Raw genomic sequence first — 123,446 nt, 5'->3', positions numbered from 1 at the left:
AATATTAGCTGTTAATTTAATGTTTCTACGCACTAGTGCCCAATAGATGAAGGAAGATTCCAACCTGAGATTTTTTGCCTTGGGATTTGAATAATAAATTTTTATAACATTTCTTCAGTTGTCCCAAATCCAGGCTTCATGTCTGTTTTTGTCAATGTAACGTGGTATTTCCAGGAATTTGGAGAACCCAACAGTGTATTTTGCGTGTGTGCAGTCTTGGAGTTGTTTAAAACAAAGAAAAGCTAGATTCCACTTCACAGTTGTCCTTTGAGAGAAGAAACAGCAGTGCGATCAGTTGAAAGGATGGACTCGGCTGCAGCTCTGGCCTCTGGTTCTAGCTTTTGCATTTCATAGGTCCGCTGCTGCTTCATGCTATAAAGATCGTACAGATGGCGTCGGGGAGGGAGGACTAGGAGAATTAAAAGAATGTGAAGTGGCTTCACTAAGGCCTCAAGTTGTTTTCCATTCTGGCTTCCCTGCAGTCAATCCTGCCCCATGGCCCAAATCCTATTTAAAACTAGTCAAGGCCAATATGGAATGTGTAGTCTCAAGATTATTTGTGGTTAGACCTCAGTTTGAGAGTAAAACCTTCATTGAATAATTGGGGAACTCTTAACCAGTAATGAGATGTTGAAAAGTCTTACGTGGCCTCTTGGTGCAAATCTGAGAATTTTGGAGACTTTGCAGTAGTGACAGCATCATTAAAACAGTTTAATATCCTTTACGTTAGAGGAAAAGGGCACTTCATTTGGATGCACGGACGCGATAGTCCTTGCATGAGAACCTGCAGTGTGTTAGGAACTTTCTAACTGGTGCTATCTTCTCAGAGACAGTCTTAACACATTCCTGGAGGGGAAGAGCAAGAAACCGTAATTTGTTGCTTTGTTTTGTTGTATGTAGGAAATTCTAGTGGCGGAATGGAAACATCTACAGTTCTGAGGTGGTGGCTGAAACCAGGCACTTGGAAGATGGCTAGACTTGGATCTTATGCTAAATGTGAAAGTATGTCCATAAAATTCTCTTTAGTGTGACGTGGCCGTCACAATCTTCTTGGTTAATTCTAGTTCTCCTAAAGATTAAAGGCCTAAAAATAAGGTATTGCTGGATCTGTGTAGGTTGTTGTGTTTTGTTTTTTTAAAGAAACTTCACAAACAGACCTTTAAGGAAAATGATACTCTTGGATGACGAAATCGTCTTGGAGAGAGCTCATCACGGTAGATCTGCTTTAACTTGAAAACTAACCACAAAAGTGTTGCAGTATCCATCCAGATCCGACACTGCCCACCTGGATTCTTCAAAGTCTTAATTTATATATGACTGTCAACCCCCAAGTAGTTCCTGGAATAGCAAGACTTTTGACCTGCGAACTTTCTGGAAGACATCTGCACCTGCCCTGTATTATCCTAATTACTCAATTTGTTTATTTTGATAGAGGGCACGCATGGGTGGTGGAGGGGCCGAGAGCAGGAGAGAGAATCCTAAGACGTGGGGCTCAATCTCACGATCCTGAGATATGACCTGAGCTGAAATCAAGAGTCCGGTGTTTAACTGACCGAGCCACCCAGGTGCCCCTTACTCAGTTGATAAGAATGTCTATCATGCCGGACAAGCAAACATGTGTCTTGGCTATAGAAACCAAGTTGAAAGTAGGTGGATTTAGGCACAGCTCTTTTCAACCCCGAGTGATGCCAGAGACTCAGTTGATAAGGAGTACTTTTTTCCATATTTGAGCCCATTCCATGAAATTTCTGAAAGCACAAACTTAACCGGTCAAATGTGCATAAAAGACTTAAGTATTAATTTCCAAATCCAGACCTCAAAACCTATCAGTACAAGATTTACGTTTGAGTCAGGACTTGCAGAACGAATGGGGTGCGGGTGGAGGTTAACAGCATGTGCAAAGGCTTCAAGTTACGAGAACTTAAAAGACAATTTCCGTGCTCCCACAAGCAAGGGACTCTGTCTAGGGAAGAAATAGGTTAACATTCTGTTTTCTAAATAACAGGCTTGTGGTTTTCCCTTTCAATGCTTTTGATCACCTGAGGAGCTTAAAAATGTCTGTTCCCAGCAACCAGTCTCAAGGATTGTAAGTTCTTAGGTTGGAGTCCAGGAATATGCATTTTTGGCAAAGCTCCCATGGGCTTTAATGATTGGGTCTCCTTACTGCTGAAGTCTTACAGGGGGATGGGGAACACATAATTGGGAAGACTACATTTTGAGTCAAAAAAGGCTAGTTCTAAAACCACAGTCTGTAAAACAAGGTTGGGGATCTGCTCAGCAGATGATTCCCAAAGCAAGGAGATTAGGGAGAAAGTTACCTGCCGTAACAGGCCCTCCACATTAATGACTGGTTTGGTGTGGAAACAGGTACTATTTTGGAACTTTCACTGTGTCGAGAGGAAATAAGTAACTCACAATTTTGTGTATTTTAGGAAAATGCCATTTGCACTTGTAAATCATGCCATGCACAAAAATCGAATCCAGAAGAATGAAGGAGTTAACGGGTGAACAATGTTCGTAAGATAGAGGTGATAACTTGGTGACTTTGCAGTTTGTAAGGAAACATCTCAAAATGGACCCAACATGTATAACTAAGAAAGTTCTATGTAAGCTCAGACTCAGTGTATGTATGGACTTTAAATTCAACTGCATAAAAATTTAGGTGGAAGTGGAAAGTAACTGAGACAACATACAACTGACAAAGAATCAGTATGAATAATACAAACAACAAGAAAATAGGAAAGTGGGCAAAGATTTTGAACATTTTCATGGAAGAGGAAATAGAGGAGCAGTAATTATATGAAGAGAGGTTTAACAAGGGAAATGTGAACCAGGACCACAATTAGATACCACCGTCTTACCCCCCACTTAATACAATTTGGAAGTCTGGTAATGCCAAATATTGGAGATGATGTGGTTTGAGACCTCTTACACATTGCCGATGGGAGTTACATCCCTCTGGAAAATAAATTGGCATTATCTCAAAGGTGACTTTCACATCGCTATAATCCAGCAACTTGCCCCTGAGTGTATGTCCTGGAACACTTGGCATGTGTGCACCAAAAACTGCTGCACTTTTTGAACAAGCAAAATAGACGATCCAAATGCCCATTGGACAGAGAATGGTTAGAGTTATTTTATCCAATGGCAGTCTTCATTAGTGAAAATAACTGCAGCCCAGCGGGTAACATGACTGAATTTTAATAACAATATTCTGTGAAAAACAATACGACATAAAGTTCAAAAATGAACAAACCTTTTGCTTAGGCATACACCTACGTGATAGGATTTCTCTTTCCTCTACCAAAAATATGAATGATACAAAATTTAGGATGGAGGTTGCCTGTGGATAAGGGGGGGCACAGGCTAGGGCAGAAGGACATAGGTAAATGTAAGTAATTTGTAACATCACTGGCTTGGGGACAGGGTGGTGGGTTCACAAATACTCATTAGAAAGCGATCCATTCAAGAACAGGGATAAAACAAGGGATACGATTAATCCAGCTCTGGGCACCAGAGGTCACAAAGGAGAAGAACGGGAAACGGTACAGTAGGCCAGTACGTTCAGTAGTCAAAGGCTTGCCTGATGGTGGTAAGATTAAGCAAAGAAAATCTGAAAAATAGCCACCAAGTCTGGTGAAAGAGCATACAAAATGGTCAATCGCTGTCCTATTCATTACACCCTAAAATCGTCCTACCTACTCTGGAGGAGCAGGAAGCAAGAACTGGAGATTTGGTCAGAGGAAGGACTGAGTTGGCAAGGCTGTACCAGGAAACACTGGAACAAATGAAAAGTACGGTCTCCAAAATGAAGGAGCAGGAAAGTCTTTTAGAACTTTTAGTAACACATAGCGTGTCCTTGTAGGGCCTGAAGAAGTTTTTGTCCTAAACCACTTCAGCCAATTCAGCGAATTCAGACTGTCCTAAGGTTCTGCGCTTCCCCATCTTTAGAGGAAATGCCCCGCACTCAGTCCTGAGTCCCTGGGGCATCTGTCACGCCCCATGGATAGCCAAGTCTTAAGATTTTCAACTTTTTTGTCTCATGTCCCTCTGCGATTCTTCGAGTCTTACTGGTTTCTGTAGGAAAAGTCTAATGACGATGAGAGTTCAGGGTACAGAATCTATTTCTAACCCTTAAATAGCACTAGATAAAATATAAATATGGTTGCTGGTTATTTTTTTTTCTTTACCAGGATTTGCAAGGGAGCTGTCCAGAAAGTCATTAAAAAGTTTTTTTTAATGTTTATTTTTGAGAGAGAGATTGTGAGCAGTATGGGGCAGAGAGAGAGAGGGAGACACAGAATCTGAAGCAGGCTCTGGGCTCTGAGCTGTCAGCACAGAGCCTGACGCAGGGCTTGAACTCGTGAACCACGAGATCATGACCTGAGCCGAAGTCAGACGCTTAAGTGACTGAGCCGCCCAGGCGCCCCCAGGAAGTCATTTTTACGGGCCTTAGTCCATTCTTGGAGGACTTTCTAAGGGGTCAAATTTGAAGAACCAAAACAATTGGAAATGGGAGAATTTGGAGAAAGCTTTGGAGTGCTCAGTGAAGGAGAGAAGGGGTGCTCCAACGGGGCCACCTCACAGACTATCCTGGGATCGAATCCATGTGGCACGGAGTGACACTAGGCTCCCTGGGCACTCTAAAGTCAAAAGATGGGAGTCTAGCTTGCCATGCTGAGGGCAGAGTGGGGGAGACGTAACCGCGTTAGAAATGGCCTGCTCTCCCAAGGTTTGTGGAGGGCAAAGAATGTGGACCTGTTTCTAGCCAGCCAGGGTCAAGACCAGAAACTTGGCCTAAAAGGGCTGCCTGGGTGGAATCCGCATGGTGGAGTCTGAGTGGTGGTCAAGCAGCAGCTGGCAGAGAGCACGCTCAGGAGATAATTGGTGACCGGCCCCGAAAGGGTCCGTGGGTGACTCTGAAAGTTGGCTTTAGCGTCTGTCCTGGGCAGAGGAGGGCAATGTCTCCTTGTCTTCCAGTCACGTGAGACCCTCCCTGCCCCTACAGAGTGTAGCCCTGGCTGAGCCATGCAGCCAGCGGATGAAGAGGAGTGGGCCGGGCGAGGCAGTAGGGAATGACGCCGACCACAGACCCCACCAGCCCCTGGACCACAGAGAGGAGAGGCTTTAGCGGGAAGCCACTTAGGTCTTCCGCCTCACTTACAATGTCAGCTCCCGGTGGAGAGTGACAAAGGCCGGTGCAAAGGATGAACTGAAGAGATTCGCGCTCTGGAGAACTCTGAGTGAAAGAGCCGTTGGAAAGACACCCCAAAGCAAATGCATTTGATATGAAGAAGACGAAAGACAGAACGGAAACCCAAATGAAAAAAAAAAAAAATGGAAACTGAAAAAAATGAAGTGACACTAGGTAATCGAATAATCTGGCAGGTAATCCGGTTTAGAACTAGAACCCAGTTCTATAAACTAAGAAAACCTATTCCTGCTCCCCGCTATTTTTTTTTTCTTTCAAGGGACTTTATTATTTATTTCTTTTTTTAATGTTTCTTTTTGAGAGACAGAGAGAGAGCATGAGCGGGGGAGGGGGCAGAGAGAGAAGGGGCAAAGAATCCAGAGCAGGCTCCAGGCTCCAAGCTATCAGCACAGAGCCCGATGTGGGGCTTGAACTCAGGAACTACGAGATTATGACTTGAGCGGAAGTTGGAGCTTAACTGACAGAGCCACACAGGCGCCCCTCTTTGAAAGGACTTTAAAGCAAAAACACTATGAGGAATTATACATATCTCAGGGAATAAACTCTTCTGCCTAATGATACAAAACAGCTTTATCCCGAGAATAAAGTCTTGTCATTATTCTCTTAAGAGACAAAAATTCGGGTCACCTGGGTGGCTCCGTTGGTTAAGTGTCGGACTTCGGCTCAGGTCATGATCTCACCACTGGTGAGTTCGAGCCCCACGTGGGAGCCTAGAGCCTGCTTCAGATTCTGTCTCCCTCTCCACCCCTCCCCTGCTTGCTCTCTCTCTCTCTCAAATATAAATAAAAACATTAAAAAATGTTCAAAAACCAAACATTCATATTTTACGATATTAATATTCTGGGTATCTTATTTTAAATAATTTGATTGTATCATTTAGTGAATACCTGAGAGTGTCTCCTCTCCAAAAGAAGTATGTTCAATGTTGTGGAATTTTAGGTGATTTGCAGTTAAAGGCATTCTTTGGTTGCATATTCTAAATGACGATAGCATTAAATACTCTTTTTTATTTTAAACAATTTTAGACCTAGGGACACCTCTGTGGCTCAGTCGGTTAAACATCCCAATCTTGACTTCGGCTCGGGTCATTATGTCACAGTGAGTTCAGGCTCTATGAGCTGATAGTGTGGAGCCTGCTTGGGATTCTCTCTCTCTCCTCTCTCAACCCCTCCTCTGCTGGTGTGCTCTCTCTCAAAATAAACATTTTTTAAAAATTTTAGGTCCATAGAAAAGTTGCAAAAATCGTACAGAGAATTTTATCCAGATTTTCCAAATCACAACCTATTACTGTTTATATTTTTTTTCTGAATCATTTGAGAGTAAATTGTAGATATGAGGTCTCTTTACCTCTATATACTTCACTTTTTTTTTGAGAGAGAGAGAGAGAGAGAAAACGAGTGGGGGAGGGGCAGAGAGAGAGAGAATCCCAAGTAGGCTCTTCACCCTCAGCACAGAGCCCAATGGAGGGCTTGAACGCACAAACCGCGAGATCACGACCTGAGTTGAAACCAAGAGTCGGACGCTTAACTGCCTGAGCCACCCGGCCACCGCTGCAGTGTTTATTTCTTAAAAACGAGATAGTTTCATATAAAACCATACACAGTAAAACCTTGGTTTGTGAGCATACTGTGTTTCAGAAACATGCTTGGAATCCCAAGCATTTGTATCTCAAAGCGAATTTCAAGAACCATTGGCTCAGTTGTGACCACGTGACGTTCGGTGTCACGTGCTTTCTACTCGTATGGCAAGACATCACTCGTTTATCAAGTTACAAATTAATAGAAATGTTTGCTTGTCTTGCAGAACGCTCGCAAAACGAGCTACTCGCAATCCAAGGTTTTACTATAATTATAAAACCCAGAAAATTTACACTGATGTGATGCTAACATCTGATCTACAGACCTTACTCAAACCTGCAGTTGTCCTACTAATGTTCTTTGTGGCTGAAGAAAGAAAACTCTCCCTGGGTCTACTAAGGTCCAGTCCAAGATCTTCAGTTGTATATAATTGCTAGGTCTCTTTCGTCTCTGCTGATCTGGAACAATTTCTCAGTTTTGTCTTTCACGACCAAATAATTTGTAGGATGGCCTTCTTTTTTGTCGTTGTGTTGGTTTATCCCGATGTTTTTCCATGAGTTTCAGGCTATGCACTTTGTTTCAGGAATCTTACTGAGGGGCTGTCGGGTCCTTAGGGCGTTGTAACAGGAGGCACGTGATCTCTCTTTGTCCCATTACCGATGCGACTAAAGAAAAAGAGCTTCAGGGCGCCTGGGTGGCGCAGTCGGTTAAGCGCCCGACTTCAGCCAGGTCACGATCTCACGGTCCGTGAGTTCGAGCCCCACATCAGGCTCTGGGCTGATGGCTCAGAGCCTGGAGCCTGTTTCCCATTCTGTGTCTCCCTCTCTCTCTGCCCCTCCCCTGTTCATGCTCTGTCTCTCTCTGTCCTAAAAATAAATGTTGAAAAAAAAAAATAAGAGAAAGAGCTTCTCAGGTTAAGAAAATGGAGAACACTATTTATTCGACAGTTTCACTGGTTTAAAATTATACAAGTAGGGGCGCCCGGGTGGCTCAGTCGGTTGAGCGTTCGACTTCGGCTCAGGTCACGATCTCGCGGTCCGGGAGTTCGAGCCCCGCGTCGGGCTCTGGGCTGATGGCTCGGAGCCTGGAGCCTGCTTCCGATTCTGTGTCTCCCTCTCTCTCTGCCCCTCCCCCGTTCATGCTCTGTCTCTCTCTGTCCCAAAAATAAATAAAAACGTTAAAAAAAATTTTTTTTTAAATAAAATTATACAAGTAAAAGAAACTGCGAACTCGCTAAACCCTTGTTAACAGGAGACCACTTCTGCCAGCAGCAATTATTCCTGATGGCAGGAATTCCTGATGGCAATACCTGTCCTTAACTGTCCTCGGCTAGAACCTGCATGTACCAGAGGATCCCAGGAGGAAGTGTGTACTGCCTATCAGGGGAGGAGGCATTCTGGAAGCCCTCCAGCCAAGTCCTCTACCTAATACAGCCTGCAAGCGAAGCTTCTAGAGGGCAGCAACTATGTCCTGTTGATCATTGTGTTCTCGGCACTCGGCACAGAAGCTGGCACAGAATAGATACTTAGCAAAAGATACAGAATAGATACTTAACCCCCCTTCTGACCTCTGTGCTAAGAAAAAAGGTTTCCCTTTTTTAAATTGGTAAATAGCTAACATAGTGACTTACTCCCAATAGGTGCTAAAAAACTGTTGGGTTGGAGAAAATGACTCTCGTGTGGTAATCTTCTCCTAAGACCTTATTTCCAGAATAAAGTTTGTTTTGGACTTCATAGATGCCTGGTTTTTAATACCAAAAAAAAAAAAAAATAGTGTCATAGGGATATTGGTAACAGAAGTATCCCTTTGAGTTATCGGTTAATTTGGAAAAGACTTTAAAGAAATGCACTTGGCTTCTAGCCCAAGGTCAGCTTTATTACAATAACCATCCTCTGCATTGGTGGGGCTCTTATTCACAGGGAGGCACAGAACTGTGGCCTTTTCTGCTCCCTAACCTCCACGGATCTGTTTTTTTGCTCTTTTTAACCTACAACCAGCATGTTGTCTCTGCCTTCACATACCTGAAATTCTGATGGTCGTTTGTGTTCCCCGGATTCTGTTGTGACTTGAGTCCTCTTTGAGAATGTAGAGCTCATCTGTCTGACGTTTAGGTATGACCTGGTCAGGCTGGGACGAGAGCCACATTTACCTGGTGACGTGCAGTGGCGCGAACGAAACTTCTAGGGCCCAAGCGTATGTGAGACAGAGACAGAAGGAGATACTAGACCCAGTGCAAATTTGCCAGCTCTGATTCGGAAAAAGCAGTTTCGGATGGGGGGGCGGGGGGGGGGGGGAGCCATGTTCCATGCTGACAGTGAGCCTCAAGAAATAAAAACTCTAGAATGATGGTTCCTAAACACTGCCCATTAGAATCGCCCCAACAGCACTCAAGAGCTACTGCATATCAGTATCTGGGGTAGGATACAGGTATTCTTTTAAGCTCTCATTTGTCTAATTATAAGGGACCAAAACAGCCTTTGCAAAGCATTTGTCTGGTGTTCGGCATCCATCACGGGCCACTGGGGGAGTCAGGCCTCAGCCCCGCCTTCCACGGCTTGTTTGTGAGTTTTGCGCCAGTGACAACTTTCTTGCTTCTGAGCTCAGTTTCCTCATCTGTTAAAAGGATTCAAACGCTGGGCCTTGGGATCAGACATCCCCCCCAGAAAAGGAAAGGGGTTTGCAAGAAGCTGAGATTCCACAGGTAGGGCTGGGGGTCTCAGGCAAGTAACGGCTTTCGCTATTGCTGCTTTGAGCCTCTGTTGTCCTTCAGGTGGACAAGCTGGAGATCTAAATAAAAGGAGAGGGAAGAAGTCATTGCTTATTCATGTTCTCTCTCTAGAACTTCAGAGTGCAATATTTTCCACATCAAAGACTCCCTGCCTGGAAGGAAGAAAAAACAATCCGCTGTGGGTTTAGCCACCGAAGTCCAGAGGAACTATTATTAGGTTTTCATGATAAAAATGGAACAGAGAACAAGTACCGAATTTAACTTCGCATTTAACACACCTGCCTCACGAGAAAGTGACGCGGCACGTTTGACACAGGCGCACCTTTACAGAGCTAGCAATCCGCGAATGCAATTCCTTCTAAACCATCACAACAGACTTTAAACCTCAAGATTCCCTCCGTGCCTGTGTTTGCTGCTCCTTTCGCATCAGTATTCTGGTAACCCTTGACGTTTGTGTGATGCTTTGACATTTTAAACCATTTTTAGAGTTGGGAATTGGAAAACCAACTTTATGAGGTTAACAGGGCTGGTATCAGTTTCTGCGTCTTGACATTGAAGAAGCCGCTTAGAGGAATTAACTGACCTTCCCCACATCAGACATCCCGGCTGGCCGAGCGGAGCCGGAGCCCAGATTTGAAGGGGGAGAGTAGGCCGGGTGAAGGGAAAAGCATGAACAGACAGTCGGGGAGCGGCATGTGGAAGGCAGGTCTGGAGAAACCAAGGTCTGTGCGTGGAGGCAGAGGGCAAGCGATGGGCACGGAGACGCAGGAACAGACGCCAGAAGACGTGTAGGGCATTGGGTATTCCGGGGGGCATCACAAATACCCTCAAGCTCCAGGGAAGGCAGGGCCCCGTGTTCCGCAGCATCAAGGGATAGACACAGCTGTTTACTGCGGGCACCTCTTGCTGTGGTTCCTTCCTTTAGGGCCGGGAGGCGTGAGTGGCTTCCATGTGCCAACTGAGAAGACTGAGGACACCTGTGTCCCCAGACTTCTAGGCACTGTCATAGAGAACTCCTGAAATTAGACTGCCCTTCAAGACATAAAGGAATTCTTTTTTTTCCCAATGTTTATTAATTTTTTCAGAGAGGGAGAGAGGGAGAGCATACACACAAGTGGGGGAGGGGCAGAGAAAGAGGCAGACACAGAATCCCAAGCAGCTCCCAAGCTGTCAGCACAGAGCCCAACGCGGGGTTCGAACTCCTGAACCCTGAGATCGTGACCTGAGCTGAAGTCAGACGCCTAACCTACTGAGCCACCCAGGTGCCCCAAGACACAAAGGAATTATTAATGCACCCCAAAGGTGCATTAGGCAGTGGTGGAGGAGGTATTTGGGGACCTCCCTAGCACCTCACAAATCATGAGTGATTTTCTACTGCCCTTGTTGTTGTGAGAGGTCTTCGAGAAGACATGACCTCCAGTTAACCCGGGAGCTGGACCCTGGCCATCAGGGGCTCCTCACTCCCTCCCCTGTGGCTGGAATGCGGGCTCCTCTTGCCTTTATCCACTCCCAGAGGATGCTCCAAGGACATAGCCTTGAGATAGTGCTGTGATATTGAGAACACCTGCAGGTATACGTGACTGAACCTAAAGCTTCTATATAAACTTGGAAACTTAGGTGGCAGGTGTGGGAATCTACTCTTCATGCTGCTACCCAAGACACTCCTTTTTTTTTTTTTTTTTTAATTTTTTTTTTCAACGTTTATTTATTTTTGGGACAGAGAGAGACAGAGCATGAACGGGGGAGGGGCAGAGAGAGAGGGAGACACAGCATCGGAAACAGGCTCCAGGCTCCGAGCCATCAGCCCAGAGCCCGACGCGGGGCTCGAACTCCCGGACCGCGAGATCGTGACCTGAGCTGAAGTCGGACGCTTAACCGACTGCGCCCCCCAGGCGCCCGACCCAAGACACTCCTTAAATGTAAGTTCCCTTTGCTTATTAATGCTGCCAGCCACCAACCTGCAGTGGCCTGCCTCTGTCTTCTCTCTGTGTCCTTTGTTTGTTCTTTCCTCGGTGCGTGGGGCCAGTCTCAGATTACACCGGGGGGAAGCTCTCTGCTATTTAATTGTGGGGTCCCCACAGGACATACATTTTGCTGGGTTGGGGAAGGCCTATCCAGTTTGGTTTCTCCTCGTTGATTTATCTAAAAGGAACATCCACAGATTAATCCCTCGTCTTAATCTAAGGCTCCCGTAACTTTTACCTACAGAAATCGAGACTTAGTTAACAGCTCCTTAAGTGAGCCATCAGTATGCAGTTTCTCTTTTCTTTGTTAGAGTCTGGCTTCTAATTTCCTTCACATCTCCTGGGGATCCTCCGAAGGGAATTAACTTCCTTTATCTCCTATTGCTTAAGATTGACTATAGAACTCCACAAAGCAAGAGACCCCCCCACCCCCACCCCACAAAATACACTTTTAGGCCAAAGAGGAAGATAATTGGCTGCAGGACCTCAAATCCTACATGTCTTAACTCTTGTCCGCCAACAACCTGCCCAAAGGAAGCAGCCACTTCTCCGTTAAGCAGACAGCTCCAGATCTGGTTGCCAGCCTCTCAACACCACACATTATAGAGACTGTGGAATGCAAACCTAAGAACAGGAAAAAGACTCTCAAAAGTACCTGAAAACGTCCAACAGCTGCCTTCCCCACAATGTGCTACCCGAGTACATTTCAGAGAATGATGGCCCGTCAATGGACGGAAGGGACCTCAGAGATCTTCAAGTTCAACCCCTTCGTTCTACAAATGAGGAAACTGAGAACCAGAGAATGGAGGTGATTTGCTCAGGGCCATGCCGCTGATGGACAGAGTGGGAGAAAGTATCCAAAGGTGGGATGAGAATTTTCTGAGGACTGGAATATAGTTTCAGGTATATTCCCTCTCCCTCTAGGCCTATGTTGTCTTTGTGAAGACAACTGCCTTCCAGCTCACACATGAACCCTAGATGTCTTGAGCTGCCTTCATTTCTTGGTCATATTCCTTTACTTCTAAGGAGAGAGTCACAACCTCTCTGTTGTGTTTAATATGTTTAATAGTAATATCACAACTGTTTAATACGGCAGCCACTCGCCACGAGTGACTTCTAGAACTTGAAATGTAGCTGGTCCAAACTGAGACGTGCTAGATTTTTGGAGAATGCAAAAAGAATGTAAAACATTTCATTCATAATGTTTTAATGTTGATTACATGTAGAAATGATAATATTTGGGGCATATCGAGATAGACAACATACACTTTTAACATTAATTTCACTTACAAAAACTCAAAAAAAAATTTATTTTAAGTAGGCTCCACACCCAACGTGGGGCTCGAACTCACAACCCTGAGATCAAGAGTCACGTGCCTTACCCACTGAGCCAGCCAGGCACCCATAATTTTACATTTTAATGTGACTCCTAGAAAAGTTTGAGTTACATGTGTAGCTTGCATTCTGTTTCTATTGATGCTGTTCTAAAAGGTAAAAATCACAAATCTCAGATAAATGGAAAGCGAACATGTATCAAGAAGTTTTGAAGACTCAATGAATGAAGGAACCAGTAAGATATTATGACCAGTACAAGGAACATGTGAGAAGCTAAGATATTTAGAGGCAAATTAACAACAATATATTCAAATACATTTGCTTGGTTAGATATGAAACTGATTAATCCAACAGGCTATAAATCTTAGGGGTTTTCTGTTCCTGTCAACAGAAATGATCTGCATCTTTAGTGGACAAACATATACAAATTGGGGCGCCTGGGTGGCTCAGTCGGTTAAGCGTCCGACTTCGGCTCAGGTCATGATCTCACAGTCTGTGAGTTCGAGCCCCGCGTCGGGCTCTGTGCTGACAGCTCAGAGCCTGGAGCCTGTTTCAGATTCTGTGTCTCCCTCTCTCTCTGACCCTCCCCCGTTCATGCTCTGTCTCTCTGTCTCAAAAATAAATAAACGTTAAAAAAAAATTAAAAAAACATATACAAATTAACAAGCAACGTCACTCTAAGGCTGGGACTTTTGGGTCAATAGGAGACAATGAGATGTACTAGGTACATTCCACTGGACCAGTGTTTCCAATAGAATATAATGCAAGCCACACTGGAATGTTAGATTTTCTAATAGCCACATTTTAAAAAAGAAATAAAAAGAAGCAGGTGAAATTAAATTTTTTATCCTTTTTAAAAAAACTTTTACACATTTTTTAAAATTTACATCCAAGTTAGTTAGCATATAGTGCAACAATTATTTCAGGAGGAGATTCCTTAGTGCCCCTTCCCCCCTCCCCAACCCCCTGCAGTAACCCTATTTGTTCTCCATATTTCAAAGTCTCTTATGCTTTGTCCCCCTCCCTGTTTTTATATTATTTTTGCTTCCCTTCCCTTGTGTTCATCTGTTCTGTGTCTTAAAGTCCTCATATGAGTGAAGTCATAGGATTTTTGTCTTTCTCAGACTAATTTCACTTAGCATAATACCCTCCAGTTCCATCCATGTAGTTGCAAATGGCAAGATTTCATTCTTTTTGATTGCCGAGTAATACTCCATTGTGTGTGTGTGTGTGTGTGTGTGTGTGTGTGTGTGTGTATCACATTGTCTTTATCCATTCATCCATCGATGGACATTTGGGCTCTTTCCATACTTTGGCTATTGTCGATAGTGCTGCTATAAACATGGGGGTGCATGTGGCCCTTCGAAACAGCACACCTGTATCCTGTGGATAGACACCTAGTAGTGCAATTGCTGGGTCGTAAGGTAGTTTGATGTTTAGTTTTTCGAGGAAACTCCATACCGTTTTCCAGAGTGGCTGCCCCAGCTTGCATTGCCACCCACAATGCAAAAGAGATCCTCTTAGCCCACGTCCTCGCCAACATCTGTTGTTGCCTGAGTTCATGTTAGCCGTTCTGAGAAACAGGTGAAATTAATTTTAATAATGTATCTTATCTCGCCCAATATATCCAAAATATTATCGCTTCAACATGTCATCAACATAACATTCTTACTCAGATATGTTACAATTTTTTTTTCCATTCTAAGTCTCTGAAATCCAGTATAGAGTTTTCACTACATCTCAATTCAGACCAGCCACATTGTAGGAGCTCGATAGCCACACAGGGTTATTGCACAGGACGGCACAGTTCTAGATCATCCTCCGATGGTCTTTTACCCGCTATGATACGGAAAGGATGTGCCGTCCGCCTTTTCTGCCTCGTTTCCAGGCGTTGGATGTTTTTTCTGACAGTCCCCAGAGCCTCCTGTGAATTAGGTGGGCTCTGGGGATGTTAGGAATGGAAGAGTTCGTGTCGTGGATCTGAATGTGGGCTGTGGGGCCAGAGCATCGGACCCGAGTCCTCACTGGGTGTTTGGTCGAATAAGCTGATGCACTTTGCAGCTCACACAGTGTCTGGAGCATAGGAAATGCTCCGCAGGTGCCCTTTGCCTCTCCCCTCGCCCCACCCCTCTTCACACCGCTGCAGAGAGGCAGGCTCCCCCCCCCCCCCCCCCCCCCCGCTGCCCCAGGAGGCAGGGAGGCGCTCCGATGAGTCATCTGTACACGCAGAATGGCAGTGACTCACCCCCCAGGCGGGGCTAGACGCCCAGAAGCCTCATCAGAATCTTCCCACGCGTGGGGTCCTTCCTCACGCACAACGCACAACTCCCTGCAGCCTCCAGTGTGGTTCCAACACCAGCTTCCTCCTCCTCTTTCTTCCCGGAAAGGCCGAGAACGGGAAGAGCTGCTTCTGAACTCCCGGGGACAGACCCCGGCAGCAGCCAGAAGGCACAGCCGCGCCGACCATTCCACGGGCGACCTGGAGGTGACACAGGGCCCTGGCCCAGCCCCGCAGAGCTCACGCTTGGCCCCGTCGTAGAGCCGTGCGTTGGGTAAAGGAGGAAGTGAGGCCGCAGCCTCCAGTAAAAACACACACGAGGAGGTTTTATCGTCCAGGCAGGCCTGACCTTGAGGCATTTCTGTCACCCCAGATGTTCACAGCCGGTGCCCATTGGGCTCGGCGGGCGCCCCTGCTGGACCAGTTGAGGCGTATGCTCCTGGTTGGGATCGCACCCCGGGATGAAGGCGGCCCCCGTTGGAGCCTCTCCAGGCGCCTCCAGCGGCCATGAACTCTCCCTCCTCTTCTAGGCTTTCCCACCTGCTACTTTCTCGCCAGGCATGCCTCCCTCCCTTTCCGACTCTCTTCTTGTCCCTGGTGGAGAACCAGATTAAGTGACAGACCAGCCGCGCACGTCTCTGTAGCCCGCCTGGCTCACCGCCCTTGGAAGCGGGAGCCCCCAAGACGACGTCACTCCGCCAGGGGGACTCCAGGCGGTGACTGAGCCCCCAAATGCGAGCCACCCGCTGGCGAGTGACTTGGGGGCCCTGGACTGAAGAGCTCAGCTGGATCAATCGGGTGGCTGTTTCTTTCTGGCAGTGGAACTGATTCTGTAAATTGAGGCCAGGCAGTGATAAAACAAAGACAAAGCAAAACGGAAAACGGTACTAGAATGTATCTGGAGTCTAGGCTTGAAGTCTGTGGGTCCTTTACAAGCTGATGAACGGGTGGAAGAAGCTGATGTGCAAAGAAAAAGGAGGAGACACAGAGAGGAGCAAAGAGAGAGGAGGGGAAGGAGGAGAAGGAGGGCTGGGGGGCCACTGAGCCTCTAGTCTTTCCAGCGTCCTGTTCGAGTTCAATAACCCGGGGCTCCCTAACTCACTTCCTGAGCTTGGGTTCCGTGAGATTCCAGCTGTCACGGCACTTGTCTCCCTCTCTCAGCTCCAGGCTCCTCCAAGGAGGGGGCTTGTCCTCGTTTCTTTGTACCCTCAGCACCCAGCATCCGTCTCGCTAAAGGTCTGTTGCCTCATACGTGATGGTTGACTGACCGAGTTTTCAAGCTCCAGTAAAAACGCCTTCCCTTTGCATGTATTTTCTAGCTTGTGAAACATGCTCATCCCCAGGCTTCTAGCTTATAGATGACCCGAACACCCTCGCCGTCTGCTTGTTGGAACGGTACGAACGTGGCACTGGCTGCCGGTGAGGGCTTTTGGGGGCTGCCCTCGCTTGACAGAAGTGAGCAGTGGAGAAGGTCAGTGACTTGCCTGACATTGAACGGTTGGTGACCTTGCTGGGGCTGTGAGTCAGGTCCCCTGACCCTGAGCTGGCATATTCCTGGACCCAGAGCCTGTATCCTTGCATTTACCTCCGCCTTTATGAATTAGGTTGCGTGATCCCCAAAATACCAAGGCAATCCTCAAAGAAGACTTTTGGTCCCACCTCTGAGAGCCCTCGCCTCACTCTAGGGACTGATCAGCGAATCTAGGGCAAGGTTTTAAAGGACATCGGCTCTCTGGAATTAGGGCAGCACTGTCCTCTCAAAGCTTTGCACCAGCCCTTGGCTCTCTGCTGCTCTCCCCGGGCCTGTATCCCCTCACAAAACCATGGGGCCGGGCCTCAGAACTCCACGGTGTCCTCATTCCCTAGAATTTCCCCTCAGCTCACGAAAGCATTCCCAGTGACTCCCCCCAACTCACAATTTCTTAGCACCGCCGCAGACGCTGCATGCAACATGCAGTCCCTAGAAGCAAACTTCGTTCCTTCCCTGCTTCTATTAGCCACTTGCCCGCACAAAGCATTAACGTGTGGGATGTCTCCTCCTCAAAATGTTATCCTAGGCTCCTAATAAGAGAACAATTCTCTGCAGCACTATAAGTGGAATCCCCAAATTCTAAGTGTTCACAAAGAATGGATTTTTTCTATGTTTAAGATACTGTTTTTTAATAATTTTTTTAACGTTTATTTATTATTGAGAGAGAGATGCAGGGGAGGGGGCATAGAGAGAGGGGGCAGAGAGAGGGGGAGACACAGAGAAGCAGGCTCCAGGCTCTAAGCTGTCAGCACAGAGCCTGACGTGGGGCTCGAACTCACGGACCGTGAGATCATGACCTGAGCCGAAGTCGGTCGCCTAACCACCTGAGCCACCCAGGCGCCCCCACATATAAGATACTTAAAACTACTGGGACTATATATATATATATATATATATATAACCAATATTATTCTGAGTACCTCCCAATAATGAATATGATAAAAATAATTTTTAGCATTTTGGTAACACTTAGAAAGCTATTGAGTTTGTCCAACAACATGGCTTATTCTCTTATTCTTCACTCAGTCCTGTGACGGGCCGGCAAGTGTCATTTTCGACAAATGCAAAATGTTTTTGGAAGCCCTGGATGAGGGGAGAAAAGATCCCCGAATTATGAGAAGAACTTTGTCACGCTCCACAAAAGCAACTACATTTACCTTTTGTGGTTGGCGTGAAATTCACGTAACATGGAATCAACCATGTTTAAATGAACAGCCCAGTGTTTGAAGCGAACAGCCCAGTGGCGTTGAGTACATTTACAGTGATGTGCAAATACCACCTCTATGGAGTTCTGAAGCGTTTTCATCACCCCCAAAACAAATCGCAAGCCCATCAAGCCGTTGTCTCCGTTTCCCTTGGTAACCACCAACCTGCTTTTCGTCCCTGGGGATTTGCCTACTCCGGAAATCACGTGTATGTGGAATCCTAGAACACGTGGCCGTTTCTGTCTGGCTTCTTCCACGTCGCATGATGGCTTCAAGGTCCATCCACATGTAGCATGTGTCAGTGCTTCGCTCCTTTTAGGCTGAACGACATTCCATTGTGTGGATGCGCAGAGCCTACGAAACTCAAGGGGGAGGGGACCCAGAACCCACCCACCTATGGGAGGAGTGTCCAAGAATGTGTGGCCATCCTTAAAACACCACGATAAGTAAACTCCAATCCTTTTTTCCTCTTGTGCTTTTTTTTTTGGTGGGAGAGGCTGCCCACAGATCATTGAACTTAATCTCTGGGTGACTAAGTGGGTCTGCCCTGCCCAGCTAGTCATGGCTTCTGTGCATCGAGGGCCTCCTATCAGCCAGGCACCTGCGTGATTTCCCCTAATGACCTCACCTTGAAGTGCAGATTCTGTTATGCCCATTTCACGGGAAAGACCCAGAGAGACCGAGGAACTTGTCCAGTGACCAGGTACCACCAAGCCCCTGACCTCCACCTTGCCATGCCGCTTCTAGAGCTGCATTCTCTTCTTGGCTCTTGTCTCAGTCCAGTTGGGTTGCTACAATAAAATACTATATGCTGGGTAGATTAGAAACAACCGAAGTTCATTTCTCACGGTTCTGGAAGCTGGAAGTCTTAGATCGGGGTGCCGGCACGATCGGGTGAGGGCCTTCTTCTGGGTGGCAGATTTCTCCTTGTGTCTTTATTTGGTGGAAGGGACAAGGGAGCTCTGTAGGGTCTTTCACACTAATCCCACTTACGAGGGCTCCACCTTTATGCCCTAAGCGCCTCCTAATACCATCACGTTGGGCAATAGGATTCAACATACGAGTCTGGGCGGTGGGGGAGACACAAACATTCAGGCTATAGAGCCTCCTTCTCTTCCGGATTGCATCGTCTTGGGTAGTGCTCTACCTGGATTACAAACCTCACCGTGTCCCTTTTTTGTATCCTCAAGTAACAGTCCAAAGCTCTCAGCCCGACCTCATTTCCTGCCCCTTCCCACCCTGAGCGGTGCAATCCAACAATACTTAACTGTTTCTGGCCGACAGAGCATCCAGGGTTCCTTTGCACCTCTGTGCCTTTGCACATGCTGTTCCCTTTGATTGGAAGGCCCTCCTTGTTTTTCTACTTGGCAAACGCCTATCTGTCCTTAAAGCCTCAGCTCCTCTGTGAAAGCTTTCTGAGGCTCTCGTGTGGCCTTCAGAATTCATTTCCGTGGGTCCCAGAGTGGCCGTGGAACCTCTGTTACAGCCTGTGCTGGAAGGCAGAGACCGTGTCTTCCCATCTGTGCATCCCCAATACCCAGCACCACACCTCCCCTTGGCTTCCAAAGCCTGCTCCCCAAATGAAGCTGTACCCTGTCCCCCCCGGGCCAGCCCTAGGCAGTTATCCAGATAACGAGGGAGGTCATGGGACCCAGGGCCGGATGAAGCAATTCTGAAAGGCAGAGAGTCTGAAAGGCAGTTGTGCAAGGCCTTGGCAGGGCCGGGAGAGGCTAGAGTGTTCAAGTTCTCTTTTGCTGAGATGCCAGTTGTCCATAATTTTCTCCTTTTTTCTGGTAAAAAGGAAACCGCCCCCCCCTCCCCCAGAACTCTGTTCATCATTCTCTGGGCCACTCCTTCCCCTCTGCCTCTATCTCTCCTGTGCATATGCCACCTTCTCATTTTTCTGTTCCTGAGCAGAGGAGCGGGAGCCACTTCTGGAAGGTGAGAGAAGGACAACAAGAGCAGTTCTAGAGAGAGAAAGAAAATCTGACACATTTTTTTTTTTCAACATTTATTTATTTTTGGGACAGAGAGAGACAGAGCATGAACGGGGGAGGGGCAGAGAGAGAGGGAGACACAGAATCGGAAACAGGCTCCAGGCTCGGAGCCATCAGCCCAGAGCCCGACGCGGGGCTCGAACTCACGGACCTCGAGATCGTGACCTGGCTGAAGTCGGACGCTTAACCGACTGCGCCACCCAGGCGCCCCCACATTTTTTTTTAATCCCAGAGGGATTTTTTTTTTTTGTGCTCTTGAATTCTGCCCCCTACACACAAGCACACTGAAGCCATGCCCCGCTTTTTACTCCCTCCTGGTGTTTTTACCCTTCCTTGGGAAATTTCCCTGGGATGGGGCCATGGTCGAACGTTAGAGTTTCCTGTGCGTTAGCTGTTGAGTGGATGTCAGAGAGAGTGGGCGTGTCCACAAGAGAACAAGTGAGCAGTGGCTGGGAAAAGAGGATGTGAAGAATGGGAAGACAAAATTTGTTCCAGAAAAGCCTTCAGTGGCGGTCTCCTTACCAGGGTCCCTGCTCTCTGGTGTGGGGATACCGAGGCCCCCCAGTGCTGCAGCTGTGTCTGTCTAGTTGGGGGTGTCTAGTTTCCTTCATGCCTGCAGGAAATCCCGCTCCTCAAGCCTGTCTCAGATCAGGTAAAAACATTGGAACTTATGGAAAAAAAAAATTGCACTGCCATGACATTCATTAATTCCTCGATCCTTCTATTTAGTCGACAAATATCGGTCGAACACTTTTCATACTCCAGGTGGTATGCTGGACCCTAAGTTTACATCGATGAACCTGCCCCATGTCGCTTCTAGGGGAAATAGATATCACCATACATCACACTGCTTCCTGCCTGATTTCTGCCCTCCTGTCCCGAGTCTTAGTGCTGGAGAGCTTAGAAATACCTAGATCAGTGCATGTGCTTTATAGGTGAGGGAAGAAAGTTCCAGAGAGCTTATGTGATTTGCTCAAAGTCACTCAGATGATCTTCAGTGGAAGCTGGGATTAGTACCAAGTCCTTTGAGGGCTTGCTCTGTGCTCTGGGGGTGACCTCAGGGGTGGAGAAAATCCGATATTTTTGCTAGCCTTTGAGATAACATGAATAGTGTAGCAAATATACTTCCATGATGTTGACTGTCACCCTTTAGACCCTCTGTGTGGTTTAGCAGCTTGGCTCGACTGGTTCCTGCACACAGTAGGTGCACAGGAATGGTGTGAGCCCTTGAGAAGCTGGCAAGATTGATGACAGTGACACTTAGCACTATATTGTCCCAGGGTCCGGGGCCTTCTAGGATTGGAACACTCACCTGAATGGGTGCTCTCACAGAGCTCCAGGATTGAGCCAGGATGCCCTGGGTTGGGCCTAAGAGATAGGTGACTTCAGAGTCTTCTACACTGATGGTGGTCTGGAGTCAGTGCAGAGGAAAGAAAGCCAAGTCTGGTGTAAAGGACTTGGTTACAGGTTGAATTGTGTCCCCCACAAAAGATGTTGAGGCCCTAAGCCCCAGGACCTGCAAACGTGACCTTGCTTGGTAATAGGGACTTTTTTTCCCCCACTGCTTCTTCCCCCCCTCCCCATCTTTATTGAGATCTAATTGATACATAACATCGTGTAAAGTTAAGGTGAACAATGTGTTGATGTGGTATGCTTATATAAGGCAAAATGAAGCAATAGAATCTTTTGGACCCTTAGGGGGACACTAACTTGAAAACAGGATCATCGAACACCTGGCCAGGTCAAGGTGAGACCACTGAGGTGGGCCCTAATCCAACATGGCTGTGTTCTTATGAGAAGGGGAAATTTGGACATGGAGACAGACCCACACGCTGGGAGAATGCCATGTGAAGATGAAGTACGGACTGAGACGATTCAGGTTCAAGTCAAGAAACACCAACGATTGCCAACAAACCACCATCGTCAGGACGAAGGCCTGGAAGAGCGCCTCTCTCAGAGGGAACCAACCCCATCTCAGATCTCCAACCTCCCGAGCGGAGACAATAAAGCTGTGTTGTTGAGCCACCCAGGTTGTGGTGCTTTGTTTGCGAAGCCCAGCTCCATCCGGAAGTGAGCTTGACCGAGCGATCCTAGTGGGACATGGGACTGTTGAGCAATGCTCAGAGAGGTGGAAAAGCTATCCGGGGTCTCCGGGGACTCACGCAAAAGTAAGAAACAGCACTGGGTAAGCCCATGATTCTGGCGAGAATCTCCTGCTGCTTCCAGACCTGAGGGAGAGGCATGGACCCTTGGGAAACCTGGCGTCCCTCACCATCTCCGCCCACAGGGGCCTTGAGCGTCTCTGAAAATCAGAAAGTGGCCTCCACTTTATTGGGGGCAGAATCAATTTAAATTGCTGTCAGCTTGTCTTGCAGCTGTCAGCGCAGGCCAGAACATCACATATTTTCCATCAATAATTCAACTGCCTCAGGAATAGAGGCTCCAGGGGCTCCCCGGGGAGCTGACTAGGTCCATTCATTATTAAGCTGGCACTTACAGCCTTGTTCCTGAGTGCTGGAGAATCCTGCTCCAGGCTGGATGCCTTCCCCTTCACTCCCTTCCCCTCCCCACCTCTGCCTTTCATTTTCATTTTCTTTGTCTGCTCTTTCTCTGAGGCTGCTTCCTGTCCTCTGGTGTGGATACCTTCCCGAGTTTGCGGTCTCCCACGTCTCTAACTTGCTGTCCAGCGTGGGCAGAGATGCAAAAGTCTAAGGTGAAAGATGGGTTTAAGAATCTTCTAGTTCTCTGCCATGCTTAAAAAGCTTTTGCGTGTAGGAACACATAGAGGTTTTCGTTCGTTTGTTGCTTTTTTTTTTTTTTTTTCCAGGATGCTTGTGAATTGTGCAAACAGGGCATCTTGGCTAGACAGCTGGGAGAAGGATCACAGCGTTCCTTCTGATGGCTGCTTTGCACCCACTAGTTGTCTGGAAGCTACTGGTCTTGTGCGTGGTAGGAGAGGGGGGAGCAGGTGGGTGGCTGGGCATTGCGTCGCGGCCACTAGAGAGACAGCACACAGGGACAGCACGTGTGACAAGGCCAGTGAGCAGCAGCGGTGGTGGGACAGTTTTTGGTGGCGTCTCAGGCAGTGGACAGGAATGAGTGGGATTCGGAGCACAAGAGAAGTAGCCTTGAACACCCCATGGTCGTTGCCACTAACTATTTTGAGAGCACATATGGGCTCCTCGGAGTGACGGGGGGAACTGAAGAGTAAGGATGACAGCAGGGTCTATGTGGTTGCAATCAAGGGGCTGGAGGCTCAGAGCGATTGTATTTTGACATTGATGTTAATCTCATTTGGAACTCATAGCCTATAGAAGCTTGCAACATAGGACTTATATACTAAAGACAGGGCAATTTAAAAAAACAATTGTTGGGGCGCCTGGGTGGCTTGGTCGGTTGGGCGTCCGACTTCGGCTCAGGTCACGATCTCGCAGTCCGTGAGTTCGAGCCCCGCGTCGGGCTCTGGGCTGACGGCTCAGATCCTGGAGCCTGTTTCGGATTCTGTGTCTCCCTCTCTCTCTGCCCCTCCCCTGTTCATGCTCTGTCTCTCTCTGTCTCAGAAATCAATAAACGTTAAAAAAAAAACAAAAAACAATTGTTGGTCACTGTAAAATATTTATTATTCAGCGTTCTGGTGATCTGTAGCTAGGGAACAAAATGCCCCAATACTTGAATGGCTTAAAACCACCATTTATTTTGCTCATGATTTTGCAGGTGAGGAATGTGTGGAGGGCTTGGCTGAATGGTTTATCTCTGTTCTAGACGGAGGACCCACTACCCAAAAGACTTTGTACTCCAATGTCCGGCACATTTAACATTCCTTGGTCTCTTTCTTCCCAGGTAGTGTCGTATCCTCCAGGGCCTGTCATGCAGCCTGACATTCTCACAGCATGGTGGTCCCAGGAAGGCTGCATTTCTTTTTCTTTAAAAAAAAATTTTTTTTTTAATGCTTATTTATTTTTGAGAGAGACGGAGGGAGAGAGAGTGTGGGGGAGGGGCAGAGAGACAGGGAGACGCAGAATCCGAAGCAGGCTCCAGGCTCTGAGGTGTCACCACAGAGCCCGACGCGGGGCTCGAACCCACGAACCATGAGATCATGACCTGAGCTGAAGTCGGACGCCCAACCGAGTGAGCCACCCGGGTGCCCCAGGAAGGCTGCATTTCTTACATGATGGCTAGCATCCGAGGAGGTGGAAAAAAAAAAAAAACCAAGAACCAGAGTTGGGTCATTTCTACCATGTAATATTGATCGAAGGCTATTTTATGCCGCAGTAACAGGGCCCTCCAGATCCCAGTTGCTCGATACTGCTAAAGTTTATTTCTTACTCATGCAAAAAGTCCACGGCGGACACAGTCATTCTCCAGGACTGCTGTTCTCCATAGGATGGTTCATCTTTCCAGGGCACTTTGGTCTTTAAAAAAAAAAAAAAAATTTTTTTTAAGTTTATTTATTCATTTCGAGAGAAACAGAGAGAGCAAGCAGGGGGAGGGCAGAGAGGGGGAGAGAGAGAATCCCAAGCAAGTTCTGCACAGTCAGCACAGGGCCCGATGCAGAGCTTGAGCTCACAAAGCACAAGATCATGACCTGAGCCAAAACCAAGAGTCGATGTTTAACCAACTTAGCTACCCAGGCACCCCCAGGGCGCTTTGGTCTTAAGGCACCCCTGTATCAGCATGTGCTTCCAAGATCACTGTAGGAAGACAAATTCGCATGCTTCCATGCAAAAGTGAGATGTGTCCTTTTCACTCACATTTCATTGGCCAAAGCAAGTTGAGTGGCCAAAACTTATTTCAAGGGGGCAACGAAGCACAATCCTCCCCGCCAGAAAGACAGGAGAACCTGGCATATGGGTAAGCAGCAGTGACGTCACTTCGTTCCTCCAGAGGGAGATGTGAGGATTGAATGAAATCCCATCATAACTGGGAACCACACAACCACACTGAGAAGGGACTATTCGGAGGCTAGTTAGTACCACTCAACACTAAGTGACTAACTGTGGGGAAATAGGTTCTACTTTCATAAATGGGTTAGGGCAGAAAGCCGCCACCACGGGGCAAAAATGCCCAAATTTAGCTAGCCAAATATTGTAATGAGATCATGAGTAACTTGTTATATCACCTGCAGGAAATTACTTTCCATCTGACGCCAATGTACTATTGTACTTTGATCACAAACTCCACTTGCCCCCCAGACCCTTTGCTTCTTACAAGTTGATGATGACTGTCTGATTGTCTTCTCCACGTTCACCACGTGTGTAAGATCTTGAAAGCTCAACAAATACAGAGATGAAACCCCTGTTTGGGGCTTTTGTCTCCTCCCAGACATTAGCCTCTCTTGTATTCAATTCTGTGTCCTCTCTCTTCCCGGACAAGAGAGATCTCCAGACTGGTAGTCTGTGACAATTAATCCCTGCCCTCCAGCCTTAGGGAGACAACTTTACTGGTGAGTCATGAGTTACTACAGGTTTTGGAGTTTCCATGTTGTCTTAATTCAGTCCGGTTGCTATAATAAAATGCCATAGATTAGGTGGCTTATAAGCAACAGAAATGTATTTTTCACCATTCTGGAGGCTGTAAGTCCAAGATCAAGGCATCAACAGATTCAGCGTCTGTTGAGCATTTGTTTCCTCAGAGACCCTTGTCTTCTCACTGTAACCTCTCAGGGCAGAAGGAGCAAGCAAGGTCTCTGGGGTCTCTTTCATAAGAGCACTAATCTCACTTATGAGGGCTCCACCCTCATGAACCACTTACTTCCTGTGGCTCCACCTCCTAATACCATCACCGTGGGGGTTAGGATTTCAGCGTATAAATTTTGCAGGGACACAAACATTTCGAGACCTCACCACATGCTTATTCGTAAGGAGTTGAGACTCTTAAGTCTTCAATTTAAAAACACAGAAATTCTATGTGTGTGAAATGAATAGACACAATGACTTCAAACAACGCACAAAGTCCATTCCAATGTTTGTTTTGCTTCCCTATGTTTTCACCCCATCCGACTTCAACCCCCAAGACAAAACAGTAACCCAGACAGAGCACTGTGTTCTTTACTCTGAAAGGCCATAAGATGCTCCTAAGAAGCCCCTTCCTTGTGTTTAGGTGGAGAGCCAGTGCAGAGGCTCTACCTTTAATTTTCCCTAGGACGGAGGCACATTCTAACCACCTCAAGCTCTTAGGGCGCAAGAGGGGTTGTTTTGGTTTAAATTATACATTTCCCACGCTTGTTCCCTTTGGAGAGATTTAACGTTTATTTATTTTTTGGGGGACAGAGAGAGACAGAGCATGAACGGGGGAGGGGCAGAGAGAGAGGGAGACACGGAATCGGAAACAGGCTCCAGGCTCCGAGCCGTCAGCCCAGAGCCCGACGCGGGGCTGGAACTCACGGACCGCGAGATCGTGACCTGGCTGAAGTCGGACGCTTAACCGACTGCGCCACCCAGGCGCCCCTGGAGAGATTTAAAACCCCTGACTGGGGGCGACTGGGTGGCTCAGTCCGTTAAGCGGCCGACTTCAGCTCAGGTTACGATCTCGCAGTCCGTGAGTTCGAGCCCCGCATCGGGCTCTGTGCTGACAGCTCGGAGCCTGGAACCTGTTTCAGATTCTGTGTCTCCCTCTCTCTCTGCCCCTCCCCCGTTCATGCTCTGTCTCTCTCTGTCTCAAAAATCAATAAACGTTAAAAAAAAAAAAAAAAAAACCCTGACTAGTTTCCAGGCCTGCGTGACCTAATGGGGAGACAGCTGTGTACAATCTTAAAACGTCTTCGGTGTTCTCAGGGAAGGCTACTTCATAATTAGCCAACCACTTGTTTTCCCTTAATCTGGGTAATTACCTTTTTTTGTAACTGAGGCAGGAGGGCTGGGAGCCCAACAAACCCAACGCGGGTGAAAGCAGCGTTCGGAAGAGAAGGGAAAATTAGCCAATCAGAGGGAGGCAGGGAGGTGGGCGGACCCAGCGCTGCCTGAGCCTTGGGGCTCCAGGGGAGGGACCAAGTGGGGGCAGGCTGGGAGCAGAGATGTTTGGAGTAGTGGGCTTTTCGGGGAAAGTGAGATTTAAAAACGACTTTAACGCTTTTAGTAGAAAAGTCTCCAGGAGATGTATGCTTCCCTGCTGTAGTACAGGGAAAATGCAGCCAATTATGCCGTCACTGATTGCCGACTCGTCCTAAGGATACCTACCGCAGCCTGCGAGGACGCTCTCACTCGTGAGCCCCCTGGACTGGAAGCTCCACGAGCCCAGGTCTGAGTCGGCGTTTGCTTGGTGTGGTAAGCCCAGAGCCTATCGTGGTGCCCGGCACATGGCAAACTGTGAGTCTTGGCTGATTGAGGAATACACAAGTTTATTACAAACGAGAGTATTGGACCCTGCCCAAGGCTGTTACTCCGGAAACACGTCCTTATTGCCCAGTCCCTGAGTGTGGATGGTATAGGAGGCTGAGCATGACAGTTTAGACCACTGGTTCGGAGCAGCCTCGAGCACTGCACGGGGGTCCAAACCTGGCTTTGCTACTTACTAGCGTGCAAGCGTCTAACCTCTCAGTGTCTTCACCTATAAAATGGGGGTGATCATAATGCCTATTTTACAGGGCTGTGGCAAGGATTAAATGAATTCCCGCACACGAAGCCCTTAGAGCAGTGCCTTGTAAGTACCAAGGAGTATAAAAATAAGAATTGTGCGCTCCAGCCAGAAAACTGTTTGGGATAAATCTCTGATACGAGTTTGCGTTGCTTTTGCCCTCTCGAAAGAATTTAGCCTAAGCTTTAAACTTCAGCCATGTTTCTGGTTAATTGAGGTTTCGTTGGAGACTGTTGGTACCTAGGAGATACAGTTTGATGCCATCCATTGAAAAATGGTGTGCTTCACTGTGCTTTTATTATATTTATGAAGCTTATTGGGGGTCCTTAATTATGACCTTTCCATTGGGAGTCCTTTTCTGGCTCCAAGAAGTGTGCTCACAGAATCCCACCAAGTTCTAAATCCTCAGTTACGGTCCTTTCTCTTTTTCCCTTACGGTGGTTTTACACGACATCACATGGCGAAGCTAGAGCTATGTCTGTCACAGTCTCCTTCCCTCTGTGGTTCCAGCTTCGACTTGGCCAAAGAGAAATTTGTAGGAGACCTGGAAGGCAGAAGGGAAACAGTGACCAACGTTCTCTGAACACTGTGGTGTTTTAAATGCCGAGAGAGACCGAGCAGAGGTGCCGGAAGACTCGAGCTCGTCCTCGCCCTTCCTGACTCTGTGATTCGCTCATTTTCCTGACCATTAGCTCCGCTGACCAATAGCGACTCACTCCCAGACGCAGGCGACAGCCTCCACGGTCTTCTCTAGTAGCCTTCTGTGCGTCGTCCTTCCCCCGCTGAAGTGCGTGTCTTCTCAGGTTCCCTGCAAGCTCCAACTTGTCCCTCAGCTGTGTAAGGTCTCGCTCATTTAACAAACCCCTTGTTCTGTAGCACATATAGAAATTCTGCTTGATTCTGCTTCCCTCATCGAACTCTGTCAAGCTCCCTAGCTGGAGAGGCCATGTGGAAAAGCCCTGAGGCTGAGACCCTGACCCCACTGCCCCTCCGAGCCCGGCCCCCCAGTCACTGTCACCAGAGAAGATGAGAGAGGACGAGGGCAGGGGCGTCTTGGACATTCCTGTCTCAGCTGACATCCGACTGTAGAGACAAGTGAGCCCAAGTAAGTCCAGAAGGAAAACTGACCAGCTAAACCCAGGCAATCCACAGAAGCAGGAGGAACAAGCAAATGGTTGTTTTTTTTTTTTTTTTTTTTTAATTTTTTTTTTAACGTTTATTTATTTTTGAGACAGAGAGAGACAGAGCATGAATGGGGGAGGGTCAGAGAGAGAGGGAGACACAGAATCGGAAACAGGCTCCAGGCTCTGAGCCATCAGCCCAGAGCCCGACGCGGGGCTCGAACTCACGGACCGCGAGATCGTGACCTGGCTGAAGTCGGACGCTCAACCGACTGAGCCACCCAGGCGCCCCGCAAATGGTTGTTTTTATTTTTTTCCAACTTTTATTTATTTTTGGGACAGAGAGAGACAGAGCATGAACGGGGGAGGGGCAGAGAGAGAGGGAGACACAGAATCGGAAACAGGCTCCAGGCTCTGAGCCATCAGCCCAGAGCCCGACGCGGGGCTCGAACTCATGGACCGTGAGATCGTGACCTGAGCTGAAGTCGGACGCTTAACCGACTGAGCCACCCAGGCGCCCCGCAAATGGTTGTTTTTAAACCCTTTCTGTTGTGATGTAATTACAGGCTTACAGAAAAGATCTAAAAATAGTACCCCCCCCCCAAATCTCCTATCCCTTTCACCCAGATGTTAACATTTCCTCCCACCCCACACCACCCGGCCGTTCTCAGTTGTTTGAGAGGAAGTCCCAATATCTCTTCACCCCTACACGATTCAGTCGTATCTCCTAAGAACAAGAACCCTATCTTCCTTAAACTTAGTATAATTATAATATCAAAAAGTCAACATTTTAATAAATGCCATCATGTGATCTCCACACCTTGTTCACGTTTTGCCAGTTGCCCCCCAGGCATCCTTTTTAGCCAAAGAAAATCCTGGTTCGCACACTGCATCCAGTTGTCCTTTCTCTGTAATCTCTTTTAACCTGGACCCATCCTGTTCCTCTCCCTTCTTTGTCTTTCATGACCTTGACACTTGCAAAGAATACTTACTGGCCATTTAGTTTGTAGAATGTCTGTCAGTTTGGGTTTCTGTGGTGTTTCCCCATGATTACATTCAGGTTATACGTTTTTTGGCCGAAATATGGTAGAAGGGATCAGGTGATGTTAAACTTGAATGGGGTTATGATGGTGTCTGAAAATTTTGTCCATATAAAGTTACTATCATTTTCTTTGTAATTAATAAGTATCTCACAGAGTGATATGTTGAGATCATGTGACTATCCTGTTTCTCATGACACTTTGATCCCCTCGCTTTAGTATCCATTGATGATTCAATTGATGAACCATGATGGCTGACTTTTGATTTCATCCTTCCTTCTGCATTTATTAGTATTCTACTGAAAGAGATTTCCTTCTTCCTCATTTATTTATAAAAATCAGTTTTATTTTTATTATTTTTTTTCAACGTTTATTTATTTTTGGGACAGAGAGAGACAGAGCATGAACGGGGGAGGGGCAGAGAGAGAGGGAGACACAGAATCGGAAACAGGCTCCAGGCTCCGAGCCATCAGCCCAGAGCCGGACGCGGGGCTCGAACTCCCGGACCGCGAGATCGTGACCTGGCTGAAGTCGGACGCTCAACCGACTGCGCCACCCAGGCACCCCGTCCTCTTTCCTTTTAGAGGGAAAGTATTTAGAAACCAAAATCGGGGTTCCTGGGATGCCTATTGCTCCCAGAGTGTCCTTGCTTTTTGGCTTTCTTACTGGCCAGATCTAGGAAGTATATGTCTGTATACACATGCACACACACACACACACATATACACCCACACTTTATTTTCTATCTCTCCCTTTGTATTAAAAACCATTGGTTCAAACCCTAAGTTTATACTGATTTCTCGAATTCCGATCCAACACCACAGAGCTTCACTTTAACTCTCTCCTTCTCCATATTTATGACTTCCTTTTCCAAAAGTGAAAAACCTGGTTCCTATGAACCATGATATATTGTTCTATTTTCTTAATCTTAGGATATACATAAAGTAGTGTCAAAATTGTTAACCCATACCTCTGCAGGAAAAGGAAAAAAAAAAAGCAAAGTTCAATGTTTACAGATAATTTTCGTGTCTAGCTTCAGAATAGACGGCTCAAATACTTGGTTCAAACGTTACTCAAGGTAGCTATGGTTGGTGTTTTCACCACTAAGTTTGGGGTGGTTTGTTTTGCAAGGGATTGTAGAATGACTTTGGAAATCAGCATTTATCACAGGTCCAATGGGAAGAAGAAATCAGGCAGGACCTAAGTGACATCAAGCTCTGCGGAAGCTCTGCGGAAAGACGTTTCATCTGACCCTTGTAGAAATAGGCCTTAAATTATTATCTTCGGCACGTCTTGGGTGAGTCTGGGAAGAGAAGTACTGGCCTTGGGCCTAATTATGAATGAGGTGAAATTCGTCTTAGACATCCTGTCTCTCTCCTCTCTCCATCATTCCCATCTGATGGGAGTCTCGCCCTCCGGATACTCACTGCTCTCTGGCTGCCCTGAACATCCTGCTGTGGTTTCCCAACTTTGCTTTAGGTCTTCCTTTCAACCCTCCAATTAGTCTTTCTACTCTCAGCTGTGAATGACCTGTGAGCCCCTGAGAGGATGGCTGTCTAGTTAAACACATTCACAAGAGAGAGTGAGAATGTTAGCCAGATAGTTACTACCCTCTCTTAGGGTACATGTGTGCTGCGTTTATTAAACTCAGGCCCTGGGGAAGCATAGAAGGGAGATGTCTTTGGACCAGACCTTTCCTATCCCGACCCCTGACTCCTGCCTACTTAAATCTGTGGACTAGAATTGTCCTGCTGGCAGGAGCTGGAGGAAGGGTACCCAAATGTACGCCGGCTTGGAATCCATTACAGGTAATTTCCCACTTGAATGGTTTAATGCATAAATAAATACATTGCATTTATATACCTATGTTACTGGACTAGTGGGTTTATGAGCAATTATATTCCGTAGCCCTCGATTCAATGGAACGTCTTTACCATCTACCACGTGAGCAATACATGAAGCAATGTGTTAGTTGGAAGAACTGGTCCATGGAAACTATTTTTTTTTTCAACGTTTATTTATTTTTGGGACAGAGAGAGACAGAGCATGAATGGGGGAGGGGCAGAGAGAGAGGGAGACACAGAATCGGAAACAGGCTCCAGGCTCTGAGCCTGACGCGGGCCTCGAACTCCCGGACCGCGAGATCGTGACCTGAGCTGAAGTCGGATGCTTAACCGACTGCGCCACCCAGGCGCCCCTCCATGGAAACTATTAAGACCCCCCCCCACATCACCGCTGCCACCATCCAGCCATGTCAGCTGGATATGCCATTTCACATATGCCATTTCATAGGGTGGGATAATATTGGTGACCGTTCAAATTAAGGAGCTTGAAGACAACTCCTTCTTGAGCTACTGGCTCGCTCAAGGGCACGGAGCATTTCATATACTGACCCGCACAACGTCTGTCCAGAAGGTGGTAGGGTGGGCTTCGGGAGCAGCTAGAAGGATTGGTCACAGACTATGTAACCGTTTCTCAGAGGTTTCAGAAATTATTTAGGGTAGGACAACCTTTCAATAAGAACAGAGAGTTTCCATGACAATCAAGGTGAAGATTCAGAGTCCCTTAACTGAAATTTTCAAAGAGATACAACATTAGTCTGTACCCCAGGCTGGCAAGGCAGGGCATGATTCCCGATATAATGCCACGTCGGGTGAGAAATTGTGCCTGCCCATCCGAATCGGTCTCTGCAGCTAATTTCCCAAGTGTCTCAAGGGCAGAGCACGCTCAGTGAGCATATAAATTTGAGTGTTACAGAGAAATTTCCAGGGAGCTACAGTACAAGTTAATAAGCTGAGACTGAATTTGGAGGGATGATTAAAGTACCTTGGCTTGTCCGTCTTCTGTGGCAGAGCCGCTTCACTTGGGGTTCAGGGCTGGGCTTCAGGGCATCCCTGCACTCCCCAAACTTCATGGGGTTTTGTGTAACGTCCTCCTTGTGCATTTTATTTTATTTTATTTTATTTTATTTTTAATTTTTTTTCCAACATTTATTTGTTTTTGGGACAGAGAGACACAGAGCATGAACGGGGGAGGGGCAGAGAGAGAGGGAGACACAGAATCAGAAACAAGCTCCAGGCTCTGAGCCATCAGCCCAGAGCCTGACGCGGGGCTCGAACTCCCGGACTGCGAGATCGTGACCTGGCTGAAGTCGGACGGTTAACCGCTTAACCGACTGCACCACCCAGGCGCCCCTTCCTCGTGCATTTTAATGAGGACAGAGGCAGCAGCTTTCCTTGGATTCTCAAGGGGGCCCTTGACCTCTCAAAGGTTAAGGATCTTGATAGAGTTAAGCAATTCTGAGACCGGGTCTCCTGAGACAAGTACTGTAGGCAGCCTCCACCTGCGGGGTGACGCCTTATGGGTATGTTCAGATATTTATAGCCCCCTGCCCCCACCCTAAATTGTGACAGGAAGTAGAGCCCCAGGATGGCTCAAACGTGCCATGACTACCTCTGCTTCCCTAGCAGGAGTCCCTTTCCTCCTCAAAAGAGAATATTCAAATACACGGAAAGATTGGCGAAGGAGCTGACTGCTCTATCTTGTTTTTAAGAGGGAATCAGTCCTCCCTGAAGTCGTGTTCGACGTTTGTCACGCTGGGCCGAGGCAGGCTTGGGAAGCAATGCAGTGAGACGTATTCTGGAGAACGGTGAAAAACAAGAGGGTGAATTATGCGGTATTTGTGACTGGATACGCCTGTGAGCTCAGTCTCCTCCTCTGCAAAATGGGGACACTAGTAATGAGTTCTGACTGCATAGAGTTGTTGGTGAGGATTTCATGAGTTTATGCTCCGTCCAGCCCCAGAACGGTGCTCAACAGGCAGTAGGCAACATAGGTGGCTGTGTTATTGTCTTCACCATCAGTTTGACCGACATAGTCAGATTCATCAGAGTCCGTTGATGGTCAGCACAGACCCAAACTTGGAATCCATTTAGGATTCAGCAGCTATGTAGAGACGAGTTCATCAGTTAAATAGTAGGTAGGTTCGATTCATTTGATTTCCGGAGCCATTTATGGCGGGGAGTGGATGGGCTTGTTTATCAGGAAAAGCCAGCCTCAGGCCTGGGGCGGTGGGTGCCGCATTTCTGCCTGGCACAGGGCAAAGTTCCAGTTCATGCGATGGAGGAAAACAGCCTGATCTTAACGACCACCTCCCGAGGGCCATCCATACCGTAAGGACTCTACAGATTTTATCACACTGATTCTTCACGATAATTCTTTGAGGTCAGCTGGATATGCCATTTCACACATGGGAAAATGGAGCCCCAGGCTGAGTAATTTCCTCAAGCTCGCACAGCTGACTGGCATACACACTGACCGACTCCAAACACTCAGCTTCCTTCTGATTTCACAATTATCAACCCAAATGAGAATCATTTTATGACGCCCCCCGATTTTCCTATGTGAGCAATGCGGCTTCTTTCAGGAGACCTGGGGAAGGAAGACGGGATGGGAACCATCGGTTTCTTCGTCACTTCTCAAATTCAGTGTGCTCTCAACTAGCCTCCCTTTCCCACACTCTGTATTCTGTGCGCCCCTCCCCCAATTCTTCCTCTTCTGCAGCCCTTGTCCCACTTAGCGTCATCCACTGTCTTGCCTGTCTTCCCAGGCGGGAAACCGGGGGGTGTCCTGGCTCCTTCACCATCAGCCTTCATTCTCATGCAGTTACCAAGTCCTCACATTTCAGTCCTTAAAAGGCCTCTCCAGGGCCGCCTGGGTGGCGCAGTCGGTTAAGCGTCCGACTTGAGCCAGGTCACGATCTCGCGGTCCGGGAGTTCGAGCCCCGCGTCGGGCTCTGGGCTGATGGCTCAGAGCCTGGAGCCTGCTTCCGATTCTGTGTCTCCCTCTCTCTCTGCCCCTCCCCTGTTCATGCTCTGTCTCTCTCTGTCCCAAAAATAAATAAACGTTGAAAAAAAAAAAAAAAAAAGGCCTCTCCATGCTCACCACCTTTGCCCTAGTTTGGGTCTCATTGTTTTATGGCCTGGGTGATCTCAACACTTCCCCAGTGGACTCCCAGCTTTCAGTCTCTCCCGCTGCCTATAGGATAAAGTTCCTCCAGTTGCCTATAGGATAAAGTCTGAACGTCTGAACTCCTTATTGTGGCTTACAAGGCCATGGTCTGGAGTTTCCAGGATATTCACCCCAAAATGAGCCACAGATTCCCCCTCCTCTGGGAACTGTTCCCTCTTCCATGCAGAGTTGGGCTGCCAGTCACCATATTTGCAAAAATGTGACCTTACCTCTTAGCCATAGTAGATTGGACCAGGGGTAGTCCCATGACTGGAGCCGTACCAGTCAGAGTTCTCTCCCCAAGAAATTGGATTTGGAACCACAGAATTACTTTCTCTGTGCCTGAGTCTGTCTCATGTAAACTCTAGAGCTATGAGCCGGACAGGTGTTCTGTGACATGAACTGGATTGTGCAGAATTCTTGTCTGGAGGGAGAGAGAAGGAAAGAGATGCCCGTCTACAGAGAGAAGCAGAGAAAAAGATGGAGAGTGAACACTGCCTGGACTCACCCTGACCTTCTACCTCCAAGTTTGAGTTCTTCCTGGCATCCTGGTGTGCCCCTGCCTTTGGGTCATGAGAGATTTTCTGTTGCTTTTCTTTTTTTTAACGTTTTTATTTTTGAGACAGGGAGAGACAGCATGAACAGGGGAGGGTCAGAGAGAGGGAGACACAGAATCTGAAATAGGCTCCAGGCTCCGAGCTGTCAGCACAGAGCCCGATGCGGGGCTCGAACTCACGGACCGCGAGATTATGACCTGAGCTGAAGTCGGCTGCTCAACCGACTGAGCCACCCAGACGCCCCTCCTGTTTCTTTATAGTAAACTTTTCTCCTTAGCTTAAGCCAGCTTCAGTGGGTATTTACATGCTAATAAAGACCCAACTAATCTGACCCCGCCTTTCTTCCCCACATCTCCCATGAGCTCTTCCACCTTCCCTGTCCTTTCTGTGCTTTCTTCTTTTGCATCAGCCATGAAAGCATTCAATTCCTTACCGTTTGCTCCGCTTTCGTTACGCCGCCTTAGGTCATGCTCTTCCTTCTGCTTGGAATCCCCTTCCCTATCTTATTTGGTCTCAGATACTCTTACTTACCCTTTAAGGCTCTGTTCCTATGCTACTTCCCTTATGAAGCTTTGCGTTAGTCCTTCCTGGGGTCTCAAGGCTTTGTTCATACCCTGTTCTGGAGCTTGCCCTCTTGACTTCCTGTTTGTATGTCTGCCTCCCCATTAGACTGTAAGCTCCCTGCGGGCAGGATGCAGTCTTCCTCATTTTCTCAATCCTACTGTCTGTAGCTCAACTTGTAGAATTTCTTACATATGTTGGCCAAAGGAGGGTCTGTGGCTCAAAGTTCTTGGCATAGACATGGTACATGGGTGAGGGGGTAGAGATGCCTTCAGAAGGAGCCCCAAGATGGGACTATTGCAGAAAGGGAAAGATAGGGAGCCTCAAGGAATCAAACCTGTACTCCCTCATTCTGGACTTCCCTCAAAGCACCCCATAGGCTCTGGCTTGACCTTGCTTCCTTTCTGGTCAGTAACTTAACATGGCCCCAGAATATTAGGGCCCCATGGCTGACCTTGGGCACCCCAAAACTTGGCAATGAATGAACATTTGACATTGTTGTTTCTGTTTCCTCCTTTCAGATCCTCTCTCAAGCACCTGATAGGCCCACATTTCCTTCTGCCTATCCTTTCCCTTCCTCTTCTCTCCTCCCCCCTCCACTGCTATCTCCCACCTCTACCCCTGGACATACCACTCTATCAGAATTCTTTTAGGACCCGTATCTTTGACATTTCACTTCATGAACTAATGAGAATTTATTATTTACTGTGCCAGGCAGTGAGCTACATGCTCCCAGAGAGTTTGAGCCGGAAGGGGGACATTGTGTACCCGGCTCTGGTGTCCGATTCCCTGGGCTTGGATTCTGCTAGGAATAGGATTACTAATGGTTTCTAGGGGGCCCTGGGTGGTTGAGTTGGTGGGGCGTCTGGCTTTGGCTCAGGTTATGATTTTGTGGTCCATGAGTTCGAGCCCCACACCGGGCTCTATGCTGACAGCTCAGAACCTGGAGCGTGCTTGGGATTCCGTGCCTCCCTCTCTATCTGCCCCTCCTCCGCTCACGCTTTCTCTATCCCTCTCTCAAAAATAAATAAAAACATTAAAAATTGTTTTAATAAATAAATAGTGGTTTCTACCTCAGGGTACTGTTATAAAATTTAATGTGCGTGAGGCACTCAGAAGAGCACCAAGCATACAGTAAGTGCTCAATAAGTTCTTATTCGTGGGTAAAGATAACATTCCTCCAACTTGAAGACACATGGGCACCCTAAGGAAGCTAAATGATATGGTGACCCTTCAAACCGATATTGTTAAATATCTGTTCAAACTTTATTTAGGCAGTGGTTTGCAAACTTTTGCACACACCAGAATCATCCGGAGGGCTTTAAAGACAGCTGGGCCTCACCCCCAAAGTGCCTGATTCAGTAGGTCTTGTACTGCCTATGGGTTTACACTTCTTTTTTATTTTATGTTTAAGTTTCTAGTTATTTTATTGTTGTAAGAACACTTAACATGAGATGAGATCTACCCTCTCAACAAAGTTTTAAGTGTAGAATACAGTATTATTTTAGCATCATAGTATAACGTATTATACATTTTTAAATTTTTTATGTTTATTTATTTATTTTGAGAGAGAGAGCACAAGCAGGGGAGGGGCAGAGAGAGAGAGAGGGAGAGAGAGAATCCCAGGCAGGCTCCCTGCAAGAGTCAGATGCTTGACCAACCGACCGAGCCACCCAAACGCCCCATATTATATGTTAATTATAGGCACAGTGTTGTAGAGCAGATCTCTAGAGCTTATGCATCTTGCATGTGGAGACTTTATGCCCATTGATTAGCAACTCCCCATTTCCCCCTCTTCCCTGCTCCTGGTAAATAACCACAATTCTACTCTCATTCTATGAGTTTGACCATTTCAGATACCTCATTTAAGTGGAATGATGCAATATTTGTCTTTCTATGACTACTGACTTCAGTTAGCATAAGGTCCTCAAGGTTCATCCACGTTGTCACAAATTGCAGGATTGCCTCCTTTTTTTTTTTTTTTAAGGCCAGATAATCTCATTGCATGTATAGACCACATATTCTTTATCCATTCATCCATCAGGGGATGGTCATTTTAGGAAATGACCATCAATTTAGGTCATTTCCACATTTCCACACCTTGGCTGTTGTGGATAGCGCTGCCATCAACACTGGAGTCCTAATTAATATCTTTTGAGATCCTGATTTCAATTCTTTTGGACAAATACTAAAAAGTGGGTTTGCTGGGTCATAGGGTAGTTCTCTTTTTAATTTTTTGAGGAACCTCCAAACTGTTTTCCAGAGTGGCTGCACCAGTTTTGCATTCCCACCAACCGTGTACAAGGGTTCCAGTGTCTTCACGTCTTCAGCCAACACTTGATGCCTTTTATTTTTTTCTAATAGGCGTCTTAACAGGTGTCAGCTCATACCTCATTGTGGGCTTATTTGCCTGTTCCTCATTGTTTAAGAAACTATCATTTCTCCGTTGTATGTTCTTGGCGTTCTTGTTAAAGATTAGTTGACTGTATATGTGTGGATATGTGTGATATATGTGTGATTTCTGGCTTCTCTATTCTGTTCCATTGGTCTCTATGTCTGTTTTTATGCCAGTCCATACTTTTTGGTTATTGTAACATTGTAACATATTTTGAAGTCAGGGAGTGTGATACTTTCAGCTTTGTTCTTTGTGTGTAAGATTGTTTGGGCAATTCTTGGTCTTTTGTGGTTCCATATGAATTTTAGTATTTGTTTATTTTTGTAAAAAATGCCATTGGGATTTTGATAGGGATTGCATTGAATCTGTAGATTGCTTAGGATAGTATGGACGTTTTAACAATATTAAGTCTTCTAGTCCATGAACAGAGGATGTCTTTCTTGTATCTTCTTTAATGTCTTTCATCAGTGTTTTATAGTTTTCAAAATAGAAATCTTTTACCTCCTTTGTTAAGTTTATTCCTAAGTATTTTTTCCTTTTTACTTCTATTGTAAATGGAATTATTTTATTAATTTCCTTTTTCAGATAGTTCATTTTTAGTGTATAGAAATGCAACTGATTTTTGAATCTTGATTTTGTGTCCTGCAACTTTACTGAATTCACTTATTCTAACGTGTGTGTGTGTGTGTGTGTGTGTGTGTGTGTGTGGTCTTTAGGGTTTTCTATATGTAATATCATGTCATCTGCTAACAGACATTTTCATTTCCTATTTCCTATTTGGATATCTTTTATTTCTTTTTCTTGCCTAATTGCTCTGGCTAAAACTTCTAGTACTATACTGAATAGAAGTAGCAAAGAGCCAGCCTCATTGCTTTGTTTCCTGGTCTTAGAGAAAAAGCTTTCAGTTTTTCACCATTGAGTATGATATTAGCTCTGATGAATACAGATGCAAAAATCCTCAGTAAAATACCAGCAAAGTGAATTTAACAGCACGTTAAAAAGATCATGCACCATACTGAAGTTGGATTTATTTCTGGGCTGCGACAATGGTTCAATATATGAAAATCAATTAATATGATACTTCACATTAACGAATGAAGGCTAAAAATCACATCATGATCTCAACAGATGCAGAAACAGTATTTGAATTATGTCCTTTTATGATAAAAACTCCCAAGAAACTGAGCATAGAAGGAAATTGCCTGAAAATAACACAAGTTATATAGGATTTGCATTTGTAACAAGTTACCAGATGATGCTGATTTGCTGGTCTGGGGACTAAACTTTAAGAACCACTTTTTTAGGGCTAAAACCAACAACACAGGTAACAACAGTTGGTGAGGATACGGAAAGAGGAGCCCTCTTACACTGCTGGTGGGAATGCAAACTGGTGTAGCCACTCTGGAAAACAATATGGAGGTTCTTCAAAACGTTAAAAATAGAGCTACCTATGACCTAGCAATTGCACTGCTAGGTATTTATCCAAAGGATACAAAAATACTGATTCAAGGGTCACGTGCACCCGGATGTTTCTAGCAGCACTATCAACAATAGTCAAATTATGGAAAGAGCCCGAATGTCCATCAACTGGTGAATGGATAAAGAAGATGTGGTGTACATGTGTGTGCGCACACACACACACACACACACACACAATGGAATATTACTCAGCCATCAAAGACAATGAAATCTTGCCATTTGCAATGATGTGGATGAAACTAGAGTATATTATGCTAGGTGAAATAAGTCATTCAGAGAAGGACAAATACCATATGATTTCACTCATATGTAGAATTTAAGAAACAAAACAGACATACATAGGGGAAGGGGAGGAAAACTAAAATAAGATACAAACAGAGAGGGAGGCAAACCATAAAAGACTCTTAATTGGAGAGAACAAAGTAAACTGCTGGAGGGGAGGTGGGGGGATGGGCTCAACTGGTGACAGGCATTAAGAAGGGAACTTGTGATGAGCGCTGAGTGTTACATGTAAGTGATGAATCACTAAATTCTAGTCCTGAAACCAATACTACATACTATGTTAACTAACTTGAATTTAAATAAAATCGTGGAAGAAGAAGAAAAAAAGAACCATTTATTTACAGCCAGGGTTCACAACCTTGGTTGTACATCAGAAGCACTCAGAGAACTTTTTTTTTTTATTTGAAGTTTATTTATTTATTTTGAGAGTGAGAGCACAAGCAGGGGCGGGCAGAGAGAGGGGAGATCCCAAGCGGTCTCTGCGCTGACAGCACAGAGCCCAACGTGGGGCCCGAACCCACGAGCTGAGCTGTGAGATCATGACCTGAGCCGAAGGCAGATGCTTAACTGCCTGAGCCACCCAGATGCCTCGAGAACCACTCAGAGGACTTTTTTTTTTTTTTTTTCCAACGTTTATTTATTTTTGGGACAGAGAGAGACAGAGCATGAACGGGGGAGGCGCAGAGAGAGAGGGAGACACAGAACCGGAAACAGGCTCCAGGCTCCGAGCCATCAGCCCAGAGCCCGACGCGGGGCTCGAACTCCCGGACCGCGAGATCGTGACCTGGCTGAAGTCGGACGCTTAACCGACTGCGCCACCCAGGCGCCCCTCAGAGGACTTTTAAAAACAACCGATTTCTGAGCTGTATCCTCTGGAAATAAGTGAAGAGCAATCGAGTGAGGCCAAAGGCTATTTCTTTGGAGCTTGCCCTAGCAGGAGAATCAAACATTACCATCCTCTGCATTTGGTAGAGACTCAAAGGCAGGCTCTCTGGGCTCAGACCCAGTTTGCAGCGACACGGCTAAACGCACCAAGAAGGTTCAGATTGTGGGTAAATGCGGGACCCGTTATGGTGCCTCCCTCCGGAAAATGAGATAAGCCAGCATGCCAAGTGCACTTGCTCCTTCTGTGGCAAAACCAAAATGAAAAGACAAGCTGTGGGGATCTGGCATTGTGGTTTCTGCATGAAAACCGTAACAGGTGGTGCCTGGACCTATATCGCCATTTCTGCTGTCACAGTCAGGTCGGCCATCAGAAGACTGAAGGCGTTGAAAGACCAGTAGAAGCTTCACCATGTGAAACATTGCGAGCCTATGATAAACCGGTTAATTTAAATAACAAAATTTAAAAGAGAGAGAGAGAGAGAGAGAGAGAGAGAGAGAGAGGGAGAGAGAGAGACTCGAAGTCAGGCAGAAGAGTGGAGAAAAAAAAGAAGGCTTTTAGGTATGCCGTATTCGGGGTTGTTGAAATGGGAAAGCTGGAAGGGGGCTGACCAGAAGTGGGGCATGCAATGTGATTGGTTAGGGGTGCATAGTTGACTTTCCCTGGTTGGTTTTCCCTGGAAGCAGGGGCCAAAATTAGGAAAGCTGACAGATATTAAGTACGGAGTGTTTGGGGCCAGTTGCTACAAAGGCTGTGTTGGTTTCCTGGGCTGGTTGCTGCAGATAGCGGGTCAGAATTCTATTGTCATATAAAGTCTGGCTGTTGTCCATTTGTATATTCAGTCTCTCAACCTAAACCAGTTGAATCAGAATTGCTGAGAGCAGGCTTAATTAAACACACACACACACACACACACACACACACACACACTTTTTAAACTCTCCAAATGATTCCCATGAGAGTCAAGGTTAAGAAGCATGATTTCAAGAGAGAGCCTAAGTGCTCTGCAGGGTAGGGGTGGAGAGTGAGGAAGGACGGTGGTATTGCTTTTCCTTTCCTCCTTTCTCCCCAGGAACAAATCCCCTGGGCGAAGTGATTTGTGTGCTAACAACAGGTTAGTGCTTGTCTTTGAACCTGGAGGCACTCTAGATGATGGATCCCCACCCCCAGGGCAGGAACTTACTGAAAATATGACAGCTAACAGTATTTGCCCTTTGTTTTACCATCTCTCATAGATTGGCTTCCACTGAAATTAGAATAAAAAACAAACTCACCGGGACCTACATTGCCCCTGCCAGTTCTCTGGGCCCATCTCCTGCCCCTGTTCCCTCGGTCTCCACACTCTCCCTTTACCACCCCCAGGTCAGCCTGTTCCTGCCACAGGGTGTGGTCCTCTCCATGACCCTTCTCTCCTCTCAGAGAAGCCTCCCCCAAGGCCTCTTGCTGGGGTACTTCTCACCTCTCTCAGTCCCTTTTAGTCCTGTTTCTCTATTTGCTTTGTAGCACTTACCTATCTGAAATTAATCAGAAATTAATCAGTGTGTATGTTTATTGCCTCTCTCTCCCAAAAGATCTCTCCCCTAAGGCAGAGATCTTGTCTGTCAACAAGACACAGCTGTATTCTTAGTGCTCGAAACATAATAGGTGCTCAGTAAACGTTCGTTGAGTGAATTAAGGGGGCCAGGACTTTGCTGGCCAGCCTTCTGTCGTTTACTAACTCTGTGACTTTGGGCCAATTTTCCCATCTATAAGAGGGAGAAGTGATACCTTCCTAGGCTTTCTTGCAGAGCTGCAGTCCTGGTGCAATCAAATTTCAGTGGATTTAAGCAGAAATGTGCTCTTCAGTGCGGGAGATGCTATCATTACATCTGCGTTTCAAAAGGACCTTCACCCAACATGATGGCTTACATGTCCGAGAGCAAGTCTGGTGAATGTAGGGATGTTTTGAGAGAATCAGGCACTTCCGGGTCCTCAAATGCTGCCACCCTAATCATCTCTGTGCCCAGAGCCAGTGAATGGGCTACCTTCCAATAGAGTCTGTATCACCCGTGACAAGGGTGCTGTAATTTGGGGGGGGGGGGAGTCACTTGGGTGAAATCAGTTGAACCAAGAGTGAGGGTGTGGCAGCCGAGTGTGTTCCCCTCTGTCCTGCTGGGAGAACCCTTGGGGGTGCTTAGGTGGGACAGCCTCCAGCTGTCCACCTGTGTCTCCCGCATGGCATTCGTGCCGAGACCACACTTGGACGGGGCTGCTCCCAGCCAGTGACTGAGCATGACAGAGATTCTGGAGTTGGGCGGTGCCTGCCCCGTGGGCCATCTTTGCTCGGGAGCTCCTCACTGCCTGGCCAAGACTTTCTCAGAGCTGCACTGCAGTCTGAGGTTATTGTGTCTCCTATCCCTCCCTCTCGCTCTCCTGTCTCAGATGTCAGACCTGCACCGTGGTCTGAAACCTCTCCCTGCTTACTCCTGATTTCTCCCCTTTATCCTTTAGAAGCGGTTCCCGTAACGTATTGCTGGTGCATCTGATCCCATTTTGGTGTCTGCTTCTGAGGAGACTCACCCTGACACAGAAGAGTTGGAGACAACGCTTTATTTCTCCCTGTAGCCGTTCCCTCCTGGTTTTGATTTAGGCCCGGTAACAGCTTGCAAGGTATAAAAGTTTAATAAAGGAATCATCGATTAGGAACCCCCCCCCACCCCGCCCCGTCTCTTCCTCCTTTCATGGGGTCTGCAGCTTCACTGGTGGGAGTAAATACTACTCTTCCCGTTCAGGGCCGAGGGAGGTGGCCCAAGGGCTGCTGGCAGAGAAGGGTCATGCAAATCACGGAAATGCATGCTTTGCGAAGTTCCCCTCTCTTAGAATCCCCGGTGGACATACGCATCATTGCCCTCAAGGCCAGCTCATCCTAGGATGGAAGCAGAACTTGGCAGAGAGGATTGGAAATAAAGGCAAAGTTGCCAAGTAGAACTAATCGATGACAGGCTGCAGGCAGAAGGCTAGGAGGAGGAAGCAGGAGGGCCTGGTGGACATTATCCGGGGACAGTTCCCACTTGTCAACTGGAAGTATTCAGTAAGCACCTAAGTGCAGAAAATACTGCTTGAAGGGGTTGTCCAGAGCAAGTGAGAGAGGGGATCAACAGGACGTTCTGGTAGGGGTCTTGGGGAACTTCTAGCCCAGTGGATTTCAAACAGGTCCCTGGAGTTACCTCTGGGATTTCCTGGCAGGATGAGTGGGGGTCCCTGCGGATATGGGTTCCCTTGTCTTCCCATCCTTCAACCCAAACGGCTCCAACTGCACAGGTTCTGCCTCTCAAAACCGAGTCTGAAACTGCTAATGTAGTGTCCCCTCAGAAAAATGGACGCCCAGAGAAGTCACGTGACTGATCCAGGGTCACACAGCAAGCTAACAGCAAAGGTAGATGGGATTAGAACCCAGGGCCCTTCACTTTAGTGCTGTTCTCTTTCTGCTTCATAATGCCACCCCCGCAAGGAATCTGTAATTTCTGTGTCAGCTTAGTGGCTATGTCAGCTTGGACATAATCTGTCAAACTTACTCGCCAATACATCGAGCAGATGGTCAGGCTGGGGTTGGGTAGATGTGTCAGTTTGCTGTTTAGAGAAAAAAACCAAAGCGATCTCCCTGCTTTTTCCTCAAGTTGTCACTTAGGCGTATGTTACTTCTCCTGACTCGCAGATACTTCAATCCGTCATCGGACAAACGTTCCACTGCCGAGGCAGCGTCGAGTGGTGGGAACAGCACGGACTCGGGAGCCAGACAGATCTGGGGTGGAGCGCTGACTCCCACACCAGGGCCTTCTCAGATAAGTTCACGTGACCTTTTGGAGCCTCAGTTTCTGCATGTGTGTGATACGGAGAGCCCATGTTACAGGTTGCTTTGAGGATTCGAAATGATAGAAGTGAAGCACCTACCCAGTGCCCAGCACATCGTAGGTGCTCCCTAATCGGTAGAGTGTAATAGAAGGGTGGGAATGCTTGTCCTTATGACCCTTAAGGAGGCAGCGTAGAGGGGGACACAATGTATGTGGCGGTGGGGAGACAATGAGCTGCTAAGATGAGGGAGAAACAAATGTGATCAGTGGTTTAGGGGAGGAGGGACTTGCCTTGAAATTTTAAGGGATGGATGGTGGTTGGGGAGGTGGAGGTTACATGAGGAGGGGGTAATAACATGAGCAAAGAGGCAGAGGGGGAAGAATCAGAGCCATGGAGTTATGGGGAGCAGACTCTGGTAAATCACCGGAGTGTCGGCAGAAACCGAAGAAACCCACGTCATTGCTCCAACGGGGAGGAAGATCCTGTGCAGTGCAAGATGGTAAATTCTAGAAACAGTCCATTGTTCTTGATGTGCACTCTGAGATGGTTAAGAGCTGAGGAAGGAGTGAACCCCAGGCTTTCTCATTTTTGTATCTCTGGGCCTTTGCCCCAACCCCTAAGAGGTGAGGAAACCGAGAGCCAAAGGACTCCAGTGACTTCCCCAAAGTCACGCGGCTGGGAGTGGCAGAGTTGGACCCGTACCATCTGACTCCCCAGACCCGTCGTTCCTTCCAGCTGCACATTTCTTTGGTTTCTCTGTAGTGTGAAATGTGGGACTGGGCAGATAGATAAGAAATACTTGGGGGAAAAGCAATAAATCTTGACTGCAGCTCAGATGAAGAGCAGATGCTTCAACAGTGCTCTTCACCACTAAGTGCGCATTGAACCCCTCCAGGGAGCTTAAAAAAAAAAAGGAATGTGGAAATCAGGCTCCAATGAACCACTTGCATCAGTATCTCAGGCAGGGCCTGGGCATCCGTGGGTTTTAAGGCTCCGCAGGTGGTTCTAGCGTGCGGCCAGGACTGTGAGTCATCGAGCTGAACTTGTAATACACCTGGGCCAACCTACGTTGGCGTTTCTCAGAAGGGCTCCTGAATGGCGCGCCATCTGTATAACCCACACGCCCTTCCCCAGTCCTCTCACGGGCAGGCCGCGATCTCCCTCCCTCTCTCTTCTCCCGCCATATTGCCTCTTGATTTGGTCTTCGTACTCCTGGTGGTGACAAATTAAACCTCCCGGAACAATCAAAGGAGACCTGATCGTGGGTGAGCCATCTGGAGATCCTTTTTGGTTAGCTTGGACTTTGGGGAGGCTGAGGGGAAGAAAGTGGGAAATGACTCATCCTCCAGACGAAACACAAAAATGGTACTTATTCAAGAAGGGTTGTGGTACTTGGGCTGTAACTTTTCCTCCTGTTTCTCAGTGATTCCAGATGGTCCGTTTTCTCTTCTGCACCCCCGTGGCCACGCTCGCCGCCATGTGTAGGAGGCCCGGACTCTCTGGGCCACTCCTGTTTCAGTTTACAAAGTGAATCTGGTTTAACAATGCATGTCTGTAAAATGCTTTATGAGGACCCGAGAGAGAATTCGCACGGTGGTTATCTTTTACAGTATCCTCTCTTTTATAGATGGGAACAGTAGAAGGAGTCAGTCCGTCACAAACCTTTATTGAACATTTGTTTCGCCTAAAATGGAACTGGTGTTACAGTGCTGCCCCGGTCCCCTGCCTGGGTCAGGGTGCTCATCCCACAGCTGCTGTATGCTTGGTGGTTGCAGGTGGCTCTCAGTTGTCACCCTCTCTGGAGTAGCGTCCTTGGCCAACAGGCACCTCCTCACCCAGGAAGGGGCACCCCTCAGGCTGGCCCATCCATGGCTGATGGTCGGGAGTACAAGATGCCAACCCCTTGACTCAAATGGGGTGTGCTTTTTTTTTTTTTTTTAATTTTTTTTTTCAACGTTTATCTATTTTTGGGACAGAGAGAGACAGAGCATGAACGGGGAGGGGCAGAGAGAGAGGGAGACACAGAATCGGAAACAGGCTCCAGGCTCTGAGCCATCAGCCCAGAGCCTGACGCGGGGCTCGAACTCACGGACCGCGAGATCATGACCTGGCTGAAGTCGGATGCTTAACCAACTGTGCCACCCAGGCGCCCCAAATGGGGTGTGCTTTAAGCCCCTCGCAGTCATGGCTAGCATTGACCTGAGCCATATCCTTGCTTAGCCTTTTTTTCCCTCTGGGTCCTTCCTTCCCTTCGGGCACCGCCTCAAAAAAATCACGGACTCTGAGGTCCTTCTTCAAAATACCTTCTAGGAAACTGACCAGAGACAGAAAGTTTGCTAGGTGTCGTGGGAGCTGCAAAGATATTTACGATATGATTCTTATTTGTGAGATGCTTCTGGGTCCATTGCAGAGGCAAAGCATTAACACACAAAAAGTTAATGGGGAAAGAAGTAAATAACAAGGAAGACACTTTGGGACAGGTCACAGGCACTACACAATATTTAGATGAGGTGTAGAGGTAGAATGGTTTCAAGGACGGTGGCAGAGACCCAAAGAAGCATCTGAGAGGAGGAAATAGCACGAACGAATTTATAAAGGCAAGAAAGGGGCGCCTGGGTGGCGCAGTCGGTTAAGCGTCCGACTTCAGCCAGGTCACGATCTCGCGGTCCGTGAGTTCGAGCCCCGCGTCGGGCTCTGGGCTGACGGCTCAGAGCCTGGAGCCTGTTTCCGATGCTGTGTCTCCCTCTCTCTCTGCCCCTCCCCCGTTCATGCTCTGTCTCTCTCTGTCCCAAAAATAAATAAGCGTTGAAAAAAAAATTTTTTTTTTATAAAGGCAAGAAAAAAACACGGTGCGGGACGCTGAGCTGTGGTGCAGGGTTCTAAACCTTAGGCTGCCTTGGGATTACCTGGAGGGAGTGACAAAACACGGGTCAGCAGCCCCACACGGTTTCCGACCAGTAGGTGTGTGTTTGGGGTGAAATAATTGGCATTTCTCACAAGCCCCCAGGGGATGCTGCTGCTGGCCCGGGGCCCACACTTTGAGAACCACGGCTGCAGTGGGCTAAGATTCGAGAGACCAGGAATTGTTATTTTCTGGCATTTCTGCCAGGGACCCTCCTGCCACCACTCAGATTTCAGAGGAGACAGGGTAGACACTTAAAAGATCACGGCGTCAGATTCTTGTCCTCTGATTTTTAAGGAGGCATTCTTTTTTTTTTTTTAATTTTTTTTTTCAACGTTTTTTATTTATTTTTGGGACAGAGAGAGACAGAGCATGAACGGGGGAGGGGCAGAGAGAGAGGGAGACACAGAATCGGAAACAGGCTCCAGGCTCCGAGCCGTCAGCCCAGAGCCCGACGCGGGGCTCGAACTCCCGGACCGCGAGATCGTGACCTGGCTGAAGTCGGACGCCTAACCGACTGCGCCACCCAGGCGCCCCAAAGGAGGCATTCTTAAATCCCAGTAGAGAAGCAATAACCTTAAAAGCCTTGGCTTAAGAGTGCGAGGACCAGGGCTTGAGGAGAAAAGGGTCCTCGATTTCCAGATTTCCAAAGCTTGGCTCTACGTAGGGGAAGCTGCAGTTTCCCAGACTGAGATCCTAGGGTTCAGGATAAACCAAGGTGCGGCAGCCAAGGGCCTGTCTCCTGCTTTTGTAAATATTTCTCGGAACACAGCCGTTCCTGTTCATTTACACATTGCAGGGACTGTCGTCCTGCCACAATGGAAGAGCTGAGTAGTTGCCACAGAGAGGGAGTGTTTCACAAAACCAGTATTTCACATCCGGCCCTTAGAACAAGTATGCCACCCTCTGCTACAAACCACAGAGTCAGGAACACGGCGGGGCGGGGGGGGGGGGGTTGATGAAGAGCAGTTTCCCCATTTCTGAGAAGGGAGATGGATGTCTTACCGGCTGATGGGAAGGGAGAAAGTCATTAAGGTGACGATGGATTGGTCACTTAGCCCAGAAAGAAGGGTACGCACAAAGTTACGTTGAGAAGAATAAACTTGCATTTCTGCACTTCTGAGTCATCTGTGAAACTCCTCTCGGCTAGGGGTAATTGAGCAGAGTCAGAATGGGAAGGGTGGAAGGTACACGTGGTCACACTGGGCGGCGGGCCTGGGGTGGGGGTGGGAGGGCGCTTTTACACAGGGGGGCAGGGAGTGGGTCTGGCCCTCCTGAACACCGTCCCTATTGCACCGCAGGGTCTCTAACTGTGAGGAGGTGTAGAATCAGGAACAGTAATCGTTCCCAAAGTCCTCCGGAGGCACTGGGTCACTGGAGAGGAGAGAGGAAACCTGTGGAGGACGGTTCTATATGTAATAAAGGGAATACACTCATTCGCTCACTCACACTTTCATTTTCTAGTTCCAGAGGACATATTCCTCCCCGACTTCTGAGAAGAAATACATTTCGGTTCTCCCTGCCCCTCAAAGCCCTTCAGTCCTTAAAAGCCGTTCTCCAATCACACTTGTTCAGTAAAGCAGCGCAGTGGAAGGAAGGAAAGCAAGAAGGCTTTACAGTCAGATAACTTTGGATTTCAGGCCCAGTCTTGTCACTTAAGAGCCAGGTGACCTGGGATAACTCATTTAACCTTTCCGGACCTCAGGGTGCCCTTCTATAAACCAGGGGTCATAAGCTCCGCCTCCAGACGTTCCATGGGTAGCGGGTGTATATGAGGGAGGGTTGTCTGCTGAGGGACCAGGTGCCATCGGCATCGCTCTATTGCCCCAGGAAGCCTTGCTGTGCTAACAGGACCGCTGTCTGATGTGGCAATTAACGTGGCTTGATTAAGGCATACGCTTCATCAGAGGGAGGGGCAGCTTGCAGACAACAACAGATAACCAGAGGAAAGGGATCTCCGGGGTCCAGATTCTTCCATCAGCCATAGAAAGGCGTGCCCGGTCTCTCCCATGAAGAGACCCCTCCTTCCACGAGTTTCCCTTCCTGTAGAGTAATCTTAGGAAAGTAGCTTGCTTGCTTTTTTTTTTTTTTTAGGGTTTATTTATTTTGAGAGAGAGTGCAAGTGGGGGAGGGGCAGAGAAAGAAAGAATCGGAAGCAGGCTCTGCGCTGACAGCTCAGACTGATGCAGGGCTTGAGCCCACAAACCTCGAGATCATGACCTGAGCTGGAGTCGGACGCTTAACCGACTGAGGCACCGAGGCGCCCCAGGAAATAGCTTCATCAGTGGGCAATGCCTAGACAGCTTGGACCAGTAGTCTGGGTGCACGGGGAGAGGGGCAGCGGAGGGGAGGAGGCAGTGCACAGAGAATATGTTTTCCTGGCCTAAGAAGCCACAGTAGGCTCCGGGCTAGCCCTTCCCTATCCTCTGGGCCGGGAGACCCTAGGAAGAGGAAGTGACTCTGTGATTCTGTCACTGCATTAGAACCGCACATGCCCGCATCTTGAACACTTGGGACTGGATCCCAGACCGTCTCCCCAAGGAGGAGCGGAGAGACAGGCTGTCTAATACCAAGTAAAAAGAAGCTCAGGGGTGCTGGAAACATTCACAAAGCAGAGTTGGTTCTTAGCAGAACCATGGGTTTCATTTTGGGATGAAATAAACATCTCCCTCCCTGACAAGTGAGTTGAACTAGAAGTGCTTTCTTTCGACTCGTGCGATAGAGTGACGAGTCTGGGGAGATCCGGCGACTACAGGCTGGTTCGCAGAAGGACTTTTATTTGCTTCTCAGTCTTCGTACGAAGCAGAGGGTCTGTGCGGTCGGTGGGCACCGTGACGTAGCTCTGACAATTCTCCAGGAGGAGGGAGCGCCAGTGGCTGAGTAAGGCCCGGGCCACAGTCTCTGGGCCCAGCACCCACAGTCCTGCGGTGAGTTAAGGTAAACGACCGTATCCACTCGGGAATAAAATACCTAAACAGCGAGATCCAAGCCTTGTTCTGAAAGGAACGATTTATTTAAAACTAAACCTTTGCCTGGGAAGAGAAGCAAAGGCAACCAGCTCACATTCCCGGTGCCGACGTCTCGATGAAAGCTGGTGTCCAAGTGGAGGCTGTGAGGTATGGGACGGGCTGCCCGGGAAGGTGGTGGGTCTCCTCTCCTAGCCTCCTAGCAGCCATCAGGATAGGGTCAAAGCCTCAGCAGCCTGCGATGATTAAGTATGGTTCTTTCTAACAGGCCAATGAACCAAACGCCCGGTCAGTGACCCTGCCTCCCCCCCCCCCCCCCCCCCCCCCCCCCCCCCGTTTCTGCCATTACAAATTATGCGGCCATTAACATCCTTGTACATCAGCCTTGGGTGTGTTCGCTTCTCTGGGGGTAGATTCCCAGGAGTGGAATTGCTGAGTCGAAACTTCAAATCTTTCATTATAATAGATGTTGTCACACAGCTCTCTCAAACGTCCATAACCATTTGCAGCTCCAGCAACAATGCAGGAGACTCCCCGTGGCTCTTCATCACCGCCAACAAACCCGTTCCAGCTGCAGTCGCCCGCCCCCCCCCCCCCCCGCCACCCCATCCGCAGTTCCGCTGCCCGTGGTTTCTGTTACCCGAGATCAACCGCCCTCTGAAGGCAGATGACACTTCTGCTGCTGGAAGGTCAGAAGGTCAGCGGTGGACTAACGCTACGTCACTGCGCGTGTGTCACTCACGCCACTTCGTCTCATCACGCCGGTATTTTATCATCTCCCATCATCACAAGAAGGGTGAGTACAGAACAATAAGGCGTTTTGGGAGACCACATTCACATAACTTCTCTGACAGCATATTGTTACCATTGCTCTATTTTATTGTTAGTTAACTGCTGTTTATTGTCGATCTCTTACTGTGCCTAATTTAGAAATCAAGCGGTATCATAGGTATGAGCGTATAGGTAAAAACATGGTGTAGATAGGGTTCGACACTTTACACAGTTTCAGGCATCCGCTGGGGGTCTAAATTTTTTCCAGGCTGCTAGATATAAAGTCAGTTCAATCTGCGGTTTCTCTGGCGAGCGTGTGTCTCCTTTTGGAAGTTTGTTGCTTTTGAGATCTGCTCTTTTCTGAGTTGTCCCTTCCCCCCACTTTCCCCCCTTTCTGGGGGCTTATCAGTTAGAAAGCGTTCTTGGCACATTGTAAATATTTCACAGTGAGGACTTACGTTCTTCAGCTTGAGAAAGTTATTTTCTGTTCATTGAAAAAAATTTCTTTCGACTCTGTTTTCTGTGGTCACCTTGGAACTCTCATCGATGAGCCGGAAGTCCAGAGGGCAGGCCGTCAGGAAGAGCGAGGACACGGTGGAACCACAGCACGAGCCGGGCTTCCCCCCCACCCCCCGCCAGGGACAGAGCGGAACCTCTGCCCTTGGTGGTGCGGTGTGCAGGTTGCCTGTGGTCGCGGGGCTGAACACACACCTGGCCCGGGGGTCAGAGCAGCTGAAGGAGGATGCAGGGGAAGTGGGGCAGGTGCAGAGCCAGCAGATAATTTGAGCTGCAAATTCGTTGCCGATTCACTCCCCCCCCCACCCCCCCAAGTCTTGGCTTAAGAATCTCTCTTGTGGTCAAAATGTACAGCAAAGGAAATTCTGGGAAATATGGTTCAGCCTAGCCTGTGGACACATTAGAAGGCCACAACTTCCTTTGAAATCTAATTTAAAGGGTGGCTCAGTCGGTTAAGGGTCTGACTTTGGCTCAGGTCATGATCTCGTGGGTTGTGGGTTGGAGCCCTGCATCGGGCTCTGTGCTGACAGCTCAGAGGCGGCTTCGGATCCTCTGTCCCCCTCTCTCTGCACCTCCCCCGTGTGCTCTCTCTCTCTCTCTCTCTCAAAAATAAATAAATGTTAAAAAAAAGAAATTTAACACTCATAATCTATTTAACGCTCCTATAACACACACATAGCTATGCACCAACTTCTCTTCTAAACATTTTATGTATATTAACTCATTTCATTTTTAGAATGCCCCTATAGGTAGCTGTTATTAATGACCGTATTTTACAGAGGGCGAAACCGAGAACAGAAAGGTTAAGTAAACTGCCTCACGTCACACAGCTGGTCAACGGCAGAACTGGGCTTTAAACCCAGATAGTCTGACTCCGGGGTCTGTGTGTTCTGCCATTCCACTCTGCAAAGATCGCGTTGCCCTCTGGCCAAATGGGTAATTACGAGTGAAACACTGGTGAGGTGTAGAACTTTATGTTGGGAATTCCTTCTTTGGTTGTGTTTTTATTTTGGACTCTCCCAATGGAAATGCTCTGTCGAATTTTTTTTGCGCTGAGGAATCTGTTCCAGTAAGTAGAGGGTCAAGATTAAGACAGACTGCTCAGAGAATCCGCATTCTGCTCTCACTTGATTTCTCTGTTTTAGCATCATGAGTGCACGCCCGGCCCTCAGAAGGATGAGGTGGGCTCTCTCTGGAGGAAGTGTGGGTGCTCCCTCCGTGCTCCTCCTGTCTCTCTGCGGGCTCTGGGCTCCTGAGGGCTGAGTCCCAGAGAGTGTGTCTGCAGCCTGCGCCGTATAGACAGGAGCTAAGAAAGTCTGCTTTGCCCCCAGCACCATTCCCCTGGCTCATAGGCGGAAGCCCAGGGTGCCTCCATGTCTTGGAAAAGCCTGGGGTCTTTAACAGTGAACATTAGTCCTGTCTCAGCCACCGGGAAGTCACAGAAATGTCAGGCCGCCTTCCCTGTCCCTTTAACCTTGGAGTAGTTGGGCCACCAGAAAGGGTGAGGGAAGCAGGCTTAACCCCCAGCACTTGTAACCCTGCCCTCCCGCTCAGAAGCCCCTCGGCCACGTCTTCTGCCAAGGACGTGGGTGAGTAGGGTCACGCAGCCTCCTCAGTTCCTTCCAGGAGCCGGGGCCAGCGTGCACCTGCTCAGGCACACAGCCTTCCCACCTGCACTTCTGGGTCCTGCCACCCGTGGCTGTGGTGGACAGTGCAAGATTAACAGACACTGATCCCCAAGAGTGAAACCTAGGGTGGATGGAGCCGGGGGGAAATCTGCAACTGTACAGCTGGATCCTTGCCTGCCCCGGGAGCCCCCCTGGCACATGGAGAAGGCCCGCTGAGACATGACCGTGGGTCCCATCTCGAGCATGCCTCAGAATTCCCTGGGAGGGTTAGTATACCACACCGCGACCCCAGGGCTTCTGACTCAGTGGGCCTGAGAATATAAGTTCCCGGCCGATGCAGCTACCACTGCTGGGAAGGCCCCCCCCTGCCCCCCACGCCCCCCCCTCCCCGGCTTGGAGTGGAGGACCACTGCTTTACTGAGCGTCGCCTTCTCCTCCGGGGCACGTCACCATTCCAGTACTGACAAATCATTGCTGTCCACCGGCCAGGGAGCAGCCTGGAGGCTGTCTTTCCTGCCCAGCCCCCTCACTGAGTTGGTCAGCATCAGCAAAACCACCTGGACGCTCGAAGCCAGACAGCCCAGGAGGCCCCGGCCCTCTGGCTGTTGATCCTGACGGTCTACACAAAGTGTTCACTGTGGCGTGAACTTGCTGACAAGCACCACCCTGTGTTTGGGGGATGAACCAAACCTTCATCATGTTAGACCCGTGGATTCCTGGCTCTGAAAGCTGACACGAAAGCTCCCCCTGCGCCCTCAGCCAACCCACCCCTCGGCCATCCTCCCCAGCCGGGCCGGAGGTCTACCAGCTGCCTCCTGTGCCGGAGCTCCCCACACCCCGCACAGTAGAGCCGTGACTAGGTGTGCCCTGCCGCTTTCCCAGCATGATCCTCCTTGGCCCTGAACAGCTTGTGCCCTGACCTAGTATTTAAAGCAGAGACACGTGCACCGACTGGCAGAGGAGAGTGGCTCAGGCCTGCGTCCGGGGACGGCAGCACATCAGAGCATGCGTGGAAGCTCGGAGGCAGCCCCGCTTGACATGAGTCCCCTTCTCAAAGCCTCCATGGAGGCGTAATGAGTTCTCTGTTCCTGGCTTGCAGTCAGGGTCGCGATTTTCCTATTGTTCTCTCCCCTCCCCAGCCCATCTTCCCATCACCATGAGCTTCAGGTGATGAGTGAGGTATTTGCATATAGGAAGAGCTCCCCGCGACCTCCTTGGTGTTTAAACCCAACCGTCAGTCCCAGGGGTCTTAACCTGAGCCCTGAACCCAACTGTGGATTAAAGGGTGGGTAGGTCATCAGGTGCTGAGGTATCTATCTATAAAGTGCCCCAGACAGCATGAGAATAAATCAGAAAGATGATACCTTCTAATTAAGGTTTTCACAGGCAATACTTGGCCTAGTGGAAACACTTGAATTGCCCTTGCTGTCAGCCTCAAACAAACAAAGAGAACGTCCTCACCGGAGGTCTTTCTGTTGAGCATTTTTGCATGGTGCTCAGCCAGCAGGCAGCTGCTCGCTGTTCACAGTCAATAGAATTTTCCATGGGGTTGTACTGACTACCAGAAATTAGTCCTTTATTTAACTAACTTTTAAAGAGGTTCCAGAAGTTCAGAAAACTGCATGGATGTGATAACTTCTAATCTCAAAGAGGAACCTGAGTTTTATGAATATAAAATTTGTTTTTCTCTGCTGCCAGCAATAACTACTCAACAAGTATTTGTTAAAAAATTAATTTGAAAGGGATGCAAAATTATCGCTTGCAACACATCTCAGTCTGACCCCGTGCAAATGCTTGAAAGTGTTGTGTTCACGTGTAGTTTTCTGGGTGAGTATTCATAGCTTTTGCTGCATTTTCAAAAGAGCTTTGAACGACCCCAGCAACTGGAACAGAGGAGGACCCACTGGCTAAGAGGAAGCTCCCAACGCCTCACCTCTCTTCCCCATCCCCTTCCCTCTGCCCAGCTCTCTTCATTCTTGGCTTTTCCTTGTCATCTGATGTGTGACGAGCCTGGAGCCATGTGTTTCACTAATCACCATCATCCTCTGGATTAAAATAAGCTGGAAGGGTTTTAGGATCCAAGTAAAATAATAAATATAAACAGGCTCTACAAAATTATACAGAAGCGAGGAGTTAAAGAAAAGTTAGGAGTTGACAGTATTGTGAATGTAGTGAATGGCAGATACCCGATCCCTTGACCACTCTGTCCGCAGGCTGTTTACTTACTGTTGTAAGTGCTGAAGTGCGAGGATGCTATTAGTTAATGTGTGTTGGTAAATTTCCTATGTCAGTTACTCCCTGTACCAACTCCCCCCCCCCCCCCCCCCCCCCCCCCCGTTGAGCTAAGTAGCTTTATCCCCACTTTACAGACAGGAAACTTGGGCCTGGAGAGTTTATGTAATGTGTCCAAGTTACACAGAGACAGGTTTGAACTGGAGGCATTCTCACTTTGGTCCCCAACTTTTAACCACTATTGAGCGACTGCTGTCAGCAACGGATAAGAATTGACTTCTGGCATCTTCACAACAAATCTATGAAATGAATAAATACACTGTCATTATGCGTATTTTATGAAAGTCACAACCGAGCTGGAGATTGCCAGTGTCTCTTGCCACAAGGCCACAGAACTGGCAACTATGGAGGCTCAGGTTTACGCCAGACAGTCCTACCGTAGGGTTCACACACTTAACCTTTGCACTGAAACGATAGGTTTAAGGACCCGCATTAAGTCAGCCTCCAAACAACCAGGGGAGGGCCATTCATTAAAGGTGATTTCTGTCCTTAGAGGCTTTGGGTGATTTTTTTTTTTAAGATTCAAAAATTCATCAGTGGTGAGTAATTTCACCGGCCTTCTCACACCCTCTGTGACCGCGCATTGGTTGCAACAGACATTCACTGTATACCTATTGCAGAAAGTACTGGATGTGAGGCTGGGGGGGGGGGGTGCTGCAAAGACAAACAGGAGTGGTCCGTGCCCTCTGGGAGCGCCTGTCGAGGCTGGCAGACAGACACATACAGGAAAGCACCACAGAAAACAGACTGATGAGATGCCCTGACGACAGGGCGGGGGACATTGTCTGGGGACAATCCTGTGGCATTTGCTGGCCGTGGGGTTCCCTGGTGGGTCAGGGGTTGGGGGGCAGGTGTGGCGGACATGAGGGTTTTAAGCGGTGCTACAGCCTGGGGAGAGATGCAGGGCTGAGATATTACTCGGCCCGCTAGCTCCTCTGCTGGTTCCAAACTGTAAGAAAGAGGATGAGTTAATCTGTGAATCCAGCCAGCTGGTCACATACCACAGGCAGCTCTTTGCTTTCCCTGCCCACGCGTTCACTGCCCAATGCATGGGCAAATTTCAGAATCTTGGGGATCTGTGTGGTCATATAGGCACAGACCCCTCTCTCAACAGCTCCGGCCCTGTCTTGGGGGCATAGAGCCTTTGGGATCCCCCCCCCTGCCCATTTCCCAACTGATAATCAACTGTAGCTGACGACCCAGCATTACATAAGAGGATTATGAAACTCTAACTGGGGGGTAGGTGATGTGCGTATATAAATAGACACAAACCTCATTATTGTGCTACTTTAAGACTTAGAGACATCTAGTGGCCGAAAATTATATCTGCAGGCCTAGCCTCTGCAAGGGACTTCTAAAAAGTCCTAAGTTGTGAATTTTTTGTACATGCCCAAATTGGAAGACCTTGCATTAAACTCCTTTGAAAGAAAAGGAAGGTACAGTATTGTCTTTCATAAAAAGTACTGTACCGCCTTTCATAAAACGTACCGCCTGCTTTAAGCCTGTTCTTCCCAAAGTTTTAAATGTACATGATTGTGTACAGTTTGTGAAAGAGAAAATGAGGATATAATGACTCTAGCATCCTCTAGATACTCACCTGTCACAAAGCTCAACTTCTTTGATGTGATGAGGTTTTGTACCAACGTCCTAATTATTACCAATTAGCCTTCCAGTTGAACCTACATAGCATGAGCAACTATTAAACCAAATATTTAGGAGAATACATCATGAGAAAGCTTCCCTACGATGGAGACTAGAAGTTTCTCTGGCTGAAGGGGAAATAACGCTGCAAGGGAAACACTTCAAGGGTGGGCATTGCTGGGTCTCAGAGAGACCACAGACTGAGACCTGGGGAGACACCGTAGAGTGTCAGAGTGAAAGCAGCCATGGGACTTGTGTCATGCTCCCCTGGCTGGCAGAGCACGGAGGAAGTGGCAGGACTAGAGAAAAAGTGGCTGTAACACAAGACCTGACGGATGGGGCTTGGGCAGCCTCCCAGAGTTTCCTACACCCCAGAATAACTCAAAATCAACATAGAAGTATGTGGATAGCATGGAGGTAGGAGGGCTCACCAAAACTCTTGAATTGCTCACTGAGAATAGCATGGGGCATGGGGTGTCCCGGCAGTTGCCTGTGTGGCCACGTGACATGTCACCCACCAGTGCCTCCACACCAGGGAAGCTCCCCATTCCTTAGATATGAAACTGGGGGGAGTAGATGGAAGAGCAAGCCCCAAACTGGGTGACCCTAAATTTTGCCACCCCAGTAGAATGGAGATGCAAAATAGAAATTAAACTGAGCTACAGGAAATGATGAAAATATTTTTTTTAATGTCTGTATTTGTGGACTGAGCTGTATGTTACGTATTGGCTGCATATTTGTAGAACAAAATAGGACTTTTAGATATGACTATAGGATATTTGGAAGAAAACTATTACACACACACACACACACACACACACACACACACACATACACACACACACGTCAGGATCCCAGCTGGAAGCAGCACACTCAAATTGAGTAACTTACAAAGTTATGGGTAGAATTCCCAGAAACCAATGGATCATGCGGTACCCTGGGGTTAACCAAAGCAGGAAACTTTACCACCGCCACACTTGAAGGGAGTAGAGGGGGAGACGTGGAGGGGACGGCTGCATGGACAGGGCATCCAAACAGGAGCTGGCATTAATACGGGGCATTGATACGGGGAAAGAGTTTGGGGCATATACCTTGATCTCACGCTCCCACTCCCTAATCTCTGCCAGTGCACTTCCATTGGAAAACCCAGGTGGAAGCCAAGTGCAAGGAGATCATCAATAGCATCCACGTCGGTCAGCCTCCCCAGGCACAGAGTAGAAAGGAAAAAGGGATAAAGTGGAGTTAGTGGGGCAAATAGGAGATACCCAACATTAATGGCTTTGTTCAAACCTCATCACATAAAATATCTATGTCTCACCCCACCCCCTCCCTCCCCACTTTCTCTCCCTCCCCTCTTCTCTCTCTCTCTCTCTCTGTCATACACACATTTCTAGCCATTCATTCATTTGTTGCTCATTGTGTTTCAGTGTATAACCAGATTTTTTTCTGATTACAAAAGTAATATGTATTCATTTTTAAAAATACGTAAAGGTATAAAGAAGAAAACTCATCCTAATTGCGCCACACAGAGATTGGCCTCTGTTAATGCTTTCATCTAATATCTCTTTATACATCTTTTCTTTTTTTTTACGGTCACTGGGTTTTTATATCATTTTCTATGTTTTAAAAAAATGTATTGAAATTTTTTTAAAATTCCAGTATAATTAATACATAGTGTTGCACTAGGTTCAGGTATTTAATGCAGTGATTAAGCAATTATATATGTTATTCACTCCTCATCACAATATCTCTATAGGTAAGAGGCTATTTGTTTTATTTCTTTTTTCTTTGTTCATTTGTTTTGTTTCTTAAATTCCACATAAGTGAAATCCTATGGTATTTGTCTTTCTCTGGCTGACTTACTTCACTTAGCATTATAACTCTCTAGATCCATCCATGTCGTTGCAGATGGCAAGATTTCATTATTTTCCATGGCTGGGTATTATTCCATTGCGTGTGTGTATATATACCACATCTTCTTTATCTGTGCATCGATAAATGGACGCTTGGGCTGCTTCCGTTATTTGGCTGTTGTAGATCATGTAAACGTAAGGGTGCATATATCTTTTCAAATTAGTTCTTTTATGTTGTTTGGGTAGATACCCAGTAGTGGAATTACTGGATCATATGGTAATTCTATTTTTACCTTTTTAAAAAATATTTATTTTGAGAGAGAGAGACCAAATGTGAGCAGGGGAGGGTAAGAGAGAGAGACACACACACAGAATCTGAAGCAGGCTCCAGGCTCTGAGCCATCAGCACAGAGCCCGATGCGGGGCTCGACGTTGAGAACGGTGAGATCATGACCGGAGCTGAAGTCGGACGCTTAACCGACTGAGCCACCCAGGTGCCCCTTGACTTTTAACTTTCTGAGGAACATTTATACTGTCTTCCACCGTGGCTATACCAGTTTGCATTCCCACCAACAGTGCATGAGAGTTCCTTTAGGTCTACATCCTACTTGTTTCTTGTGGTTTTGATTTTAGCCATTCTGACAGCTGTGAGGTGATAGCTCATTGTGGGTTCGATTTGTGTTTTCCTGACGATGAGTGATGCTGAGCATCTTCTTATGTCCTTTATACGTCTTTCCTATACATGTCTGTGTAAATAAGGGATGAATCTTACCATGCAGAGATATTTATAGATTATTTTCCCGCTCAATAATTTGCATAACTCTTTACATTTCAATACGGATATATGTCATCATTTTATTTATTTTTTTTTTATTTCTTTATATGTCATCATTTTAAATAGGTACATAGTTTTGTATACTATTTATAAATAAACTATAATAAGTTAGCCGCTTTTTGGAGGGGCATGGAGGTTGTTTCTAATTTTTTTTTGGCGATTATAAGCAATGCTGTGATAAACATCCTTGTGTGTTGGGGTCTTTGGGTTGCTTGTGTAGTTATTCCCCCAGGACAGTGGTTCTCCAAGTGTGTTCCATGGAGCCCATGGGAATGCCTGAGGGGCTCCTGCAGGGGTGAGGTAAAGGCCAAGTATCAGGGCTGCAGCCCCTAACCCTGCCTCAGCAGTCACAGGCTTACTTCTCTCTGCTCTTTTTGGTGTGAAGAAAGAGATCCACCACTCAGTGCAGCTGGAAACCCAGTGCTTTAGGATATAGCCAAAGAAAAAGAAAATTGTTAGGCCAGGGTATGCATGTTAAAGATCTGATACATACTGCCAAATGACTTCTCCCCTGAAAGGGCATCCTAATACGTTCCTACAAAAGCATGTGTGCCTATATTCCCCTACAGTTATAAGGCTCTAAAGGCAAAAATATCACTCTTTTAATTCGTATTTCTTTGATTAGTAGCTGTATTAGTTTTCTACCGCGGCTGTAACAAATTACCACTTGTTGGCTTAAAAGAACACAGATTTATTATCTTACACGTCTGGAACTCAGAAATCCAACACGGGCCTCGTCAACATGCGGCAGGGCTGTGTTCCTTTCTGGGAGCTCCGGTACAGAATCTACTTCCTTGTCTTATCCAGCTTCTAGAAGCCACCTGCATCATGGGCTTGTGGGCCCTTCCTCCATCTTCAAAGCCATCACTTTTGTTGATGGACAGTTTATCGTTCTTTCATAAATTATCTCTGTGTCCTTTACTCATTTTGCTGAAATAATATTTGTATTTTTCCATCTGATTGGTAAAATAAATTTTAGACTATAACCGTGTTGCCTATTACATATGTGGCAATTTTTTCCCCCACATTTCTGGGTTTTTTTAATTAAAATTTTTAATGCTCGTTTATTTTGCGAGAGAGAGAGAGAGAGCGCGCACGAACAAGGGAGGGGCAGAGAAAGAGGGAGAGAGAGAGAGAATCCCAAGCAGGGCTTGATGCAGGTCTCGAACTCCCAAACCATGAGATCATGACCTGAGCTGAAATCAAGAGTTGAATGCTTAACTCACTGAGCCGTCCAGACGCCCCACCATGTTTCTGGTTTTTAAACTTTCCTTAGGCTGTGTTATTAGTTTTCTCAGGCTGCCATAACGTAAGACCATAGACTGTGTGCCTTAAAAAACAGAAATTTATTTTCTGAGAGTTTTGGAGGTTAGAAGTCCAAGATCAGGGTGCCAGCACGGTCAATTTCCCGTGACAGCTTTCTTCCTGGCTTGCAAACAGCCACCTTCTTGCTGTGTCCTCACATGACAGGGAGGAAGCAAGCTCTAATTCTATCATGAGGACTCACCTTCATGACCTCGTTCAACCCTGACTACCTCCCCAAAGCCCCATCTCCAGATGCCATCACACTGAGAGTTAGGGCTTCGACATACGACTTTTGTGGGGGTGCAAACATTTGGTCCATAGCAGGAAGATTTTGGACTTTCATGCGGTCACATCTATCCATCATATTCCTGAGGCTTTTTGGCTTTAGGGGCATGTTTAGCTTAGGAAGGCCTCTCCCACCAGGGATCCATAAACATGTTATATACACTTGCTTCTTAAACTTTTAGAGATTTGCCTTCTTTTACATGCAAATTTTGATCATTCTGGAATCTAATTTGGGGTAAGGTCTGACTCTGTTTTTTGCCCACTTAAAGTACTTCGGTTAACATTTTATCCTTTGAATCCAGTTTCAAAATAGTCTCTAAGCACATAAGCCTTTGACCAGAGACTGGAGTTCTGGATTTGCCATTATGCGAAGATTGGCCTGTTGAAATTTGTTTCTCCTCCCCTTTCTGTGCTAGTTGAAGAAAAACTATTTTTTGTCTCTCTGGAAAATCGATTCATTAGGTAAAGGAGCAACAACTAAAGCCAACTTTTTTTAAAGGAAACAATGAGTTTCCTTAATATTTCAAGCTTGAACAGCATTCTGTGTATAGTCATTTACGATCAGCTCATCTGAACGTATACTTACGGCTTTCGCATTCCTTTGAATCCTAAAGTTATTTGATCTTCGAAACCCATGGCAAAAACCTGTCTGTGGAAGAAACCTATCTAGATATTTGGACTTTAAAACACTTGGACTTCATCTGATAGGGCCACTCAGTGTCCTGCACAAGGCTGGCATGAAATGTCTGTGCCTGGGAGTGAAGGTTTGGGGCAAAGCTTCATACAGCAGAAGAGTGAGTTCTAAATGTTGTCAAACAGACTCAACGATTAATAGCTACATGCAATACTGGTATATCATACATTAATAATTATCGTTATAAAACAGTAACACTGTAATAATATAACAAGTACAAGTGTAAAATAATCTTAATGATTAAATATTCAACAGGATTAAAAGTTCCATTGAATCCAAAGTCTTTCGTATGCCCTACCCTGTGCCTTTGCCCTGGGTTTCGAGGGACTAAAAAGTGTGCATGGCCACAAAACAAATATTTGTGATGAAAGCAGTTTGAGAGACAATACAAATTGGTGACTTAATACGTAAATTTATGTGTTGTGTATATGTTGTGATGCTAACGTGATACATTTTAATTAACACTATAAAAGCAATTTTTAGTATTTCACGGTCAGACCTTGAAAAGGAGCAGTTTCCGGGCCACAAATGTGTTGAATTTGGAAGATTGTTTTTAAATCAGTTGTTCCAAAGTCAGGAATCCTGTCACTATAAAAATAAGATTCTAAGTAAAGGTGAGAGCCAGGCTAACTAGAGGCGTTTTTTGTTTGGCTAAAATTATATGTGGTTTCCATGAGAAGGAGTTGAAATTGTATACGTTTGTTACGAGAAATACTTTCCGGATATGACACTGGCACTTACAAGAGAAAAGCGATACTACTAAATAAGACCTGGTTGATTTATCTAGAATGATAGTTCTTAAGGAAGCTGAACGTTTAGTACGAAGAACAGGCCTGTTTTGGAAATTTCAGAAAGGTTTGGGGACCTTTTCAAGAAGCTAGAGGTGGATGGTGTGGGCCTGAATGATGTCACATTCGTTCCCCTCCTTGTCTTTAAGACAACGTGTTGCCTCACGGTTCAGGCCATATTTATAGTTGTGTTTTGATTGATAAATGGGATGCCAAGAAGCCAGGAGGGCAGTGAGTTAACGACAAGGAGGGCACGGCATTTGTGAGATGACCTTTGGCAGAGAAGACTCCATGAACTGGCCCCAAGGCCACTATGGGGAATCCTGCTGAAGAGGCCTAAATGTCCTCAAATCACAACAGTGCTCTCTGCTGCCATGTGTCCCTCCCCTAACTGTGATCCTGGCGCCAAAGGTTGCCACAATTAGGACTGAGACTCTTGCTGCCCTGTGGGAGGGGAGATTTAAATCACTAGGGAGAGAGTTTGGGGGACTGATGATAATTAAGGATGCAAAAACAACAAAGTCAATTATTATTTTTTTTTAATTTTTTTTTAACGTTTATTTATTTTTGAGACAGAGAGACAGAGCATGAACGGGGGAGGGGCAGAGAGAGAGAGAGACACAGAATCGGAAGCAGGCTCCAGGCTCTGAGCCATCAGCCCAGAGCCCGACGCGGGGCTCGAACTCACGGACCGTGAGATCGTGACCTGAGCTGAAGTCAGACGCTTAACCGACTGAGCCACCCAGGCGCCCCAACAAAGTCAATTATTAATTCAAGAGGAACCCATAAGTCAAGTGGGGAAGGGGATTGCCGTATATGCTGCATGGCTCAGCTGTCCGTAAGACGTTCCCAATCATAAAAGATGAACACTTTTCCTTCTTCTTGTTCCCACTGTTTGGTTCCCAGCAGCAGGTGGGTTGGGGGAGACGTCCAGGGTGGCGTTCGCCCCCATTAAGTTTCAGCAGCACCTCGCGGAGAGCCTCCCATCAGGTTTCCACTGCACTCCGGTGAGCGGATTCCCAGCAAATCGTGCCAGCAGCACAGTGGTTGGCTTCTCAGCCTTGGCCTGCCAGCCCCGCCTCAGGGAGGGGTGTTCCTTCCTCCAGTAGCCTTGCTCATCTCTAGGGCTTTCTTTATAGTTCTCTTTCTCCTCTAAGATAACCTTATGTTGTGTTAATAGTTCCTATATTATACTTCCTTATATTATATTCTTATATTATGCTTTCCCTCCACAAATGGCGGCATGGTTTCCATCTCCTCGACCTTGATGAATTCAGCATGGAATACTTATCTCACCAAAATTGATGCAATTATTTGGGGAGGAGGGGAAATTGCAAAGTGTGTGTGTGTGTGTGTGTGTGTGTGTGCGCGCGCGCGCGCGAGCACGTGCACACGCATGTGCGAGAGAGAGAGAGAGAGAGAGAGAGAGAGAGAGAGAGAGAGAGAGAGAGGAACAGAGAAAAGAACTGAACCCTTATCTTCCATAGTAGGAAGTGGATAAATAAGATCTAAAACTGATCAGGAAATGGAGTGAGAGAAATCACTGTTTTTTATGATGATAAGTCTTGTATTGGACCCTTTGTGATTGTAGATAACTTTGATAGGAATGAAAACTGATAAAAAGAAAATCACTGGGACTGACACAAATAAAAAGGGAAGGAAGGAAAGGGTGTTATGAAGTTTGTAGAACATCAAAAGACGTGTCATTGGGGTAATTTATTATTTTAGTTAAACTCAGAATATGTGATCAAACTAATTGGCTGGCCGAATTAATTAATACATATATTTTTATTTTTAAGCAATCCCTACACCCAACTTGGGGCTTGAACTCACAAACCTGAGATCAAGAATCGCACACTCTGACTGCGCCAGCCGGGCGCCCCCGGCCAAACTAATTTAATGTGATGGGAAAACAGGCTCATTTTCTCCTACATTGCTTTTTCCCTGGAAAGAAAAGCATAGAGATTGAGGAAATGCATGCCTCTGGGTACATGGCGCTCCAGGATGGCGTGTAGAAGAGCCCACGGAGGTCTGTCTCTATTATGGGAAGGGGTGGGGACGCCAAATAATTGACTAGGATTATTTTCATCTTCAAAGGAAAACCTTATCTGCTGCCCTCTGAGGCTCTCTCCCCGGCCTCCCTAGGGATCGCCCCTCATAGTCAGAGAAACCAGCTTAAATGGATTTCCACTGTTAATGAGCGGGCATGCACAGAAACACCTCTTTTTTCCCCCCTATTGGCACAAATGCACATGATCATCTGAAATACAGCGTGGTGTTCGTGAATTAGCAAACCACGGAAAGCCGTGAATATTTGTAGTTTAAAATTTTTTTTTTCAACGTTTATTTATTTTTTTGGGACAGAGAGAGCATGAACGGGGGAGGGGCAGAGAGAGAGGGAGACACAGAATGGGAAACAGGCTCCAGGCTCTGAGCCATCAGCCCAGAGCCTGACGCGGGGCTCGAACTCACGGACGGCGAGATCGTGACCTGGCTGAAGTCGGAGGCTTAACCGACTGCGCCACCCAGGCGCCCCTGAATATTTGTAGTTTAGAGAACAAGTCTGGGTAAGCTAAACAGAAATGCCAGTATCTCCTGGGCCGGGTCGGAAGGACCAGGACGGATCTTGCTCAGAATCGTGAATCGGAGCGGAGGGGAGGGCGGCAGGACAGCAGTTGGGTGGCAATTTTGGTGCTACCGACAGAGTCAGATGGTTGCTAGTGTTGAAAGGGAATGTAGTGACTCTCTCAGGAGACTAACAACAAATAAATACAAAATAGGTAATAGATAGCTAGGAAAACGTACGGCGGCCATCGCTCTAACACATTTACGAAAAGGAACGCGCAAGTCTAACACTCTTCCTTGTCCCTTGGTTTCCGTCTCTCTAACATGGGAATGTAAACACCAGTGTTTCCGTGAGAATTAGGGAAATTTGTGGGCAATAGCCCTAGCCCAATGTCTGGTTTGCAGTAGGCATTAAATAACTGGTCGTTACTGGCGTGCCTGGGTGGCTCAGTCCATTGAGCGTGTGACTCTTGGTTTCAGCTCAGGTCGTGATCTCACGGTAGGTGGGTTCAAGGCCTGTGTCAGACTCTGTGCTGGCAGCTCGGAGCCTGTTTGGGATTCTCTCTCTCTCTCTCTCTCTCTCTCTCTCTCTCTCTGCCCCTCCCCTGCTTGTGTGCACTCTCCCTCTCTCAAAAATAAATAAACATTAAAAAAAAATAACTGGTCATACTGATACGTTCATTATTTTTAATAATGTTATTACTGCTTTTGTTATTATCATTGATATTTGAAGGCAGAGATGGCACCCTAAAGGTTTTTAGGAGCCAGCCCAGGAAGGTAAATGAGGCAGTTGGGCTTTACGGGGACTGTGGCAAAATGGAGCGTGCACATCCTTCCCAGCAGAGCCGCCCCCAGGCTCTTCCAGCAAGTTCCTGTGACAGAAAAATGCCAGACCCCTCCTCCTCCTCCTCCTTATCCTCACTTCAGGAAAAGCTGGAAATCAAGATTTCCCTGTGAAATCCTCCAATTTTAAATACTGAGGATTAAACCAATCCTGTCTGTGGAGAGGATTGGGCCCACAAGCCTTGCACGCAACACTTTAGAGAAATAGGTGTCCCCCAGCTAGGAGACCCGACTCCCTCTTTGGGATCCTCAGGCCGTCAGTGTTCCTTAGCGTTTCCCCCAGTGTCCTCCCTGTCACATCTCACACTGCTTCCTCTGGTAAGCTGGCAACCTGGGTTCTGCCAGTGTCCCTGAAGGCTGGAGTGAAGCAAGGTCTTGCCAAGGGTCCTCCCTGGCCCCGTTGGTCCCAGGATCATCCAAGAGACCTTAACTGAAGCCCTTACCTCCCCATTTTGGGCCTTCCCCCCCTCCTCCCGGGACCCTCCGAGAGCAGGGCTAAGACCGTTATTCACACTAAAGTGTTAACGACTTAACAGCTCCCACCTTACAATGGGTATCTACATTTTCAAAGAGAACACTCATAAAGGAAATAGAGTTAGTTACTAATACCGGGATGTCAGGGCTCTTGGCACCTTGGCTTTTCAGATCACACCAGGGGGGCAAAATGAAACTCCGTCTTTGGGGGAAGCTAGCCAGGTGCCAGCTTCTTTGGGGGCCTGGTTTAAAAGTCTCCAGGGACCCAGAAGGAGAAGATGCTTGGACGTCTTCCCTGCTGTTGAGGAGCCAGTTAACTTTTGTTTAACATCCGTTGTCAAGTCAGGGACAGTTCAGCGTCTGCTAGATATTGGTGAAACAACTCACCGAGTCACTGTCGGGTGGTCTGGAATGATCAAGTATTACTTTCGGGTAAAAAAGAATCAGCAAGCCGTTTGCCGTAAGCTCAGGTCATTGGTTTTCTCCATTCGGCCAAGGGATTCTTCTCGGGCTTCTAAAAGCAGGCCTTGCAATTCAAGCGTGTGGTCACCAGGTGGTGGAAGTGTGCCATGACCGTGGAGTCTAAGTGGTGTTGGGGGGGGGGCGGGAGCCGAGCTCACCTTCAAACTAGGGACGGCTCTGCCTGCCTTTCCTTTCAGCCGTTTCCAACCTGGAGTTCGTCAAAAGGTGTTCGCCTTTCTGGCAATTCCTGGCTCTAAAGGTCTACGTTGTAACCCAAAGCATTCTGGCCGAAAACCGTCACCTTCGGTCCATCCCCGAGAAAGTGAAGAGTTCCTGCCCTTGGAAAAAGTGTCACAACCTCAGGACCCGCCTCAGGACCCGACTCTCCGTGGGCTCTCCACGTCCTTCACTGCTTTGCCTTCTCCTCCAAGTACAAGCCGGTCTCATCATTCATGGTAGCTGTGTTCCATAAAGCTGCCGGGAATACAGGACTGTAGCACCTGGGGAAGTTCAAGTGTCGGTCTCTGCCAGCCCCTGGTCATAGCAGTTTCATCAACTGGCCAATAAATAACTTTGTTTTATGTGTTAATTTCTGTTCAAAGGCCCTTTATTTAAGATACTGATTTACATGTGACCTGTTATTTTACACTGATTTATATTACATGTAATATACCGTTAACACTGAACTCGGGGCCGACGGCACTGTAACTCGTGCCTGAACGAAGCTCGTCTAAAACAAATATTTTCTCCAGAAGGCACATCGCCATCTTCTTGTGCTTGGGATCACCAGACAGCCCTTCGGCGCCACCCTTGAGGGCTATTTAAGCAGCACGATCACAAACAAAAAGCACAAAAGGGTGAAAACAGTGGCACTAAGTAGACTCAGGAAGGACACTTGCGGACGGGATGAGAACAGAAAACAAGAAAGCAAGGATTTGCCTGGTGTGACCTCAGCTGGGAACATGTGCATCAGGGGACTCAAATTTTCTCTTATCTGCACCGTGTTTGGGAATGACCCCAAAGTGTCACACGTATTGATTCTGGGGTCACCAATAGCAGATAGGCAAATCTGCAGATACAGAATTGGTAAATACTAAGGACCAACTGCACAAACGTGCCCAACGCTCAGACGCTGGCTTTAGGTGCTTTTCTCTTTCTCTCTTCTCCTGGCCAGAACTCTGACATCAGCAATTTGTATCTCCGGGCAGAGACCTTGAAAACATGCCTCTAAAGCCCTGACCTCTCTCTAGACCAGCAGTTCTCAAAGTAGGATTCCGGGATCCTTGAGGAGGGAGGAGACCCTTCCTTTTTTTGCAGCTAAACACTTGCACGAATCCGGATTCCCTTCATATACTTGAGCTAAAACAGTTTGTCACAACAGTTGAACGTGGAAGCAGACCTGAGAGGCCAGCCGTCTTCTTGTAAGCTGGACACTGAAGAGATTTGCAAACATACGAAGCAATTGCCACGATTATTCTTTTTTTTTTTTTTTCTTTTTGGTTAGGTAAATATGGTAATGTTATTTATGTTAAGGTGGCATGGGTTTGTCATTGTTACTTTTAAACAAATCACTAAATATCTTATATGTCCCAGTTCTCACTTCTAATACAATGAACCCTGATAGATAAAACCCACTGGCTCAAAAGTTCTTCAGGCCGTCAATCATTTTTAGGCGCGTGAAAGAGTCCTGAGACCGAACGTTTGAGAAGCACTCCTGTGGACTCATAATCCCTTTTTCCATAGTGTTCCCGATATTTCTACGCGGACGTGCCGTCAGCACCTTAACTCGGCTGGACTTGAGAGCGTAGTCGTCCGTGCTACTGACCCTGACATCTCAGTTTCCACCGTCCTCATCTTCTCAGCCATCTCACTCAAAATCCCGGTCTTTTCAAACTTCTCCCCTCCGTGCGTCTCCTACAGCTTTCACTCAGGAATGTCTGCAGAACCGATGTCTTCCTGTCCATCCCCACCAGCCGGGGTCCTTTACCTACAGGATCAAGTGCAGTCTGTTCTATCTGAATCGCGGTGAACCCTTGCAGCAAGGTCCTTGCTTTTCCTCTGACCAGACTTCGTTCTTCCCTTGAGGAGAGCATGATGGCAAAGGAGGGTGGCGAGGAGGTGGGGGCGGGCTGCTCCGTTGCACGGGCCAAATAGTTCTGCATCTGTTTCCGTTCCGCGAGGACAGACCTTTGCAGGTGTAGCAGGCAGGGCTCTCTTCCGCCCACAAACTTCACGCAACTACGGGATTCAGCCTCTCCTCTTCCTTCTCCCTGCGATTGGTTCTACCCCTCGGGGCCCGTGCAGTAGCGTGACGTTGGTGGCGAAGGGCAAAGTCTGGTTGGTTTGATGTGTCTGCGGCTGGTCTCTGTGGTGATGTGTGGGGTGGGGATGGAGGATGGGGGGGTCCCCCCACTGCGGTCTCTAGTCTCAGCTCTCTGGGAGGCCTTTGCTCCCAGAAAGGCCCCGGCGCTGGCCAAATGCACATCCAGTGCTCCTTCCCTAGAAGTGAGTTCCTGATGATTTTCCTACTAATAATAACAATAGCTCATGTTTCTGGCGCTCTCACTGTGAACTGGTCTCCATCCTGGTTCTATCTCATTTAATCATCACAGGAGATCTCGGAGATAAGTACTCATGTTATCTCCCCGTGACAGACAAGGCTCTGAAAACCTAAGTAATTTACCTAAATTAACAGTGAAGTAGCAGGGCTGAACTTGATGCACAGATCTGTTTGAGTGCAGCGTTCACACTCTTAGCCCCTCGCCGGGAAACGCTTCCTCCTCTGGAAGGCCCTGGAATGTTCTTTGTCTCCACTTTGCTTAGATGATTCTTGTGTCCCCGTGCTGGTCAGGGGTTAAAGTTAAATAGCGTGCGTGCTCTGCTGTACTGCAGCCAACTGTTTATTCCCTCAGGCAGGAGAGAGAGGAACCAGACCCAGGCCTTGCCCTCCAGAAGCTACACGAAGCTACGCTGGGCATTTTGCTCTGAAAGCTTCAGGACTGCCAGGGTGGATGCTGGGGGACTATTGAAAACAAAAACTACCACCATTATTGCTGAAGGCCATGAAGTCTATGAGGCCTAGCTAAGAGCCAAGCGGAAGGGTTGTGCAGACTCTGATCTGAGGCCTCTGAGGAGTCCCTGAGCCTTTCCCAGAGAGGGGACCTCAGTCGTCCAAAAGTACAGAGAGGCAGGAATAGATCCTGGAGGAGGGAAAGAGGCAAGAGGGAGGGAAAGGCGGGCAGCGCGGGTCCCAGACAAGATGCCTGACGGTCCCTGTGAAAGGGCTCCGCAGGGCTGCCTCACAAAGCCTCGCTCTGTGCTAAAAATGTCATCCCACTGGGAATCCTGTCTCTCACTGTTTTGTGTCAATTTCACCCGAAGGTCACCTGTTGTCAGAGGGAGCCCAGGTGGAAAGCAAAGTGGGAAGGACCGTGGTAGGCTCATTTCATTCTGGTTTAGCTGGTTTTTCTCTAAGTCAATAAACAGAGCTAGAGTTCCAACTGATCTCCAAATGGCAGCATTTGTCATCCCCGGGTGAGAGCCGATTTTAACGTAAACGATATAGTTCCACATCTCCCCAAGAAAATGGTGCTCAAGAGAAGCGAAGGAGGGTGGTCAGGTGTCTGGAAAGGAGCCGGTGGAAGTGGACTTAAGAGACCAGCACCCTGGTGGCCAAGGATAAAGATCCACACGGATCTATGTGGCAGCAGCAGAATCTTGGATGACCCACAACAATGAAGAAACAGAGGAAGCTCTCGAATAATTGCAAACACTTGTATCACTTGTGGCTCTTAGGTTGCCAACAACAGAGATAAGCTCTGGGTAACTGGAGACAAAAAGAAGTGTCTTGAAAGACTATCAGCAGCCCAGAGAATCACAGGGAAAAGCCCCAGCAGGGACAGGAAGTAGGGCAGCTCCAGAGATGCAGGGACTAAGAACTAACGAGTTCTTTGGGCTGAACCTGTTTTGCCATTTGGGGCCCTTGTGTCACATAGCTCGAGCTCTCATTTCTACAGGGCAAGATCCTCATTTGCTTCCTTCAGATCACGTGTTCATCTTTGGGTGGGTGTGGGGCCCCTTGAGTGACAGCCCCAACAAGCTTGTGGGCAGCGGGTGGGGGCAACGTCTCGGCGAAGGTTGATGGGAGACACGGAGGCTATGCAAGAGATGAACACTTGTAGATTTACTCACCTGGGCTTTCCCTGTAGGCTCTCACTGGAGTGAATTTTATAGCAGCACTGGTTGTTAGAATTAAGATTGGAAGTATTAGAAATCGAGAAAGCATTGTGAGTAAAAAGAGGTGGGAGGAAATGTCAGGAAGAGCCACCTGAAGGCAGAAGGTATGTGCGTGAAGGGGGGGGGACGTCACTTCTCTTCCTGTTCAGCGCTCTTCAGAGTTTCCGTCTATGATTTCGGGAAAATGCCCCAATTAGCTATGCCCAAGGGAAGGCACTGGCGCTAACCATAGATAAAAGATAACTACGGAAGAAATAAATTTCAAAAATTTGCGAAGTCAAACTGAGCTCAGTCTAAGAGCTGGCCTATGTTAGGTGTCTAAAGAAAAAAGAAATTTCTTCAATCATACATAGCCCCTTTATTCTTGTGCATTTAAAAACAACCCCACAACTGCATATGAGAAAATGATGTTGAAGCTTCTAATAAAGAGTTATTTTAAAAAGGTAAGATCCGGGGCGCCTGGGTGGTTCAGTCGGCTAAGGGTCCGACTTCGGCTCAAGTCATGTTCTCACAGTTCATGAGTTTGAGCCCTGCATCAGGCTCTCTGCTGTCAGCGTAGAGTCTGCTTGGGATCCTCTGTCTCCCTCCCTTTCTGCTCCTCCCCCACGCTCATGCACGCTCTCTCTCAAAAATAAACATTAAAAAAACAAACAAAAGAAATCCACATGTACTATCGCCTTACCCTCTCATCCCGAAATTCCTTAAGGACCTAGCAACAAATATAATGTTCACCGAGTTAAAAATTTTCTGTGTAACGGCGTGAACTCATCACTTAAAAAAAGAGACACAAAACCTGGGAAAACAGTACGGAACCTCAAATTCCACGTAAGTGTTTAACAGTGTTCTGGTTACCAAAGGAAACTCTTGAAGCTTACCAACTCCTTTTATTATTCTTTCAGCAGTGAAGATAGAATCTGTCTTTAGAAAGTCATGCTTCCATCATGGTAATAAAACACTTTTTAAAAAATTATTTAACATATTCCTCTACTCAGTTGGAAAAATATAATATAACAAAACATGAAGCAGGTTTAGAATTCAGAAAGATCCAGGCTTGTCTTGTGGGTTGTTTTTGGAGAGGAGGAATAGGGTGGGAAATTTTCTGGATTTTGTCCAGGTCAGATCCAGTTCAAACTTCAAAGAGAGAATAATATTATTATTTGAGTTCAGTTTCAATTCAAATTAAAATATCAGTTTCCTACTTTGGGTTCAGTTCAACTCCCTGCTGAGAGCTGAGAATGTCATTTAGCGAAGGAAAAGGTGCCAGAGCAATTATTTTTTAAGTCATTTGGTGACCCCCTACCCCTCTGTAAATTGAGTATAGCCAACAGCTTTCAGATTGGGAAACGCTTTGGAAACCCCACAGTCCACAGAGCTCCTTGGGCCCTGGGACACGTGTGGCCAGAGAGCCTTTGTGAGTTCATACCCTACTACGATGAGCGGCGGGAGGGACGTCAGGGTCTGAGGGGTCCTTGGGTATGGGTGGGCCACGGGCCAGAAGGCTTAGCAGGTGCGAGGTAGGCTATGGGAAAGCTGACACGCAGCCTAGAGAAGGAAGCCAGAGGTAGGAAATGGACTCAGTCCTACACATGGGGAAAGGTCAAGACCTGCGGGAAGATGTCTGCTTCCTCCTCTTCATTCAGTGCTGGAGACCCTGACAAAGAAACTCAGCGTCCAGAGGGAGAACTGAATAATAGGAGAAGGTGATGATACACGGGAGTGTCACGAAAAGGGCAGTGGTGACGAACACCTGCTCCATTCTTCTCCTTCCTTGTCACATGCTAATCGCAACCTTGCTGAGAGGGGGGGTCGGCCTGGCCTGCTGCCCACCTGCCCACCCTCCCCAGTATTTTTGCCATCAGGACCCACAGTCATTCGGTAGAGACGCAGCCCGAATGCTGCTCTGGGTGACCGCCCCAGGAGCCCCTTCTCCACCCCATCTCCGCCTTTAGAAAAGCAACTTCAGAGACCCCCTGGGGAAATCTTTAAGCAGAAACGGGGAAGGGCTTCTCAGTATGTTACTAGATCCCATCCTTACATCCATGCCCTCCCGAGCCTGAGCATTTGCTATCTGTGCCCTGTTAACGATACTTCGAGGGATGAAAAACGAAAACACGGTCGATCAGGCGTCAAGAGGACTAAATGAGACGATGCAAGAAAAGTGCCTTAAGACAAAAATCACGGTAGAAATGCAAGGCTGCATTAAGCATTTGGGGCTTGTTGTGGCCTTCCAATAGCCTACGTGCATAAAAGGAAATAATACATATCACATGGTTTGCCTCTTGCACTATTCTTGTTTGTAGTTCTAATCACAGTAAGACCGTTACTACTACTCCTCGTAGTGTTTGTTAAGTCGGGCACTTTGCGTAGTACTTCATACTTCATCTCAATTAATCCTCCCAGGAACCTCGTGAAGGTTAACAGAGAAGGGAATGAAGAGTTCGATATTTACGTAATAGTCCATTCTTTTACCCGTTGGTTTAAAATGCTTCCTTTATCATAAAGCAACCTGCCAGATACACGGGGCTCTGTTTTTAAGTCTTTATTCTCTCCATTGACGTGTCCAACTATCTATACCTCGACACCAAAGCCTTTTATTATTGTACTTTTTCCTATTTGGTATCATTATACTTTTTTTTTTTTCAAAACGTCTTAATGTTTTTGAAAAAAAAAAATTAGGGGCGCCTGAGTGGCGCAGTCGGTTAAGCTTCCGACTTCAGCCAGGTCACGATCTCGCGGTCCGGGAGTTCGAGCCCCGTGTCAGGCTCTGGGCTGAGGGCTCAGAGCCTGGAGCCTGTTTCCGATTCTGTGTCTCCCTCTCTCTCTGCCCCTCCCCCGTTCATGCTCTGTCTCTCTCTGTCCCAAAAATAAATAAACGTTGAAAAAAAAAATTTAATAAAAAAAAAAAATTAGATCTCCCATACATTTTAATTTTCTTTGGTTTGTGGTCGAGGGAATAAACACACGTGGTAGTTTACAACAAAAGGCACGGGAGGGTAAATAGGGAATGAGTAAGTCTTCCTCCTCCGTATTTTATCATTCGGTTCTCCCTCAAGAGACAACTGATGTTATCAGTTTCTTATCTGCCCTTCTAGAAATAGCCCAGATATATGAACTTTAAGATAAACTTATCAAGTGCTATCAAAAAAATTCAATTAACATTTGATTAGGCCCGGATTGAACGTATAGATTAACTTGAGGGGAAATTGACATCTATGTAGTAACAACTCTTATTCACCAGCCAGAATGTATTTCTGCTTCTTTTGGTCTTTCTTTACGCCCTTTGATAAACCTTTATAATTTTATTAGTATCTTGCATACATCCGACAATATTTATGCCTAACTAGATTAGTACTTTTGTGTGTGTCTGGCAATCGTGAATGGAATTTTGGGGTGGTGACTTTGCATATTTCTTACTAGTCTAATAATTTCTAAACATTTCTCATTTGATTATCTTGCACTTTGTATCAAGACAATGAACCTGTTTACAAATAGCGACAGTCAAATCCTTTTCTTCAGTCTTTATGCTACTTTTCTTGTACAGTTTTATTGATTTTTTCAAAAAAATTTTCATGTTATTTATTTTTGAGAGAGAGAAAGAGAGAAACAGAGTGCAAGCACGGGAGGGGCAGAGAGGGAGACACAGAACCCGAAACAGGCTCCAGGTTCTGAGCCATCAGCACAGAGCCCGACGCGGGGCTAGAACCCACAAACCGTGAGATCATGACCTGAGCTGAAGTCGGACACTTAACGGGCTGAGCCACCCAGGCGTCCCCGGTTTTACTGATTTAGTAAGACTTTTAGTAGGCTCCAGTGAACGGTAGCACAAGTAGAAGATAACACCATCTCTTCTCTGTCTTTGTGGAAATATTACTTCACACCCCTAAGTATCACATTTGCTCTGTGTTCCCAGTAGCTGTTTCCAGTTTTTAATAGCAGTAGGTATTTGCTTTAATCAGAAGCTTTTCAACATTTACTGAGATACTCAAATGACTTCCGTCCTTTAATCTCTTAACATACTGAATTATATAATAGAGTTCCTGATGTTGAACCATTTTGCGTCCCTAAATTGAACTTACTTGGTCATAATGCATTATTTAAAAAATACTTAATTTAGAATTTTTGCATCTATGCTCGTAAGTGTGATCCGGACCTTCATTTTGAAGCCCCCTGAATGACAGGCTAAGGGCTTCTTAGCTGAGGAAGGCTGAGGAACAATGAAGGTTTGATCAATATTTTTACCACCTTTGAAAATCTTACTGTAACCAGTCCAGCGATGAGACTTTCTCTTCAGTTAATTGTCGGGGTCTCTTCTTTGCCCTCTACTGCTGAACATATCTGACTCCGTCTTATTCTAGACAGTATTGTTTAATGACTATTGTGGTTGCAAAACCTCTCCTTTTCCCTTTGTGTTAGAAAGGATGCATTCCATATTGACTTGCAAACATTTTAATTGGATAGCAATCTATTTTAGGCAACTATTATTTCTGTCATGCTTTCATGCCACGTGTTTTTGCATAAGCACGGCTTGCCAAGAAGGTGTGTGGAGTTATGGGGATAACAACTCTATTGGGAAAGAAGGTGACTCCCAAAGGCCCCTCAATGGGCTGTCACAGGAGTAACATAATATCTGAGTGTGGGCAGGGTGACCATACGTGCCAATTTTTTCAGGACCATCCACAGTTTTAGGTATTCTGTTCCAGTATCAAACCACGTGTCAGTGGGGCATGTGCCTTGTTTTCCTAAAAATAAGGTCATCGTAGGCAAAGGAAAAAGCAGATAAAAGGTGTCAGGTGTGCCAGAATGCCTAAAAATTCCTGGCCATTCCTAAAAATAATCCTCCAGTGGCCACAGCCTCAGAGGCCAACTGTTGTTTATTTATTTATTTATTTTTGGGACAGAGAGAGACAGAGCATGAACGGGGGAGGGGCAGAGAGAGAGGGAGACACAGAATCGGAAACAGGCTCCAGGCTCCGAGCCATCAGCCCAGAGCCCGACGCGGGGCTCGAACTCCCGGACCGCGAGATCGTGACCTGGCTGAAGTCGGACGCTCAACCGACTGCGCCACCCAGGCGCCCCAACTGTTGTTTTTAAGATGACACTAGGCAAGGTGAAGGAAGCGGCCGATGTTCTGAGAACGTGTCTAACTCCTTGGGTTCCTGACTCCCGGACTTTGGGAATGGGTCTTGATGGCTGTGGCTGACTGCTGGTTGTCCCGCTGTCCCTTCTCCCCTTCTTTCCACAGTGACAAGGATAAACTGAGTACATGATCACCCAATGACGACATTTTCCTTATGACTAAGCGGTCATGTGACGAAGTTCCTCCCGTGAGCCTGTGCACAGAAGTCATGTGTGCCATTTCCAGGTCTTTCCCTTAAACAATGAGGTATACACACTCTTAATGGCACATTTTCTACCTTCCCAGAAGTGGCAGATGGAGGTGAAAAAGAAAGACCACAGATCACACGTCGGCCCCTCACCATCCTGTCACGGAGGCGTTAAGTTATACCTGATCGAGGCTTTCTTAACCACAGGGGACAGTCACACTCTGCCAGGTGGAGGCCGGGGGCCATTTTAACTCTCTTCTATGTTTGGGGACATGCCCCCGGTAGGCACCCTGGTGGGGGACAGGCTCCACTTCCTAATAAGGAAGCCCTAAAGGCCTGTTCCTTCCCACGAGAGACCAGAGCTTAGCCCACAGATGTTCCTGCTGGCTCTGAAGGTGGAGATCTGGAAGACCAGGGGCAGTCTAATATAGTTAGAGAGATGCAGAATAATTACATAGTAGTTAAACATGTATTAGTTCAAAACACAAAGAACGGCGGAGAAATTAAGTAGTACCGTGTAACAGATAGAATCAGACATAATGAAATAACGTTAAAGGGAGAAACCTGAATTATAAACACAAGGGAAAATTCTAGTATCAAGCTAACTAGATTATTACAAAACATTTTAAGAATTCCAGCGGGGTTCCTGCTTCTCTGCAAGGCAGATTAAACAACACATTTTTAACTTTAATTATAGCAAGAAAACCTAAGTGTTGGTTAAAGCTTAAAGGGTAGACTCCCTGGGTTGGTGTGTTAGTAAAAATCTCCAAGGGGAAATTACACTCAAAAGCGCAAGTTGAAAGATACAAGTAAATAAAATACGTTTACAAATCAGTGAAACAAATTAAAAAATAAGTAAATAAACGGTCCTCTTCAACAATGGTGCTGGAACAGCTGGACATCCACATGTAAAAGAAATGAGTTTAGACACAGAGATTACACCCTTCACAAAAATCAACTCCAAATGAATCACCGACAGAGATGTGAAACACAAAAGTACAAAACTCCCAGAAGAGAACATGGGAGAAAACCTATATGAACTTGGGTTTGGTGATGACTTTTTCAGCCCAACACCAAAGGCACATTCTAGAAAGAAATAATCGGCAAGCTGGATTTCACTGGAATTAAACGCTTGTGCTCTGTGGAAGACACCGTCGAGAGAACCATCAGACGAGCGATGGAGGGGGAGAAAATACCTGCAAAAGAATGTCTCGCAGAGGACTGTGATCCAACGTACACAAAGAGCTCTTGAAACTCAACAATATGAAAACAAACAACTTGACTGAAAAAGTGGGCCGAAGACCATAACAGACACCTCACCGGAGAAAATATGTGGACGACACCTAAGCACGTGAAAAGATGCCCCACATCATATGTATCGGGGAAATACATATTAAAACATTGAGAGGACACGACACTCCTACTAGAATGATGGAAGTCCGGCACACCGACCACACCGCAGGCTGGGGGGGCGGGGGGGGATGTACAGTAACAGCCCTCATTCGTTGCTGTGGGGAATAGAAAATAGTACAAGCCACTTTAGAAGGTGGTTTGACGGTCTCCTACAAAACTGAACATACCCTTATCTTGTGATCCGGCCACCATGTTCCTTGGTGTTGACCCAAAGGAGTTGAAAACGTATTTCTGCACCGAAACCTGCGCACAATGTTCGCAGCCGTTCTATTCGTGGTCGCCAAAACTCGCGGCCAAGGTGTCTGTCAGTGGGTGAATGGAGAAGTAACTGTGGTTCCAGCACATCGGTTGGCACCAGCCACATTGCAAGTGTCCAACGGCCACCCGAGGCAGGTGGCTTCCTATTGGACAGAGCAGATTAGAGCAAGGAGAGGTTGGAGAAGCCTGCGCTGACATTGTTGAAATGTCACCTCCTACCCTCACATGGGTATCTCCAGAAGCTCACACGCGGCCCAGGAAGACAGTGTGGCTGTGGGAGGGGGATGGCAGGTGGGCAGGGGGTGAGCGGCGGAGGTGGGGTGCTCAGGCACTTGGCCCTGACCCTGTGCTTTGACCGCTTACCCCATGTTACCAGGGAGTCTGGCAGGCTGCTTGGGTGTGCCGATTCTCCAGGGCAGGTACAGATGCGCACAGAAACAAGCAAGGGGTCAACCAGAAGCTGTGCTTCTGGGTGGTCCCATCTTAGCCAGGACTGGGGCACTGTGCTGGGCCAGGGCCCATCCGCAGGGTTCCTGTGGGTTTCCTGTGCCTCTAGGTGTTGTCGCATCACCCCCAAACATAAACACCCTCCTGCTATTCTCTCTCCATTCCAAAAAAGTGCCCTTACAGCGTCTCTGCACCCATCAGCCTACAGCATAATTGCCCTATTATAAAGGCGGGCCTTGTTTCGGAACCAGCCTTCAAAGGTCTCCAAGGCTCCCCACCGAGTACTGTGAGCTTCTTCCCCCTTTTTACTGGAGGGGAAGCGGTCCGAGAAGCCAGCGGCTGCCTATAAAACTGTGAATCAGGCAGGAAGCCAGTGCCTCGCCCACCCTATTAGCATGACAGTGGTAAACTGGGGAATCCTTCCTTGAAGACAAAGTCACCTGTCACATTCCACCTTGGAGAATGTTTCACCCTCTCCCAGCCCATCCTTGGAACCACCTTTCAACCGTAGACCTGAAAGGGACGTATATATATACACGGGAGGATGGCGAATGAGATCTAACTTTTTTCTTAATGAATCACACTATGGTTATGGCTAACAATTTTTAAATTAGGCTTTAACAAGATCATTCTTGTGTCTTTTCTAGCTGTCCCTTCTGTTGCCTGGTCCTTGTTTGCTCAAGTCTCCCTTTTTCAAAATTTCCAGTTTCCATTGGCCAAGGTCTGAGAAGTCAGACAGCTATGTCTTGTAGAAATGTGTACGAACGAAGAGTAAGTCACGAAGAATGATCGAAGGTCCTCTCAGGATTTACTCAAGTGTTAGGGCTGGTCAACTATTTGAACTGCTCAGAGATTTTTTTTTTTTTTTTGAATGTGATTTTTTTCTGAAGGTCCGTTTATCTACAGATAATTGACGAGTGCCTTTATTTGCTTGTAAACATTACTTTTCTAGGTTATACCAAGTTTCTCTGCCCTTTATTTTATACAGTCTTTTAGGATATCGGAGAAAATTGTTCCAGCTTAGGATTCAAGCTTAGGAAACTTCCGGGAGAACACACAAAGCTGGTATTATTGGCTGTATCAAATGTTCTCATTTTTCACTAACCTCTGGGCACATTTACAAATATTCTTAAAGAAAGCATTCATAGCTTATTATCTACCAAAGGAAAAATGGAAACCAAACCTGCTCTCACTCACACCTACCTTTTAAAAATATATTCATACAGTTGCTTACTATGAAAATGGAAAGGAATGATCGCAGCCAGCTGGCAACAGAAGACGTTGCTTTGGAGTCTGGTGTAATGGTTATTTTGATGGGATCAAAGGTCCCTCTGTTTTCTTATCCATGGGAGCATTTCTCCTTCGCTCCTAACTCTATAAGATCCTGAATTCTGTGAGATCTTGAAACCTACATCTCATTCTCAGTAGAGGGAGGAGTGTCAACGCTCCAAATTCTATCTGCAGACGAGGGCAGAACAAAAAGCTTCCGTGGGAAAGAGATTCCAGGTGCAGAGCTGGTGGCGAGCGGACAGTGGGGCAGGGGCAGAAGGTTTACTAAAGCTTACCTTCATGGAAACTAAAAGTGAAACAGATGATCCCAACACCCCCAAGAAGTGTTGCTGCTACAAACTGGGATGGAGAAAGGGGTGTGACTTTGTAGGCTTCCTAATCGGGAATCTCACCAATGAACCGTCAAAAGGGGTTGCATCAGAGCGACCCGGGAGGCGGGCTGCTTCTACTGAGGGCAAAGAAGCCTGCACAGGAAAGCCCGCGTTGGCCAAGAGGCCCTTTTAATCATACAGAGCACAAGCGCCTCAGACCTGGGGAAACAGCTGAGAGCTCATAGCAATGTTTACTCAACAGATAAGCCATGCAGAAGCTACACCTCTCCAGGAAGTCTGTGATGGCAGGGGTTAAGCCACAGGCGAGGAAGCAGGTGTCACGAGGTACAGCCCTGCTCCGTTTCTGACTCATCTTCTGACTCTGTTCTTCTGGCTTCACTATGCCTCAGCTTCCCCGCCTGTCCAATGGGAGGAGGACAGGGTGAGATTGTTTGGTGAATCCCTGAGATCGTTGGTGAGATGTTCTTCAAAAGGGCGAGGCAGTATCCTTATCCCTTAGCTCTTCGCTATGGGGTTGCTATAAATAGGGTCTGGAAGAGGATGGCAGTGTCACATACCTGTTTACAATAATAAATGGGGCATAGAAGGATGCCGAGCAAAGCTTGTCAGAATCCTTTGGTAAGACGTGCATTCAAGAGAGCTGAGACTCGGCCTTCCCGAGGACCAAAGAGCCCCGTGTGTTCAATTGCCGCCACGATCGTCCTTCCTCCCGGAGCACTGCTTCTCAGTGTGACCTGCGTGGCAGCCGTAGATTAGGCTGTGTTCTGGGTGATCTAAGAGACTGACCCAAAATATAATTTATACTGAAGTGGCACGCGTGTAGGTGTGCACACGTGTGTGCGCGCGCACACAGGCGCTTTCTTGCCAACTCAGACTCTGCCTTTGAAAGTACAAGAAGGGGGCGCCTGGGTGGCGCAGTCGGTTGAGCGTCCGATTTCAGCCAGGTCACGATCTCGCGGTCCGTGAGTTCAAGCCCCGCATCAGGCTCTGGGCTGATGGCTCGGAGCCTGGAGCCTGCTTCCGATTCTGTGTCTCCCTCTCTCTCTGCCCCTCCCCCATTCATGCTCTGTCTCTCTCTGTCCCAAAAATAAATAAAAAACGTTGAAAAAAAAATTTAAAAAAAAAAAAAAGAAAGTACAAGAAGGAAGTGGCAAAACGGACGCCTACCGCCATTAAGTCAGTTCTAAGATGGCGTGTGCCCGCGCGTTAATAAACCTGCTGGTGGCCAGCAGAAGGGTGAGCAAGGTTCCTGAGCCTTTGGCTCTCATAGACTACAGTGGAAGACACCCGGCACGGGGACTATGGCGTATTCTGAAAGGATGGGTCCGGGAATCACACTACCATTGGGAGAGAGCACAGGAGCAAGAAGGTTGCTGGGTGTAGACTTTCCCACCAGCCAGTAAGAGACAGCTAGAGCCTAGTTCAGGGATAAGCACCGAAATGTGGGGGGTGACCATTGTCCGTTATCACAGGACACTTTGGTAGCCATATATGGGACTTACTGATGGCATAGCCAACTGCCCAGCTTTGCCCAAGGGCAATGCTAAGGTTTCTAATCCACTTTCATATGGAAGGCAGAATTAAGGGACAGGAAGACACTTCTTACAAAAAGATGTCATCATTGGCGGAAGCGTAGGAGACCCAGCGGAACGCGCTCGCCTCCTTCCCCTCTCTCCCCATTGCTCTCCAGCCCCTTCCCTGATTATTCCCGCTGGTCTAGGTGATTGATTTTATTATTTCAGGCACCTGGCACAGAGTAGTTGTTCAGCTTACATTCAGTCAATGAGTGAAGAAAAGCATCTTCATTTTCAGAAATACCCCGTGGAGCAGCCTGGTAAAGGATGTTGGGGTAAGAGCGGGGCGGGCGAGCAGGAGGAAGGCAGTGGGGAGAGACTCTGCGGAGCGTTGATCCCTTTCCTTCCTGGCCTTCTTTCATCGGCCTCGCTGCGCTGCTGCCTCCCCTGCCAAGAACCTCTGACCCCATGGGAAATGGACATGGGTGCCACCTTAGTAGGGAATTTTTCTGAACTCTGTTGCCCTAGAGGGCCCAGGGCTAGATTTCCCAAGTTGTTCCGTGTCTCCCGAGAGTAACAGGGGCACCCAGGCTCATGTCAGACAGGAATTAACAGTGCGATGATGGGCAGGATTCCCAAATCCCTGGGGAATCCCAAGTGAACTTTCCAGACAGGGTAGTGAGGCCGTATGGAGCGTGTTAGCGGTTACATCAGTTAAGAATAAGAAAAAGAGGGGCACCTGGATGGCTCAGGTGGTTGAGTGTCCCCGAATCTTGGTTTCAGCTCAGGTCAAGGTCATGATCTCACAGTTATGTGGGTTCCAGACTCCTGTCCCATGTTGGACTCCGCACTGATTGCCTGCTTGGGATTCTCCCTGTCTCTCTGCCCCTCCCCCGCTCTTACTCTGTGTCTCTCTGAAAATAAATAAACTCTAAAAAAAAGAATAAATGGGGTGCCTGGGTGGCTCAGTCGGTCAAGCGTCTGACTTCGGCTCAGGTCATGATCTCGTGGTTTGTGAGTTCGAGCCCCATGTCAGGCTCTGTGCTGACAACTCAGAGCCTGGATCCTGCTTCATATTCTGTGACTCCCTCTCTCTCTCTCTCTCTCTCTCTCTCTCTCTCTCTCTCTGCCCTTCCCCCACTCATGCTCTGTCTCTCTCTGTCTCTCAAAAAATAAGCGTTAAAAAAATGTTTTTTAATTGAAAAAAGAATAAGAAAGAGAAAAGGTTTCGTGCCTTCACTTTCTCCTTCTCCTACGCTCTTGCTTTATGTAGATCCAAGTCTCTGATCTATGTCATTTTCTTTCTCTAAAAAACTTCTTTTAACATTTCTTGCAAGGCAGGTCTACTGGCAACAAATTCCTTCCATTTTTGTTTGTCCAGGAAAGCATTTTTCCTTCACTTCTCAGGGATAATTTCACAGGGTACAGAATTATGGGGTTTTTTTCTTTCAACATTTTAAATATTTTACTTTGTTCCCTTCTTTGCATGGTTTCTGAGGAGATGTCAGATATAATTCTTATCTTTTCCCCCTCTGGATTTTTTCAGGATTTTTAAAAATCTTTGATTTTCTCTAGTTGGAAAATGATATGCCAAGGTGTGTGTGTGTGTGTGTGTGTGTGTGTGTGTGTGTGTGTATTTTTTTTTTTTTCTATTTATTCTTCTTGGTGTTCTCTGAGCTTTTTGGATCTGTGGTTTGGTGTCTACCATTAAATTTGGGGGAAATTCTCAGTGATTATTGTTTCAAAGATCTCTTCTGTTCCTTCTTCTCTTCTATTTCTGATATTTCCATTATGCATATGTTACATCTTCTGTACTTGTCCCCAGAGTTCTCAGATAGTCTGTTCTGGTGTTTTCTTTCTTCCTTCCTTCCTTCCTTCCTTCCTTCCTTCCTTCCTTCCTTCCTTCTTTCTTTCTTTCTTTCTTTCTTTCTTTCTTTCTTTCTTTCTTTCTTTCTTTCTTTCTTTTCTTCCCTCCCAGTCTTTTTTCTGCTTGCCTTTGAGTTTGGAAGGTTTCCATTGAGATGTCCTCAAGCTGAGATAGTCTTTCTTCAGTCATGGCCAATCTACTAATAACTTCATCAGAGACATTCTTCATTTCTGTCAAGTGTTTTTGTTTTGTTGCCCATTAAAGTGTTTCAGATCTCTAGCACTTAAAAAGACTCTTGTTAGAATTTCCCTCTCTCTCTCTGCTTACATTACCCATCTGTTCTTGCAGTGCCGACTACTTTATCCATTAGAGCCCTCAACATATTAATGATAGTCGTTTTAAATTCCCAGTTCTGATAATTCCAACATCTCTGCCATAACTGAGTCTGGTTCTTATGCCTGATCTTTCTCTTCAAACTGTGTTTTTGTCTTTTACTATGCCTTGTACATTTTTCTTGGTAGCCAGACATGATGTTCTGGCTAAAGGAACTGCTATAAATTGGCTTTAGGGATGTGGTGGGTGTATGGGGAGGAGTAGCAGTCTGTAGTCCTGTGATTAGGTCTTGGTCTTTTAGTGAGCCTGTGCCCAGGAACTGTGGGCTTCACAGGTGCATCTCAGTGCTCCCCCCACTTTAGGGGGGCAGGATGGCTGCAGGGGGCTGCAGGTGGGTATTTCTCTTCTCTCAGGTCAGTCAAGGTCTGATAAAGCCCTAGCGAGCGAGGTTCTGGTTAAACAGTTTCTCTTTGAGAACAGTTTGTAAGAAGAACAGAATGCTCTGAAGTATTTTAAATGGTTCCTTTTCCTCTTCCCCTGCCAGAGCATGAGGGATTTTTCCTCCAGTTTTTGCTGTGAGAATCCGATAGAGCTCCAAGAAGTAAACTCACAAAAACTCACGAAAGTGTGGGAGTCCCCGGTGACTGGTTCCCCCTGGAGTTTTTAACTCTCAGTGTTGTGCACACTGAGCCTACAGCGATGCCTCAATTGTGGCTCAGGTTTCCCTCCCTTGTCACTGTTCCCCCTGGTTCCACGGAGGTTTCTGCTGCAGGGAATCGTGATTCTCTGTATTCGCCTGTCACTCCCTCCAATTTGGGGGGGGGGAGGGGGCAGCAGCTTGTCCTGTGACCTCACTTCTCTTCTGGATCTAAAAAGAGTTGCTAATGTTTCAGTTTGTTCAGCTTTTTCCTTGTTGCTTGGTTGGCGTGGTAGCTTCTCAGCTTCTTACACGCTAGACCAGAAACCGGAAGTTCCGAACATCCAAATGTTTTGCAATGTCAGAAGACACCCAATATGTATTGAGCTTTTGCCCAAAGTCAGATGCTTTACCCGATTCCTTTTCCGTTTACTCCATTTGACAGTCCTATAGGGAAGGCATGGTTCTTCCCATTTTGCAGACGGGAAGCTAAGACTTGGAGGAGGGAGGCGGCTGGCCCAGCCGCACGTATTCCTCACCCGCTCTACTTCCCAGGTGAGTCCAGCTGCGTCCTCATGCTGCACATAAAGGAAGAGTCAAGGGCAAAAATGACATGTGCATCAAAACCCATGTTCCATGTTTACAAAACCAGCTAAGGCTATAGTATTTATGGATAAAGGACCCTTTGTGTGATTTTATACTAAAGATACTAGTAGTAATAAAGCCCTCAGGTATCGAGTTTCTAGCATACTACGAGACGTAGACTGGGCATTTAATACCTTCTTCCCGAATAAATGGATGAATGAGTCCTCCATGGCATGTATTATATAGAAGGAATTCTATCACGGGGTCTGGCACTGTGCTAAGTGCTTTGCATTCCTGATCTCATGTAATCCTTTCAACAATGTGAGGGAGGCGCAATTATTTTTCCCACTTTTACTGTTGAGGAACCAGAGACTTAGAAAAAGTAAATAACTTGCTCAAGGTCACATAACTAGTAACGGTCAAGGTGGGGCTCGGCCCAGGCCTGCCACGCTGCACAGTTCATGCTCTCGGCCTGGCCCTGCCTGCCTCCTCCTTCCCCACACCCGGCTGGAGTCAGCAGGCCTCGCTGGTGATGCTCCCACTGAGTGCCTCACGTCCACTGCCATGCACAGGCCCTTACCTCCCCTTTATGCCTTCTCTCACCATGCAAGCTGCCCCCAGACTTCAGTCGGGACCCCACAGAACCAGCTAGGCTAGGCAGAGGACGAGCCCAAGAGCTGCTGCCTACACGGACTCGGAGTGTGGCCCAGACAAGCATGGCGATGAAGAGGGGCTTAAGGTCCCTTCCCGGGGAGGGACATGATCCCTGCTTCTCCTTCCTAGCCCAGAACGTCAGAAAGACAGAGCACAGGGTGAAAGGGTCAAGCTCCAGAGACCTGAGGTAGTAGTCATCTTGACCATTTGCTGGCTGTGTCCTCCTAGAAAAGACCCCTAATCTCACGAAGACTCCATTTCCTCCTCTGGAGCACAATTATCCCAGTAGGAATAACAATTTCTATCCCATGGGGCTATTGTGCTAACTCAGTGAGGGCAGGCATAGGAAGAAGGTACTTAGTTAACTGTGAAGCACCTGCTGGTGACTCAGTGCCCAGAGCGCGGGGCATGGGCCTTTTCTACTCCACTTTTGCCTGTGAAGGAGAAGGGAGTGCCCCTCATAAATCAAAGATGTCCCAGGAGCTGGTGTTCTGCCTGGGTCTGATTTCTGACCCCGGTGGTTAAAACGGTAGGCAGTTCTATCTCTCTCTCTGTCAAAAATAAACAAACATCAAAAAAAAATTAAAACAAAAACAAAAACAAAAACAAAACAGTAGGCAGTGAAAGAGTGACACCTTTCTGGGCTCTTCTGGCTGTGGTCACCCCCGCAGAGGAGTGGGGTTTGCAGTCTATGTGAGGTCCCTACGTGTTTAGAGACCTAAGAACATTCAGCCTCTCTTTTCTCCCCCTGGATAATCTTGGACATCTCTCTCTCTCTCTACTTCCTGACAGGCCTACAAGTTTCCCTCCTCCCTTGGAGGGAAGGCAGTGCCGTGTGGAGGGACGTTGGGTCTTTTTCTCCCTCAGGATCCTAGCAATCATGTCAAAATCCTCTGTTGCACCTGCTACCCCCTGGGACAGCCGAGGGTCTGCTGGGAGCAGCAGTGGGTTAGTAATAATCGGCTCACCCCTTAACCTAAGAGGCACGGAAACACCACACAAACACACGCACGCACGCGCGCGCGCGTTAGCTAGTCATCTCGTCATCTTCCTGGACCTCACTCTCCACAAACTGTTGCTCAGATAGTATGGGCATCAGGGGCTTCTTGGGGACCACAGCCTTCTGTTCTGAACTGAGCAGTTTAACGTAAAACTTACGGCTCAGGATAGAGATAGTGCTGTGTCCAATACAGAGCTCCTCGTGGCCCTCCCCACAGGGCTTGCTCTTTCGAGAAAGCATGTCCTTATTTCCTCTTGTTAAGAGGTAGGATCGGCCAGCGACATCCCTTGATGTTAAAAAGTAGCTCTCAGGACAAACATTCTATTGGATCCCTGCATAGTAACCCAGCATCTCTCTAAAATCTTAATCCAAAGACCACTGCCAAATATCCCGACAGTAAATCAGAATTTATGATCACGTTTATAATAAAATGTGTGTGCGCGTATGTGTGTGCAAACCACAGCTACAACAGTTACAGCAGGATTCCTTTTTTTTTTTTAAGTTTACTTACTTATTTTGAGAGAGAAAGAGAAAGAGAGAGGGAGAGAACGTGAGAGGGGAGGGGCAGAGAGACAGGGAGAGAGAGAAAACCCCAGGCAGGCTCCGTGTTGCGTCCATGCTCCTACAAACCATGAGATCATGACAGGAGCTGAAATCAAGAGTCAGACACTCAACCAGATGAGCCACCCAGGTGCCCCTCTGGCAAGATTCTTTGTTGCCTTCCCCTGTCAGTGTCAGTGACTGAATCTCCTATACCATTTCTGGACAAAACTTGAATAAAACGAAATTGTAGCACCTGTTCAGTATAAGTACTTCTTTATTTCTACTTTTAGGCAATAATAGTTCTCCTATTATGAGGAATTTGAATATGGCAGATTAAGCTGTATATCAATACCCAAAGTAAGAGACCCAAATTTATCTTTATCATCTGATCAAAAAGATTTTGCATTCACAGCTGGCAAAACACTACACTAATACCATAAACCCTCAACTCAGACATCTGGATATTAATACTTGATTGTGGTGGGAGAGAGAGACTGGCTCAGAAGAGAGGCTTGGGAGAAGAGAGGATCTTACCAACAAATACACTCCTTTGAAATACTCGCTAAGAGTACTAATATTTTTGCAACTTTAAGATTGTTACCTTATTTCAAGATTCATCAACATCACAGAATTTACATCTAGATGGCCCATGAGAGATCATCTAAATGGGTCCTAATTTCACAAATGAGCGAACTAGGATTGTATCAGCACTAAATTAGAAAAAAATTTCAAGAAGAAAAGGCTTGGGTTTATACTTGCTTTTAATGACACTCTGAGCACTGTTTATTCATTCAGCTAAAATTGAGCATCTTCCATGTGTAGACACAGTGCTAGGCATCCAAGATGCTAGGAAAAGACGTGATCCCTGCTTGCAAGGAACTGAGATATACTATAAGGTAGGTATTACTATCCCCATTTTACAGATGGGAAAACTGAGGTTCGGAGAGGTTAAGTCCAAATCATATGAATAGTAACAAGAAAGCAGGAATTCAACACATGCCTATCAGATTGCATTCGTTTTTTCTTGCTACATAACAAATGACCCCAAACTTAGTGGCTTAGAACAATGCACATTGATTATCTCACAGTTTCTGTAGGTCAGAAGTTTGGGCACAGATTTGCTGCCTTTTCTGCTCAGGGTCTTACAAGGCTGATATCAAGATGTCAGTCAGGACTGCAGTCTCTGGTGAGGCCCGGGGTCCTCTTCCAAGCTCCCTGGTTGGCAGAATTCAGTGCATTATGGTTGTAGAACTGAGGCCTTCAGTTCCTGGGGCCTTCCCCTGGGACCTTCGGTTCCTGGGGTCTTCGGTTCCCTGCCTCGTCATCCCCTTCACAACATAGCACGTTACTTCTTCATGGCCAACCGAGAGATCTACGCTGTTTCAAATCTCTCCTCCAGAAAAGGCCTGGATTTTCTTTTGAGGTGTTCACCTGATTAGGTCAGACCCACTCAGGACAATCTTTCTTTCAATGAACTCCAAGCCAATCTTTTTTAAAAAATGGTTATTTTTTTTTTATCATGATAAGTGTACTCTTTAACCTCCATCACCAACTCACCCATGTGGCCACCCACTTCCCCTCTGATAACCATCAGCTTGTTCTCTCTAGTTAAGAGTCTATTCCATGGTTTCTCTCTCTCTCTCTCTCTCTTTTCTCCTCTTTGCTTGTTTTGTTTCTTAAATTCCACATATGAGTGAAATCATATGGTATTTGTCTTTCTCTGACTTATTTCACTTAGTGTTATACTCCGTGGCTGTACTCGTATTGTTGCAAATGCCAGGATTTCATTCTTTTTTATGACTGAATAATATTCCATTATATATTATATAATATTCCATGATAATTGCATTATATTTATCCATTCATCTGTTGATGGATACTTGGCTGCTTCCATAGTTTGGCTATTGTAAATAATGCTGCTTTAAACACAGGGTTGCATGTGTCCTTTTGAGTTAGTGTTCTATTTTTAGTTTTTTGAGGAACCTCCATGCTGTTTTCCACAGTGGCTGCACCAGTTTGCATTCCCACCAACATTACAGGAGGGTTCCTTTTTCTCTACATCCTTGCCAACACCTGTTATTTCTTGTGTTGTTGATTTTTTTTCTTTTTTAAAAAGGTTATTTACGTATTTTGAGAGAGAAAGAGAGAGAGCCCTAGTGGGGGAGAGGCAGAGAGAGAGGGAGAGAGAGAAACCCAAGCAGGCTCCATGCTGTCAGTTCAGAGCCCGACACAGGCTCAGTCTCACAAACCATGAGATCATGACCTGAACGAAACCAAGAGTTGGACATTCAACCACCTGAGCCACCAGGCACCCCTCTTGTGTTGTTTGATTTTAGCCATTCTGACAGGTGTGAGGTGATACCTCACTGTAGTCTTGATTTGCATTTCTCTGATGATGAGTGATATCAAGCATCTTTTAATGGGTTTGTTGACCATCCGTATGTCTCCTTTGGAAAAAAGTCTGTTCCTGTCTTCTGCCCACTTTTAAAATTGGATTATTTGGTTTTTGGGTATTGAGTTGTATCAATTCTTTATACATTTTGTCATTTGCAAATATCTTCTCCCATTTCGTAGGTTGCCTTTTAGTTTTGTTGATTGTTTCTTTCACTGTACAGAAGATTTGTGTTTTGTTGTAGTCTCAATAGTTTATTTTTGCTTCTATTTCCCTTGCCTCAGGAGACATATCTAGAAAAAAGTTTCTATCACCAGTGTCAGAGAAATTACTGCCCGAGTTCTCTTGTAGGATTTTTATGGTTTCAGGGCTCACATTTAGGTCTTTAATCCATTTTGAGTTTCTTTTTGCATATGGTGAAAGAAAGTGGTCCAGTTTCATTCTTTTGCATGTAGCTGTCCAGTTTCCCAACACCATTTGTTGAAGAGACTGTCTTTTTCCCATTGGATATTCTTCACTCCTTTGTTGAAGATTAATTGACCATAGGGCTGTGGGTTTCCTTCTGAGTTTTCTGTTCTGTTCCACTGATTTATGTGTCTATTTTTATGCCAGTTCCATACTGTTTTGATTACTACAGTTTTGTAACATAACTTGAAGTATGGACTTGTGATATCTCCAGTTTTGTTTTTCTTTTTCATGATTGCTTTGGCTATTCTGGGGTCTTTTGTGGTTCCGTCTACATGTAGGATTGTTTGTTTTAGTTTTGTGAAAAATGTTTTTGGTGTTTCGGTAGTGATTTCTTTAAATGTGTAGATTGCTTTGGGTAGTATTGACATTTTCGCAATATTTGTTCTTCCATCCCATGAGCATGGAATGTCTTTCCATTTCTTTGAGTTGTCTTGACTTTCTCTCATCAGTGTTTTATATTTTTCTGAGTACAGGTCTTTCACCTCTTTGATTAAGTTTATTCCTAAATATTTCATTGGTTTTGGTGCCGTTGTAAATGGGATTGTTTTCTTAATTTCACTCTCTGCTCCTTCATTTTTAGCATATAGGAATGCCACAGATTTCTATACATTGATTGTATATCCTGCAACTTAACTGAGTTCATTTGTCAGTGCTAGTAGTTTTTTTGTGAAGTCTTTAGGATTTTCTGTATATAGTATCATGTCATTTGCAACTAGTGAGAGTTTTACTTCTTTCTTACCATTTTGGATGCCCTTTATTTCTTTTTGCTTTCTAATTGCTGTGGCTAGAACGTCCTGTACTATGTTGAATAAAAGTGGTGAGAGTGGACATCCTTGTCTTGTTCCTGAACTTTGGGGAAAAACTCTCAGTTTTTTTACCATTGGGTATGAGTATGAAGGCTGTCAGTTTTTCATATAAAGTCTTTCTTATGTTGAGATATGTTCCCTGTAGAGCTACTTCGTGGAGGGTTTTGATCATGAGTGGATGTTGTCCATTGTCAAATGCTTTTTCTATATCTATTGAAATGATCATATGGTGTTTATCCCTTCTGTTATTGATGTGACATATCACATTGATTATTTTGAACCACTGTTGCATCTCAGGAGCAAATCCCATTTGATGGTGCTATGTGATTTTTTTTTAATGTATTGTTGGACTCAGTTTGCTAATATTTTGTTGAGGATTTTTGCATCCATATTCATGAGAGATATTGGCCTGTAGTTCTCTTTTTTTATGGTGTCTTATTCTGGTTTTTGGTACCAGGATGATACTGGTGTCATAGAATGAATTTGGAAGTTTTCTTTCCTCTTCTATTCTTTGGAATAGTTTGAAAAGAATATGTATAACCCTTCTTTAAATATTTGTTAGAATTTGCCTGTGAAGCCACCTGATCCTGGACTTTTTTGGGGGGGGGCAGGTGGTGAATGACTGATTCAATTTCATTGCAACAACTGGTCTGTTCAAATTTTCTGTTTCTTCCTGCTTTGGTTTTGGTAGGTTACATATTTCTAGGAAACTCCAAGCTAATCTTAATTACATCTGTAAAACCCCTTCATCTTTGCTGTGTAACCCTGACCTATTTATTCTAGTAAAACCCCATCATATTCTCAAGTCCTGCCCACATTCATGGGGAGGGCACATATACCAAGGGGCAGGAATCTTGGAAGACCATTTTAGAAATCTGTCTCCTATACAGATGTCAATGCCCACATTCTTTAAACTACTCAATTCCTCAGCCCAAAGTTATGGACATTGGTTCTGGGCCTAGGTAGACACACAAAAAATTATATATGGAAGTGCAATGAAAGACATATGCACAAAATAAGAAGAAAAAAAATGGTCTGCTATGCATAGGTGAGATTGGTGGGAGAATATTTAAGGGCAGCTTCAAGAAGTGATGTTTCAACTGGATGTTTGGGGAAAAATAACATGCCTTTGCATTTTTGTCTCCACTGCCTAGCAGAACCTTAAGGCACACAGTAGACTCTTGCTTGATAAATGTTTATTGATGTGAATGACCATGTGTCTTCTAGGCAGAGAAAAGGAAAGAACATTCTAGGTAGATAGGATTTCATGTATAGAGGCCCAAAGATTTGAAGCCACATGTTACGTTCAAGATCAGTGAGAAGTATCAGATTATTATTTTTAAAAAAGATACCACCGTTCCTTTTTATAATGTTTGCCTATTTATTTTTGAGAAACAGAGACAGAGCAGGAGCGGGGGTGGGGCAGAGAGAGAGGGAGACACAGAATCCAAGCAGGCTCCAGGCTCTGAGCTGTCAGCACAGAGGCTTACATGGGGCTTGAACTCATGAGCCAAAGTCAGACACTTAACCTACTGAGCCACCCAGGCGCCCCAAGATCAGATTATTTAAACATGCAAGGCAAGATATGGCAAAAGAAGAAGCAAATGATGTGGCCAGAACATGGAGGGCCTTGAATATTATACTAAGGAGGCAGGACTTTATTTATAAACAAAGGGGAAGACTGGCGAGTTCTATGAAAGTGAAAAGAATGAGATTTGTGTTTGAGAAAGTTACAGCACACTATGAAGGCTGGTTTGGGGTGAGGGTTAGGATGGATGGGAGGGAAGTTAACCCAAGGCTGTAGGAGTTAGTGTTGGGTTGTCTTGTAGTGCAGGTGAGGGAGAAGGAAGAACTACACTAAGACATTGGTTGTGGGATGGACAAGAAGAATGGCTTCCGAAGCTGATTGGGAAGCAGAGTTGACAAAACAGCATGCCTAATGGATTTGAGGAACCAAGGAGTTATGGAGGGTAACCTGAGGCTGACTCCAACTTAGGATGGGGACAAATGACGGGACCCCCAATTGAGCTTGAAGTCTAAGAGAAAGAATAGGTTTGAGGAAGAAGAAGAAGGGTTGGCGGTGGTTGGAAAATGATGGCTGTGGATAACAAGCATATTTGGGGACATGTTGAGTTTGTGGTGCCTATCAAATATCCCAACAGAGAAGTTCAAGTAGAGGCAGTTGAATTCTTAGCTCTGGAACTCAACAGAGCTGGGTAAACATCAGGGTTTCCAGCTCCTACGTGAGCCATCAAGTCCCAGCAATGGATAATCACAGAGGGACAGGGCATAGAGTAAGACAATAGAGAAGCTGAGGAGAAACCCATGAGTCCCCAACTCTGCAATGTCAGGGGCAGAAAACCTGAGCCGAAGCCAAAGACTTGTGAGGCTGTGAGGGGACTGTGGCTCTGGGTATACGTAGTGAGGTCAGAACACAAACAAGAAAGAAAGGAGAGGGCTGCTTCGTTGTCGGAAGAAATTGTGCCCGTGAAAATCCTTGCTGGTGTTTCACTGGCTTGAGCTGTAAAAAATTCAGAGAAGGCAAAACCCACCACACCACGTGTCATTTAAACAAACACACAACTCTAAGTAAATTAGCGGGTAGAACAGATGGTTGCAGATTTCTTTATTGGGTTAGGACATGCTTGTTTTCATTGAGGTCTTTTTTTTTTTGAAGAAGAAGAAGAAGAAGAAGAAAAAAGAACTTTGAGTTAAAATATATTATTCTGCTTTGATCTCCGTAATGAAGAGTTTTGACGCAAGTATTCATCGGCCCTTAATGAAAATTAGTGGTGTTCCTGTTAACTTTCCATGGTTTGTTTGCTCATAACTTGAAGAACAAAAGAGTATCTTTCATAAGATCATCAAGGGTAAACAGAATTTCACAAGAAGAGAAGTCACTGTGGAAAAACAAAATTTTAAAAAGGGACAGATCCATTTCTGTTCAGTTTTACTTTGCTCATGCTCAGTCTCCACCAAGGAACCTGAACAAATATCCCCACTGCTCTGCCCCGCCAAAATTTGGATATGCTTCAGACATATCCAAATAAGGACAATATACTTAATTGAAAATATATATAAAGACAAAATCAACCAAGTGGATGTCAATTCATCACCATCTCAGACCTCGTTATCCAGAGCCGGTGCCCAAGGAGAATGAGTTAGTCAAGGCCCAGCCTTACTGACATGCAGGGATACAAGTGCCAAAAAGTAAGTTTCTCCCCACTTTTTCTTCTGCTTTCTGGAGTCTGATGTCTTGCTGAGTGGCTGGGCAGGTATTCACATTCTTGGTGACTTGGAGGAGGCAGAAGCTTTGGCAAAACAGCAATAACACACACACACACACACACACACACACACACACACACACACGTACACTCATTTTTGTTCTCTACAAATCCCTGAAACAGACTTGTTTACTTCACTTGGAATGACAAACCTTTAATTAAGTTCTAGAATGAGGCTAAGGATGTTTATGTGAAATTATCCTAGTTCTCTGCTAGTTAGCAAGTCGCTATTGTGCCTGGGCTCACAGGGGATGACAAATTGGTGAGACCCTTGAACAATAGGGCCAATGACATGGTCAAGGGACCCAAGGGGGACCCTATGAAGAAAAGTAGCAGCAGTAGAAGCCCGGGATGGAGATGGGAAACTCCAGCGGCTCCGTAGCCCGTGTGAACAGAAAGCTGAGGCCATTAGCCCCTGAATCAGAGCAGAGTGGAACCAAAGAAGAAAGCGCATGGAGCTGGACAGAATAGAAAAAGACAAAGTATTTCCTAAGTGAGAATGGAGAAGCCACATACCCTTCGCCTCTCCTTCCCAGCATGACTGGGGTCTTGCTTCGTTAAGCTCTTTAAGAAGGTGTCCCAATATGGAAATGCTTTCTAGTGTATCCGTTCGTAAGAAAATCTATTTGTCATGCCCACGGAAAATGTATTTGAGTGTCAGCAATAGTGGTTTCTCATGTGGAAGTGACGTAGGTCAGCCTGAGTACTTTTATCTCCTGCTGTGTGGACGTTTGAAGTTAAAGCAGAGGTTAAAACGGGCAACAGAATGAGCACAATCAAACCGGGTCTAAATCCTGGTCTCAACACTTATGGTATGACTTCAGATAGGCGCTTAATATCTCAGACCTCAGTCTTCTCATCTGTATAGTGGGAATAATAATACCCCAGACCCATACATAATCCTGTATCAGCAATTTTGAAACCCAAAGCCGCTGAAAAACAGATTTTTTAATTTTTTTTTTTTGATGTTTATTTATTTTTGACAGAGACAGAGACAGAATGCGAGGGGTTAGGGGCAGAGAGAGAGGGAGACACAGAAGCAGAAGCAGGCTCCAGGCTCTGAGCTGTCAGCACAGAGCCCGACGCGGGGCTCGAACTCACGAGCTGTGAGATCATGACCTGAGCCGAAGTCGGACGCTCAACCGACTGAGCCACCCAGGTGCCCCTGTTTTTTTTTTTTTAATTTTTTTTTAATGTTTATTTATTTTTGACAGAGACAAAACAGATTTTTTTTTTAATTTTTTTTTCAACGTTTAGTTTTTTGGGACAGAGAGAGACAGAGCATGAACGGGGGAGGGGCAGAGAGAGAGGGAGACACAGAATCGGAAACAGGCTCCAGGCTCCGAGCCATCAGCCCAGAGCCTGACACGGGGCTCGAACTCCCGGACCGCGAGATCGTGACCTGGCTGAAGTCGGACGCTTAACCGACTGCGCCACCCAGGTGCCCCGACAAAACAGATTTTTTAAAAAGCTTGCGGGAAATTCATTTGACGGCAAAACCCGATCTGAATTGATGTGACCTCTTGTATGGTTTTTATTTATCCCGTTGAACGTGATTATCCATACGTTTGCTGCAGAAATGTTAGTTTTTCGATGGATGCTGCCCCAGACCGTACGAGTGAGTGTTACGAAAAATGTGTTATACGCAGACTTGCCTCTCCGAAATCTGAACGGTTCTGAATTCTGAAGCACGCCGGGGATCTGGATGGAATCTGGACTGGAGACCTGTTCCTTTGGGATTTGTCGGAAGTACCGAGGGAGAATCACGTGTGTGAGGTGATTGTTACACCGCCTGGCACTTTGTAAACGTTCGGGAAACCGTGTTCCTTCTGGCTGGCACCGTGGAGTTAAGACCAAGAACCTAAAGCCAAGAAAAAAGTTCCAAGTGCACAACATCCAAGAATGACAAGAATAGGGACTGAAAGAAGGTCGGAAAGTGGAAATACTGCCTCCCAAAGTTGGTGCGGCCTGGTGGAAGGAGGCTCAACCTTGGAGCCAGAGAGACCTCAGTCCTGGCTCCAGCCTCCCTAGCGGGGATTGCTGGGTCCCAGTTTCTTCATGTGTAAAATGGGCAAATCATATGCAGCTGAAGGTTTTGTCAAGGCGGTAAAGCACTCCACGTGGGGCCTGGCACGTAGAAGATGCTCGACAAGTGACAGGCAGACGGACACCTGCACACCCCATGTAGGCTGAGTGGCAAGGAAAACCGAGGTCACTGCCAAATACAGTTCTGTCTTGCCCTGAATCGGCCAGGGCCCCCCCGAGGAAAGGTTAAAGCCTTATCCCTCCTGCGAAAGTGAAGCAAAGAGGGCCAGGCAGAAGGGGCTCTCCATCCTTGAAGAGTTGTAAGCCCGCTGTGGAGGGAACTCGGCCTGGGTTCCTTTTTGCCAAGACGAGCTGGTCGCCCCGGGGCCGTCTTTGGGGACCTCTGATTCAACAGGACAGGAATGCACCACATCAGGTTGGGGATTTCAAGGTGATTTGTGGACACACAGGTAGTCAATAAAGCTCATTCACACCCTGAATCCGGGTTTTGGCTGGATTACTAAATCCCGGTTTGACTCTAAGCCTTATAAAAGGAATAATTTTAAAGTGTACTTGGGAGAAAAGAGGTTTTTTTTTTTTTCTGTCAAAGTGAATCCTTTCATGAAGGAAACCATCCGCCCAAATTATTACCTTGTCCTCATATGCCCCAGTCAGCATACAAAAAGCAAACAGATACTCGTTATAGCGAGTGGCCTTGAGATTACCCCCAGCCAATGGCTGGTTTCCTATAGTCAGAGACCTTGACCTGCGTAATCACGTTTCTTTCAGACCTGAGCCACGGGACTTGAGAAATGTCAGGTGTGAAACACCCTCAGCCTCATGGCTTTCCTCAGCACAATCACCTTCCACTCTCTTGCGCATTTCGGCTGGAGGTGAGGACTTTCCTCTCTCCCACCCAACTATGGACCTCAGGGGCTCAGCTCTTCATTCTAGGTGAGTCACAGCAGCATTGGGAACACACCTTCGCAGAGCCTGTCCCCCCACCCCAGCGTCAAGAGGCTTCCAGAACCATCCAACGAATGGCGCCTCTCCCTGAAGTCACTCCTGTCACGTGAGAGCAAGATGGCTCAACAGGGAGACCGACAGCATGAAGACCGGGCAGTAGCAGAAGGGATGGAAAACGAACACAGGAGAGAGAAACTTTTTAGGGAAGGGGATTTCTTAGAAATAATTTGACGTTCGATTCATTTCTTAAAGCATCAAAGTGTAAAACAAATAGCCGTGAGTCCATACTGGTACAAATAAATAACTGAAAAAAAAATAAATACATGTAGGAGGAAGGACATATCCCCCTTATAAAAAATTCCTTGTAATCTGTAGAAAGAACGAAGAGAATCGAAAATAACTGTTAGAACACCACGGTGATCATTGCTGCAGGCAATCCACCGATGGATGCTAAAATTAGGCAGAAGTCTGAGGAGAAACAGGATAAATGCGTAGTCTCAAAGTAGTTTTCTCATCATATTTATTAAATACAAAAAGAGTCACTTCACAGTCGGGAAATCCAGCAGACACTACCCTATCCAAGTGACCAAGGTTCACATCACCAGTAAGACACATCGACACCCATGTACCCCCTGAAATTTTGCACCGGGAGAAGTTTTCTTGCCAAAAATGCGCAATTTTAACTCAACCACGAGAAAACATGGAACAACCACCAATTGAGGGACGTTCGTTCAACAATACAACGGATCAGTGTTTCAAAACTGCCGAGGTCGTGAGAGACCAGGAAGGACAAGGACCGTCATAGATTGGACCCAACTACACCTGGTGACTAAATGCAGCATGGGATTATCCGGATTGGGTAATGGAACGGGAGGGGGACACTTGTGGAAAACTGGTGAAATCCGAACAAAGTCAGTAGTTTAGGTAATAACATAGTGCTTTTAATTTCTGAATTTTGATCATTATACAGTGGTTATTGCTAGATGTTAACATTCAGGGAAGCCTCGGGGGAAGCACATAGGGGAAGACTGTGTATTATTGTGCAACTGCTAAGTCAAACATTATTGCAAAATTTTTTTTTTTCTTTGAAGCATAAAGTAACAGGACTGTTGTAGGACCTCCTCACGTTGTTGAGTGCTTTGGTATTATATCTTTTTTTTCTTTTTAAAATGTTTATTTATTTATTTATTTTGAGAGAGAGAGAGAGAGAGAGAGAGAGAGAGAGAGAGAGAACATGTGAGCGAGTGGGAGCAGGGGAGGGGCAGAGAGAGAGGGAGACAGAGAGAATTCCCAAGCAGGCTCTGCACTGTCAGCACAGAGCCTGACTCGGGGCTCAGTCCTACGACCGACCTGAGCTGAAGTCAAGAGCCGGATGCTTCACAGACTGAGCTGCCCAGGCACCCCCGTTTGACATTATTTCCATTGTGAGTTCCATCTTGGGGATGGGGGAGGAAAGATGAGGCACTAAGCTCATTTCTGGGCTCAAGGCCTGGAAATGCTGCTGTGGGCAAATTGATTTTTCCCCCAGAAAGTCACCAGGCGGTTCTATCCCTTACCCAAGCCCATTTCTTCCTTTCCTGGAGACTCAAAGAACTTAGAAACATCTGCTACTGTATTACCACACCCTCTTCCTGGATGGTTCTCAGGGTGTGGGCTCCTGACCCCCAGGGCATGGCCATACTTTATGGTGTCAGTCAGGCAATCGCACCAGGATAGACCATTCAACCTTAATTCCAGAGACAGCATGCATACTTGGGGGCAGGGTCATTTCCTTGGAGTAATAATAGAACCTGTTTTGCAGGTTGTAGGAATTAGATGAGATAATCTATGGTACAGCACAGATGGACCTTGAAAGCATTATATTAAGTGAAATAAGCCAGACGCACAGGGATCAGTATTGTGTGATTTCACTTACATGAGGAACCTAAAAGGGGCAAATTCACAGCGGCAGAAAGAATAGTGGTTATTCCCAGGGCCTGGGGGAAGGGAGAAATGAAGACTTACTGCTCAGCGGATACAGAGTTTCTCTTGGGATGGTGAAGCTCGGGAGAGGGAGAGCTCTGATGGTTGCACAACATTACGAATGTATGTACTGCGACTGAATTATACACTGAAAAATGGTGAAAGTGGTAATCTTTATGTTTCACATATCTTACGTAATAAGCACTTTTTTTTTTTTTTTAATTGAAAGAATTAGCTGAGCTGAATGCAAAGCTCCCAGAGAGCCCCGGCCCAGAGTGGGCCCTCAGATACCATTCGTCTTCCTCCTTCACTGAAGTTTTTAAGAGAACTATTACATAGTTGTTCAATGTGATTTGTGACCATGGCGGTCACATACGATTTTTACAACTAACCGCATTCTTCACTCCACCATGGCCTGGTTTTCAAAATTTATTTTTTTACTCTAGGCAACTGAAAGAGGAATTTTTTTTTTTTTAAATAGTAGGTTCGAAAATCCTGTAAGAACGTTTCCGTTTAGAACAAAAGGTAAAGCTGAAGTGACCACGTGATTCACAGCGCTGCTATGGGGGCACGTGACCGCGGCTCTTGGTGCAACTTGACCAGTATGTTTGCAGCTACGCTGCAATTCTGTTGATGAATTAAATCATGTTCCTTCCAAGATTTGCCCGATCACTTCTAACCCTCTCCCCCCCTCCACTGCCACTGTCCCTGCCACCACTTGCAACCAAGGACACCTGAGCCCCCCCCCCCCCCCCCCCCCCCCCCCCCCCCCCGGGGAGGTAGTTTCATACCCAGGCTCACAGCCTAGGTTTGGCATTGCTTGTGTGGCCTCTGCAGCCGAACTTGAAAAGCACTCTTAGAGTTAGTGTTTTCATGACATCTTACTGCCGCTGAGCGTGTGGCCAAACTCCACTAATCCGCTGACACACGGCTGGCATTTCATTGCCCTTATCACTCAGCCCCGTTTTCTGACCAGGCTCCCCGCTGCCTGGTGAGACTTTAATGCTCAGCCTTTTGTTAAATGAGGCTTACGTGCAGGGTCCTGGCCTTGGAGGCTGGGGTGAGGCACCGTCTTGCAGAATAGTTCTGTTTTATGGTTTTCTGTGGTGGAAAATTGTATTGTTCCACATTTCAGCTTTGGTTTTGTAATCACTGATTATATAATGAATTCTGATTCCGTGCCTGCAAAATCCGTCTGCACTGTTAAAGACACAGGAGAGAATATAGCTGCTTTGGAACACACAGAGATGGAGACTCTGCGCCTCCCACCCCTCCACCCTCCCTGTTAATCTCATGAAACATCAGTCTCACGTTGTACTACAGTTTGGGGGTGGGGGCACAGCATGACACCTCCTTCACTTTTGCACAAAGAGTAGCAGATTCCAGGACGATCTGAAATTTGCCGTTTTGTGAAACATATGTTACCTTTAGTCGGGCTAACTGGATCTGCCGAAGTCATCTCCAAGCGCTTGAAAGTCTGTCCTTGACCTCAAGATTCGAGTTGCCAGATAAGATGCCCAGCTCCCAGCTAAATTCCAATCGCAGAAAAACAGTGAATCCCTTTTTAGTGTAAGTATGTCCCAGTTATTGTGTGGCACATACTTATGCTGAAAAATGATTCATTATTTATCTGAAATTCAAATTTAGCGAGGCATCCTCTTATTTTATTTGCTAAATCTGGCAACTCTACTTGAGATCAGACTCTCATCATCGTTCTATCCTCCAGGTCTGTCCTTGTGGGACTCCAGTAATTCGTTCTGCCAAGAAGCCTGAGACAGAATGGGGCAAAGGAAGAATCTTAATCACACTTGGCTTTTTGTTCTTATCTAGCTCCAAGTGTCACAGATCTGCATTAAATTCATAAATAAATGAAAACCGTTCACTTGGACAGCTGAGGTTTGGTTCATTTTTATCGTGAAACTTTAGCAAGATTGGATTCCACTGAGAAGGATAATGTGAAGAGGAGAGTGATCTAGAGATCAAGAGACATGGTCAGTTACCCCAGGCGAGTGGCCATGGTGTGGTACTCTCTCTTTAGACTCTGTTTGAAATCTTAAAGCATTAGATTAAATGACCTCTAAGGTCCCTTCCAAGGCCAAAAAGCCATGACTCTAGCTTCAAAAAGTCTGAAACTTCTGAAGTATGTTACTAAAATCACAAGCGTAGACGAAAAAAATGTTTAAACATCAGGAATTTTTATTTATGCTGAACATTTTTGTACGTTGCTTACCGAATATCCACCTGGGAAGAGTACAAATCTTGACATCCTCAGAACTCTTGCTATTACATTAAATATTTTGACCCAACTTTTTACTTAGTTAGTATCCAGGTATGAGATTTGCCTGTCAGGATACTCCAATAGAATTTTCCACGTGTCTCACGTCCTTAAATGATTTTGGTAAAACCCAACAAGCTAAATCAAAGCTTTAACATGAACTCAAGTCATTAGGAGTTACTATAAGGAGACATAAATATGATCTTGGGTAGAAGGAAGACATTTTATGGAAATATTCTTAACATAGGCCCAAAATACATGCTGAGGAAAAAGGCACTTAGGTGAGCATACTATCTGTTCTTTCCAAGCAGACTCAACAAACATTGATTGCTTGGGTCATCCCACACAACCCCTCTGGCTTCCACCCCCGTGTATATGTTTATGGCGTCCAAATCACCATGTCCCCATTTCATTTCTCTCCTAAGTTTCAGAATGAAATTTCCAACTCCCTACTAGAAATCTCCACCTAGATGTCTCAGAGGCACCTCAAACTCAGCAAACACAAACCAAAGTTCCTATTATCTTTGCCCCACGACCTGCTCTGTAGGTCTCCTCAAACTTGGTTAATGGTATTGTTATCTACCATCATTATTATTATTAGCACAAGCTAGAAATCTGGTAATTACCTCCACCCTGAGTCAACAGGCTACAGTCTACTCAGTTCTATCTACTACGTGTCTCTGGAATCTATGTCCCCTCTATCCATTCCAAGACTGTGGTCTAGTTCAAGCCCTCTTGCGTGGACGACTGGAGGTAGTGATCCTCTGAATCTTTCCCACCCATCTGCACAGAGGCAGAGTGGCAGTTCTCAAGTATGGCTCCAACCATCCTGTCGTAAGATGGCCCCTGATCGTGACAACTGTTCACTGCCTGGAGAAGATGGTTCAACATGGTAAATGTGGCCTTTTGATTTCTGACCACAGCTGACTGCTCCAACTTCATTTCCCTTCTCAGTACTCTAACACCCATTTGTCATTTCCCTGTACCATTATCTCCTTCTAAGCCTGTACTAATCTCTTTATGCAAATATTCCTCCTTCATCTCCAGCTGGCAAATTCCTACTCATCCTTCGTGACCTTGTTCAAGTGTTACCTTACCTCTGGGCAGGCTTCTCTGCCTAGTCCCCTTCCTCGTTCCACCACATGCCCTGTTAATGACTCCTCTGTGAGAGGCCTCAGCACATTGTTTATACCTTAATTGTACGGCTAACTCTTTGCATTATAATTAGGTGCTTTTCATCTGCTTCCTCTACTCAACTAAGAACCTTTGAAGATGGGGCTGTGATTTATTTGGCTTTGTATCCCTAAAACCTAGCAAAGGGCCTGGTATGAGGCAAGTGCTCCATAAACATTAGTTTGGGGGCAGGGGGATGGATAAATGAAATAAAGAAGTGGCATTTTTACATAGGTATTGTCCTAGGTGATTTATCTCATTTCTTTCTTAGGACAACTCTATAGCAAAAGATATTACTATCACTTTCATTTTATAGATTCAGAAACCAAGAATTTAAGCAACTTGCCAAATCTACATAGTCAGTAAGTGATACAGCCCATAAATGGCTTTTGTTCCTCTAGATTTCTTCCATTCTCAACTATGTGGTGGTATTAATGGGCAGAGGAGAGGTCAAATGTAAAGAGCCCTTAAAAGGCACTATAAGGAACAGGGAGATTCTACAGATTGGATAATCTGTTTCTCAGTTATTAGAAACTCATTATTAATTAAATATTCTGTAAATATTTAATTCCAGGCTTCCTGGTCTTTATTTTGACTTTTTACATTTTTTATTATGAAATATTTGCTATTACAGAAAAAAAAGTACATAAAACATGTATGGATTCAGAATAATCATTACATGCGTAACTTCCACCCATGTCAAGAAGTAGAATTGTCAGGGCCTCTTGTCTGTCTTCCTGAGCACTGGAGAAACCATTATCCTGACTTCGTGAGAATTATTTCCTTGCTTTTATTTGTTGCTTTGCTACATAGATAAATATAGGTATAGATAAGGTATAGATAGGGGCACCTGGGTGACTCAGTTGGTTGAACGACCAATTTGGGCTCAGGTCACAATCTCACAGTTCGTGGGTTTGAGCTGTGCATCAGGCTCTGTGCTGATAGCTCAGAGCCTGGAGCCTGCTTTGGATTCTGTGTCTCCTCCTCTCCCTGCCTTTCTGCCCCTCCTCTGCTTGTGCTCTCTCTTTCTCTCTCAAAAATAAATAAATAAACATTAAAAAAAAAGAGATATAGACATGTAGTATATCTTTCAACAGTTTCCTATTGCTGCTATAACAAATTACCACAGATTTAGTGGCTTAAAATTATCTTAAAAGTTCTAGGAGTCCGAAGTCCAGGGGTCTGCAGGGCTGTGTTCCTTCTAGAGGCTTTAGGAAAGAATCCATTATCTGGCTTTTTCCAACTTCTAGAGGTTGCCAGCATTGCTTGACTTGTAGCCCCTTCCTCTACCTTCAAAGACAACAGCATGGCATCTTCTCTCCTTTCTGCCCTCTGCCTCTGTTTTCATCTGTCTATGACTCTGTCTCTCCTACCTTCCTCTTAAAAAGGACCCCTGTGGTTGCATTGGGCTCATTTGGATAATCCAGAATAATCTCCCTATCTCACGATTCTTAGTCACATTTAGAAAGTTCCTTTTGCCATGTAAGGCAACATATTTTCAGGTTCCAAGAATTAGGATATGAACATTTTGGGGGGCCATTATTCAGCTTATCACAAACAACCTCTAAATAATTTCCTTTAGTTATGTCTGTTTTTTAACTTTATATGTATGGAATCATATGGTATATATTCCTTTGCTCAGTAATCCATTTATATTTAATATAATTATTTAAAGATTAGAATTTAAAACTGCCATCTCATTTATATTTGTCCCATTTATTATGTGTTGTCTTTTCTTTCTTCTTGGATTGGTAAAAATAAACAAAAACTTTGTTTTGTTGTTTTTTGTTTATTTTTACCAATTATTCCATTCTTTTACTTCTACTAGTATGAAAATTATATACTATTTTTAGCGATTATCCAATAAGTTAATATACATCCTTAACTTAAAGTCTGAAAATAATCAATACTTTTACCTTTCTCCCACATAATTTAAAGGCATTTTTTAATGTTTATTATTTTTGAGAGACAGTGAGAACATAAGTGGGGGAGGGGCAGAGAGAGACGGAGACATAGAATCTGAACCAGGCCCCATGCTCTGAGCTGTCAGCACAGAGCTGACGGTGGGCTCAAACCCATGAACCATGAGATCATGACCTGAACTGAAGTCGGACACTTACCCAATGGAGCTACTCCTAAAGACTGTTAAACATTTTAATTCCATTTGCCCTCCCAGATGTGTTTTTGTTGTTAGATATTTTAATTCTATCTTGTTTTTATTAGAAGTTTTGTCCTTCCAGACATGATTATCATTATTTTATAAAGTTAATGTTTGCTTAGATATATCCATATGTTTATCATTTTCTTTGCTCTTTCCTTCTTCTTCTTTTTCAGGTCTTCCCTGTGAGATCACCTTCATTTTACCTAAAGGAAACGTTTTAAATTAAAATGTGCTGGTGGCAAACTCTCTCAGCTTTTATCTGTCTAAAAATGACTCTATTTTGACCTATTTCTGAGACATTTTGGCTGGGTATAGAATTCTAGGTTGGCAATTATTTACATGCATTGATGGTTTCATTCCACTTGCTTTTGGCTTCCTTTGTTACTTCCTTTGTTACTACTGAGAAATCAGTTATTGTCTAGTTGCCACTACTTTGAAGGTAATCTTTTTCTCTGGTTGATTTTAAGATCTTGTCTGGGGGCGCCTGGGTGGCGCAGTCGGTTAAGCGTCCGACTTCAGCCAGGTCACGATCTCGCGGTCCGTGAGTTCGAGCCCCGCGTCAGGCTCTGGGCTGATGGCTCAGAGCCTGGAGCCTGTTTCCGATTCTGTGTCTCCCTCTCTCTCTGCCCCTCCCCCGTTCATGCTCTGTCTCTCTCTGTCCCAAAAATAAATAAATGTTGAAAAAAAAATTAAAAAAAAAAAAAAGATCTTGTCTGTCTTTGGTTTATTAAAGCCTCATGATGAGTCTAGGTGTATATTTCATTTTATTTTTCATGATTCTTATTCTTGCACCTGTGGATTTATGTCTTTGATCTGTTCTGAAAAATTCTGAGTAATTGTGTCTTTAAACATTATCTTTATCCAAGCCCTTCTATCCTCTGCTTTTAGGGGTCTCATTACATGAATGCAACATCTTTTCATTCTGTTCTTCATATCTCCTAATCTCTCTTTGTAAATTTGCTTTGTTGTGTCTCTATACTATATATACTCTTGAATAATTTCTTCTGATCCATATTTTAATTTTCTAATTCTCTCTTCAGTTGTGTCTAAACTGCTTGAGCATATCTGTTGAGGTTTTAACTTTGGTTATTATATTTTTTTACTTTGAGTTCTATTTATTTCTTTTTCAAATCTGCTAAGTCAGTTTATATTGTTTCCTTTTCTGCACATATATTTTCTTTCTTTTTTTTTTAATTTAGTGAGCATAGTTGGTTTTATAGATTCTATCTAGTAATTCCAAAATCTGAAGTGATTAGAGGCCTCTTTATATCCAGTTTTTGTTCTTTATGGCTTGTCCTTGTAGGCTTAGCTATTTTTGACTATATGCTGCTCATTGTCTTTCAAAATTTATTTCAGGGGGATTGTTTGAAGTCCAGGATGACACAAATTTTCTCCAGGGGAAAAAAGAAAACTTTCATTTGCCTTTAAACTAAATTTACAACTTGAGAGGGTTATATAATTTCTTTTTGTTTTTATTTATTTATTGGTAACCAGAGTGATAAGGACTTGGAAGGAGTAAAATTACTAACTTGCACTTGTTAGAGCATGTTCCCACCATTATCAATTATCCTGTTCTGATCATCATAAAGGCAACTTGTCCTGTGATCTCCTGAGCCTTAGTGGGGGAGTCACATTTACATTTAGCTTCACCCTGCTCCTGAGGGTTTGACCCTTATTAGTGAGGGGAAGGGCAGGCCCTGAGCTTTCATCCTGTCCCCCTTGTCCTGAGAAGCTCTCAAAACCTAAGTTCAAGTTTGCCTAAATTGGCAAATGCCCTTAGTTCAAAAATAGCTTTAGGGTGCCACTTAACTTTCAGAGATCCTTTGGTTTTGGATTTGAGTTTCTTATTAACTTGCCAGACCTTTGATGCTTTTAAACATTTTTTAAATTTGTTTTTTTTTTTTTTCAGTCAGCAGTTTGGGTTGTTTTCTAGTAGGAGGTTGGTTTCATTCCTATCCTGTCTTGTTCCTGCAATGAAAGTCCTTCCCTTATCTTCCTAGGCTTGGTTGAACTGCACGCTTAGAAACTAAAAAACTAACATGACCTGCTCTAAGACAGTTAACATATGGAAAAGCAACCATATGTTTTTTTTAAGTCTTTTATACTTCAGGAAAAGAATCACTGCAAGATTCCCTTAAATAGACTGTAAAAATTGAACTACATAAAACTCTTTGGGGACATATTTAAAATTTTCTAAGAAATGTTTTCCCCCCCAAAAATTAAATTTTCACTACTAAATTATTTAAAAATTGCAACATTTTATCCAGAAGTTACTTTTCCAGCAAACAGCCACCCAAGAATCCAAGAGTAAATATAAAATGACTACATAGTTCAATTTATTCATCAGAAAGTCCTTAAGGCCTCATTCAGTGTTGAGTAACTCTTATTTCCTACACAATTCAAAGAAACCCCATTCTCTGGGTTTCTAGCCCATAAACTCTTAGAAGCAATAACTTGAAAGAACACATGCATTTTGAAAGGTGGGCTCTTTATAAAAGCCAGGAATGGCATCTGATGGCTCCATGAGTAGAGAGTAGATAGGACTATAAAATGTGTCCAAAAGGTCAAGAAAAGGAACAATGGAGACATTTAGCCCAACATTCAACAACAGCTCGTGGGAGGCTCATTGAACCTCTTCACAGCGTTGTGAACAAACATCCATGTTCCCGGTGCTGATCCTGCTGATCCTCGTGAATTCGAGCCCTGCATCGGACTCTGTGTTGACAGCTCAGAGCCTGCTTGGGATTCTCTGCCTCCCTCTCTCTCTGCCCCTTCCCACTCATTCTCCATCTCTTTCAAAAATAAATAAATAAACATTAAAAAAATAATCAGGGTTCAAAAGGTGCAGAAGGAAGGGGAAGTGAAGGGAGTCAAAGGAAAGAAAATTCTCCCAGATGGTCTTGCTTTTGTTTACCTCCTTTTAGCACAAATAATGCTGCCCTTGCCTCCTGATATTGAAGGCAGGGCTCTCAACTTACACATTGATTTTGGATCCTACTGAGATCCCTGTTTCTGTGGTGTATTAGAATCATTACTTAAAAGGTTTCAGACTTTGCTGATCCCATGAGATGAGAGCCTGAGTTTAGTATCATTTTCATTATTGTATCATTGGTATCATTCTAAGGTCTCAGAAGCTGGAAAACTCAGCTTTTTGCAAGATGCTGGCTACTTCATATCCTTCCAATGTTATTCCCTGTATTTTCCCTGAGTATTTATCATACCTTCTTGACTTTTTAAGTACTTGATTTATATTTGTGAGTTTTCTTTTTTTATTTCACAAAGGCGGTTAACAACTGAACTGCGGTAGAAAGGACTTGTATTTTGTTTAGAATTGGCCAAAAGTTTCATTTTGCAAGCCAGTTTTGATCAATTTGATGGAAGACCACGTGAGTTTTTTTTTTAAGTTTATTTATTTATTTTGAGAGAGAGAATGGGTGTGTGTGTGTGTGTGTGTGTGTGTGTGTGTGTGAGTAGGGAAGGGATAGAGAAAGGGGAGAGAGAATCCCAAGCAGGCTCTGCACTGATGGTGCTTGGGGCTTGATCTCACAAACTGTGAAATCACGACCTGAACCAAAATAAAGAGTCAGCCACTTAACAAACTGAGCCACCCAGGTGCCCCTGGAAAACCATGTTTTTGTTTTTGTTTTGTTTTTAATTTTGTTTTTAATTTACATTCAAGTCAGCATATAGTACAACAGTGATTTCAGGAGTAGATTCCTTAATGCCCTTTCCCCATTTAGCCCATCCCCCCTCCCACCACCCCTCCAGTAACCCTCTGTTTGTTCTCCATATTTATGAGTCTCTTATGTTTTGTCCCATCCCTGTTTTTATATTATTTTCATTTCCCTTCCCTTATGTTCATCTGTTTTGTCTCTTAAAGTACTCATATGAGTGAAATCATATGATATTTGTCTTTCTCCGACTGACTAATTTCGCTTAGCATAATACCTTCCAGTTCTATCCATGTCGTTGCAAATGGCAAGATTTCATTCTTTTTGATTGCCGAGTAATACTCCATTGTATATATATACCACACCTTCTTTCTCCATTCATCCATCGATGGACATTTGGACTCTTTCCATCCTTTGGCTATTGTTGATAGTGCTGCTATAAACATGGGGATGCATGTGCCCCTTTGAAATAGCACACCTGTATCCCTTGGATAAATACCTAATAGTATAATTGCTGGGTCACAGGGTAGTTCTATTTTTAGTTTTTTGAGGAACCTCCATACTGTTTTCCAGAGTGGCTGCACCAGCTTGCATTCCCATGGAAAACCATGTTTTAAAGAACATTGAAACTGCTTCCAGGCCCAAGAGGAAAGAGTTCTAAGGTCCATTATCAATGTCTGTCCCAACACAGGACAGAGGCTGAAACATGCCTGTCAAATATTTGTTATCCTTGGCTTAGTTCATCAAATATTCATTGAATGTAAGGTGCAGGTTCTTTATTTGTTTTCTATTGTCTTTTGTTTTCGATAAAGGAGACATGGTTTCTGACTTTACAAAGCTGTAATGAATGGCAGACACATGAACAAACAACGAAAATACAGTGGGAAATAGCCAATAATGAAACTGTACCAGTGGGGAGAGAGGAAGAAGTGAGATGGGGGCATCAAGGGAGAGGTCTAAAGCAAGGTCAGATGTCAGCAGTTTCAGAAGCCTGGATGGTCTCAGTTTTGGTCTGGATGTACCCCTTCTTACCTCAGCCACTTCCAAATGGTAGACCACCAGGATATTGCCAGTTTCTGGGAAGGCTTCCAATAGGCATTCTAACAAGCAGCCCATACAGTCCTCTCTGTGTTGTCCATAGCCTTCCTCTCATTATTACTGAATACTGGCCGAATGTCACAAGGCTATGCCCTGTGAGCATGTGAAGGAGTCAAGGCTGGACTGCACAGAGAGTACCCCAAAGACCTCAAGCTGTTAAAGCACACATGCTAACAATGACAGGTATGCCCCATAACCGAGAACAATTAACTTTATTATTTTTAATTTTTTATTGAAGTATAACTAACACACAGTGATATATTAGTTTCAGGTGTATGACATATTGACTCAACGATTCTGTATATTACTCAGTGCTCAACACAAGAAGGGTAGTCACCATCTGTAACCATACAATATTATTACAGTATATTGACTATATTCCCGATGCTGTACTTTTTACCTCCATGATTTATTTGTTTGATAACTGGAAGCTTGTAGCTCTTAATCCCCTTCATCTATTTTGCCCATCCCCCTATCCACCTCCCCTCTGACAACCAGCAGTTTGTTCCCTGTATTTAATTTTTTGTCTGTTCATTTTGTTTTGCTTTTTATTTTTTTTATTTAAAAAAATTTTTTTTTAATGTTTATTTATTTTTGAGACAGAGAGACAGAGCATGAACGGGGGAAGGTCAGAGAGAGAGAGGGAGACACAGAATCTGAAACAGGCTCCAGGCTCTGAGCTGTCAGCACAGAGCCCGACGCCGGGCTTGAACTCACGAACTGCGAGATCATGACCTGAGCCGAAGTCGGATGCTTAACCGACTGAGCCACCCAGGCGCCCCTTGTTTTGCTTTTTAGATTCCATATATAGGTGAAATCATATGGGAGTTGTCTTTCTCTGGCACTTGACATAATATCTTCTAGGTTCATCCATGTTGTCACAAATGGCAGGACCTCATTCCTTTTTATGGCTGAGTAATATTCCAATTGTGTGTATATACACATCCACACGTACCACATCTTCTTCATTCATTCACAAGAGAATAATTTTTAAAAGACACCTGCTTTGTGAGTAGTTCAGGAAGATCAAAATCCAGGATAATATGAGGTTTATGAGAAATGCTAAACAAAAGGCTTTTTACAAGCCATATTTAGATTAAAACCACCAACGAGATAAGACTATGATCAATTCAGGCACCTGGGTGGCTCAGTTGGTTAAGCGTCCAACTCTTGATTTCGGCTCAGGCCATGATGTCACGGTGGTGAGACGGAGCTATGTGTCAAGCTCTGTGCTGAACCTGGAGTCTTGTTAAGATTCTCTCTCTCCCTCTTCTTCCACCCCTACCCCCTCTTAAGAAAAAACAAACAAACAAACTACGATCACTTCTTGGGAGAGATATGTAACACTAACATATATAAGAACGTAAGAACATTGTATAAGACCATTACAAGAAAAATCATAATTACCGAATAACTTCCCATAATTTTTCACTATGTAAGGTGTTTCTACAAGGTGGTGCATCAGAATGTTTGTTAAAATGTGTATTCCCTGATCCCATCTTAGAGGTACTAAGCCTAAATCTCTGGGAACAGCCTGTGAATATGCATTTCTAATAGACTCTGCTTCCTCCAAGCGATTGTGATTATGCTCTAAAGATTTAAACCACTACTCTTATGGAGAGAACGATAACAGTTATAAGGAAATGACGTCCAAGATAAATGAGGAGATGATAAGAGAGTACCAGCTTCCTCAAATGGGTTTAATTCTGTAAATCTGACGGAATTCATTTAGGATAATAAAATAACTTGCAGATGTGATCATACAAACATCAACATCAATCTTTAAGCCGTCCTAGAGAATGGCAGAATCACTAGAAACTTGGAGATGGGCAAATACTGGTTGCCATTAGGCGGCAAAAAGAGGGATTTAAGAAAATATAGAATTGTCAGTTTTATATGGATTCCCAGCAAAACTTTGGAAATAACAGTGTTATTAACAGTGTTTGTAAGCACTTAAAAATGCAGTGTTGATCATTAAGAGTCAGCCAGGAGTCACTACAAATGAATCTATATGTGGCCTTTTATTTTTTTTTTTTTAATTTTTTTTTTCAACGTTTATTTATTTTTGGGACAGAGAGAGACAGAGCATGAATGGGGGAGGGGCAGAGAGAGAGGGAGACACAGAATCGGAAACAGGCTCCAGGCTCTGAGCCATCAGCCCAGAGCCCGACGCGGGGCTCGAACTCACGGACCGCGAGATCGTGACCTGGTTGAAGTCGGACGCTTAACCGACTGCGCCACCCAGGCGCCCCATGTGGCCTTTTATTTTTAACTGCATCAATCCCTTGTTGAAAATAGTCAAGTTATAAATTATAAAAAAACTACACATACTAAACTGGTCTATTTCCTTTTTCTTTTTTCTTTTCTCTTTCTTTCTTTCTTTCTTTCTTTCTTTCTTTCTTTCTTTCTTTCTTTCTGAGTCTGCTAAAACAGTGGAATGATGAAGTCAGTTTATATTGAGTTTTTCCTAGGCATTTGGCAAAGTGTCTCATGATATGCATTGAGCAAGACTGAGAAATCTGAGAAAATTGATAGAATCATTATTATTTTTTGAGAGCCCACTATATGTCAGGAACTGTGCTAAGCATTTTGTGAGTATTAATTCATTTAATACTCAACCCATCCCTATAAAGTAAAAAAAAAAAATTACACATAAGGAAACTAAGCAGAGATTGATCAGGTAATTGTCTCAGGATCATGTAACTAGGGTTTAAGGGGTCTATTCTGAGATCAAAGCTTGGGCACCTAACAATTGCACTGTATTTCAGAAGGGTGGACTTAAAACTGGGTAAAATGCCTGTACAGAAAGAGTTGATCTGTATATTCATGCCAACCTGAGGGAATCACTAATGCCTGCCATGAATCTACAAAACTGTACCAGACTTGCTCAACATTTTTATTAATGACTTGGATAAAGGATAGAAGTTGTGCTTATCAAATTTATAGATGTCAGAAAGCTAGAGAGGAGATAGCTAATGCTGTAAATGAGAGAATCATGATCTAGAATGATCTTGGCAGATGGGAATAACAGGCCAGAGCCAGCCAGAGGAAATTTAACGAGGATCCTGGTAAAATCCTAAATTCTGGCGACAAAAGTAAGTACAATGAGGAACACCCTGCTTAAGGGCATAATACAAAATGTGGAAAGCTAGGAAAATCATTAGATCCATTGATATAGTCAGTCTCCTACAGATTGAGTTCAATGTGATAAATATGCAACAATGGCCAAATGACCTCATGTACTTCTCTCACTGGCTCTCTGACCTCTACCTCTTCAAAGCTGAAACTACCCTATTTCATCTAATCTGAGATGCCATTGATTACAAGATGCACCAGGACTTAGAACCACTGAGAAGTGTGGAGGGAATGCCATCAATAGAACTAGGACACAGTGCTTTCAGATCACCTCGCACTTTTATTTTATAATCATTGAAAGAACTTTTTGAACTTTAATAGCTCTTTGAGGCAGATGTAGGGGGGTTGTTGCAGCTCCCAACTTACAGCTGTTAGCTCTTACCCAGGAACAGGCTTTTGGGGTTTTTGTTGTTGTTGTTGTTGTTGTTGTTGTTGTTTTAATTCTCAAGTTAGTTAACGTACAGTGTAGTCTTGGCTTCAGGAGGTTTTTAAGGACACCAGAAAGACACCCATGGAGCCAGAGAGGGGGATTCATGGAATTAGAGTCTCACTAACCAGCCTCAACAGAAAGCCCCCTGCAGAAGTGTCAGCAGACTTGACTGGAGGCATAAGGGAAAAGAACCTCCAAGTGAAAGGACTTAGTCTTCCACCAAGACTCTTAGGATCACTATGAGAAAAATTCCTCATGCTGCAGGGTCTAGGACTTGGGATGATTTCCAGATGAGAATCCACAAGTGACCATGGACTTGGCTATTTCTTCCAAAATTGTTCAGCAGATTACTTCCATCAGTGTAGAGCCAGGAGTGCAGGTTGAAGTCACTATTGCTGATGCTGAAATTAGCTTTTTGAATTAGTCGATTATGAGTTACTAAGAAAGAGGCTTAATAGATTTTATCACATCAATTGTGCCTAGCACAGAAGGAAAATATAAGAGAAATAAATAGGTTAAACTATTCTCCCAAATGTCTCCTTTGGAGTCCGATCTTCTGAAATGCGTTGCACTTCAAAGTTGGGGTATATATGTCTTGTTTTTCCAAGCACAATTGTCCTCTGTGCCACCAGGAACATCAGTGAGGCAGCATTTATTTAAATGGTTCCTTCAAGGATTATCTTCAAGCCAATGGCTCCACCCTCTACCCCCCACTTTAATACAGGTTCTTTATCTTTTTAGAAGGTGTCAGCAGAGGATTTCAGAAAACAACCGGGATTTTATTACTTCCTGAAATGGTCCTTAAATTGTTTGTTGAATGAAAAGTTGATGAGTTGCTGTTGTCCATTTGTGCCATTAGAAATATAAAGCAGGTTGGTGCATGTGCAGGCAGCTGGTGCTACATCATGTCTGGTGCAGCAATTATAGAATACCATGGATCAGAAGATGCATCTTAATTTCAGAGATGTTGAATGTGACAAGATGCGTATCTAAGAATCAATAAATTTCGGTAATTATGTTGTACCTGCAGGTTGGACCTCTTCCAAACTTTGGGATCTGTACTGTCCCGTGACAAGGGAAATTCAAAAGACTCTTACATTCATGAATTTAATAGTCACAGTTGTGCCTACTTGGTGCAACTTAATCTAATAACCCATCATTTTGCTAAGAGAAGAAGTTGAATCCTCAGCTTCGAGGCAGGGGCATAAGTCAGTTACCCAGGTGGAGAGTGACTTTGGGTGACAATCAGTAGCCCACCTCAGTGTTCCTTCCCAGTCCTTTGCACCTCATGGAATGGGCAGTAATCATCACATACTCAACGACGATCTTTCTTGAAACGTGTGGTGATGAAGCTGGGATTTCCAGATAACAGGATGCCTCTCATAAATATTACAGTGAAAAGCAAAAAAATTGAACTCAGGCTGACTTGGGTTCTATTCTGACACTTACTGGATGTATGATCTTGGCTGAGCTCATCTTGCTAAGCTTCAATGTCCCTGCTGGTACAATACCCCATTGGTATCATCATAATTATCATTATTAAATAAGGTAACATATGGAAAATGCTGAACGTTGTGCCTGGCACATACAGTGAATGAACAATAAGTGGTGTATCAGAATGAATTTCAGATGGATCAAAGATTTAAATGTAAAAAGTGAAATAATAAAAATAGTTGAAGATGATGTGGGAGATGGTTTTTATAATGTCGGAATGGAGAAGCCTTTTCTAAATAGGATATATGTGAAGGAGGAGAAGGAGCAGAAAAAAAAGCCAAAAATGAAAAGATGGATACATTTGACCACTCAGAAAAGAAAACTTTCTACACAGAAAAATATACCACAAACAGGGACACCTGGGTGGCTCAGTCGGTTAAGCATCCGGCTTCCGCTCAGGTCACGATCTCGTGGCTGGTGAGTTCAAGCCCCGTGTTGGGCTCTGTGCTGACAGCTTAGAGCCTGGAGCCTGCTTCGGATTCTGCGTCTCCCTCTCTCTCTGCCCCTCCCCCACCCTCTCTCTCAAAAACAAACATTAAAAAAAAAATTGTTTAAATACCATAAACAAAGGAAAGAGCCAAATGACCAACTGGAAAAAAGTAGTTGTGCCATATAGCACAAAGGGTTAATTTCCTTAATATATAAAGATCTTCTAATTAAGTAGAAAAGTCAGAACTACAACAGGCTATTTGGTTTCTGCACCCTTCCTCTAATAGTGTGTTTTACTCACCTGTCAGGACCCCTGCCCACCACCAAGGACAGGTTCTTCTTCATACTGCTGCTCTTCACCTTGGACTCCCTTTCTTGCCTCCTTCTAGAAATCCCCACTGAATGTAAGCCCACTGAGGAAGGAAAGCCTTGCCCCTCCGCTGGCCCCAGGACCTCCCCCTAGCTTCCAGGTTCTGAAGACACTAGATTGGCTCTCCCCAGTGAGGGCTGAGCTCCAATTAGGATAGAGTTTAAACTTTTGTTTTGTTTTGGGGTGCCCGGGGAGGGGGGCCTCAGTCGGTTAAGCATTCAACTCTTGGTTTCAGCTCAGGTCACGATCTCTCCGTTCATGAGTTCAAGCTCCATATCAGGCTCCATGCTAGCTGTGCGGAGCCTGCTTGGGATTCTCTCTCTCAGCTCCTCCCCCACTCATGCTGTCTGTCTGTCTGTCTCTCTCTCTCTCAAAATATATAAATAAAACTTAAAATGTGTTTTGTTTTGTTTTGATATAGTATTGCGATCATACTCAGGGAGCAATACTCTGGAATATTCTGCATTGATCAACTCACATTCCTTTCTTAGATAAAGGGCAGTGCATTGAAAGGAAGGCAGTCATCTGGGGGTAGGAATGAAAACTATGTCATTCAACAAGCAAGGAACTAAGGATGTTAGGGTTTGGGGGAAGCTGCTTCAAGGAAACACAACTGTCCTTGAACAGGTGAGGGGCTGTCTGTCCTAGGAGGTAGGTTAGGCTTGCTGGGTATAGTAACTAACTGAAGGCAGAACTCAGGGCAAAGGGTAGAAGTCACGGGAGAGGATTCAATAAACTTCAGAACAATTAGAGCTTGCTAAAAATGAAATGAATGCCTTCTAAGGGAATGACCTCTTTGTAGCTAGACATATATAAGCAAATCGTGGATGACAGACTTTTGAGGGAGAAATCCTTTTCAGAGAGACTACCACTGGCCAACCTAATACCTGTCTCTGTCTCTCTCATACACACACACACACACACACACACACACACACACATCCTCTGCCTCCCCTCTGCACTTTATTTTTTCTCCATAGCATATAGCAACACCCAACATCCTATATATTTTACTTTTTTATCTTGCTTACTGTTAATCTTCCTCAGCTAGAATAGAATCTCTTGGAGATGAAGAATTTGGTCCATTCTGTTTGTTGCTATAACCCCGTTATTTGGGACATGCTTGGCACATAGCAGGTGGTCATTGCTGAATGAATGAATGAATGAATGAATGGTCATTGTAGGAGACGCTGCCTGGGGTGAGTAGAGGGTCTGACTATCTCTGGGTGCTTTCTAGCTCTAGAATCTTGAGAGTTTATGTATCCTATGAAGTGTGCCCTGTGGTTCCAGACATTTGGAGCCACCCTTGGCTGGAGAGGCATGTGACTGACAGGATCATCAAGGCCATGTGTGAAGATTTCTAAATAGGTGCAGAATGTGTGTGGCTAGTGCAGAGCAGGGACAGGTGTGACTGTTGGGTCGGTGGGGGGAAGTCTTCAATGAAGGGAGTGATTTGAGCCATGAGCTACAGAGAGGCAGGCTTAGGTTTTGGATGGCAGCCTCAGCCTTTGAGCAAGTTACTTAATGTCTCCAAGGCTCAATTTCCTCATCTTCAAAAACCTCGTAGGATCGTTGTGAAAACGAAATGTGAGTCACTGGGCCCTAGGCCAATCGCAGAAGTTTGTTGTTCAGAAAGTGCTTGCTTCCCTTATGGTGATTCCTGTTGTGCTATTTAACTTGAGTTTTGATCGGGGGAGACTTTCTAAATAGAGATGTGTAAAGAGGACTTGCAAAGTAGAGGACAGGACCTCTGCCAAGGCTTGCGTGCAGGAAAGCAACAATTATATTGGAGCACCAAGGTCGGAAGCAGTGAGTCTAGACCCAGACTGTCTGGGTTCAGATCCTGGCCCTCACTTGCTAACTGGATGACCTTGGGTAAATTCCTTAACCTCTCTGCGCTTCAAATCTTCATCTGTAAAATGGGGCCAACAACAGTATTACAGGTCGTTGTGCGGATTGAATGAGTTACTGTACGTAAAACTTGGAACAGTGACTCAGAACGGTGACACTGTGAGCACTCTACATGTGTTTGCTTTAGGATTCTCACGTACCCTGAAGAAAGTCTACCCACATCTGTGTGGTTGAAGGGGATGAGAGAAAACATGGGAAGGCGGGAAGGTAGGGGTACACCAAATATGGGTGTCGTGGGAGTGTGAGCTCTGCCAGAACTCACATGTGTTAAGTCCGGGCCCACATTCACCGCCCAACCTATATTGCCCATCTACTTCCCACAGAAAACATCTCCCAACTGGAGATTGCTGCTTTCCATGTACGTTTCCATGCACTGCATTGTATGATCACGTATGTGTTCATATTCTGCCTCACCAACTCAGTTGTGAATTCATTGAGGAAGAAAAGAAAACACCTGTCCTAGGCCTAAGTTAATCCAGTCTCTTTTCACTATATTCTGCCATGAGTGTAAGAGGGATATGTGGGTGGATAAGAACAGCCTTGGGATCAGGCGGTCCTGCGTTTGAATCCTCGCTCTCTTACTTCCCGAATATATATCTTGCCAAATCGGTTCATCTTACTAGATCTGTTTCACTCTCTACAAAACAGAGACAGTTTTATCACCTACCTCATCGGGCTGCCGTAAAGATCGAGATGATGCGCGAAAAGCATTTAGCACAGAGCCTGTGGTCATAGTACACGTTGGGTAAGTGGTAGCTTTGATTATGCTCAAGACAAAAGAGAACAGGGCTAAACGTGGTCCTATCAGAAGCACAGTCTGTGATTTACAGTGGATTGGAGCAAAGATGGCAAGGTGAGGCCCCCACTGCGACAGTCCAGCATTGAAGTGAATTTTGATCTATTATCTTTGGTCCAGGGCACCCCACCCCCCCCCAAGGTGGAAGCACCGTTCATTTAACCCCATGAAAATGACTCTCTTGGTTTCAGTAGCAAAATGATAAATAAGTACCTGCTGTGAACTGTATCAATACCAATTTCCTGGTTGGGATATTGTGCTTCAGTAATGCAAGAAGTTGCCTTTGAGGGAAACTGGGGGGAAGGCTATATGGGATCTCTATTATGTCTTCTAACTAAATATAAATGTACAACAATCTCTTTTTTTTTTTTAATTTTTTTTTCAACGTTTTTATTTATTTTGGGGACAGAGAGAGACAGAGCATGAATGGGGGAGGGGCAGAGAGAGAGAGGGAGACACAGAATCGGAAACAGGCTCCAGGCTCTGAGCCATCAGCCCAGAGCCCGACGCGGGGCTCGGACTCACGGACCGCGAGATAGTGACCTGAGCTGAAGTCGGACGCTTAACCGACTGCGCCACCCAGGCGCCCCAACAATCTCAAAAATTATTTAAGAATAAGTACCTAAATTAAGTCTTATGTTTCACACCCACTCTTTTGTGGCCTTCTTTCTCCCTAATTCCTTTTCCATAGGTCTTGATTATCCCCGTGTCCTGCACACAACAGCACTTAAATTGAACAATATTGAGGTCCCACCAAAAATACAGTGAGAAAAAAAAATAATGGACCATAATTGAGTGTTTGGTACCTGCCAGAATGGTTCAGAATACTTTATATATAATAGCTCTTTTAATCTTTATAATAGCCCTTGAAGTTTTTATAATCCTCATCCTACAAACGAGAAAAATCAGGCTTTGAAAAATTAAGTAACTTGTTCCAGGTCGTGCCTCAGAGCCAAGACTCCAAGTTTACTGGGCTCCAAAGCCTCATTGGCCACTGTGCTTTGCAGATCTCATAAAATCTGAGAGTTCAGTCATTCAAAACAACATTTTAAGATGTATTTTTGATAACCATTGGGGTTTCCTTTATCTGTGCTCCACAGATTCTATAGACTGGCCCCCAGGAATCAAACATTAAGGAATGGCAAACCCAATCTCTCGCCTCTGTCAAGCCTTTGCCCAAATGTCTCCTTGTCCGTGAGACCTTCTGTGACCACCATATTGAATGCCTGCCACCCACCCCCCCTGCAACCTCCCCTGCACACACGTACCCCTGCTAGGTGACCACTTGTCCCGGTCTGCCAGGAACTGAAGGGGTTCCTGGGATATGGGGCTTTTCACCTTTAAAGTCAGTACAGTCCATGGAAAACCTGGAGGAGCCGGTCCCCCTACCTTTGCTAAGCCTACCTTATCTCCCTGCCCTGCAAGTCAGGCAGACATCTGGGAACAGAACATTCCAAGCAGAGACAATAGCTAGTCCAAGGCCTTGAGGCAAAACGTGCTTGGTAAATCAAAGAAAGAGCAAGGAGGTGAATGTGGCTGGAGTGGAGTAAATGGGAGAGGAAATTATGACAGAGGGTGAGGGGAGGAGGCAGATCACGTGGTACCTTATAGTTTCAGTAACCACTTCAGATTCTAATTTGATTGAGAACAGAAGCCATCGGAGCGTTCAAGAAAAGCACTAACATGCTCAGACTTACATTTAAAAAGTATCCCTGGAGCGCCTGGGCAGCTCAGTCGGTTAAGCGTCCGACTTCAGCCAGGTCACGATCTCGCGGTCTGTGAGTTCGAGCCCCGCGTCGGGCTCTGGGCTGATGGCTCAGAGCCTGGAGCCTGTTTCCGATTCTGTGTCTCCCTCTCTCTCTGCCCCTCCCCCGTTCATGGTCTGTCTCTCTCTGTCTCAAAAATAAATAAACGTTAAAAAATTAAAAAAAAAAAGTATCCCTATGTTGATAATAAATTGGGGTGGTGGGAAGGCAGGGGCAGGGTAAGGGCAGACGCGGGATGAAGAGTTTGGAGGCCATCGCAATCATCCAGGTTGAAAGATGGTGACTGGGACCAGGAGGATGGCAGTGGATAGAGTGACAAAGGGTTAGAATCAGGCTAGCTTCGAAGGCAGAGTTGGATTTGCCGATGGGTTGGACGTGCGGTATAAAAGAAAGGGGGGAGCCGACAGTCATTCTTAGGTGTTTGGCCTGAGCACCTGGTGGGAAGGAGCTGCCATGTGAAGAAGACCAAGGGGAGAGCAGGTTCCAGGGCACAAGTCAAGAGTTCAGTGTGGCAAGTGTGAGTCTGAGTCGCCTAGTAGAACACAAGTGAAATGCCATGCGCCGGTTTTAGATAGGCCAGTCTGGGGCTCCTCAGAGGGGCCAGGGACCTAGAATCAGAGCCACCACCGCCTATGGGCTCCATGCGATGTGGCGTCCTGTACGGGATCAAACAGAAACCGAACGTTACTGGAGAAACTGGCGAACCCCTAAGAGTGCAGCAGATAGTGATGTACCGAGGTCAGTTTCTTGGTTTTGACAACGTACCGTAATAATATAAAATGTTGACATTAGAAGTAACCCGGGTAAGGGATTTTGGGGGGTTCTCTGTCTTACCTTTGCAACTTTTCTGTAAATACGAAAGTATTCCAAACCAAAGAGTTGGGGGAGGGAGGGGCGGAGGGAGCTAGAGAAAATGGAGAGTGAGCCATGAAAAGGACTAGCAAACAGGGACACTTCTCTCAAGACGGTACAGTTTGTCTGTGGATGGTTGTTGGGCTTTGCTGAAATTCTGCCACTACCACTTTCAACTTTCAACGGTTTGGCAAAGACCATTTCCCTACTTTTAAAGCAAATACTCCTGGGGCGCTTGGGTGGCTCCGTCAGTTAAGCATCCGACTTTGGCTCAGGTCATAATATTGCGGTTCCTGCATTGGAGCCCCACGTTGGGCTGTGTGCTGACAGCTTGGAACCTGGAGCCTGCTTCAGATTCTGTGTCTGCTTCTCACTCTCCCCTCCCCCACTCATGCTCTTTCTCTCTCTCTCTCTCAAAAATAAATATTCTAAAAAATTAAAAATAAATAAAGCAAATACCCCTATAGAAAGTAATCCATGAATCATTGTTAGTCATTTATACTTTAGTATAAATGAGTTTATCAGATACTTTTCTGAAAGCAAGTAGAGGAAGAAGGCAGGAAGTCGGGGTTTGCTTCCTTCATAATTTAATCTAGGACTAGACATCCTGAGTGAGGCACTTTATGCATGTTTTGGTTTTGCTTTCATTCTTTATATTACCCAAGTATAAATTCATCATTCTTAAGCCTGTTTCTTTTTCTTTTTTTTTTTTTTAAATAGTTGCTTACAAAATCAGCAAAATTGGGGGCAGAAACTTATTTCTCCCTTGGTTATGAGTGCTTTTAGGAAGTTACATTTTTACTACTTTGCTTCTGGCAGTAACCCAAGGGTAATTCACTTTAGAAAACCGTATCTGAAGCCCCAGATGGCATTGCCTAGCCAGAGGATGATGGTGGGAATGGCAGTCTCTCTGAAAATTGCATGTTCTTGCCTTATCTCACTGTCACAGATCCTAAAACTTTTTACTTCTCCTGTTATTTCGGCAGAGCGTATGGGGTTCCTGGGAGTAGCAGAAAAACTCATAACAAGGTGAGAAGATCTTATATTTAAAGAAACAATTCTCTGCATCCTTTTTTTCTGAGTCACATACTATATTTGGAACTTTGTCATCCAATATTAATAAATGTCTTGTGAATGAAAGCAGTAAATATATTTTGAACTACCTGTATCTTAAATAAGAAAGTTCATAGTTCCTTAAATAAGAAAGTTCATAGTGTTGCAAACAACAAAACTTTGACTTTTCAAGGATGATGAAATCATACTTAAATGATCTTGTTTTAGTTTATCAAAGCAAAAACTTGAACTTCCAAAGGCAGAGGGAGATATATACTAGCCAATTAGGAACCATGCAATGTCTACTAAACTTTAAAATACAATTGAGTTTGGTGTGCCTGGGTGACTCAGTCGGTTAAGCATCCAACTCTTGGTTCTGGCTCAAATCATGATCTCGTGGTTTTGTGAGTTCAAGCCCTGCATCTGGCTCTGTGCTGAGTGTGGAGCCTGCTTGGGATTCTCTCCCTCCCTCTCTCCCTGCTCCTCCCCTGCCAACGCGCAAGCTCTCTCTCTCTCTCTCTCTCTCTCTCTCTCAGATATAAATAAACATTAAAAAGAGAGTACATGGGGCGCCTGGGTGGCGCAGTCGGTTAAGCGTCCGACTTCAGCCAGGTCACGATCTCGTGGTCCGTGAGCTCGAGCCCCGCGTCAGGCTCTGGGCTGATGGCTCAGAGCCTGGAGCCTGTTTCCGATTCTGTGTCTCCCTCTCTCTCTGCCCCTCCCCCGTTCATGCTCTGTCTCTCTCTGTCCCAAAAATAAATAAACGTTGAAAAAAAAATTTTTTTTTAAAAAGAAAAAAAAATCCTACCCTAGTATCCTTTTTCAATTTATAATGTTTAATGGGGCCTTTTTGATCTTTGAACGCCAAAATTCTCCTCAGCTTACAAGGCCTGTCATTGCCTTCAGGGCCAATTTATAGAAAAATGAGAACCTGCCCAAAACCTCATTAAAGAGAAACACAAAACCTTTTATGTTGATTGGATATTCAGCCTAAAATCACAGTGCTTGTGGAACCAAGGATCCTTGTGTCAAGTGTAATTTAAAATGCTGTGTGTTTACCTGGAAAGGAAAGGGGGTCCTTAGCTTGCCTTTACACACTGATCAGAAGGTTCCTT

General features: G+C 45.6%; 1 protein-coding gene, 2 long non-coding RNA genes and 2 pseudogenes across 3 annotated transcripts; 3 read left to right on the top strand and 2 right to left on the bottom strand.

Moving 5' to 3' along the window:
• Positions 1-23,425: 23,425 nt before the first annotated feature.
• Positions 23,426-26,973, bottom strand: LOC109496128. The gene is made up of 3 exons (XR_002151976.3): positions 26,657-26,973; positions 24,154-24,239; positions 23,426-23,749 (listed from the first exon to the last, which is right to left on the bottom strand). It is a non-coding gene; the product is annotated as an uncharacterized LOC109496128 (long non-coding RNA).
• A 5,228-nt stretch (positions 26,974-32,201) lies between these two features.
• LOC101098116 lies at positions 32,202-41,218 on the top strand (annotated as a pseudogene).
• A 9,225-nt stretch (positions 41,219-50,443) lies between these two features.
• On the bottom strand, positions 50,444-50,917 carry LOC109496127. Its single transcript, XR_002151975.3, has 2 exons — positions 50,776-50,917; positions 50,444-50,662 (listed from the first exon to the last, which is right to left on the bottom strand). It is a non-coding gene; the product is annotated as an uncharacterized LOC109496127 (long non-coding RNA).
• Positions 50,768-67,967, top strand: LOC123383153. Its single transcript, XM_045049938.1, has 2 exons — positions 50,768-51,222; positions 67,576-67,967. Exons 1-2 carry the CDS (start codon positions 50,781-50,783, stop codon positions 67,848-67,850), a joined length of 717 nt encoding a protein of 238 aa, XP_044905873.1. The 5' UTR covers positions 50,768-50,780; the 3' UTR covers positions 67,851-67,967.
• Positions 67,968-81,866: 13,899 nt separating this feature from the next.
• On the top strand, positions 81,867-115,499 carry LOC123383062 (annotated as a pseudogene).
• Positions 115,500-123,446: the final 7,947 nt, after the last annotated feature.

Source organism: Felis catus, chromosome F2 (genome assembly GCF_018350175.1).
Source record: "Felis catus isolate Fca126 chromosome F2, F.catus_Fca126_mat1.0, whole genome shotgun sequence".
Taxonomy (NCBI): domain Eukaryota; kingdom Metazoa; phylum Chordata; class Mammalia; order Carnivora; family Felidae; genus Felis; species Felis catus.
The sequence above is the reverse complement of the archived record's forward strand: the minus strand, read 5'-3'. Positions and strand labels throughout refer to the sequence as shown.

Coding starts and splice junctions, on each gene's coding strand:
- LOC123383153 (XM_045049938.1), top strand. CDS start 50,781: ATGCGGCCATTAACATCCTTGTACATCAGCCTTGGGTGTGTTCGCTTC. Junction 51,223..67,575: donor CTCCCATCATCACAAGAAGG/GTGAGTACAGAA, acceptor CTTTCCTTTCAG/CCGTTTCCAACCTGGAGTTC.